This window comes from Rutilus rutilus (genome assembly GCF_951802725.1).
Source record: "Rutilus rutilus genome assembly, chromosome: 16".
Taxonomy (NCBI): Eukaryota; Metazoa; Chordata; class Actinopteri; order Cypriniformes; family Leuciscidae; genus Rutilus; species Rutilus rutilus.
The window spans coordinates 25,392,354-25,536,532 of NC_140224.1; the positions used below are offsets into that span (position 1 = coordinate 25,392,354).

General features: G+C 38.6%; 3 protein-coding genes across 5 annotated transcripts; 2 read left to right on the forward strand and 1 right to left on the reverse strand.

The window, feature by feature from the left end:
- The first annotated feature begins 3,250 nt into the window (after nt 1–3,250).
- On the forward strand, nt 3,251–28,841 carry etv4 (ETS variant transcription factor 4). The gene is made up of 12 exons (XM_084433554.1): nt 3,251–3,631; nt 4,213–4,303; nt 4,536–4,583; nt 10,057–10,110; nt 20,810–20,939; nt 21,840–22,049; nt 22,901–23,187; nt 25,667–25,735; nt 26,303–26,350; nt 26,713–26,885; nt 27,762–27,863; nt 28,392–28,841. Exons 1-12 carry the CDS (start codon nt 3,575–3,577, stop codon nt 28,617–28,619), a joined length of 1,497 nt encoding a protein of 498 aa, XP_084289680.1. The 5' UTR covers nt 3,251–3,574; the 3' UTR covers nt 28,620–28,841.
- Nucleotides 28,842–30,601: 1,760 nt separating this feature from the next.
- dhx8 (DEAH (Asp-Glu-Ala-His) box polypeptide 8) lies at nt 30,602–41,671 on the reverse strand. The gene is made up of 23 exons (XM_084433553.1): nt 41,514–41,671; nt 40,921–41,006; nt 40,761–40,833; nt 40,472–40,563; nt 40,098–40,204; nt 39,629–39,988; nt 39,353–39,497; nt 38,417–38,620; nt 38,219–38,306; nt 37,977–38,074; nt 37,708–37,855; nt 36,646–36,827; nt 35,554–35,748; nt 35,264–35,449; nt 34,574–34,784; nt 34,304–34,485; nt 34,047–34,187; nt 33,803–33,958; nt 32,928–33,065; nt 32,675–32,803; nt 32,334–32,530; nt 31,771–31,950; nt 30,602–31,675 (listed from the first exon to the last, which is right to left on the reverse strand). Exons 1-23 carry the CDS (start codon nt 41,620–41,622, stop codon nt 31,456–31,458), a joined length of 3,627 nt encoding a protein of 1,208 aa, XP_084289679.1. The 5' UTR covers nt 41,623–41,671; the 3' UTR covers nt 30,602–31,455.
- Nucleotides 41,672–41,973: 302 nt separating this feature from the next.
- On the forward strand, nt 41,974–88,976 carry spata20 (spermatogenesis associated 20). Of its 3 annotated transcripts, none has more exons than XM_084433605.1 (16): nt 41,974–42,275; nt 43,421–43,558; nt 43,738–43,802; nt 43,880–44,034; nt 44,113–44,256; nt 45,140–45,341; nt 45,537–45,667; nt 45,757–45,861; nt 46,123–46,197; nt 46,750–46,962; nt 48,360–48,552; nt 49,566–49,734; nt 59,075–59,283; nt 61,840–62,039; nt 65,185–65,265; nt 88,053–88,976. In XM_084433605.1, exons 1-16 carry the CDS (start codon nt 42,067–42,069, stop codon nt 88,221–88,223), a joined length of 2,460 nt encoding a protein of 819 aa, XP_084289731.1. In that variant the 5' UTR covers nt 41,974–42,066; the 3' UTR covers nt 88,224–88,976. The 3 variants fall into 3 exon arrangements, with proteins under 3 accessions (XP_084289731.1, XP_084289733.1, XP_084289732.1); XM_084433607.1 differs by having other exon boundaries at nt 41,993–42,181; XM_084433606.1 differs by lacking the exon at nt 41,974–42,275 and adding an exon at nt 42,475–42,713.
- Nucleotides 88,977–144,179: the final 55,203 nt, after the last annotated feature.

A 144,179-nucleotide genomic window follows, 5' to 3' on the forward strand; every position in this document is an offset into this window, starting at 1 on the left:
CCATTCCTCCTTGCAGATCCTCTCCAGTTCTGTCAGGTTGGATGGTAAACGTTGGTGGACAGCCATTTTCAGGTCTCTCCAGAGATGCTCAATTGGGTTTAAGTCAGGGCTCTGGCTGGGCCATTCAAGAACAGTCACGGAGTTGTTGTGAAGCCACTCCTTCGTTATTTTAGCTGTGTGCTTAGGGTCATTGTCTTGTTGGAAGGTGAACCTTCGGCCCAGTCTGAGGTCCAGAGCACTCTGGAGAAGGTTTTCGTCCAGGATATCCCTGTACTTGGCCGCATTCATCTTTCCCTCGATTGCAACCAGTCGTCCTGTCCCTGCAGCTGAAAAACACCCCCACAGCATGATGCTGCCACCACCATGCTTCACTGTTGAGACTGTATTGGACAGGTGATGAGCAGTGCCTGGTTTTCTCCATACATACCGCTTAGAATTAAGGCCAAAAAGTTCTATCTTGGTCTCATCAGACCACAGAATCTTATTTATCACCATCTTGGAGTCCTTCAGGTGTGCTTTCATGTGTCTTGCACTGAGGAGAGGCTTCGGTCGGGCCACTCTGCCATAAAGCCCCGACTGGTGGATGGCTGCAGTGATGGTTGACTTACTACAACTTTCTCCCATCTCCCGACTGCATCTCTGGAGCTCAGCCACAGTGATCTTTGGGTTCTTCTTTACCTCTCTCACCAAGGCTCTTCTCCCCCGATAGCTCAGTTTGGCCGGACGGCCAGCTCTAGGAAGGGTTCTGGTCGTCCCAAACGTCTTCCATTTAAGGATTATGGAGGCCACTGTGCTCTTAGGAACCTTAAGTGCAGCAGAAATTTTTTTGTAACCTTGGCCAGATCTGTGCCTTGCCACAATTCTGTCTCTGAGCTCTTCAGGCAGTTCCTTTGACCTCATAATTCTCATTTGCTCTGACATGCACTGTGAGCTGTAAGGTCTTATATAGACAGGTGTGTGGCTTTCCTAATCAAGTCCAATCAGTATAATCAAACACAGCTGGACTCAAATGAAGGTGTAGAACCATCTCAAGGATGATCAGAAGAAATGGACAGCACCCGAGTTAAATATATGAGTGTCACAGCAAAGGGTCTGCATACTTACCATGTGATATTTCAGTTAATCTTTTTTAATAAATGTGCAAAAATGTCAACAATTCTGTGTTTTTCTGTCAATATAGGGTGCTGTGTGTACAATAATGAGGAAAAAAAATGAACTTAAAATGATTTTAGCAAATGGCTGCAATATAACAAAGAGTGAAAAAATTTAAGGGGGTCTGAATACTTTCCGTACCCACTGTATGTGCGTTTTTAAGGGGCAAAAAGCATTAAAAGGTACATGTGCCATTTCTTTTAAAGGTTAAGGTACAATATACCCTTGAGGGTACAGCCCCAGTGACAAGCCATTGTACCCCTAAAGGTACAATTATGTACTTTATTTTCTGAGAGTGTATGGACAAAATCAAGTCACGCCTTACATTTGTTCTTGTTTGTGAAGCCGTTTCATAGGCCTATGTCACTGTTGGGAAGAAAAGACTATCCCAACTTCCGTTTCATGCCGACTTGAATGGGTTTTATATTTTATATTTTGTGGCTAACATTATTGCTTTTCAATTAACACAGTAACAGCCCCTTGAAAGAGCATAATGAAGATCCCAGCAAGTCTAGCCTATTCCTTTTTTATGTGCATGCTATATATTTAGTTGGGAGAATATCCTCACAAAGCAGTGTTTTGACTACTAGACTTAAGTTACAAGCTACCTTTGGGAAATCTCTTTTTAATCAAATGCATACATGAGTAAACATTGCTCTGACACGAAGTTGAGAAAGAATGGAGGGCTTGTTCTACGATAGGGTGGAGTGTTTATGTGTGTGCTAAGGAACAACCGTCCTTGGCTCCTTATATTTCTCATTCATCTCTCACATCACATGGATGACTGGTAGGCTACTAACTGAAAACACACACAAGTATAGGACTAGGTTCTGTGACCAGCAGTTCAGGTTCAGAGAGCTGCCTTATACACAACCAGAAAAAGACAAAGGCAGCAGTAAGTGATAATCATAAACCACATTTTAAGAGAAACCCCCTCTTTGTAGATATAGCCTACTATTTTAATATTATGTACTTATGCAATTTCTTTACAAACGTATAGGCTACACAAAAATATATATATATATAAAAAACACACACACACACACACACACACAAAGTTTAACATATGCGGCTTAAGTGTAACACTCTTTTAAGTAGTTTTAGTTGGCCACAGTTTTTACAAACACTTGTAATTAGGCTAGTTCGCCAGAATCGACACACAAACTGCTGATGTTCCAAAATGTCCGCGCACAGCGCATAAAATGGCCAAACATTACAGTACGTAACTTCCAAAACGCTGTTTACAAGACGTTTAATGTACTTAGAGAACGTCATTGTTTTGCACAGGTAATTCTGATTTATAATGGAAATTATGTGTCGCTGTTTGCGCATTTCGCTGGCAGACCGTAGGCTCATTTAAGTACACTTCAGAGATTGCAACCATCCACATGCTGTTCCGAGCCCAGCAGCTACCACGTGATGTTTTCGCAAGCTGTATCTGTTGTTAATAGAGCAAACGCTGAAAACAACCATAAAAACATTCCTGCTGAGGCAAGTTTTTATGAATGGCATTTTTCCTTCCTCGACTTTCCCCTTTTTTTTTGTGAATGAAAAACAACTGGAAACGTACTAGGGAAAACCCTTGGGATTCTCAAGCGCCGATTGGCTAAAAGAATGCAAGCTCTGCCCTCTGTTGTTAAACGTTGAAACTGATTGGTTGGGATTTGCAGAGAGGTTTCATTCATAAGGCAGGACAAAGAGAAGAAATTTGAGCTCTTGAAAGAGAAAATCCACCAATCAAAATCCTTCAGACTAAGCGAACATCCGACAGCAAGAAAAGCAAGTTAAAGTCAGCAGTATGAATTAGTAAAAGTGATTTTTTTTTCTTTAATCAATGCACTGTGGCCACACATTAACCCACTAAAATTAAAAAGTTGAGTTTTATTGCTGCCTGAAATTTTCAAATCTAACTTACAGTGATCCTGCAGAGAAAATGGTGTTAGAAATTAAATTATAATGACAAGCTAAATGAATTAAAACAAATTTTTGCAGCGTATAACATCACTTAAATCTATATAGATAATATAAAACAATGTAAAGTTCCGTTCCTTTCAGGCCAGTGGTGAAGAATATCACTATACCAGCATAAACGTGGCATATACATCAGTTAGTTGTCAGATTATACGTGTAAAATGTTTTCACCCCACAAAATCCATTGCAAACTCTTTAGACAATAGCGTCTTGCCTCAAATGAGGCAAAGAGCAGGTCTCGAGCTGTCCAAACTGTGATTTAGCAGAGACCAGTGTGTGTTTATACGCACGCTGGTGGTTTTTTGTGAATGGAGCTCATTACGTATGCAGCCTTCTCGCGCTCCATTCACAAACTGCTGCTGCTGCTGCTGCCTCTGTCCGTCTTCCTTCCCCTCTCAGTCTGCGTGGATCTCATTAAAACACAGCCTAAATGACCACAAACGGTTAAGGCATGGATTATAAGATGGATGGATATCTGGACCAGCAAGTGCCTTATACTTTAGCTAATGTGAGTATGGCTATATTCACTTCAAAGCTTCGTTGCGCTTCACGCGGGGATGTTGTGCTGTTTCTCTGTCGTCGTTGCATGTGATTTGTTTTAAGCAAGCGCTGTTGGTTTGAAAACTGCTTTCAGTTTGGGCTGAAACAAAGTAAAACTGCCTACAAAATATTGTACTTCTCCACATGTTGTACGTTGTGCTCAAAAGGTAACGTTTTTAATCCTTTCAGCAAAAGCTTTTCTCAAATTTGAATTCTTACTTGAAAGGAAATCACAACTTCCCTTTTCAGGATGCTTGAATTGTCAGTATTTGCTAATGTAAGAGGCAATGCACTGAATTAAGTTTTTATGTTGAATGGGCATCATCCTAAACTAACCAATGACAAAAAAAGTATTTAGTCTTAACAGTATCCTGTGTTTTTGTACCTTGTCACAGTGCATTGTAACAATAATCACTTTTACTATTTCTTTATTTCTTTATATATTTTTTTACTTCTCTATAAATATCAACCCTTTTCATTATGAAGTTACACTCTTCTTCACTGTGTGTATGTATTTTTCACTTACATAATGTTGTTTCTGTTTTGTAGAGGTCGCAAGGAAATGGGCCCCTAAATAGACTGTTGATGGCGACGAAAAGGAAATACATGGACACCGAATTACCCCCTCAGGAATCTGAAGGTAAAGTAGCAAGCAAGTTTAATAAATTTGATATTTTGTTTTATCCACACTGTACCAACAATAGTCAGGACGGTGTCAGTAAAAAGGCAGATTTTACAAGTGAATGAGTTAATATATGTTGGACTTATTTTTCTTATAGTTAGATAAACAAATACATAAAAAAAATGACATAAATATGTGTAGTTCATAAAAGAATAGATCAGCATGATAATGACTTCTGTTTCTTTTTTAGATCTCTTTCAGGATTTAAGCCAACTTCAGGAGACATGGCTCACCGAAGGTATGCGCCTATTCTAAGCATTTATTGTGTCTATATTGTAATAAATATGTCCCTCTAGTGGCAATGGGCTTGGAAATGTCACATGAGGACATGCTATAGCAAGTGCACACTGCTCAGTGAGATTTACACTAAAACAATAGCTAGACTATGGCTTATTTGCCCAAATAAGGCAGAACAGCAGTTACAAATAATTCATGTTTTCAGTTTAGAAGTTCAGAAACAATAATCTTTTTAACAGGCGTGATACAGTATTTAAGGCCTGGATTTTACGATTCATTTTGATGTACGTCAGGGCAATCGTCGTGTCAACATAATAGTGGCAAATATGTTGCTTGTGATAAATGTACAAAAATGCCTTGATTGCACAATGCTGCTGGTTACATTTTATAGAAAAATCCCAACAAAGGCTCTTAAAGCCAGTACACCCAGGCAAAGCAAACAAACAGCATCAAAGCTAGACAGTCAGGAGGCAAATAGTTGAAATGAACCCTGCCAGAAACAATTTACTGTGTACATGTCAGAGTGTGGAGAACACAAAGGCTGCTCTCAATGAGACCGGGTGGCTGGAACCCTGCTGTTTTGAATGAATTATACATCTGTCCCATAGCAGCAAACCCTCATATGTATTTTAGGATAATAATTAAGAGGTGAAATGAATGCAATTAAAAAAAAAAAATGATTTTGTGCACATTTAGCTTATGAGAATGTTTAGCCTTAGTGAGAATGTTAATGCATAATTTTATCTTATGCTCATATCTGAAATTAAAACAGCCTGGTTGTAATTGCATACAGTTATATGAGATGGCATATGGCAAATACGGGATCCAAGATCCAAAGAATGAATAAGGGAGATAACAATAGGACAATATTAGGACATTTTCATTTAGTCTGGAATACCTCAAAAAGTACATTGTGTCCATAGTCAAACCAGAGTTCTCAATAAACTGTGTCATCCTCAGAGCTATCTGCTATTATTATGCAGGGTCAAACTGTGAACTTCACACATCTGTCAGCAGACAGAGAGGAGGCAATGACCATAAACTAGAAACAATAGAGAATCCTCTTTGACTCCGCAAGTACACGGAAATTTAACAGGTGAAGCACAATCACTTGTTGTATTAGTCAGTTGTAAGTCACTTTGGATCATTCAGTGTCTGCTAGTAGAAAAGGAATAACACTTTACAATAACAAAATGATTTTAGTGTTTGAGAGTACAGAGTAAGAACATCTTTATTGGTCACACACACTTGGTTTTTAAAAGCAGCTACATTTTTTTGCTGGCCATGAACTTTTTTTTCCCCTTTCATCTGGTTGGAGGGAAAGGCTTATAATCAGGTGACTATGATGAGTAATTCATCATATTGTTAAAACAACCACCGCTGCAGGGATTTTGCACTTTAAAGGGAAAGATAAAACATTGAAGGAAGCCAAAAGTTGTTAATAGAAAAGCTTGTCCAGTCATGTGAGTATTCTTTACATTTTAAGACAGACCGCCTGGCTCCTCCCAGGATCTGCCGAACCAAAAAAAAAAGTCATTCAGGTTCCCTCAAAGAAAAAGGAAACATGTCTCCATGCATGCACAGACAAACTTTGGTCTTGTGCTGACTTGCATTTCAAAGCCCTTGACAAGATATTCCTGGAAGCCCACTGACACACACACACACACACGGTCTGATGCGACCACGTATGCTTTCGCATACACACGCACAGACTAAATACTCAGAGAAATCGGGTTGGTTTCAATTAAAGAGCTTGAGGGACTCACATTAAACTGTTTTTTTTTTTTTTTTTTTATCTGTCTTAAAATTGCGTGTGTTCCTTTTCAAAAAAAGTTGAAACATGTCTAAATGATTTATTGCATGATCTGGTGGGCCAAAATAGTGGCTTCAGCTTTGTCTCATAAAAACAGCCTTACTAATCTTCCTCGGGGCAGAAAAGAAGAAAACTTAAATGGCTCTAATATAATTACAGTATAGCAACAGGATAAGAGCAGCATCTATGAAATTAATGTAATTTCTTTGAGCATGCTCAAAGGGGCATCAGTACTGTTTCCGTCACACAGGAAGTGCCAGATTAATGTTAAAGAGATGGATTTAAATCTCCCATCGTTCTGGTTTTTGTGTTTATGGTCGGCTGGCTGAAAGGGGAGAGGGAATACGTCCAAGAAAAAAGGAGTATGTTGAAGTTTCAAGCGTCTTTGTCATACACTAGTCCACATAACTAAGAGCTATAAATAAGAGGAATAAAAAAGAACAGTGGGCAAAAGAGGAAGAACTTATGTTTCTTTTGCTCGTGCCTTTATTGAGCCAAAAACACTGACGATCTTTATAATAATTTCATTTTTTGGCACTACATTTATCTATTTTTTTCATTATTATTTATTATCATTATTAAATGCCAATTTAAGGGTATGTTTTGTGTTGCTTAGGAAAGTTGGTTTGAAATAGAGCTGAGAATAAAGGCCTGTTCACACCAAAGACGATAACGATAAAGATATAGTTCTAAAAAATGTTCTACATATAAAAGAACAGAAGACTCTACACCACAACTATGAAAAAAGAAGAAAAAAAGAAGAAGAGCAAAATGACTATGACAGGAAATTCAAGCTGCTTTCTTTAAAGGCAACTCAATGTGGCTACTTTTATTTATTATTTTATTCATAAGCATAAAAACAGTGACTTGTCCTGCCTTTTTGTCAAACTGTATTGAGTGGCAATCCTTGGAATTATATTTCATTATTGAACCATTTTGCAAATATACAAATGCACAAAAAGTAGAGTCAGCAAAACCACATATTATTATTAATACCCTTTATGGGACATCATTGATTGTTACTGTACATTATTATGTAATCGGTATGCAAGACATATCCATTGCTTTCGTTTGTGTCTGGAGATTTCACCTAGCACAAGCTTTAAAGAAACACACAGCCATTTAAAGCTCAACAGAATCTATTCGCATTTAATTTGTCTATAAACACCTAAGAAATGACTGTACTCAATGGCAGGCACATTAATCTTCTAATCGTATGCACGCAACGTGAAGAAAAGGTTCAAAGCAGTCTTTTCCTTGTCTGAGGCTCGTTAAACTTTAGGAACTGCACTCTTCTTCTATACTTTCCCTTACCCTTATCTTCTCTATTCTTTTTCTTGCTCCCTTTCTCTCCACAAACACTTATTGCATGACCTTAAAAGCCAGCGTTCAAAGACTTCAAAGCAGGTGATGAATTCCAGAACACTTCACCAAGCAGAGCTCATCAACATTGTCTGAGAATGTCCTTCAGTTTTTTTTTTTCTATGTGCGCAGGAAGAGACGTTTAGTATTAACGCTACACTGCTACATTTACTCTGAATCGTTCCTTATTCTGTTAAAACATGCTTACGATGGATATGCGAGGTAATTGGCTACATCAGCTTGAAAGTCTGTAAATCCATCAGCAGGGTCCGGCTATAGTGTTGGCGATGAGGGGGAGGACATCACTTCTTGTGGTCTGACATTGATCACCATTTTATGTTTGAATAAGGCCTGTATGATACAGATGTGTGGGAGTGCTGGACATGCAAGTTTTGAACCAAGTGAATTTTCAATGCAGCATTTTTATCTTTGATAATTAGGTTGCAGGTTTAGCATAATGATGCTCTTTTACTTCTAAATTTAGTCACTCCAATCAAGTCAGTCCTTCCACATGCCCTCGCTTTAAACAAATCACTGCCTGTTATTTTAGGTTGATGTTAACCTGGAGAATTAAAATAGAACTGTATCACTTAAAGGTATAGCGGAGGATTTTCTTTTTCCGGGTGGATCATCAAGACTATTGGTCCTCCTAAGTGTCAATCATTCTGGTGATATGTTTACGTAAGGCCGTCGTACGTGCTCGTGCACACGATTCACACAATGGCGTGCGCTCAAAACACAGGTTGGGCTTCCCACTGATGCCTCAGTCGCGAAGTTTCTACTTGACAGGTAAAGTTTGGCATGCTATTTGGAGAAATCCATTTAAATTCACTGCTAGTAAAAGTTAATGTAAGCTATGATTAGCTCGTGCATGCTCTCTCGTGCACATGTTTAATAGGCGTTCCCTCTCGGGAGCAGGTAGAGTGTTGCGCATGTGCATTTTTTCAAAAAGTGGAGAGGGCGGTTCTTTTTATAAAATTCGGGAAAATCCTCCACTATACCTTTAATTAACAATCTAAAATGTGTATCATTTTTTTTTCTTCTGCTTTTTGTCATGTCACTTAAGAACTAAGGGTACGTTTACACGACAACAATCTACTTAACATAAAAGTTTTTCTTTCGTGTTTTTCACGTACAAACAATGTCAAAATAATCCCTGTTCACATGGATCCGCGAAAACGTCAAAAAACGCTGTATTATGCATGCCAGACCAGTAGTTAGCGATGTCACTTTGTAAAGAAACACTATGCACCTATAGGCTGAACACAATAGGCATGTGCATTATCGTTTTAACAAATTCGCGTTTTTGTAGTTTACATTGAGACGATAACAGTATAATTTTCAAAAACTCGTTTTCATGCCTCCAAACCGGCGTTGTCGTGTAAATGAATGGCCAAAACGCATAAAAACCCAGAAAAGGCACTGGTGCTCCTTCAAAAAAATAAATAGATTCAATAATTTTTTAAAATATTAATATAGATAAAGCTGAAGCAGTCAGAAATACAAGTAAAAAAAGAAACAAAGAATACAAAAAGATGCAGAGAGCAAATTTTGAAGAGTAATAATAGCCCATCTACCGTTCATCTGATGGAATTCAGCAGTAATCAAGATATCTGCACACACACACACTCAGTGGTGATATTGATCTGCTGCCTGTGGAAAAGTGCTGGCACATGGAAAAGTGGAGGTGAAGGTCACGGGCTGTCCAGAGGCAGTAACTCAGGTTTCACATGCAGGGATGATGAAGGGATACATAGGCTAGGCTAATGGACAGCCCATCCCTTCATCAAATCACGATGTCCATTTTGGGCTATGTGTGCTCAAGAAAAATGACTTGGTTTGAAGGCATATTTTGAGTCTGATCTCTGAGTCAACGATGCAAAAATTACGAAACACAGGAAACCATCAATAACATTTGAACCCTAATGGTATGTTTGTGGTCAGAGAGAGAAACCCCAAATTGGTCAAACAACATATTTAACATTAAAGTATGAGGTTGATACTAAACTATGGTTTAATTATACTAAATTATAGTTATTTATAAATTCAAATTATTTTACTTTTTCATTTTTTTTTAATTCATTTTTTATTTTCCACAAATTCCTCCCAAACAGAAACAGCACTTCTAGAATCAATACTAGTTCTATTTAGGAAAAGTGCATCTCTACTTTGTGGTAAAACTTCAGTAATATACTGGGTTTCAGAAGAACTTCATCAAATAATATAAAGAGATACACCTATTTAAAATTGTCATTATATAGTAATAATGCTTATTTTAATGTTTTGGTGGTCTCTGCAGCTCAAGTTCCTGACAACGATGAGCAGTTTGTTCCTGACTTCCACTCAGAGAACTGTAAGTACAGCATCCCTTTTGATTTACGTCTTAAGCATGAACATTTCTGAACTTGAAACCCGAGAGGGTGAGAGAGGTGACAAAAACAAAAAGATAAAGAAAAGGAAGTAGGTTTGTTCTCCAATTATTTGTCCAATAAGTGACTGATTGACAAACTGCTGGAGGCTGAGGCGTGGAGGTTTTCAGGAGAATCGTCCTGTTCTCATGCTCTCTGTAACAGAAACACTCGATACATAACCTGCTACGCTTACACTGACGCATTTAGATGTTCATACTAAAGAGCACCTTCCATTTGCATGTGCCTGAAAGACTCAATTGAGCAGCCAAGGAAGCCGGTAAAAGATCATTCATGAGTCAAGCACAAAGATTCCCTTTTTGTGTCCGTCAGAGGTGTAAATGGAAAAGCAAATTCCTGTACCGCGCAACGCAAATGCCGCCTTTTCAACTGCTTTCCTCATTTTGTTGTGTCTCCTGTCAATGGCGTGCCGGGCTTTGTGGTGAGCGCTCTGTAAACACTTCCCCTTGAACCTTTTGTTAGAGCCATTCACAACATATTGGGTTGGGCCTTTACCACTCTGTTATGGTGACATTTTTTTCAAAGGTTGCAAAGTTTATGGTATGAGTCAAGATCTTGTTTTTTTCAGTAACATGAACTGGTCCGTGGCTTCCTAAAAGACGCAGGCCAGTCGCAATCCCAAAACTCATGTGTGCAAACAGTGTTATAGTACCCCATTCTAGATCTGACCTCAAGTGACAGATGCTCCCCATAACATATTGTTCTTGTCTGTTGTGCAACAATGAGGGGGAGGAAGTGGAGATGAACTCTGGGGCAGGAAAGGGTCATGTCTACTTAACCCCATCAGGACATAACCAATCACCACTGCTCTTTGCCATTGACAGCCTTTCCTAATACTCACAGAGGAGATGGGAGTTCAGGCTGACAGGCTTGTCACATTAGTTAAGTGGAGCAAAGCTTTGAGTGACAGCAACACCCGCCCTTTCATTTAGACGTAATGGAGTAATAACTCACGAATTGGTCGCCGTTTGAGGTCGCTAGTTGAAAAAAATTCTTGAGTTGAGAAGGCAGCTATAAACATAAACATATTCTCCCACGTTTGTGGTCTCTATGGTGTGGGTCAGTTTATGCCACCGGCTAAGATCCAAACACAGCCTCCTCCCTATCGCTTGGCTAGGTTCAAGATTACCATGACACTCAGGTGAGTCAGATGTTTTGCTAAACCGTGCCAGCATGTTACGTTTCATAACTGTCTCTTGGCCTTTTGTCTGTAAACACATAAGGGAAAACAAGATACATAAAGCCAAGAGTTTGGTTGTTTTGCCAGTCAAGTTGTTTCCCGTCTGGGCACGACCGCGGGTCTGAGACTACGGGACAGAACGGAATGCCAGATTAAAGAAGTGGGGGAGGTGCTGGACATGCTGTTGTGCAACACCTGCACATCTGGAAAATCTATCCCCATCCCTCTCGTTTTTCCACATTGAGAGTCTCCATTTGGCGTAACTGTGACCTCTTGTTTGTCATTATTAGAGATGGAACTCAGTTATTTGGTTGAACGGTTCTACTTGGTTCATAAACTTGGCCTATAAATGTGAACATGAATAGTTCGACTAGTTAGGGAATCATTAGCACGTTAAACGCTTTAAAACGACTCCTTTAGGCTTTAAACTAGACAGTGCAGAGGTGCCACAGACAATGAATCAGAACAACAGATCACAAAGCAAACACCAAACTTCTCATAAATTGTAATAAAATAAAATTGTACATTTTGTCTTTTATCATTTGTCAAATAATAATTGTGAACGTTGAATTTTTTTTACATCTAAATAAAGCAAGCTCCCCCCCCCCCCCTTTTCACGTTTTTCAGGTGGAAATAAAACAAGTTCATATAGATTTTGTTATTTATTGACTTAGTAATTAATTTTTTCTACTCAAGTCTGTGAAATATACACATATACCGCAACAATTGTTAATATTTCAAAATCTCTTTTTACTATAGATTAGTACAAGGAGTTTTTCTCCTGTTTGTAATGGCACTCAACGAACAGGATTCTTTCTCTCCTTTCTCTCATTCATGAAAATGCCCAAGAACAGAACTGACTCCACCCTCATGGTTCCTTTTTCTGAATGGAGGTTTTAACCCCACCCCCATCCTGTTTCCCCTCCAACTGTACTGAAATGTGATAATTTAGGCTGCCTTTTCTCTCCCGTTCTCTCTGTCTCAACACTGAGTGTTCCAAGATGTGAGTTAATCCTGCAAATGCTGTGTTGTGAGAGCCATTGTTTGGTTTTGTGCCTTGTAGTAATTATATAGGAAGTTGTGGCTATAAATCCAGTTCCAGAAAAGAGAACTCTACAGTAAAAAGAGCAAGAGAGATGAAAACGCAAGAGATGTGCAAAGGGATTTCTAAATTTACAGTCCCTAGCTTGTTTGTATTGCGTTGCCCTTCCGTTAGCTCTCTCGACGTGTCTGATATATCACTGGATCGTGCTGTCGTGCTCGCCCTCCCGCCCCTTCTCAAACAAAATATGCAGCTCTACAGCTTTCAGCTTTCCAAAATACAGCTGCTATGCAACAAAGTCTGCAAAAACAACCTCAAGAGTGCCAGAAATGTACAGAGACCAGTCATTCTACCCCATAGAGGGGGCCAGGCTTTCCTCTTTCACTAACTTTTTGCAGAGAAACGAGCCACACGCGTACACACACACCGACACACGCGCACATTTAAGCCCCACGTTTTTTATGAATGGGCTGGTTGTGAGGGACTGGCTGAGGCAGCACATTAAGAGAAAACGGAATCTCCATTCATGATTTGGACTGACTGAGAGCTGCGCTCAACACAGCCGTTACAGAGATGTTTTTCCTCTACCTCTTCTTTCTTCACCCTCTCTCTCTCTCTCTCTCTCTCTCTCTCTCTCTCTCTCTTTCTTTGTTTTTTTTTTCTTTTTCTGTTGCTTGTTCTTTCGTTTTTCTGCTCTCTTTTTGTCACTCTTTTTTCTTTCCTTTTTTGCTCTCTCTTTTACAGTTTGCTCTTTTGCTTGTTCTGTTTTCTAAGGCTTCACAATATGTGCATGTTACAATTATTTATAGGTTTTTTTTTTTCAATAAGTTTTTATTAATCTCAGTTCATGTTCATTTATAAATACACGACTGTTCCAAAGTGTGTGGTCAGTGAGATTTTTTTAAAGAAAAATAGTTTATGTATTCAGCAAAGATGCATTAAATTGATCAAAAGTGTCAGTCAGTAAATACATTTATAATGTTACAAAAGACTTATTATTGTAAATAAATGTTGTTCTTTTTAACTTTCTATTCAATCCCGAGAACTAAAGTATCACAGTTTCCACAAAAATATTGAGCAGCACAACTGTTTTCAAAATTGATAATGAGAATCACCAAATCAGCATATAAGAATGATTTCTGAAGGATCATGTGACACTGAAGACAGGAGTAATGGCTGCTGAAAATTCATCTTTGCAATCGCAGGATTAAATTACATTTTAAAATAAATTAAAATAGAAAAAGTTATTTTGGTGGACAGTAACAAAGTACATTTACTTGAGTACTGTACTGTTTAGTGGAAGGCTGCTCCTTCCCAAGTGCCGGACTAACAGACTTAAGGACTCCTTTGTCCATCATGCTATCAAACTATACAACTCCTCACTTGGGGGGAGGAGGAAATAGGGCAGAGAGGATAACACAACACAAGACAATAGAATACATATACATATACACATATATACACACCTGGACTTACATTATGCTTGGTCACTATATCATCATAACACTGGACTCAACACTGACTCCTTTTAAAATAATTTATGATCATGAATGTTATATGTAAATTTATATTGTTTGTATTGTTAAAATTTGTACTGTTTGAAATTTGTACTGTTTTTGTTTCTCTTTTTTCTTTTTGCTAAAACTGTAGCTGGAACTTTCAATTTCCTTGCGGGAGTCATCCCAAAGGATTAATAAAGATAAGTCTAAGTCTAAGTCTTAAGTACACTTTTTGAGTATCTGTACTTTACTTGAGTATTGAGTAACATAACATACACACGTCCACACACATCAGAGATTTCCAGCGCACTGCGATAGACAGTGTTTGGAGACACTGAGTCTTTTCAAGGTAAATAGTGCAAGTCATTGGTCTAAATCACTTCGCTCAGTCCATTGTTTCAGCGTAATCTTAGGGCAGTTCTGCTGAAATGCAACGCGCCACGTCTCGTATTGAAAAAGCAATGGTGGATCTATTGATCCAGGGTGATCTCAGGAGTAGATCAGGCACCTTAAGAAAAAAGCTTGAGTGTTTCTTTATCTCTCCCTGTATAATTATGATATCAGCCCAGATGGGACTCAGAGAGACAAGTCTCGGTAGAAATGTATTTCTCACCGGCTTGACAGAAATTCAATGAGCAGGTGTTATCTCCCTTCGGAGATAAAAACGTCTCTCTCTACACATCTCCATTCTCTACAGAGTTCATTATATAATTTCTGCAATGAGCAGAAAATCAATATATGCATTAAACATTAAGAGCGGACTGCAATATAGTGATGGCTGATGAATGTGAGGTTGAGAGTTTGATTACTCTTTCCACATGAACGCACGCATAAAACACTATCATGTTGCCATGGATGACATCATTCTATTGCGTTTACAGATTATGGTCATCCACCTTTCGCATTTTCACTTTCATCTATGTTTTACCTAAGTTAATCTTTTGGTAATGGTAAAATATAGCTTAATGATTCATTTTTAAAGGCGGACGGTGCATTTCTTTTATTGGCAAAGGATGTCATAGGGTTTCATCAGAAAAATGTTTTATCCAATCATAAAGGGAAGTGATACCGTGTGGTTAACAGAAACGTGTCGATGTCATTCAGACGTCTTCAGCCAGTCTCATCCACACCCAATAACGATGTGACATTTACTACTCAAAACACAAAAAACATCCAAAAGCTGTGCAAACAAAGGACGTATTGAGAGCACACAAATTTAGCTTCACACGAGACTCAATTTATCCTGTCATTCAAGTTTGTCAACAAGTTTGAGCTACCAATAGCCGTCTGATATCCAAAAGGGAAGTTGCTGATACTCTGAAGTGACAGTCCAACCCAAGAAAGCATTTTTTTTATGGAAAAACCCCTGGCCAATCACCATCTGAGAGAAGCCAGAACTTCCTCTTTTGTTTGCGTTCTCTTGCTTGCACTCTCTTTCATTCTGATGGTGTTGACATGGACACCACATGTCCGCCATGTGTGGCTGTACTGTGCTGAGATGACAGCATTGTTTCTGCAAAATCTCTAGCTGAAAGAACAGTCTTTTCTATCATTCTTGTCCCTCCCCGGACTTTCCAATGATCATTTTAATAATGGTGGATTTATATAAACCTACTCAAATGAAAAAATAAAAATAGCTTCTTTTCTACTTAAACCAAAAACCACTTCGTATCTTTGTATTGTTCACCAAGCCATTATACACATTACCTTTGTACAGTTATTCAGAAGGGACATATTAAATGAATCACATGTCAGTAAAAAATACATTTATAATGTTACAAATTATTTCCATTTCAAATAAATGCTGTTCTTTTAAACTTTGTTTATCAAAGAATTCTGGAAAAAGAGTATCACAGTTTCCACAAAAATATTAAATAGCACAACTGTTAATTTATAAATGTTACTTGAGCATATTAGAATGATTTCTGAAGGATCATGTGACACTGAAGACTGGATGACTGCTGGAAACTCAGCTTTGCAATCAAACGAATAAATTACATTTTAAAATGTATTAAAATAGAAAATGCAATTTTTATGCAATTTTTAACACTATTACTGTTTTACTGTATATTTTTTATCAAAAAAAATGCATTGGTGCACAGAAGAGACTTTTTTTCGAAAACATTTTTAAAAATCTATATGATTGTTTGGGTACGTTTACACGACAATGATACTAAACGAAAAAGTCTTTCTTTTGTTTTTTCGTGTACAGAGAGAACGACTAAAAAGGGTGTATTATGCATGTCAGGCCAGTAGTTGGCGATGTCACTTTGTAAAGAAAAACCAAGCGCTTGACAATAAAAAATGCGCGTGACGTCACCATTTCCACAAATTCATGTTTTTGTAGTTTACATGAAGACGATAACGGTTTCGTTTTCAACCGCATTTTGAATCCCGTTTTCAAAAGTTTATGTTTTCAGACCCCTAAAATGCCGTTGTCGTGTAAATGAACAGCCAAAACATAAAAAGTTTTCCGTTTTTAGTTGAAAACGGTGTCATGTAAATGGCCGCTTAGACAAAATAGTTTAGAATATTATTATTGGCCATAAAAGTACCCTAAGCACTGCAGTGTCTACACTGTAAAAAAAATCCCGTTGTTTTTTCGGAAAAAAACTGGCAGCTGTGGTTACCAGAACAATACTGTAAAAATCACATCAAACCGTAAACATACTTACGGAGTAACATGTAAATTTAACATTTTAAACATGTGAATTCAACATTCTGTTGAAGTATTAATATCTGTTTTGTACCATAGTATTACACTGACAAACCAACAATCACAACAGTAATGAGAGTCACATAATTAATCAAAGCTAATCTCAAGTAGTTCTTCCACAAGAAAGTTAATATTAACAAATAGAAGCTGCACAGTGTCATTCACACTAACATTAAACACCATCACGGTAACACACATGAAATTTAAAAAATACAATAAACATTAATTTAACAACATTAAATGTAACATAAAACCCTAATGTAATAACTGATTATAAAAAACTAAGAAAACTATGACGAAACATAGTTATTTCAACAAAAATACATCAAATGTGAAGTGTCACGCAGGGAATTGTGGGAATGTCAACTTACGTTTTTTCACTTTAAATGTACATTAAATGTACCGTTAGATCTATCACAGTTATTTACCGTATATAGTAAGGAAACTTTCTGTTAACCAATTAACAGTTTTTCACTGTAGCATTTTTACAGTCTTTTACTGTTAAAATCACGATCATTTTTTACAGTGTACAATTAGGGGTCGTTTTAAGGACTAGAATTCTGTTTTGACATTCCCAAATGAATTATTATAAGAGTGACATTCTGTTTTGCGATGCTGTCACTTTTATTTCAATTAAACACTTGATGTACTCCCTATGACAGGCTGTACCTAAAAGGAATCAAGCAAGCTTTGAGAGCCGTGTTAAGTGGGCTGCCCAAAATCAATACTGCCATTTCAACCTTTAAGCCATTCAGACATAATTGGCATCCTTGTTGTTCTTATTGATTTGTCACTGTTGGTCTCAAATGGACAGTGGGAAGCCAGGTGGCATCTCTTCACTGACCGTCAGACTGCTATCATAATCTAAAATCCGATTTTATCACAACATCAGCTCATATATCAAATGCGCATGAAGGATTCGTTCACATCACACCAGACTAAAGCAATACGATAATCCTTTGTTCTGTGTTTTTTATCAAACAGTCTTTGCATAAAGACTCGTTCTGCTCAGGATTTGTGTTTTATCTGACGACAGGCCACAGCAGTCACATTCCTCTGGTACGATATGAAAGGTTTAGAGTCTTGAGATATTATTACTCAAACTTTAGCTCATTGTACCTGTTGAGTTGATACGGTTGGCCTCAACTGTAGCTGTCATAAGCTGAACATTTCCAGGATGTGAGCCTGACATGAATATACAATACTGTCCAGATGATCAGCAGAGTTATGGTTTAACTCAGAAACAAAGCTGTCCTGTCTTAACAGTGACTGAAATCTGATTTTCTTCATCCAAAGCACTGCTCAGACAATCCCGATTTCAACAATGGTACTTTTATTCTAAACAAATGTACTAGTGATTGTACTAGTTGTACTTTAACACAGTCTCGGAGGACGATCCCCAAGAGCGCTTGGCTAAAGCCACCATACCTCCATCTGTCACAGCTGGTGGATCTTTTTTTTGTTTGGGGCAGGGGGGTATCGGGGTCCTGAGATTTGTTTGTGGTGGGAGTTGACTGAATGGCCCTCCATAATGATCCCCTACTTCCTAAAGCACTCAGCCATGACCATCACCTTTCACCCCTTATCCTTTGCACTGAATCGTGTTATTTACATATGTAAAGTCCAGCTCTCACCTCTAGCCCAGCCTGTCTCTAAAGGCTCATCCTGAATAGAGACACTCTTGTCGTTTAGGTACAATGCTACTGGTTTTTCACACTTAGATGTAGCTTGAAGGGAGGTGTGAATGTTAAATACACTCGTTTGTAAGGAGAGCATTATTTAAATCTACATGTCGCCAGATTTATAGCCTTATGTGGCAGATTACATTCACCTGAGGCGTCAAACTCATTTTAGGTCAAGGACCGGAATTCTCATTCTTTTTTTTTTTGGTCAAAACTTTAATGTTTAAGAAAACGTGCAATTAATGCTTTTCTATCTAGAGGATAATAATTCAGAATAAACTTTGTGTTTTAATAATATTGGGATAAAACAAAAGGGAGCACATATCATTTATGAATTTCCCTAATCAGAGGCTTTCAAATTAATATAGGGCCTATATGCAAAATTGGTAATTTAGAGACATTAATAAAAAAAAACATGACTGTTCTAGGTTGAATAACTTCAGTATACTTTAAAAAGCCATATGAAAACAGCTTGTTTTAATTCAAGTCCAGTTAGTCCAACAATATTTTTGATAATTTAAGTCATTACAGTAAAATGTCAATATGAAGTAAATATGAAGTCATTATATTAAGTCAAATATGAAATCAATAAAGACTTTGATGAGTTGATTGAGTCGATGAAGACTCAATGAAGAAATATGAAGTCATTATATATATTTATGAGACCAGAACACATATACGTTTACAACCCTCAACCCACCTCTTTTTTCTCGAGAAACTCGAGTGGTTTTAGGGAACACTGATGTAACCTTCACATGAATCGCCAGGAGAGAAAGCAGAAACTAAGAGCTTTGGGCAAATCACACCAAATAAAGAACAAGAGCTTCCTTCATTGTCAGATCTCTGTTTACTCGACTGCCATGAGTCTGTAAACTCAGGGAGATTTAACGACAGACGGATATGTCTTGACAATGTTACACGTTCCCGAGGTGTCCCCTTTTGAAATCCTCGTTTGGTGCTCCATCCCATTTTAGTGCATTTAGAGAGGAATGATTCATTACATTAATAGAGTGGTTTTAGTGTCTACAGTGATTTTATGTTCGTAATGAATTTCTAAAAGAACTTGCAGCCTTATTGATCAAATGAGCAGTCCATTATAAAAGCATTGTATTGATATAAGATTTTTTTCAGTCTGTCAAATCTTTAAATATTTTATATTCAACTGACATTTATTTTTATAGCGCTTTTCACAATACATATCGTTTCAAAGTAGCTTTACAGAAAATCCTTGTGTCTACATTACAATTTAGAGTGATCTGTTATCAGAGGTGACTGTGTCCAAGTAATGCATTTCAGAAATGTATATAGACAAATCACGCAGTTAGCGTTAAGAGTCTGTATATACTGACTCATTACTCATTCTGTTCAGATTTTGTCTCTTTCTCTTTCGATTTAAGTATTGCCTTTGAGAGGGCAGGGCGCTGTGCTGCTGTGTTACAGTATTTGAAGGCCTTTCCCCCATTTTTTTCTTGTTTTTGTGAATGAAATATGCAATTACCTGGGCTTGGGTTTCAGCAGTGCCTGTTCTGTCAGGTCTGCGCCCACGACAAATCAACACATAAACAGCCATAAACACAGAGCTGCTGCTCAGCTGGAAGAGCACAGCTGCTGCTGTTTACCCTGAGCGGCCCAGAAAAACATCCTGTACCGTGCCGTCTTTGAGCCTGGCTGCTCCCCTCCAATAATAAACAGCACTGCGGTTTAGACCCAGACCCCACGCATGCTGGGCGGCTCCTCTGCTACTCCTCAACTAAATGCCAAAATCTCTAAAAGCTGGACTGAAGAAACAGAAAAAAATTCTTATGTAAATGACCAGCTGTTGATGCGTTTATTAAAGACATACACATTTAACCGCAGCCAGTGAATGTTCTGTGCTTTGAAAGGGTTGAAGGAAAAACAAACAAACCTGGAAATAATTATGAATCTAATGCACATTAATAATTAAACTAAAATGATTATGTCCACTTTTCAATATTGATTAATGGAAGTGATTTAAAAAAAAAAAGTATGCTAGTGGATGCTTATAGTCAAGTCTAGGGGACAATGGCCTGGTTTCACAGACAGAACTTAGATTAAGTCAGGATTAGGACTTGGTTTAATTTGGACATCTTTTATAATCTTGCATTAGAAAAAACATTACTGGTGTGCATCTTGAGACAAAACAATGACATATTTTAAGATATGCCAGTGCAAGTTGCTTTCAGTTAAACCAGCTCAAACATGCATTTTAGTCTGGGACTAGGCTTAAGCCTTGTCTGGGAAACTGGGGGAATACATTTTATGTGTCAGCTATGGTGGAGTTAAGCGATAACGTTTGCATGATCTACTGCCCTTATATGGCTAAGGACAAACTAAGCCCTTTAAAGTAATTGGAATACAAAAATGTGTATCTTTACTCTAGATTGTATACTCTTGTTGTATTTTTAGAACAGTGTGTCATTTCTCTAGACAGGAATTGACTGGAATGTTGTTCATTAATGAACCTGTTTCTCTGTGTATCGCAGCAGTGGCATTCCACAGCCCGCCTGTGAAGATTAAGAAAGAGCCTCAAAGTCCAGGTTCAGACCCAAGCCAGTCTTGCAGCCACAAGCAGAGCTTCAGCTATCCCAATGGAGAGCAGTGCCTTTACACCAGGTCAGTCAAAAGCCGGAGGCTGTTAGATGCATCTCACACGATTTGATACTTTTATGACTTAAACAGGTGTTTCTTCATCTATGGGCTCTTTAGGCCTTATGGACAATAAGCACAGAAAATTGATTCTTAAAACACACATTTCACACTATAATGCAGGGTTCCTCATATCCGGCCCCGGGGTTCACTGCCCTGCAGAGTTTAGCTCCAACCCTAATCAAAGACACCTGAGCAAGCTTATCAAGGTCTTTACAGTTAATTACAGGTAGGTAAGTTTGATCAGGATTTGAGCTAAACTCTGAACAGTGGCCCTCCAGGGTTGGATTTGAGGAACCCTGCTATAAATGTCTTAATCTATATATCAATATATATATTGATTGTCTTAACAGTAACGCACAATCTCTGAAAGTCATGAACACTTCCACCACATTGTCATTTCTGCATCTCAAATGATGCAATGTGTTTAATAATATTCTGTGGTGGAAACGTTTAAAAAAAAAAATTATTAATAAAATGGCAAACTTGTCTTGCTATGGCTAATGTCACATTTTATTTAATTAAATACAATTAAATAATATTATTTTTACACATAATTGGAGATAGCAACAGGGTCAGAATTTGTGTAGAAAATTATTAGAAATCCTTTTTTTTTTTACATAAATATAATAGTTTATGATTGTTTCACTCTTTAAGATCATTTACAAATTAATAATCGATATTTTATTTAGCATTTTCATATTTTAATAATGAAAGTCACATGTGTAAAGCAAAAGTAAAATCTATACTCTTGTATGGTTTTAATGTGGCCTTTATTTAAAGAGAAAGTCGACAATACATCAATACATGATCTAAAACTGTAAAGAAATGCATTGTTGATTTTGAAAGTGTCTGTGTGCCCTGCAGTGCCTATGAGCAGAAGAGAGCAGCTGTGGCAGCAACAACAGCATCAGCAGGAGGATCTAAGAGCTCTTGTCCCGGGACACCCATGTCCCCTATGCAGCATTACTCCCCTAAACCAACAGTGGGAACTCGGCCGGAGTCAGGGTACATGAATTCACCCTCAGCTAGCCAATCCCACGCCTGCCACAGCCACAGTTACCCCATGAACCCCAGGTAACAATAATGATAAAGAATGTGTAGGTGTGTCTACTTTTGAGGGATTTGATCTGCATTATATATCTGTACCATATCAGTTATGGGCTGATAAACTAAAATCAGTGATTTTGAATACTACATGTGAATCCATTTAGATATTTCATTGTGAATGCTCATTTCTTCTGTTTACATTTACATAAAAAGGTGGTTAAATTTAATATTTTTTTAAGATGTGTAGCAAATGAATGACAAATTTAAAATGATTGACTTTAGTTTTTAGTGCTTATAATATTTATCGTGTTTATAATATGTGACCCTGGACCACAAAACCAGTCACATGGGTCAATTTTTTGACATTGAGATTTATACATCATCCGAAAGCTGAATAAAAAAGCTTTTTATTGATGTATGGTTTGTTAGGATAGGACAATATTTGGCCGAGATACAACTATTGAAAATCTGGAATCTGGGTGCAAAAAAATCAAACCATTGAGAAAATCGCCTTTAAAGTTCTCCATTTATTTTCGTTATGTTTTATATATTTACGGTAGGAAATGTACAAAATATCTTCATGGAACATGATCTTTACTTAATATCCAAAATCGATAATTTTGACCCATACAATGTATTTCTGGCTATTGCCACAAATATACCCGTGTGACTTGTGACTGGTTTTGTGATCCAGGGTCACATATTTAAGTGATTATTAGTATTGGAATTTTAATATCAGTGCACATTTGTGAGTAGTAGTAGCGTTTATTACATTTTATAATAAAAATCAAAAGAGAACAGTTAAGAAAGCATACTTGCATTGTAACAGCGTTTTTTAAGAACCTGTGTGATAATCAAAGCTTAATTTCCCCCCCCAGTTCCAGGTTCCCTTCCGGCTCTGCAGAGATGTGCCCACCATTCTCTTCCCAAGGCCAGGCCCTGCAGCGCATGCATCCGGCCCACACCAGCGGGGGCGGAGGCGGCAGTTACCATAGGCAACACTCTGACCCCTGCTTGCCTTATCCTCCTCAGCAGAACTTCAAGCAGGAGTACCTGGACCCTCTGTACGACCGAGTGGCCCACATGGCCGGGACACATCCTCAGAGGTTTCCTCCTGCCCATATGATGGTCAAACAGGAACCCACTGACTACACTTACGAACCTGGTACGTGAGTCAAAAAACATTCTGATGAAACAAAGTGAAGTAATTAGCTTTGAAATGATGTCTTCTTTCCTCTCTCTTCCTGGATAATTAAACCACATTAGGCCAGTAATGTAAACAGTAAATTGGTTGACAAACTGAAAAGTCTCTTTTTTTAAAGAGATTTTGTTTGTTCTTCTCTGCTTCCACATCCACTGACACTTTGCAAAGGTCTCAACAGTGTTTCTGTACTTCTCCCCGCTCCTGCTCCTTCACCCCTCCCCTTCTGCCTGTGTTCTTTGAGAGGGAGGGAGGCATAGGAATTTCATTGAGAAAATGGAGGGCACTGGAAAGACTAGAATCCCCAGCGGAGCGCTCGCGGGTGTAGGGTTGCAGCAGCGGCTTCCTTTTTCTGCAGGCAGATGAACTCATAATGGAAAAATGAGCGTAGCCTCAGTAACCCGAGCCCGTGCGCCGGCTTGGTCGACCGAGCGGGAGGTGTGTGTGTGTGTGTGTTTGTGTGTGGGGGGGAGCTGTGTTGTAGCCGGGGGGGGCTCAGGCCATAGACTCACAACACAGGCGAGCTCACCTCCTCCCACTCGACTTAGCGACTGACACAGGGTCGAAACACAACACCCTACGCAGGTCCAACTTATCAGTGCTCTGTGAAAGACTACAAACAACAGTGATCTAACAAACACTGCACATAGATGAGAATAAATAACAAAGTTACCAGTTCAACTGATTCTTTAAATGGGGAAAAAAAACAAAACAAGCATGACCTTTTCTGGGTTCTTTTGTTCCCTCCTAGTTTTGAGGTAGGCCTACAAGTTGTCTTTTTTGTGCCTGTGTTGTTATGTTTGACAAAAACTAAAACTAGTTTTTTGTCATTTAAATAAAGCTGGTACTAAGTACTAAAATGACTAAAACTGAAATAAAAACAAATTAAAGCTAAAGCAGTATATACATAATAATACTAAAATAACACTGTTTGGTACTAATGCCACTGAGAAAGGCTGATATTAGGCAGATTCATACTTGCTGATATGTGGCAACTTTGGATGCGATAGTCTGGAACAAAAGGATGTTTGTGTGAGGACAGACCGCCCTATCTGAGGTGGAGTACAGCATGTTATCAGTAGATTCATCCCTGCCCAGGCCGCCGCTCTGCTGCAGACAAATGCCAACATCAATATGAAACCAAAACCATGAATAAGAGACACTTTTATAAGGCAAAAAGTGCTTCTTAAGTAAATATTTGTGTTTATATTTTTATAATATTAATTATTATAGTATTATTATTATTATTATTATTTCAATTCGAATTTTCCCCAAATCGTGCAGCCCTTCCATACTGGGCTACGTATCCCAAAATCTTGAGCTAAGTTGATTGACTGGTGGCAAAGGTCTGCACAATCAACTTGGGCTCACAATGCTTTTGGGAAACGCAGCCCAGTTTGTATCAGAAGGGGTCCAGTGACAGTGTTTCGGTTGAAAATGGAATAAGTTACAACCCGACATCTCTGTCAACACTGACATTAATTTGAGCTCTATCATGTATGAGAAAAGTGCTCTAGTCCCTCAGAGCTCTTTCTCCCCTGTGACATCTTATCATGGCCTCTGCCACTGCATTCTCCAGCCATGAATCATGGCTCCACCTCACAAACTAACCGTTTCTTATTTATCCAGTACATATAGAAGGAGAGAGGGGAGACGGGGAGGTGGAGGGGTTTGGCAAAGACAGTTATAAAGTTGATTCTGGCTTCCTGCAGTACTGTGCAAGATCCACTGCTCTTTACTGCCTAAAAATAAAGCTGCCGACAGGTGATATTATGACAAATTACTTTATGACAAATGGACCTTTTGTCCTTGCAGCACTCAGTGGCAGAGGTTATCAAATCTGTAGATGCACCAGCCTCACACCCTACAGAAATAGTGCCTAAAGAGGACTAGCAATGATTAGCTGGGTTCTCAAACATAGCGAGCTGCCTCGCTGCCGACTGCCTATATAGACAGCTTCCTCCTAAGGCAGCATATCCTAACCACAACATAACCACATGAGCGACTGTTTTGGAGTTCTCTACATAGGCCACGAATCACACAAATAGTGCTTCATACAGTAGAGCAACTTGAAATTGACTTCAGTAGTGATAATGGTGATACATACCTTTCAGGTTCAAAGTACTACTTTATGTAAAATCAACATTTGTTTAGTCTTGTCCACCATCTTGGATATATTTTTTTCACCCATCGCAATTCTGAAATTGCCTTCTTTTCAGTATTAAATGAAACATGTCACTTTTTTCACTTGTTTTATGCATTCTGTGTAGTCTGTGAAGAATATGTGATGCTGCCTTAGAATTCAGCTAAAGCTGGGTATCTTAGGAGGCAACATAATCAAGATGATTACCAGGCCTTAAAATGCTGCCTATATGCATATAGGTTTTGAAATCATTTGCATGCATCCATCACTGAGGGTCACAAGTTTGTGTTTGCCCTACAGATGTGCCTGGTTGCCCATCCATGTACCATCACAACGAGGGCTACCCCAACCCACAGCACAACAGTGAAGGTAAGGACATCTAGAACATGCCACTCTAGTATGGTTCTATGAATGTACATTTCACTCACTCACAACACGTCAGGATTGGCCGATACTGTGCGGTCACTGGCTAACCAGGCCAGAGGGGCCGTGTTTCTGTTGGCATGGACATTTGTTTCTCCCTTGCCTAAAGAATTCCAGGGTAAATATTACTACTGGAAAAGACGAGTATTTTTCCTGAAGTGAAGAAAAATAATCCTTCTCTCCGCTCGCTGCATTTGCAGCACCATTTTGGGTATTTTCAGTTGTTAGCTGATCTCTGTAATGAGCCATTAGATATAGAAATGTGTGTACATATGTGTACATAACTGAGTAATAATAATAATCAAGAGTCCATGTTTCCCATTATAAGAATTCATAAATGTCAATTGAAAAACAGTTACTGTATTCATAGATCTCAATTTGAAAAGTCAAACAGGAGAATGCTTGTTATTATTAATGACTGCCATTAATACATTAGCACAGTATAACTGATGTGGATCGTCTTTGTATCCACATTAAACCAGTGTACTAATTATTCCCTTGTCCTGTCCTCAGGCTACATGTTTGAAAATGATTCCCGCGTTGTTCCTGAGAAATTTGAAAGTAAGTCTCACTTGTCCAGATGTTATTTTCTTTCAGCTAGTATTAATTTCAAATACAAAATCTCTTCAAATGCCAATCTCAGTGATGCAACTAAAACAACAATTAGATTAACTGTATACATGGGGTCCAAAAGTTTGAGAACCCTACCGAAAATGCATTCATTTATTTATTTAAATAAATTACCAGCATCACAATTAGAATGTAAAGTTTAATTAAAAAGTTAATATGAATTTCTCTGACGTTCGGACCACACTGTATAAATGTTTGCAATTTTAGTTCAAATCCTTATCACCATGTGTCTTTATGTTAGATAAAACAGTTTTTAGATCTAATTAAATGACAATTTCTTTACCTGTGTTCAGGTGAGGTGAAGCAGGAGGGGGGCGGTGTGTTTCGTGAGGGTGCCCCGTATCAGCGCCGTGGCTCACTGCAGCTCTGGCAGTTTTTGGTAGCCCTCCTCGACGACCCCGGCAATGCGCACTTCATCGCATGGACCGGCCGTGGCATGGAATTTAAACTCATTGAGCCAGAGGAGGTAAACATAAGGCTTTTAAGAGTTATCAGGAGGCGAAATATGATTTTTATCCAGAAAAGCAATTGATCATACAAAGATCTAAGAGGAAAATATGAATATAGGGTGTTTCAGATCAATTCGATGCAGTGTTTATTCAGCTTTCTCAAACTGTAGAGAGAATAAACAATGGGTTTCAGAGATTTGCTTGCGATCAGCTCACACTTCCCCAGGGTCTAAGAACACATCCACACAATGGCAGTTTTCCATTAGCTGCCATGCATTATTTACCCCACTTAACAGCATAGTGAAATAAAATGGAGAATGGCTCCATTACCAAATATTACAACCTTCCATTTTGCTGGAGTCTAAGCACACCGCAGTGGTCGAGACAAGAGCGTTAACCTCCTATTGTCTGTGGTCAGTAGACGGCTAAATGGCATGACTCAGCAAACTATCATGCAGAGATGCATCCATCAGTTCTGCTCAACTGTACGTATGAATCATTCATCACAACCAAAGTTTTACTATCGCAATTAAAGCGTACAGTCAAACAATCAGTTCCTCAAATGTCAGCAGACCCACAAGTTCACTGGCCCAAGATGGAGCAACAGTTTTTCTCAAGGACCCTCAAGTTGAACCTTGAAGTTTAGGATAAAGAAGTATTTCCTCTAGGTTTGACAACTAGCAGTTTGTGCTAATCGCCGTGTGGTTTTGGTCAGAGTTTAGTGGTAACTTGGTTATATAAAGGAGAACTGCATTATTTTGTAGGGACTCGCCCTTCCTTTTCATAGTTCAGTGTTGTACAGTCACCAAGGACCTCTTGTGCTCAGATTAAGGCACTGCAGTACAGTCTTTTCCTGCTCTTATGGTTTGTATTGTCTTATTTTGATACTCAAGGTGGCAAGACTCTGGGGGATGCAGAAGAACCGTCCAGCCATGAATTACGACAAACTGAGTCGCTCTTTGCGCTACTATTATGAGAAGGGAATTATGCAAAAGGTATTGTTGTTGCATCATCATATTTTATGGTTTCCTATGCCGTTTCAACCCTCACTTTGAGTTGAGACTGACTTTATATTTTGGGTCCCAGAGACTCCAAATATAGAGTCCAGAATGATTTGCGTAAAACGAATAATAATAATAGCCACATTTCAAAATTAGCCTTTAAGGATTCAAATGTTCCTACACTTTTTGAAATGTAAATTTCATCAAATAAAGTAATGTTGTTTCTTTTTGACACCAGCGGAAACACACTGTACAATTCAAGTACAATATTACAAAATTAAATCCAATCTAGGTGTGTACTTCTAAAGTATGCATGTGCATCATGTGAAAATTCATTGTTTTATTTATAAACTATAGACCCCAAACAGAAAAAATAATAGTTATAATCATGATTTATCAACCTTATACTTCAATGTTGTTATTGAGATGTTAAAAGGGGGTCCTAATTATTATTATTGATTATGAAATATTGAATTTTTATTGTTAGTAGTATTATTTAATTACTCTTTTTTCCCCCCCTAGGTGGCAGGTGAGCGTTATGTTTACAAATTTGTGTGTGAGCCGGAAGCACTGATATCCTTGGCTTTTCCTGACAATCAGCGGCCAAGTCTGAAGGCGGAATTCGAGCGCTACGTCAATGAGGAGGACACGGTGCCGCTGTCTCACCTCGATGAGGGAGCGTCTTACCCTCCCGAACCAGCTGCCACCAACATGGGCCCTCAGTCCTACTCCAAAGGCTACATGTACTAATGCCACGATATTCTCCCAAGTTCCCCATCCCAGTTTACTACCCGCTGCACCTATTGCACATGCCCACCCCATCCACTTGTATATAAGGTTATGTTTTTTTTTTTTTTTTGATTAAATTAATCTCATTAGGGACTCTGCATTCCTCTCACTTCTGAGGCCTATCTAATCTAAACACATTACTGTGGTTCAAGAGATTGCTTAATAAAGACCCAATATTACTACTATACCATCAGAACAGTCTCAGTTTCTTATGCTTGCAACAAATGCAAAATGCACAAAAGGTTTACCTGTGACTTTACTAGATAGAGACGAATTAGTAGGTTGTTTTCATCTGGCTGTGCCCTTTGAGCATGTGAAACTCATGCAAACCATTCCAACTTCATCTTTCGCGCTATCGACTTCAGTCTTTGAATGATTGACAAGCTGACAGACACATTCTGATTGGCTAAACGAAGAATCTCACCGCAACCTTTTAAAGGAGTTATTTCATTGATAGCTTTCACAGAGAAGTTAAGTATCATTTTCCAAACAATGTCATAAAAGTTTCCCAATTGAATTACAGAAGCTTTGAATAGACAAATAGCCATGTGTACTTCTTTTTTCACAAATAAAAAATGATTTTATTTTCAGGTGAAGAGATTTTTATTCCTTGCAATAATGCAATTGTATTATTTTATGTATTGTTGATCCAAGTGTAAATGAGAGTCAAGGCTTCCCTAATTAAATAGCATGTTATTCACTTTTTTCCCCATTTACTTATAATGCTATCCTGGTTTTATCATTTATTCTACCATAAACATTTTTTTTTTTAATGTGAACTATACAACAGTCAGTTTTATTAGGCACACTTGTTCAACTGCACGTTAATGCAAACATCTAATCAGCTAATCACATAGCAGCAACTTTAAGCATGTTGACATGGGCAAGAAGATCTGCTGAAGTTCAAACCAAACATTGATTTAAGTGACTTTGAACATAGCATTGTTGTTGGTGCCAGTCAGGCTGGTCTGAGTATAGAAACTGCTGATCTGCTGGGGTTTTTACGCACAACCATCTCTGGGTTTTCAGAGAATGGTCCAAAAAAGAGAAAATATACTGTGAAAATGCCTTGTAAGATTGGGCAGACTGATCGAGCTGATAGAAAGGCAACATTAACTCAAATAAGCACTCATTACAACTGAGGACTGCAGAAGAGCATCTCTGAACACACAACACGTCCAACCTTGAAGCAGAAGGAATACAGCAGCAGAAGACACACCGGGTGCCACTCCTGTCAGCTAGGAACAGGAAACTGAGACTACAGTTCGCACGGCCTCACTAAAATTGGACAATAAATAGAAGACTGAAGAAGCGTTGCCTGGTCTAACAAGTTTTGATTTCTGCTGCGATATTCAGATGATAGGGTCAGAATTTGGCATAAACAACATGAAAGCATGGAGCCATCCTGCCTTGTATCAACTGTTCAGGCTGATGGTGGTGATATAATAATGTGGGAGATATATGGCACACTTTGGGTCCCTTATTAACAACTGATCATCGTTTAAACACCACAGCCTACTTGAGTTTTGTTGCTGACCATGTCCATCCCTTTATGACCACAGTGTACCCATCTACTGATGGCAACTTCCAGTAGGATAATGCACTGCCACAAAGCTCAAATCATTTTAAACTGGTTTCTTGAACATGACTGAGTCCAATAGAGCACCTTTGGGATGTAGTGGAATGGGAGATTTGCATCATGGATGTGCAGCCGACAACTTGCGTGATGCTTTCATGTCAGTATGGACCAAAATCTCAGAGGAATGTTTCCAGCACCTTGTTGAATCTATGTCAGGGAGAATTAAGGCAGTTCTGAAGGCAAAAATGTGTCCAACTCTGTACTAGCCAGGTGTACCTAAAAAAAAAATTGGCCGGTGAGTGTATATCTACATGCAATAGGCACCAACATTAGAAGCTCACCAAAAACAGAAACAACTCAAGTGACCTTTTGAAAGGACAGTTTAATTTGACATCAAAACGACTCCAAGATATTACATAACATAAGCTGTAACCATATCAAAAACCGCAGGACATTTCCACCCCCCATCGTTTCCTCTAATAAAAGAGCTATAATACAAAATCTCCACTGTGATCCGATACACTGATCCTGTGCGGAGTTGGTAATTTAAACATTAAAACAGAAGAGAGGTCCCAAAAAAGGATGAGATTGGAGTGTGATAAAGTGGTCTTAACATCCTGTTCACTTGTACATGACCAGACCTCTGCAGAGGAACTAACTGAATTAATGAAAACCCTTTCCCTTGCAGCACTTTATTTAACATCAACTGACCAGACGGATGTGCCATCCACACATTCTGCCACACAAATGGGTCGTCCCGAGAGTCTGGACGAAAAGGAGATGCACTATAAAAATGCAAATATTAACCGGTCTGTTTTGTTGAGATGAAATTGACTTTTTATTTCATATTTTGCCATTTTTTCTTTAATTTTTAAAATACAAAGAACCCCCAAGACTCAAAGTAGAGATAATTATAACCACCAAGCCTTATGAGAAACATACAGAAGAAACATAAAATTAAATTCTTCTGCTTTAAAGTGAAAGCAGAAAAATCAGGTCAGGTTTAATTTTTGAGGGAATGTCTCCGTTAAAATCAAGCATGTGGTTTGACAGCAGTGGAAAGGATCTTATCTTTGAAAATAGGGCACCTTATGTTCTTTAAGAACATTTTTAGCTTCTGTCCATGTTATTCTCCACTCTGCCAACAACAAAAAAATGATGTTTTGTTCAGCAGCAGTATCAGACACTCGCAGTCTATGAGAACCTTGTGAGAAGCTTCTAGCGTCGTCTGAAGGCTCTGGAGATTCTCCAGGCGTTTGGTTCCTCATAGCGGTTATAGAGGGGCTCCAACCGCTGCTGTTTCTTCTGCTTGCTGAGGCGTGTGGGATCAGACACTTTGAAGAAAGCTGGAGCGAACTCTACAAGCCACCTCGGGTCAATGGTGGTCACCTCCCTCATGTACTCCTTAGTGGTCAACACAAGCTCATGGTACACCACCCTGAGGAGAAAAAGAGAGTGAAACCAGCTTTAGTACAAGCAACATTGATATTAGTTTGGTGGTTAATACAATAACAATCTCGTTTTGGTACATACCATTCTGGTTGACGATTGAACAATGCGCTGGAGGGGTGGATGTAGACCACCTGCTGGTCTATGAGGGTCCTGTAACCTTCTTGAGGGTCCTTTTTGGCTGCATTCCGGAAGAAACCACTGCATATGGCCTTCTGTACACGCACTGTGGCCTTACCACAAGATACCACATCCAGCTTGTGCCTGAAGACAACATGCAATTTTGTATAATTATTAACAATATGTATAATTATGGAGTGTAAAAGCCTGTTCATACCAAGGACGATACCTATATCTATAGTTATAATATCTAAATCTATGTAAATAGGGAAGTCCACACCACAACTACAACAATAACAACACAGAGGAACAATATTGTTTAATGTGGCCGGTTGCATAAACTGCTAAGACTAGTCAATTTAGCTTAAGTTAATCTATTTGTAAGGCTGGTCATAGGTTGATATTGGTGTGAATATTAATAGTTATCTTTATAGAAGTCATTCTTGGTGTGAACGTGTCTTAAGACTTACAGTGTGTTGCATTATGCAAGTAAGCCTGCATAACGTTAGATATTCTCTAGCCCTCACCTGTCCATGATGCCCAGCATCTGTTTGCGGATGTCCTGTGCACGACGGAGAGATCGCGCCTGGATGAAGTTTTCGTAGCACCAGGGGTTGGAAAACTTGTTGTTCTTCCAGGAGTTGTAGACAGCCAACAAAGTCAGGTGGTCCCCCTCAGGCTGGTGAAACTTAGCCTTCTTCTGGTCTGCCAGAGCTTGTTTGTCCTGACATTTAGAGTGAAATCATGCTTAATATCTTCAGGATCAGTCTGCTTGGATAGCTCAAACTTTACTTAATGACGTAACTGTTCTTGGCCACTCCTTGACCTTGATCATAGATCTGGTAATGTGTGTGGGCTAAAGAAGTACCTTTGGTCTGTAGAAGACGTTCTGCACTGAGAGCATTGACACAATGGTAAGCATCTCTTCGCTGCAGCCAAGATGGACGGACATGATCAACATCTTACAAAGCATGGGCTCCAGAGGAAACTCAGCCATCTGATAGGAACAGTGACAAGAAACTTAACACTTTATTCTGCATGTGCAAATTGAGCAGCTACATCCGAAACCTCGATACGAGCACATTCCCACATTTAAACAAAGATGACATGTACACACTTACTCTACGACCGAGTCGTGTGAGCAGACCTTCATCATCCAACGCTCCCAGAGTGTACAGCTGCTCCATGGCTGTGATGAGTGTCTCCATAGGCGGAGCATCCATGAAATCAAATGACAACAGGTCATTGATGCCCATTGCCTGATTGAAGGAAAATCAAATTTGATGTTAAAATGCATAAAATATAATATTAGAGATACACTGATAATGTATTAAGTGTTATTATCCCGTATTAAGGTAAATTCACACCGCAGTGACAGCGACAGAAGGCAACAGACACTTTGTCGGATCAGTGCGTTACCCTTGCCGGAGTCTGTTGCCATCTGTCGGATCTTGTTTTCGCATATTGAACATGTTGAATTGGCGTTAAAATGTCTGAGAAGTGACATGCTGTAATCTGGTGACTGTTGGCGTTGAACTGGCTGTCGGTGCAGTGTGAATTGGCCTTCAGAGATTTATTGGTAAATATTGGATACATAATCATCCACTTCTGCCTATTTACATTTATCAGACACTTTTATCCAAAGCAATGTACATTTATTTAACTGTGCACGTACATTTTTTACATTTAGATAATTTGTTATTTTCTTTTATATATGGTACCTTAAAAAAACTAATATTTAATGATCTTTAATGAATATCCATTCCAATTCCCAATCAATTTTTTTCATGATGCCTAAATTGTAGGATTTAAAATAATTGATTTTATTTTCTCAATTCTTGTTCGTTTTTAAATCATTTTGAAAAAAAAAAAAATAAATGAAAAAAAAAATATATATATATATCGGATAATTATCTTTATCTGCCAGACTTTTATCTGAATCTGTTATGAATTTAATATTTAGTGCATTCCTTAAAAAAATTAAACAATATTGTACCTTAAGAGACAGTACAGTGCTGGCCAAGTTAGTTCTCTGAATCTCAGGTACGTTGGTGGTGAGCATCTCATCTCTGTAGGCGCGTTCTGTGTAGAGTCTGTAGCACTTGCCAGGGCCTGTTCTACCTGCTCTGCCCGCTCGCTGCTTGGCCTGGGCCTATGGACCACACGGATGAGGTTTAGGAGTCAAAGTGTACTTACAATGTATGCTGTGTGTAGTGTGGGTCATTAGAAATGGATGTTACCTGGGAGATGGGGGTAACAACTAGCTGATCAATGCCAGTTTTGGAGTTATAAACCTTCTGCTTGACAAAACCTGGATCCACCACATAGTAGATTCCATCAATTGTCAAAGAAGTCTCTGCAATGTTAGTAGCAATGACCACCTGAAAAAAACAACAGCAGAATGTTTGTTAAGGTGTATACAGTGATCTAAATTTTCAGGTAAATTTGATTTAACATGTCAGAGGTGACCAGAGAGAGGAGAAAGCCTGAATGGTACCTTTCTACTTCCAGGTGGTGCTGGGTCAAAGATCCTGGTCTGCATTTCACTGGGCAGGGCAGAGTAAACTGGGAGGATGATCAGCTCTGGGACATCAGGACCGAGGGATTTCATTCGTTCGTACAGGATCTCACAAGCAGTGTCGATCTCCTCCTGACCCGTCAGGAACACCAAGATGTCACCTGTACAGTCAATCATTTTAATTATAGTAAGCTCATTTTCACAGGCATTTAAAGGTTTTTCTGTGAACAGCTGCGTGCAAAATGTTACCTGGAGGCTCAGTGAGATGGATCTGCATGACTGTGATCAGGCTGGCATCCAGATAGTCAGTCTCAGGTTCTTTAGTGTACAAAACCTCCACTGGATATGTACGACCAGGGATAGTAAAAATAGGTGCTTCATAAAAGTACTGTGAGAATTTCACAGCATCCAGCGTGGCAGATGTCACAATGAGCTTCATGTCAGTTCGTTTCTGTACAGTCTAAATAACACAAGAACAAGACACTATTACATATGCCACATAAAGAGATGGTAAAATAGTGATTAGCACCTAATTTTATCGCTTTCATACATTTTAACCCATGTAGATGAGTACAAAGCAGCAACACTGTTAAAATCTTTAAGAACAGATATTAAATCAATGCTAATTTTATTGCATTAACAATTATTCTTAACAATAGTAGCAACCTTTTATTTTTAATAAATAATATTTGAAATAATAAATATTTTAAGTTCAAAAAAGTTCAAAACAACAGCATTTATTTGAAATAGAAATTATTTGTATCAATGTTAAAGTCTTCACTGTCACTTTTGATCAATTGATGCATCCTTGCCGATTTCCAAGTATTACTTTCTTAAAAATCTTCTGACCCAAACCTTTTGAAAGGCAGTGTATGTTTCTGAACATTGACCTTGACAGTCAGGGACTGTGTGAACAAAGCCTCAATTTGTGAACTGTACCTTCTTGAGCAGGCCAAAGAGCACGTCTGTGTGAATAGTTCTCTCATGGGCCTCATCCAACATAATGATGGCATACTGGCCCAGATCAGGGTCAATCAGACACTCTCTTAACAGCATACCGTCCGTCATGTACTTAATCACAGTCTCGGGACTTGTGCAGTCCTCAAAACGGATGGTGTAGCCAACCTGCACAGACACAGAAAGAGATTAGGGCTCCGTTTCAAAAGTTATGGTGAAATGTTAGATCATTGTTGTCTATATCATGAAAATGAATGTAAGCAAGCATCTACCTCTTGACCTAAACAGCAACCGTACTCCTCCGACACTCTTTTAGCCACAGACATGGCTGCCACTCTTCTGGGTTGTGTGCACCCGATCTTCCCCCGTGTGGTGTATCCTGCCTCTGCCAGGTACTGAGTGATCTGAGTGGTCTTTCCTGAGCCCGTCTCCCCAATTACAATCAGAATCTGGTTGTCATGGACAGCCTGTAAAAACAAATTGGTTTAATTTATGAAGACAACTAGACTGAAATATACATATCAGAATGAATTTACATTAGGGATGTCCCGAGCAGATCTCAAGGATTGGTATTGGGGCCGATTAAGCTTTTTTTTTTTACTGATCAGTAACGGCTATCCTAACATCCATTTTTTTTTTTTTTCGTCAGCTGTCATGTAGTAGGTGGTGGTATGCACCTTTAATTGGTTTTGCCAACCGCCATTAAAAGGAAAAGAAGAAGCTCAAATGTGAGTGTGTGAAGTGCATGAACCAATGAGGTCCGAGTGCATCACACACACATTCAAGCTTCTGTGTTTAGCATATTTGAAGCACACTTTTGTAACGAATCACTCAAAAGTCATTTATTTACATTTTATTTTTATCTGCAATCAGACTAAGACGTCATTGCCATAATGCGTTGCATCTTGCTTCGGACTTGACTGACTGGCATTCTGACACCACGGGCTTCATGCTTTCTAACCTTGAATTCACTTTTTTTGTTGCAATAATTATGCTTATTGTACATACACAATTCAAGGTTTAAATTATATATATATATATATATATATATATATATATATATATATATATATATATATAGAGAGAGAGAGAGAGAGATAGAGAGAGAGACTATTTAATAATAAATAGACCAGTAAATGTAATTACTTCAATAACTAGATTTACTCTGATTTAGATTGTTATTTTTTTTTTTTTTACATTTGAGCCTCTGGCCATGAGAAACTCCCGGCACATCCCTGTATACATTGGATTGATTTCATTAACTTTAATGTACTGTGTGCACCAGGCACTGGGAAAATACAAGTATCGGATCTGGACTCAATATTCAATGAACCTGATCATACACATATTAGATGAAGTCACACCTGAATGAGCTGCTCTTTCAGCTTGTAGATGGGAAGACTCTCTCTTTGCTCGAGGATAGAAAGTTGAGTCTTTTTTCCATAGGAGGCCTTGTTGCCGCCAAAGGCATGTTTCTTCCATTCTGGGATATCGTTGGGCATCATACCTATGCCTCTCATGTTGGCAGCTATCTGCCTGCCGTCAACTGTATGGATGGTGAGCGTGTGAGGACAGGAAAAAGCATTTATTATAGATGCACAAAGATGATAACAGACTTGAGCTCATACAAGGCCAGAGGGCATATGAGGAGCAGAGATATGCTTTTTATGTGCAAGCCTGATTCGATAGCAGACATCAGGAAATCAGATGGCCATCTACGAACTCACTAAACTACAGTATGGGCAAATAGGAAGGAAGTTTATCTGGAGTGATCAGTGTCTTAACTTTGTGTTCTTTTGTTTTACTACTGGAGGACATGGAGCACAAAACATCAATTTATTTTACTCATACAATCCCACTTCACTATACAAGTAATCAGACTATTTTATTTTCTAGTCTTCAATTGCTACTACTATTCCATGCAGTTTTGGAGTTGTAGTGTAGTTCTAATCAAAATTCATCTAAAAGATGATAAATAAAAAACTAAAATCGCAAGGCTACTCAGAGTTGCAGGTGTTTGATTGTCAACAATGAAATCTTTAAATTATGTATTTGTGCTTATGTATTATTTGAATTCTATTTTAATATATGTAAACTGTATTTTATTTTACAGTTTTATAGTGTCATTGTTTTTTTTTTTTTTACTGGGTAATATAATTGCAGATTTTCAACTTGTTGTGAATGTGAAATATCTGTGCACTTGATATTCTGAGTGGAAAAATCCAATAAAAAAATAACAAGTTCATTAAAAGTAATATTTAAAAAGTATTAAAAAGTATTTGCAGGACATCAGAATCAGTTGGAAGCTTGGCTTGAAGTGGCATTCTATTGCACTTTTCTGAGTAGATAAACATTTTGACCTCCTGAGTTGAATGGAGTACATAATTTCTTATTTCAGATGCTTGGAATAAGTCTGAATGTCTTACCGTCGGGCAGTGGGTCAACCCAGTGTTTATTAAGACCCATGGGGATTGAGTCCATTTCAGCCTCCCGCTGGGCCTGTTTCACCTCCCGTCGTTCTTTGGCCAGGGCACTCTGCATCATAGCTGCTTGAGAGAGAGATCCGTCGGGGTTCTGACAGAAAACAAAACAAAAAACAGCATTTAAAGTCACAGGTTATATCTACTTCAGTGAAACCAATAACTTTCTTGGCACCAGGCAGCTGTAAAGTGAGAGTACATGAGTTTTGAACTACCTTGACAATCTTGACAGGACTCATATCCATGCTCTGTTTGGTGTGTCCCCGCAGGAATGGAGGCTCCTCTTCTACCAGCTCAATCTCCAAATCCTCATCTGACAGACAAACCACAACACAGAGAAAGTTTGAGATGACTGTTCAGGCAGCTAGAAACGACTTATTGCGATAGACTCCCAAATGAATTAGGAATTTATTTATCGGTAAATGTTGGGTTAAACAAAGGTGAATGCAACTCATACCCTCCTCATCATCTACTTTTGGCAGAATTCCTGTCTCTTCATCAAAGTCTGGGAATTCCTCCTTAGATAACACATTGGCAGCAATCATCTAAGAACAAACAGATCAAGATGTAGATTAAAATATGAACATACTGTTGAGAAAAACAAAAGTTAAAAAAAGTGGATCAATTCAATTTCACATTAAAGATGGCCATGCACCTGTTTGATTTCCCATTTCTCCGGATCTGAGATCTTGGTCAGTCTTTTGCGTTCCAACGTGTCATCCTCTACCTCTGGAGCATGGCCCAGGTTGAGGTTAGTGGGTCTGTCAGGATTTCTCATGGATGACTCTTCCTGACCGTCTCCACCCATATTTCTCCTCCTGTTAGGGTTTAGATCTTCACCAGTGTCCTGGTCAACATCCTTGTAAAAGCAAGACAACCCAACAAAAATCAGTACACATATAAACACAACGATTAGTCATTATAAAAGCAAGATATAACCACCATTTCTAGTTAAATAATTTATGTATACAGTAAAGACTATTAAAAGTGCTTCCATTTCACATTTTTCTGATTTAACAATATATTCCTATATTGCAATAATTATGATCAAACCTTGCAATAACTGCTTTGAAATATTTTGAAATCATTGCATGTTTTTGTATTATTTAATAACTGTATATTCTGACAAATGGACATCAGTCACCTCTGATAACAGATCACTCTAAATTGTAATGTAGACACAGGCATTTTCTGTAAAGCTGCTTTGAAACTATATGCATTGTGAAAAGCGCTATACAAATAAAAGTAAATTTAATTGAACTACAATAATAATAATTACATACCAATTTAAACATACATTTATTTTTGTTTAGTTGCCCAGAAATAGACATGCAAGATATACCATTTTTTTGTATACAGTGTGATCTAAAAGTCAAGGATCTTCATATATTAACTTTTGTTTAGTCGACCAAAAATTGCAGAATCTAAAACCGAGTTATTATTGACTTTTATTTCACAGAATAACAAATCTATAAATTTAATGTACAATTTTAACTGGTTGTGATTTATTGGTTGTTTAATTGGTGACTTTTGAACCTCAAACCATGCAGACCTGTTCTCTCTCATGACTTCCATAAAGACACGCACTCACCTTCATACTGAGACTTGTTTTGGATCCAGTGAAGGACAACACCTTGATTTTGACCCTTTGACCTTTGCTGACCACATCTGCCACGTTTGCCACCCGACCTTCTCTCCTGAGCTCAGAAATATGGACCAAGCCTTCCCAACGTTTCCTTTACGAAAGGAGAATGAGAGAAAAAAAAGTTTAAAAGCTCATTCTAAATATTACATTTAAAGAATACATTGTAACGCCCACATCAAATTTAGTAGCCTTAATAGTAAATTTACTGTATCTCAAACATACCTGAGACCTTCCAACTGCACAAAGCAGCCAAACTGCATGATACTGGTGACTTTGCCATTGTAGATATCCCCCACAGACGGCTCCTCCGGTGGGGGCCGGTCCACATGTTTGTCCTTCCACCGGTCTGAGCTTTTGTCTTTGTCTTTGTCTCTGTCTCCCCGTGCGGGACTCCTGGACTTGCTGCGAGAGTGCCAGCGGCTCCTCCGCTTCCTTCTGTCCCTGTCATTAGAGCGAGATCTAGAACGAGAGCGAGAGCGATGTCGTCTCCGTCTGTCCCTGTCTCGATCTCTGTCTCTATCTCTATCTCGGCTCCAGCTTCTGCTCCTGCTCCTCCGCTTCTTCTTGCTGCTGGTTTCAGATCTAAGACGGATGATACTTACATGTTAAAAGGCGATAATATGATGCAGAGAGGAAATCATTGCAGCATCAACTTCAACGGTATCTATTTTATGTTAGAGCAGGTCCTCACCTGTGTTTACTGCTGCTAGGTTCTGTTCCACTAACACTGGGCATAAACATCTCCAACTCTTTCATGGCATCAGCAGCAACTTTCACGTCATCCTCATCCAGCATAGACTAGTTAGAAGAAAAGATAGTTTATGACCCATAATTGGCTACTGTGGCTAAATTCACCGAAGCTGAATTTATTTGAACAAAACAAAAAGAACAAAAAACAGTAACACTGAAGACTTAAGTAATGGAATAAATTGTTCACAGTATATTAAATTAGACAGCAGCTATTTTAAATTGCAATAATATTTTACTATATATCTTATCAAATAAATGCAGCCTTGGTGAGCATAAAAGGCTTCTTTCAAATTAAATATATATTTAAATAATTACCCTGGGAATAGGATTGTCAGGTCTGCACAGAGCTGGAAAGAGCTCTTTCAGCTTGTCCTTTTCAGCCTTTGGCTTAGCCTCAGAATAAGAAGCTGTACAATAAAAAAACAGGAGGAGAGATGAAAATATGGCGCTATGTGATGAAATGACATCAAAATGGCATTTCTCAAAAGCATTGCAAGCCTAAATGGATCATAGAATCATTGGCACTGATTAATTTAGCTCACAATGCTTTTGAGAAATGCAGCCCTGATTTATGTATGAACTAAAAGATCCTGAATATTCTTACCTTTACTGGAAGATACTTTTGGAGGAGGACGCATGGTTTGAATGAGACGCAGCAAATTGCTGACAAGGGAATCCTAAAGGACAGAGATGACAGAGTGGGTTAGATAACCACAAGACACAAAATGAAGGAACAAATATAGAGATTACAAAAAAATGCTTACTGTGAAATCGGCTCCATTTTTAACCAGTACTGACTTAAAACCATCAAAGGTTGGATTTTTCTCAGCAAGACTGATTACAAACTCAGCTGAAAAACAACAACCAGCAGACTGTTACTACAAACTTCTGCAGCCAGAGATTATGCGTTTGTTTTTAACATTAGTCAATATTTTTTACTAACCAGCCCAATACCAAAAATGACGACGGTAATCACAGTCTTAGCCAAATTATCAGTTATTACAGTACGTTAATTGTTACCTTTTAACATTTTTCAAATAACTCCATAGTAAGGAAGACGGTTATATTTCCAAATACACAACAGGCTCTAACTTACTACATAATAAATAGGACCACGTTGCTGACAGTAACCAGCCTTTCTTTTAATTATACAATGTCCGATTGTAGATAAACTAAACGTGTACGTTAACATAATTGGGGAACTGGATATAACTGTATAATATAACTATGACTGTTTACTCCAGTTAAATGACGCACAAGCACGGACTACACATGTAGAAAGAGGCTAACCAGCTAGTTACGAGTTACCTAACTTACAACGTAACACAGTGTCGTGTCGTCTCGTTTCTGAACTCACCAAGGTCTTTATCGCTGATTCCTAAATGGTTGTCAAGTTCGGTACAAACTTTAGACACCAGAGACAAATATTCGAGTTTTTTAAGCTCATCATCTCCGATCTCTGCCATCTTCAGCAATGTTGTTTTTTTCGTTCACCGGAAGAAAGTGGCGACGCTTCCCCTTGTCCGGTAACTTCCAATTCCGGGTTACATTTCAGGCGCCCTCTAACGGTCAAATGAGGAATTGTTGTGAGTGGGGAGCAATTTGTATCTCCAGGGGGACACGCAATATTATAAATAAAATAAAGAATAATAATAATAAAAAATACAAGATTAAAATGTTTATTTTATTTTATTATATGAATATATAAATAATGTACACATTTTAGGGTGGGGGTCCCTCACACGATGATGATCATATTTGGGGGACCTTAGCATCTGAAAGCCTGAAACTTGTGTACATGTAACACATCTAGTGCGACATCTAGTGGCGCATTTCAGGACATTCAGGTCATTGATTCCACTGACAGTTCTCTGTGTGAATCCGCACCGCTGTCAGGTTGGTGCGGATCTATGATGCTGAGATTGGGCTTCGCATGGTCTTCTACATCATCAACCACCATCAAACACATCGCACAGGCTAGGCTCTTCACCGGATCCTTTCTACGAAAAGATAATCATACTTTATGTAAGAGCCAGTGTTCTGGACAACAACAACAAGCCCTCCAGTTTAGCCAAAAGTCAGTTCTTGCCAGTACTAGATTGTCCCGGGACAACTTCAGGTAGGCACTGACCTCTGACACGGTCATTCTCCCAGACTGAGTGCTTCATGCGTGCTTGCAAAATCGCGTAATCTTTTTCGTTAGCACTGCTGCTAACACAGAGACCTTGTCCAAATACTTTAAATGCCTATGTTTCTAAACACTGATCCCAAAATAGTAGCGTTCCGACGTTCATTGCGTAGATAGGCTAATTCTGCCTAGATAGGCAGCTTACTAAGATTTGAGACACAGCACTTGTTTACATGGAGTTAGTCGTATGCTATTGGACTGTAACTGTTCCCTAAGTGTGTTTACAAATAAAAAGCTGGCATTCCCTGTCTAAACTGGATTGCTGGCTAGTTTAAGCTGGTTTTATCGGCAGTAAGGGCAGCCACATGAAAAAGTGCTCAAAACCTTTCTAAAACCAGGCTGGGACAGGACACTTTTGGAAGCAAATGGGTAGACATATTCAATTTGAAATGAATTATTCTGCAAAGTTGGTTTAAGCTTGTTTTGTTTCATCAGATGTGTGTCATTTCATTTCATACTGCTTGCTAATTAAAGTCACAAATGAAATCAAAATTGACACTTTATTTTACAGTATGTGCTCTTATGTGTGCTTACAGTGTACTTACCTAAGAAAGTACTGTGTGTAATATAAGGTAACTACATGGGTTAGGGGTAGGTTCAGGGTTAGTACCTAGTTATTACCCAGTTATTGCAAATACTATAATAAGTAGCCTAGTGTGTGCATGGGAAACAGGACTGTAAAATAAAGTGCTACCAACAATTGCTGTGTTTTATGGGATATTACAGTATTTATTATAAATTATTTATCCGTGAACACATTATTATTTAAAAAAAAAAAGATTTGTATGCCCTAATAACTTCCCCTCACTCCTGCAGCGGCATTTCCAACGGATAAAATCAAGTCCCGCCCTACATTTTTTTCTCGTTCGAGAGGCCGTATGTTACTAATGGGAATAAAAGACTATTGCAACTTCGGTTTTAATGCTGACTTTATGTAGTATGGATTTCATCTGTCCTTTATTTATTGCATTTTTTAATTATTTCCTGACTCCCTGTTTACTAAGGCCATCTAGTCAGTGGTGGCACTCAGTTAGGGCAGTTTCATTTACCACAGTTATATTCTCTCATTGTTTTAGGTCTTCTGGAGTGGTTTTCTTCAGCATGGCATCAGGGAGTGATGGACTCGACAGGTTGAACACCCCAAAATACACCAATCGCCTGAGTAAAGAGAAGTCCTCCTATCTATTACAACATGCACACAACCCTGTGGACTGGTGAGTGGCTCTGAGATCTTCAGCCTTGCTGTAAAACACACAGTTTAGATTATTTGTATTTGGTGGAGAAATCAACAAAAGGCATCCGGTGAAGAAGCATCCTAAAAATGTACATATAAGCTATAGTATTCCTAATATAACTTCCCTTTATGTATTTTCTCTCCTCTCTTCATTCATAGGTATCCATGGGGGCAAGAAGCCTTTGATAAAGCGAAGAGTGAAGACAAGCCCATTTTTCTTTCAGGTAACAAAATGGTATACTCGAAAACAAATTGGTTGGTTGGTCAATGTTTTATTACACAGTCGTATTACTGTTTACAGTGGGTTATTCCACCTGTCACTGGTGTCACGTGATGGAGAGGGAATCGTTTGAAGACGAGGAGATTGGAAAAGTCCTCAGTGAGAACTTTGTGTGTATAAAGGTGGACAGAGAGGAGAGGCCTGACGTAGACAAAGTTTACATGACATTTGTGCAGGTTTGGACTTGTAACATTTATTGTTGTAACTTACAAAGTGTCATGCTGATTGAAATACAATTAATGCTTTCTGCCCAGGCAACAAGTGGTGGTGGTGGCTGGCCAATGAGCGTGTGGCTTACACCAGATCTCAGGCCATTCATAGGTGGCACTTACTTTCCACCCAGAGACAGTGGAAGAAGACCTGGACTGAAAACTGTGCTTTTAAGAATTATAGAACAAGTAAGAACTGAGACAGACATTTCCTTGTTTGAAATTTCCTTTATGTATTTATCCTTCATTCATGTCATTTTAAAAAAATCTGATTTTATCTTATCTGGTCCAGAAGCCACAAGAGGGTGCTAAGGGGTCAGTGTATTAATAATAATAATAATGATGATGATGATAATAATAATAGAACAAGTAAAAATTTACCAAATTGGACATTATAACTATTATTTTATTCTTTTAACAGTGATAGTTTCATGTTTTTTTTTTTTAGGATTATAAGTCTAACAGTAGCTTTAAACAGATTAAATTAATAGGAAGTAAACAGTACGGTAGATAAATATACTGTTTTTTAAATACATTAATACTTATATTCAGAAAGGGTGCATTAAATTGATCAAAAGTCACAGTAAAGACTTTTAAGTTGTTACAAAAAAGTATATTTTTATATAAATGCTGTTTTAAATTGAAATTGCAGTAAAATTGTTTTCAACATTGAAAATAAGAAATGTTTCTTTAGCACTAGTTTAGCATATTAGAATGATTTCTGAAAGATCATGTGACACTGAAGACTGGAGTAATGGCTGCTGAAAATAAGGGATCAGTTACATTTTAAAATATATTTAAATAGAAAACATTTCTTTTTACATTGTAATAGTATTCCACAATATTACGGTTTTTTTTGTACTGTATTTTTAATCTAATAATTGCAGACTTGCAATAATATCACAATAAGATACTTCTTTCAAAAACATGAACAAATATTTTACAGTTGAAATAAAAAATTTTCACATTTATATTTACAAATGCACGGAGTGGGTCAGTGATTATTCAAAGTTTGACATCCCCTGTACTATGGTGCTCTGATGTCTGAGGACCTTCATACTATGTGTTTTAGTGGCAGAGTAACAGAGAAACCCTGGAGTCCAGTGGAGTGAAAGTACTGGAAGCCCTCAGGAAGGGGACAGAAATCTCTGCCAGCCCTGGAGAAACTCTTCCATTCGGTCCAGATGTTGCCAACAGATGTTACCTGCAGCTGGCTCACTCTTATGAGGAAGAATATGGAGGTTTTCGAGAGGCGCCGAAGTTCCCTTCACCAGGTAAACAAATACTGGGATGAACCGAAAGGATTGATCTCCAAAACTCGTACAATATTTACAGTCTGTCACTAGAACAGACTCACAAAGAGAATGAACACAATATCCTGTTGACCACCTGTCTTGTGAGTTAATTACCTGACAAATACGCATCAACATTAATAATGAAAACTGGCCATGTGCTTTTCTTTTCTGCAGTGAACCTGATGTTCCTGATGTCATTTTGGGCAGTAAATCGTGCCAGCTCCGAGGGAGCAGAAGCGCTGCGAATGGCCCTTCACACTCTCCGAAAGATGGCACTAGGGGGCATTAATGACCATGTGGCACAGGTGACATGCAAAAATTGTGTTTTCAGAACCTATGATGTTAAATATCAATTCTTGGCTTTTACTGAACGCAATTCAATTGTTTCTTTCAGGGCTTTCACAGATACTCCACAGACACCTCCTGGCATGTTCCTCACTTTGAAAAGATGTTATATGATCAAGGCCAACTTGCTGTGGCCTATATCACTGCGTACCAGGTGGGAATATGTCTGTGTGGGGTACTCTGTATTTTCATGTATTATATGTCTCTTATCTCTCCCGATAATTGCTTATGTTCAGAAAGCCATAATTCTGTACTTCTGTAGACACAATAAGGACTTATTGGTGTTATATATTGCTTATTCTGTGGTTCTATATCAAAAGCCTAAGTTAAGATGATTTTAAGAGTTATATAAGGAACCAAAGATATATCTGGCATTGGCTGGGTGTGGTGTTATTGTTCCTGTTAATCTCTGCAGGTATCTGGGGAACGCCTATTTGCAGATGTGGCTCGCGACGTGTTGCTTTACGTCTCCAGAGACCTCAGTGACAAGGTGAGTCTCCTTCTCCCTCATTAGATCCCTCATTTGGCATCAGTCATGCTGAATCAGCACCGACTCACAAAAGCACTGAAAAATCGCCCAGGTCGATGCCCTTTTTGAGGTCATTCCTCCTCTACTCTCTTGCACTGGGCGCCAGCCATCTTGTGATGATGAATGGTTTGACGACACACACAATTAAAACCCCCTCAAATTTTGAAAATCATATTTTTGAAGATTTATGGAGTAATTAGGGAACCAACAAAAGCATACCGTGAACCTCATTTTGTTTGGTTGTGAGAGTTACATTAGAGGTTAATGTTTGTAAAAAAACATTCTCTCTGTACTGTAAATCATCCCATTGTTATTATACTTTCAACAAGTCCACTGTATGCTGAACTTATGTACATAACATATTTGAAATGTATTAACTAGAGAACTTGTGGCCAAGAAATAACGATTCCCTCAAGAGACCACAACGTAACTTTGAAAACAGCCTACAAGTGGCAAAAAATAAAAGGAAAAAATAAAACAAATTTGATTTGAGAATTGTGCTGCCCTCTGCAGTCTGGCGGCTTCTATAGCGCTGAGGATGCAGATTCCTTTCCTACTGCGGAATCCACTGAGAAGAGAGAGGGAGCGTTTTGTGTGTGGACAGCAGGAGAGATCAGAGAGCTGCTTCCTGACATCGTGGAAGGCGCCACAGGAGGCGCAACACAGGCGGATATCTTCATGCATCATTACGGTGTGAAAGAGCAAGGCAACGTGGACCCTGCTCAGGTTTGGGAATTTTAAGGTTTTTGATGAGAGACAGAAGCTTTCTAACCATGTTACACTGATTCTTGACTACAACACTGAAGCAAATAAAAGTTTATGTACAGACAAATTATTTTGGATTAATTTAATTTTCAAAGGTATAAAATGATGATTATACGCAACCTCCTGTTTTTTTCCATTTCCTTACTAAATGTTTGTTTTCCATTGCTGTAATACACAAAAATATGGTAAACTAACTAATAATTATAATGACTGTTTGCAAATTTAACATTCAGCTACTAGAATAGTTATTGAAATACTATTACAAAAGAAAAGTCTTGCAAATATCTTTAATTACACGTTGTCGGTTGAACAACTGGTCAAAAATAATAATGTTTCGCGGGCCATAACACAAATCTCGCTTTATTTCCGATTTGCAGTTCAGTTAGTGAATCAGATTCTTCAGAAACTGCTCTGGCTGATTCAGTGAGTTTGTGCAATGATTCAGTGAGTGAAGGATTTGTTAGACTGTAGTTGTGTCTGAAATCGCATACTGTCTGGTAGGTTGCTGCTACATTTAGTTTGAAAATGTAAGCTTATTTCACAACTGTTAAAAAAAGTATAGTATGAATTTGTGTAGAATGAATAAAATGTGTACGTACTACATCCACCATGTGACGCAACCAACCAACATCAGTTCACTGACATTCACAACTCATGGGATAGTAAAGTGTTCATCAGATGTGCACGTGCAAGTGGTTGATCATCCCAGTACTTTTCACCTACTGTTTTATGAATACTACGAATTTGGACATACTACTCGTCTCACATTCTGTTTTTCACCTACTATATAGTAGGGAAGTAGGCATATTCAGATGCTGGGTGTGAGTCTTATTTAAACAGTTCATTAAAAAGAACTAGTTCATACGAGTCATTTGTTCGTGAAGCAGACTACTCTGGGTGACCTGTTTGATTCATTAAAAGATCCAGATCATAAGAGTCATTTGCTCATAAATCGTCCTTCACGATTAGTGTGCAGAGAGAAATTAAGAGTGATGACGCAACAAAAAATAAATGAATTACACAACAAAAATAAATAAAAATTAAGGCCATGAAGGTCTGACGACAGGTGGTTTTGAAGAAATAAACAGTAAATAAGATAAAATAGGTAATTTGTGCAAATAATATACTAGTTATCTTCCAATTGAAAGCAGGAGGGCAATTATTTCTATTTTTAAAACCAATGGCATGACATATTTTGTTCCATTAAATCTCAAGAATCAGTGGTTAGCATTTAATGTTTGTGACACCTAATTTGTGAACAAAGCAGATTTTTATGATGGATATTCACTTTTAATATTTTTTTATTATGTGCATTTACTGATTTGTTTCTGATTCTTGTGTTCTTGATGTTTTTGTAGGACCCCCATGGAGAGCTGCAGGGTCAAAATGTGCTGATTGTGCGTTACTCAGTGGAGCTCACCGCTGCTCACTTTGGCATCAGCGTGGACAGACTGTCCGAGCTGCTGTCCGATGCCAGGGCCAAGCTGACCGAGGTACGGAGAGCCCGCCCACCTCCTCACCTGGACACCAAAATGCTAGCTTCCTGGAACGGTAAGTTTCCTGCATTCTGATTGGAAGAATGTATAAGTGTCATCCACTAATATACTGCTTGAAATCCCAAAACACGAAACAGGGAAAAGAATCAATGAAAGGCATGTAGAAAATTTGCAATGCTTGCATCCCCCGAAGCTATATGCACCCCCTTCCTATTCTTAAGATTTTATTGATTTCACTTTGCGAACAAGGTCCAGTGTTCGACAAGCTCCGTAAATGTTTTTTTTTTTTTTCATCTGGGTTTGCCTTAATAGCAACACTATAATGTTAGAGTTCTTTCATGGGGTGCTTAGATGTGGTGCCAGGCCTTTAAAAGCCCACGGAGGGGACCTCTGGGTTGTGGTCTTTGCCCTCGTTGTCTTTAATGAAAGGATATCAAAGCCTTCACAGGGTGCCAAGGCCCCTTTGGAGCTTTAGCTGACAAAAGTGCTCAAAGAATAGTGACTAATGAGCTGATATCTTAATTAAAGAAAGCCTGAGACATTGTTTAATGAAAGCGTTCCTTCCAGAGCTACGCTCCATTACATTCTTAATGCATACAGACTGGATATTGCTACCTGCAGAGTAACCCTTGGCATTAATCAAACCTGATAGGCCCACTCGCATAGCCGTGAGACATGTCTGGGATACAGTCACACAGAGCTCTGACAGGACTATTGTTAGTGATCCTCGCCCCTCTGAACACATTGTACTTTAGATCTTATAAACTCAGTGTCTCCTTTCAAAGTTCCTCTGTCTTGGTTGGCACCTATTGCACCTTTATCAAAGGTTTTTAGCTCTCGTTGGTGGAGAGTTTCTGTGGGGCAGAACTCTTCCTGAATACTAATCTAAAATTTTGCAACAATTCGGAAGGAAGGTGGAGAAGTGATTTGAAACTGTCATGTGGTCAATTAACATGTAAATGCTTCATAACAGTATTGTTTACTGAAGTACTTTCGCTGAAGGACAAAATGTAACATGGTCAGGTTTTCCAAAGCTTGTAATCTGTCCATTCCCATTTCTTTGGTCAGGGCTGATGTTGTCCGGGTTTGCTCGTGTCGGAGCTGTGCTTGGTGACAAGGCTCTGCTAGAAAGGGCTGAGCGAGCAGCTTATTTTCTCCAAAAACACCTGTGGGACGAAGAGGACCAAAGGATTCTCCGTTCCTGTTACCGTGGAAATAACATGGAGGTGGAGCAAGTGTAAGTAACATTTCTGGCTGTCAAAAAATAAGATGCATTCATTCAGCCTGCCATAGCACTGAGGTTGATAGTTGTAGATTGTGAACTGTTTGTTTACTAGCCTATATCTAATATATTTTATTTTATATGTCTATTTAAAATGGGAATTTAAAAGGATATTTATTCAGACTTGTCATTGGAAAATATACAGTAGAAAGGATACTTGTTTTTACATATTATGATCAGGATTGTTATTGTTAACTAAAACTATATAAAAAAAATAGTTTTTGTGAAATGAAATAAAGCTGAAATGAAAAAAAAAATCTAAATATTAGATATAACATTAGAAACGTAAACTTAAAAATTAGAAATGCTGCCTTTGTAACTAACTGAAATAAAATAAGTTCTAAAACGACCTAAAACTAAAATAAAAATAAACCTAAATCAATAGAAACGTTAAAAAAAGCTTTTAAAAAATTACAAAAGCAAAATTACAAAATTATAAAAAAATAAAAATAAAAGCTGATTCAAAAACAATAATAAATTCTCTTATGGTATATTCATAATACTAAAATTATAACACTGGTTTTGATGAGTTTGTATGTGTCTTTACAGTGGGACAAGAAAACTAGCACACATTCTGTCTTGCTTCCAAGTCTTAATTGCCTTGGCACATATCCTGCAAATGTAGAAACGACCCAGAATCAGCACAATACGAAGCTTTTCACGTATGAAATCACCCACAGACACACACACACACACACACACACACACACACACACATTCACTGGCCTCATTCTTGGGGTAACCTCTCATTTGTACCTCTCATTACCAAACTGTGTCAGCACATCAGTCATCCCACAATGCTGAGTGCGCTTCTCAAGCCACGCAGATCATTTTTAGGAGTTAACCCACACACCATTTATCACTGATCTAAACTGGATATATTTTCACCTTCATTTTGAACCGTTTTGTTTGAGTGTTCATCAATGGGATAATGGAAAAAATAGCTTCATTGTGCACTTTGCATAATGCTTAATCAGGAACACTCCCTCTGTAATCACCTAATTAGCTTTACTTAAGTTAGCATAGGATGTGGTGTTTCCTCTCTTGCAGCTCTGCTCAGATCTGTTTGTGTAAGTGAGATGTAAAAATCTGCATCGGTTTGTTTTTAATCACCTTCGGAGGATTTCCCTCAGCACCAAGAATAATTTCTCAGGAGTTCCAGCCAGAAGATGATTTACTGGGGAATTACTTGTGTTTCTGGCCACCTGATTTCATCTTCAAGAGGAACTACTCTCTTGCTTTGTTCTTCACTTTGAATATTCTACATCCACCGTTAAAGGAATAGTTCTCCAAAAAAGAAAATGTCATTGTTTACTCACCCTCATGCCGTTCAAGATACCATTAAAGGTCCCATATTGTACACCTTTCTGATGTTTTATTTTAGGTTTTGATGTCCTTAAGAATATTTATTTGCGGTATAAGTACCAAAAACCATCTGAATATATTTTTACAGCTCCTTTCTCAGAAGCTCTGCCAAGAATAGGTAAATTTTGGCCTGTCTACTTAATATACATGAGCCTCTCTTCTGATTGGCCTGTTGTTTTCTGAGTGACCCACCATTGGTGGGGGTGGTGACTGTAGGCGGTGACTGAGTAGTTCTGACATCACATTTATACGGAAGTCACAACGGCTCGTGAAAAGGCACAGCTACTTTATGCAGGCTGTGCATTTGCCTGTGGATCGACTGTTTTGAAACTTATAGGGTAGTTTTATAGCCCCTAGAACTCTGTTATCATGAAAAAAGCCAGGAAATTTTAGCGTTGACACTAAATGCAGTCACACTTTTCCATGCAGTTAAAGTGAATGGGGGCTGAAGCTTTCAAGCTTCAAAAAAGGACACAAAAGCAGTTTTAACTGTATTATAAACTGGTCCATGCAACTCATTTGCTATATTCCAAGTCTTCTGAAATTATATGATAGATTTGTGTGTGTAAGAGTTATTTTTTGTTCTGTTTAAAGGTGCAGTATGTTATTTCTCAAAGTCGTTGCTGAACATTGTTGATATTTGAAATCAACCAAAACAAACACACCCCTCTCTTCATTGCTCCGCCTCCAAAGTTCACCTCCAATCCTAACCGCTCTGATTCGGTCTATTCTCTAGCAGTCATCAGCCTGCACAACTGTCACTAGCTGTCGTCCGTTACACACGCAATGCAAGAGTGGACGTCTATTTGTCATTGCAGAAGTGCAAGAAATTAAAGCTTCACGAAAAATAAGGCGAAGATGATGAACGAAGGACAAGGAAGCACAAAAAATGAACATACATACACAAGAGTAAATACAAACAAGAGTTCGTTGTTAGTTGCCAACAGCCCAGCAGCTCCAGACAAACAACACTCAAAACCAGTGTTACTCGCGTGTGGAGCAGAATCAAAGCAACCTCCGCATCTGTTTTCAGGCCTTCCCGCTTAGCTCTCTCCAGCACTGGAAAGCTTTTCTAATATTAACGCGGGCCCTAAAGCTCTTTCCTGATCATAACCCTTCATTTTCCAGTGATATTCTTATGGTTGTAATGTCTCTCAGCCATCTCTCTTTCTACAGTCTTTCTTCAAATCTCCTTCTTGCACGTTCTCTCTCCTCCACCGTCATACGCCCCCTAATGCTGATTGGCTACACGTTTGTTGTTGTGTCTGGTTGTGTCGGTCCGACCAACTTTCAAACAGCGTTTTTCAAATATCGCTTACGCAAGGTCCGGAATTAACACCCGCCAAGCGCCAAATGCGGGTAGATTTTCCGTTTGGCGAGTAAATCTCAAAAGGCTGTCCGCCACACTGGCGGGTGAATGTTCATACCAAAATTGTAATGTATAAATATCTGGCATGATGGTTTGGAGTTGTTGTGTTTGCCAGTCACTAATCTGGGGACGAGGTTAGCTAGCCACAGAAAGTCTCTAGCGCTCCAAGTCTCGCGGCACTGTCTCGGGGGCCGTAAGGTAAACAGTGCCGCGAGACTTGGAGCACTAGAGACGGTCTGTTGTTAGCTAGTACTGCAGCTAACTTCCGGTCTGCTGCTAGCTGCCGCTTATTAGCTGTTATGTGGCGACATTTACCAGGAGTGAGCCAACCTTTGAAACGAAAACCCACAGATGAAAAGGGGGACGAATTACATAAAAAAAAGAAAGTTTTGTGAGAAACGGAGGTTTGGAGATAACGGAGTTTCAAGAGGCTGGCTGTCGCACAGTATGCTAAATATAAAAACAGAAACAACTCATTTGTCATCGGAAATAAATGTGTAAATAAATATTTTGGCCGGTAAAAAATATGCTTGGCTGGTGGATTTTTTCATCTACCAGTCCTCGTGGCAGGTGAGCCAAAAAGTTAATTTCGGACCCTGCGCTTACCCCACCTTTAATTTCATTGTGTTTTGTTTTACCTTTTCCTGCCTGTGTTCCTGGTCATTATTAGTTTCCATTACTCATTAGTACCACACCCGTTCTGTTTTCCTTTGATTATTCCCTGTGCTTATACTTGGTTTTCTCAGTTCAGTGTTCTCTGTTGATTATGTTAAAGTGTGGTTGCCTTGTTGATTTTCTCCTGCGTATTTTCCTGGTGTATTAAAATACTTTTGTAATTCATTTGGATTCGTACGTGTTCATCTATACGTAACAGTTTGAGAAGTAGACTGAAATTTACATTATTCACTGATAATCTTCCCCTCCAGTGAGCTGTTGAGTCAGTGAGTAAACTCTGGAACCAAATCAGTTTACTTTGTGAATGAATCATTCAGACAGACAGACAACTTTTGTGAACCAAATAGACCAATACAACTCAAAAGAAGGATTCATTCACAAATCAGACATATTTCATGACATCCACCCTAATGCTCCTTGTCGAAGATTTTCAATGAATAACAGCTTAAAATCCACTCTGCTTCTCATACAAAGTTATCATATGACTTGGAATATAGTGTGTGATTCACATGGACCACTTTTATTATACTTTTATTGTGCTTTTTGGAGCTTGATAGCTTTATACTCTGTTCATTGTAATTGCTTGGAAAAGAGCATGGAAAACAGCCTCACCTTTTGTCTTCTGCGGAAGAAAGAAAGTCATGTGGGTTTGGAACAACATGAAGGTGAGGAAATGATGACAGAATGTTCATTTTGGGGTGAACTAATCCTTTAAAGAGCCCTGTGCCATGCAGTGAAAACATTTAGAGACAATCTGGCTTCAGTGTTTGATAAGAATGAGACAGGTTACCTGACTGTTGTAGTTCTCAAATGGAATTAAGGGCCTTTTATTGTAATAGAAGAAATATGCTATAGTATTTGGGCCAGGTAAAAATGTAGTGCCAGGTGAATTATTCATGAACCATCCAGTGGCTGTGCTGTTATTCCAAGGAATGTGGCAAACGGTCCAAATCTTGTTCAGCTGTATAAAAATCATACTTCATTGTGAGTAGATCTATCAGTTTGGAACAAGAAGCCCTCTGGCTCCCTGAGATAGGTAGAGGTTAGGCTTTTTTTATGACTTCGGTCTCCTGACAGGTTTGTGTGGAAGTTATGATGTGGCTTTGCTGCACTTTGAAGAGACTATATCACCTGGTGAGAATACAGAGAATGAACAAGGAGGGAATGGAAAAATCCAGGGAGAGCTGTTCATTAAAAATTGACTGGCAGGCTGATTTGTTTTGTTGTCTCACTGGGAAGAAAAAAAAAAAAACTGAAACAGATGAGTCATATTTTTCTTTGAGCCCATAAACCCTGCTGTGGGTCGAGAATACCTTAGTAGAAACTTACTTCATAGTTCAATAAAGGGCTAGTTAGCATGTTTCAGTTAGCCCCTGCTGGGGGCTAGCAGATCCTTTTAGTCTTGGAAGTTGCGAGGTGGGTGCTTTTACTTTTTGGCCCTTGTCAAAGTCACAGAGTGAGTGTGTGTGTGTATATATAAATATTTGTTTAGTACCTAGTCACCAGGTTCTTCTCCAAAATCACCTGGCACTTATTGTACATGACATTTGAATAGTGCATTAGATCTGACAGCTTGAGGCAATGACATGGAAGGGGTCAGATGTTGAGTGCGATCTTCTCACTGGCACCTCATGACATTTTTCATTCCTTGGAAGGCCAGTTGTTTAAACTAAGAACCGTGGAGGTTAAGTTCCCAACGTTAGACCCGCCTCGTTCATCCTGCTGCCGACACTGTGATATCTTCAGACCTGTCACTATCTGTTTCCTCGCACTCAGCTGGCTACAGTGTCACCTCTGTTCAAGGGTCTAAGGACAAGGGTTGATGTGATCTGAATCAAATTTATTTTAAACTTCAAAGACTTTTGCAATCTTTTTGGGTGACACCACCTCAAAAGGAATTTTGAATGGATTTTATAACTCCAAAGGTCCTGCTAAATGTCTTTGTATGCATGTCACTCAATTCACAGAGCTTTTGCATCTTAAAGGGGACCTATTATGCCCCTTTTTACAAGATGTAAAATAAGTCTCTGATTAGTGTGTATGTGAAGTTTTAGCTCAAAATACCCCACATATAATTTTTAATAGCATGTTAGAATTTCATTGGGGGGGGTGAGCAAAAAAATTCCCTTTAAATGCAAATGAGCTGATGCTCCCGGCTCCCTTTCAAAAATAAGTCGGAGCTTTAATTCGCATGCTCTGGCATACCTGCAACAACAAAACAGGATAGTCTCATGCACTGAAAATGTCAGAAACTGTCAGTAGTGCTGTCAGCCTTATATGTCCAGTCATCTGACTGTACTGTGCATAAAAAATGCACGTTTATGAATTACGCAGACGGTGAGCATGGCAGGATAATGGTCTCCCGGTGCCTTCACGTGCTATCAGAAATTTCATTATTTCCACTTCTGAAGTCGTGATTAGTGATTACTAGCTCGTCGCATTCAAGTGGATGACTTAAAAGGGAGTTCATGTGCATTTCTTTACTAGGAAACTCGTATTTACGATAATTCTGATAGCACGTGAGGGCAGCATCAGTGAAAACAGGCAGATACAATGGTAGCTTTAGCAACATTAGCAGCTTTAGCAACATTAGCTGTTCATAGTGCCAACAAGCTCTTTCAGAAAGGTAATTTGGAAGGACTCATAAAATGTGACGTGTGATACTTACTTTGTCTGGATGTGATGTTTGTGCACAAAGCGTTGGAATTGACCCATCTTTTAGAATTAACCTTTTTGAAAACCTAGCGTCGAAAAGAACCTTGTTTGTGTAGCAATTCTCTTCGGGACCTATCCTTCGAAAATTTAATTTAACCACATTGTCCTCAGTGACTGATGGCGGGAGTCTATGGAGACTCTTATGTGCATTGGTACATCCCAAAACACAACACTTGTAATGCCTCTTTGGCACAGACATTGTACAACTCCAGCTGCTACAGCGAGTATATAGAAATGGCGGACTCTGTGCTTCTCTTTGATGTATGGGAATTATGAAAAAATTTGTGAGAGGATTTTGGTAAGGCATGTCATACATACTGACTGTTTTACCATCTGGATCTCACCCTCTTCTGTCACGCTCAATGATTAAAGATACAAATCACACAAAAATGTAAATTAAATCATTTTCTCGCCATGTAATTCCAAACCTGTTTATTGAGGAAACTTCTACTTTTCCATACAAGTGTAACTTTTACTTCCATTGTAAGAAAATGTAATTTTTTTGGGTGAACTGTCCTTTTAATAATAGAAGTGAAGCAGCTAAATGACTGCTTCTGACATTTCCCTCCGATTTCATGTCATGGATTGCAATAGCCAGTTCTGGCAGCAAATCAACGTGAAGCACTCTGAAATAAGAACAGGAGTACCATGTGGACATAAGCAATTGTAATAGTCTGAAATTGGATACAATTCATGCAGTAGCATTAACCTGTGAGTGTGTGTGATGTGTATTTTTCCCACCAGGGCTGTAATGCATTCATGCGGCGCTTCAGTGAGGAAAAAGATTCACTTTCAGTAAACAGATACTTTACTGCCTCTGCTTTTTTGTTTTATTTAGACAAGTAAGTTTAGGAGAACTTCGAAAAAAGTCCAACAGTCCAATAAACAGCCCAGTGATAGAACCGAGTCTCGCCCTCATTTTTTTTCAATAATCCATTTCACTCAAATGTACATCACAATACAGAAAAAAAGATATGTCGCTACTTACGTTACATCGTGAGGTGTGTCATTTCAGCGCCACTACTTGCATCAAATGGAATTGCAGACTGTTTGTTTTAACAACATTGGTGCAGTGCTGAGTTTGAGGTGAGACTGTTTGTTTGTCTTCCAATGGAAGAGTGGAGGGAGTGTTTTTTTTTTTTTGCTGCAGTTCCGCATGGTGCCACTAGTTGAACAGAAATGACACGCTTCACTAATATATCAATGTATATGACACACACAATACATGTATGTTTTGTATAGTACATTCATGTCCACACATGCTCTGTTTACAACACAGTTCTTTAAAGGGATACTCCACTTTTTTCGGAAATAAGCTCATTTTACAACTCCCCCAGAGTTAAACAGATGAGTTTTACCGTTTTAGAATCCATTCAGCCGAACTCCGGGTCTGACGGTACCACTTTTAGCATAGCTTAGCACAGATCATTGATTCTGATGAGTCCAGTAGCATTTCCAGTAGCGTCGTAATGATATGACGCAGCGCCTGAAAATAGTCCCCAGCTCGGTAACTTCTTCCAACGTGACCGGGACTTAGTTTGTCTAACCTATTAGACCTATTTTCAGGCGCTGCGTCATATCATTACGCCTGCTGCACTCATGGTACAGCCGCACAGTTCCTTGATTATTACGCCGGAATGAGAGTAGTTCCTAGTCATATAGGCTTAGAAAATCACAACTTTTCATTTTCCGTCGATCTTAGTACACGGTTTAACTACAGAACAGTCAAGTTTTAAATAGGAAAAATATTGAAACTCTTTGGTCATTTTGAAAGAAATGCTACTGGACTCATCAGAATCAATGATCTGTGCTAAGCTATGCTAAAAGTGGTACCGTCAGACCCGGAGTTCGGCTGAATGGATTCTAAAACGGTAAAACTCAACTGTTTAACTCTGGGGGAGTTGTAAAATGAGCATATTTCCGAAAAAAGTGGAGTATCCCTTTAAACGTTCCTAACAATTTGTGACCTAGTGTTCTGAGTTGCACGTCTTCCATGTTTGAATAGTGGAGACCAGGGACTATTGTAACACAATTTGACCAATTTGACTCAATTTTGTCACATTTGTATAACCATAACACTTATTACTGTTTTAGCAACTTAGCATGGTATGATAGTATTGCTTTATAAAGGTTATATCCAGGTTTATTATATTTAATTATTATTCAAATTAAATCTAAAATCATAAAATAAAATACTTAAAAATAAACATTAACTGAATTATAAAATATAAAACCTTATTTTTTTATTTCAGCTAGTTGCCATGGCAACATTTCTCATTTTGATTTAGTTAAACTAAACTAAAATTGAAAAATAAAAACTGAAATAAAAAATGTAAATAAAAACTATATAGGCATTTAAAAAAATACTACTTTAAATGACAAAAACACTCAACAAAATGACTAAAACTTTAAAATTAAAATGAGAAATTAAAAATGAAATAAAAACTAATTTAAAATTTGAATAAAAACTATAACAGTACCTCAATCATACCAAAACAACACTACTTATATCCACCTTATTTTTTACGTGCCGTTTTTCTGTCGAATGTGAAAGGCTTCCTGTGAAATCTGCTTCCAGCTATCCTAGCTGTACAAAAACAGTCCGCTATACTGCTTGAAATTGCAAACTGCTACTTCTTACCATCCATCCATTATCCAAACTGCTTATGTTTTGTAGGGTAATGTGGCATTATCATATTATTTTAATTTATTATGATCATAAACACACTGGTTTGTAGCGCAAGTAGTTTCACCGTTTTCTGCACTTTGTTATTCTCCTAGTCATTAACCCAAGCAGCTAATGAAACGGAAGTCTCGCACATTCACAATAAATTGCGAATAAGGTGTATATGAGGTATCCGTAGAGTTTACAATTTTCGCATTCCTGCTGTAAACTCTCATGATCTCTTGTCTCTGTGGCTTCCATTGGTACGTTCATCACTGTAAATGCGTTTTCCAGTCTTTTGGAGTTCAAATTATTTCTGTGGTAAATTGGCAGCATGCCAGACTTGCAGTCAATAGCGCTTATGTTATGTCGATCAACCCAGCGCAAGTTAACCTGACATTATTACGCAGGTCAACCCGACATTAACAAAAAATTTAATTTGTATTTGTATAAGAACAAAAGATCTTGACCTTCCCTACTAATGTTCTCTGTAATGTTCTCTCCAGTGCATCTCCCATTTCAGGCTTCCTGGATGACTACGCGTTTGTGGTTTGTGGGCTGCTGGACCTGTTTGAGGCCACGCAAAGGGTCCGCTGGCTGCAATGGGCAGAAGAACTCCAGCTGAGGCAGGATCAGCTCTTCTGGGATTCCCAGGGCAGCGGCTACTTCTGCAGCGACCCCTCAGATCCGACACTGCTGTTGGCTCTCAAACAAGGTGAGGAGTGACATCATGACGGTACCCTGCGCATAGAGCCTATGGACTCCTAGGCTTTTTGTTCTGGGAATGTGTGGGTGGTTATGAGTCATGGAAAGGATGATGAAGATCTGAAGCTGTCAGTCTGCATTCTGAATCACTCCACCACTGAGCTGTGCTGTCACCGCTGATAGCACCACCACACTGCACTCTTATGGACCCTCGCCTGGGTAACTCTGTTTCAGTCAGACGTACCCTGCTGAAACCGCCCGATTCTCTCCTTACGTAACCTCATCACTGTCTTTCATTATGCTGTAATGTTCCCCTCTCTTTTCAATCTCACCCAAACTCACTGTCTTTTTCTCGCTATTTCTTTTCCACTCCATCTTCTGATGAATTTTAATATCTCCTTCTCCATGTTTCTGGACTTGACCAATATAGAGGACTGATCCAGTACATCAAAGCCTGCTTTGTGAAAGCAGTTGATGTTTCCTTGAAGACACATCCCTTTTATTTCACGCTGTGCACCATTCATCACATTTCTATGGAAGTGGTATGAGAGAGTGATTTTTCATTCTTTTTTTGTCTCCCATGACAAGCCAAATAAAGAAAAAGATCCACACACATACTTTCGAAGTGTATAAGTGCTGGGGCTTAATGTCCCGAATGGCTTGGCTCCATATTTTCTCCCCAGGAATTGGAAGTATGAGCTGATGTGAGCGAATAGTCACACCAGCGCGCCTGGGTTGTGACTGATGGCACTGTGAAAATGGCACTGACACCAATGAGATATGGATAAGGGCAGAGAAAGCTAACTGTTATGTTTTTGTTGTTGCTCCTGATAAATTGAAATGGACATAAGGCATATTTTTCATCTTTTCTGAGTGACTGGGCCATTATATAGTAAAGCCAAGCGTGCAGAGTTGGCTCCATTAGGAGCCTTGCAGTGCCGTCACGTGTCAAATCCAAGTCCCTTCACCTCTCTCTGTCGGTGGAAGACGGATTGCCTCCCAAAGCATCTGCCACTCTACATTTTACGCCTTGCTCAAACTAGACAAAACCAAAACAGGTCAGCTTCGCTCTTTCAAAGAAACCACAGGCAGTGTAGCCACTAGTTTCTTTTTTTTTTTATTAAATAAAGCTATTCGGTTTCTTTATTTTGGGCTCGAGTCCTTCGAAGTTTTTTGTTGCTGTGAAACATTTTAGTATTTAATGGAAAACCTGTTTTCCATATTGACCACATGTAATGCTGTTGCTGTGTCCTCCTGGGAATTTCTAAGAGCATAATAATAATCATAGTCATCTTTTCTTTAGCTTTTTCTCTTCCCATCAAAGGCATTTTAAGAAGCTTCATTACCGTTCAAGTTTTAGGTCGATACGATGTTTTAAAGGTCTCTTATGCTCTCTAAGGCTGCATTTATTTGAACAACAAAACAGTAAATGTTTGTGAAATGTTATTTCAATAACTACTTTCTATTTTAATATGCTGTATAAAGCTGAATTTTAGGCAGCCATTACTTCAGTCGTCAGTGTCAAATGATCCTTCAGAAATCATTCTAATATGATGATTTGGGGCTTAAGTCGTGCTGCTTAATATTCTTGTAGAAACAGTGATACTTTCAGGATTCTTTGATGAATAGAAAGTTCAAAAGAACAGCATTTATTTGAAATATAAATGCTTTTTAAAATTACAAGTGTCTTTACTGGTGCTTTTGATTCATTTAATGCATCCTTGAATAAAAGTATTATTATTATTATTATTTTAATCTGACCCCAAACTTTGAACTGTATTGTATTTTGGGGAGATAAAAAGAGATGCAACATTAGAGATGGAATTAATGCTTTATCTGTACATTTTCTGAAAGAAAGAGAATATAGTTTGGTCAAAGTATCCTGTCACTTTATAAACTAGACAGATTAGTAGTATTTTGTGGCAAGCTTTTATCACTAAACTTCATTAACAGTACACAGAGGCCATTCAAACCAATTATACTGTCAACATTCATAATTACAATTTATTATGATCAAAACTTATTTTCTTCCACCATCATTTGTTTATTCATTACTCGAAACTCGAAAACCCAGATTTGTTTCAGCTTATGGTTGTTCATTCTGACATAACTTCCACACAGTAAATGGCCACGCGTGGTGCATGTGTCTTTTAAGCAGAGAGCTACCCGATATCATCTGCATGTGTTTGTTTGGGACAGCATTGCTGCTATTCATCAGTCATCACTTCCGTCCCTCTCAGCTCCTAGATGCAATCGACTCATTACATCGTGACACACGGCCCGGGAACCCACTCCCAGCACTCTCTCTGCACACACACAAACAAAGAGCAGATAAAGTAAATCAACTCACAGCTCTAGAGCCACTTCACTCGTGATATCAGGCACTTTTAGCTCTGCTTAACCTGATAAATGGGCTCTGGTTAAATTGATATTGTAACCATCAATGTTATGATGCCACTTTTTCCAGGAGCAAGACTGTTTACATCAATGTGCTGGAAAATATGGCTTCTGGGTATCTGACAGGAATTCCAATGTGTCTTTTTTTTTTTTTTTTTTTTTTTCTTAGATCAGGATGGTGCCGAACCCAGTGCAAACTCTGTCTCAGCCATGAACTTGCTGCGGCTCTCCCACCTCACAGGCCGGCAGGACTGGATTCAGCGCTCTCAGGAATTACTGATTGCTTTCTCTGATAGACTGACTAAGGTGCCAATTGCCCTGCCAGACATGGTCCGCGGTGTCATGGCCCAACATTACACCCTTAAACAGGTAACTGGACCACAGCTACTGAATATGAATTTTAAAAGTCTGGTTTCACTTGTCACATCATGTCCAACTGATGCAATGTCAATGAAATGTTTTTACTCCTCGACTGTGAATACTACAAGTCCCTAAGGTAGAGTCAGACTCAATTCTCAAGTCTCTCAATCTTTTTTGTTTTTGGTAGTTTTCCATTGTATGCTCATCATATATATATCATATCATATATTATACACACACACACACACACATACACACATGTATATATATATATATATATACTGTATATATACTATATATATATATATATATATATATACACTCACCTAAAGGATTATTAGGAACACCTGTTCAATTTCTCATTAATGCAATTATCTAATCAACCAATCACATGGCAGTTGCTTCAATGCATTTAGGGGTGTGGTCCTGGTCAAGACAATCTCCTGAACTCCAAACTGAATGTCAGAATGGCAAAGAAAGGTGATTTAAGCAATTTTGAGCGTGGCATGGTTGTTGGTGCCAGACGGGCCGGTCTGAGTATTTCACAATCTGCTCAGTTACTGGGATTTTCACGCACAACCATTTCTAGGGTTTACAAAGAATGGTGTGAAAAGGGAAAAACATCCAGTATGTGGCAGTCCTGTGGGCGAAAATGCCTTGTTGATGCTAGAGGTCAGAGGAGAATGGGCCGACTGATTCAAGCTGATAGAAGAGCAACTTTGACTGAAATAACCACTCGTTACAACCGAGGTATGCAGCAAAGCATTTGTGAAGCCACAACACGCACAACCTTGAGGCGGATGGGCTACAACAGCAGAAGACCCCACCGGGTACCACTCATCTCCTCTACAAATAGGAAAAAGAGGCTACAATTTGCACGAGCTCACCAAAATTGGACAGTTGAAGACTGGAAAAATGTTGCCTGGTCTGATGAGTCTCGATTTCTGTTGAGACATTCAGATGGTAGAGTCAGAATTTGGCGTAAACAGATTGAGAACATAGATCCATCATGCCTTGTTACCACTGTGCAGGCTGGTGGTGGTGGTGTAATGGTGTGGGGGATGTTTTCTTGGCACACTTTAGGCCCCTTAGTGCCAATTGGGCATCGTTTAAATGCCACGGCCTACCTGAGCATTGTTTCTGACCATGTCCATCCCTTTATGACCACCATGTACCCATCCTCTGATGGCTACTTCCAGCAGGATAATGCACCATGTCACAAAGCTCAAATCATTTCAAATTGGTTTCTTGAACATGACAATGAGTTCACTGTACTAAAATGGCCAGATCTCCAGATCTCAACCCAATAGAGCATCTTTGGGATGTGGTGGAACGGGAGCTTCGTGCCCTGGATGTGCATCCCACAAATCTCCATCAACTGCAAGATGCTATCCTATCAATATGGGCCAACATTTCTAAAGAATGCTTTCAGCACCTTGTTGAATCAATGCCACGTAGAATTAAGGCAGTTCTGAAGGCGAAAGGGGGTCAAACACAGTATTAGTATGGTGTTCCTAATAATCCTTTAGGTGAGTGTATATATATATATACACACACACATTTATTTATTATTTTAACACATTATTATTTTATTTTATATTGTTTACATATAATTTATATAGATTTTATTATGCAGCAGTGTAGTAAGTAAACAGTGATGGAACAATGGTTTTTGCCAGAAAATAAATTATGACTCCAGGCAGAACTGAGAATAGATCATTGATCAAGGTACTCCCAATGATTTTCCTGTTCCATCTGGTGTAGATATCCTGCAGGTTAGACCGATACACCCGCGGTGTTATATGCAGCTGACCGCACCACCCTCCACATGTCCTTGCGGTCCAATGTTTTGCTGCTACTGTACCGAACAGTAATACAGCCTGACAGGAAGCTTTCAATTGTGCACGCAAGTTTAATGATCACAGCATCTGGGGAGCCATCTTGAACATCCCTAGGCATGTGTGGGCCATGCCAAGCCTTCTGGGAGATATTCGATCTATTGATCAGGAAGGTGTCAAAAGCAGCCAGTGAAGCTGGTGGACCATAAAAGACTTGCTGCTTAATAAACCTGTTTGGGACAACAGCAAACTAGCATGCGAGACACAGCATATGCTGGTGACAAACCATGGCTGAATGTAATACAGTTCCACTGAAGAACCTCCTCACTTCATGCTCCGAAAACCTGAAAGTGAACTTCTCTCCAGTGGGGACTGACACTTCTGAATGCGTCAGCCTCCAGGCTAATGTTATGGCTAACACCATAAACTAGATTAAGTGTCTTTGCCATGCTGAAGGATTTTACTCAGTCCTTGCCATATGCTCTCATTTCACATTACTGGATATTACAGCCCTTTCATTCGATGCTTCTTTGTTGTATTCATTCATATTTTCTTCCATGTTAAATGTTTATAACAAATGTTTTTAAGAGCTTAGATATAAACATTTTTGTATTGTATATATACACAGTATATATATATATATATACTGTATATATTACTGTTAAAAAGTTAGTGTTTGATAAAAAAAATAACAAAAAAAATGTTTTTGAAAGAAGCGTCTTAAGTTCATTTATGCGTATTTTTGTAAAAAGCACGAGATATTTTTTTTAGGATTCTGTTATGTTTAATTGAATTTTTTGGTGACATCTTTGCTGAATAAAAGCATTTCCAAACTTTTGAAGGGTGTATCTGATCCCTAATTAGCTTTCTTTTTTTGGGGGGGGGGGATATCAGTATGACCCTTGCTATAGCTAGTTCAGCAGTCCTCACTATGAGGATCGTTAGTGAACGAATCTGTCACATGTCAACTAGACTGGATAAAAGTTTTACCTGTCAGGGCCTTTTTCCAAATTTCCTCCTGTTTCCTCCTGTTCACAGTTGTAAGAACTGTGAACATGTGTCATGGCCATCAGAGCTCACCAGCGGCAGAGAAGTCATCAGAGTTGGAGGAATAACAAGCTAAAGGTCCAGCTAAGGGCAGCGCGCTCCACAACACACCTGCCCCCCTCATTACAGCACCATACGAGCAGCTCTGACCCTTTCTTCATCTCTTTCATTCTCTTCTCATTTGTTCATTCGGTGGTTCATACGTCTTTTTTTTGCTCACAAGTTTGTTGTTCTGTTCTTCGTAACAGTCTCTTATTTTTTTCTCGTAGATCGTTGTCTGTGGCCAGCCTGATGCTGAGGACACTGCAAGTTTGATTGCCTGTGTCAACTCCCTATTTCTGCCCCATAAAGTAAGTGTGCTTTACTTTCTGAAGAAGAGTTAGGACTATTAAGGTCACTCTAATTGGGAGTTTAAATTTGTCCACTCGACTTTGAAATACTACATGAGGCAATAGCAACATAAATGTTTTAGGAATATATTTTTGATAAACCTTTAAACAAAGTAAAACAAATAATATACATTTTAATTTTGAACAAAAAAAGCGCTGTGAAATTTCAATAAAGTATTTTTGGGTGTTTCTTCATCTCTGGGCACTTTTAGTAAATATACTCATTTAAAATACACATTGCAAAATCTTACTGTCACATGCGGCTAGAGAGATAAGGAGAAAGAGGATCATATATATATATATATATATATATATATATATATATATATTATATGAGGATAAATATATATATATTTAGTTTGATTGTAAATTATACATAATACTAATTTTATGCTCACAAGTGACTTTTTTTTTTTTTCTTAAAACATTTTTTCATTTCAAACATGGTCTTCATTTTTTCGCCTAGGTAAAGTAATTTGAAAGTTGAAGAAACACTAATTTATGAATCATAGCTCAGTTTGTTCTTACACTAAAAGAAATCCCATTCAAATTTACAGTAAAAACTGATAGTTGTTGTTGCCAGAAATTCACCATAAGAATACTGTCATTAAGTGATATAATGATAATTCACTTGAACTAGCAATATCTGCTTTTACCTCAAAATGTGCTGATATCCACCACAATAATACAGGTGGCACAATGGAAAGTCACATTATGACTAAATTATGACCAATACCATAATGTGCACAGGGTCGTACACACAAAGACAAATTAAAATAAAATAATGCAATAAACATTAACTAAATAACATTAAATGACAACCACAATGTACATTATTGATAACAAAAATAAGAAGAAACAAAACTATTTAAATTAAATATAATCACACAGGGACTTCTTAGAATATCCGTTTACTGTTTTTCTCTGTAAATTATATGGCAATTCTACATTTTTACTTCCAAAAACCATAAATTTGACAGGATTTTACTGTAGAATTGCATATGATGTGATGTTAAACAATTTATAGTTTCTTTTAAGGTAACTTAAAGTTAACCAATTAACAGGTTTTTACTTTAGCATTGTTGAATTTTTCTGTAAAAATGTGTAGCTTTATTTTGAATTTGTTGTGAAATTAAATCTACAAATAAGCTAAGAAGCGAATTGAAAGGCGTTTTTTAATCTTGCATAATAGACATATGCATAATAGATTCATTTAAAGCAACACTGACTGACTTATTTATCATTTGACCTTTTTTCAGATTGTAGTGGCCCTTCCCTGTATGTAGATATTTTTCCCAGTACATGACACGTTCATTGGTTTACACAGAATGCCGTGTGCGTCAAAGCACAGTCATGCTAATGAGTTCACTAAAGTAATCTCCAGCAAAAGGTCAAGTTGTCAGATTTTTAACCTATGCATGCTGACGCACACACTTCCAGGCAAAGGGCTTGGACAATGGCTACCCACCACACTACGGTTTAAATTTCGGAATAATTAGTAAATAGTTGGAGTTTTTTCTAGATGTTAGCCTTAGGCTTGGCTTTGTGGGGATTTTTTCCTTTCGCTAAAGGTCATAACTCAGGATAGCATTTGCACTCTTTCTGTCCTTTTCCCCAGTGCTTCTTCGAATGCTCTCTTCTCTTGCACGACGACAGAAAGAGCAAACACACACATGCTCAGCACACCTGGCCTTACAGTTTTTAAGTGTGAAATACCAATAGCAAGCACAACAGTAGACAGACTGGGGTCTAACCTTTTGTCATTTATTACAGTAGTCTAACATCCTTATTGAATGTGAAAACCCCTAGAGAGGTAACCCTCCCTTTACTTAAGGCTAGAATAATGAGTTAGTTTTTAAGCGGAATGGATGAGAGTGGTTGTGAATGGAAAACAGGCTGGGGCCATCCCGTTTCTCTCTATTTCTGTTGTTACAGTAGGTGGCTCTGTAGGATGGTGTTGGGAGGACAGATGACGTTGTTAGCATGTGACCTTACACTCCATCAGTGAACCTTGCATGTCACATCTTGTGTCAAAGGCTGAGTTTGATCTCCTCACAGTGCATCATTTATTAACATTGTTCCTCCCTGGTGGGGCAGACACCTTGGTACATTCATCTTCTTTCTCATTATATCTATACTTGTGTAATCTTAATGATACTGACTCTGTGAGTGAGGAATATAAGGTCACGTCGCATTCATTCTTTAAGCTGGGTCCATGACCTAGAGGTTTGTTTTTGTTTGTATTTTATTTAAAGACTTAATTTATAGATTTATTCACTTTAATATCCCTCTTATTGTGCATGTGCATTTTTGGTTTTCATAATCTTTCATTAGAATTTAATAACTTTCTTTGCTTCTAAAACAAATTTTCTGCTGACATAACGGAATCTGCGTAGGCAGGGAAGATAATACTAGCAGTATAATAATATTATTAAACCATTTCAGTCTTATCCAGATCGATAAAATCAAGTCCTGTTCTACATTGCTTCCCATCGTATATTCTCTCGTAAATGTCATATTTTGGTAAGTTAATCGCATTATGTATATCGTTCTAGGTGGTTTCATGTCTGAAGAATTTATATATTGCTCCTTTTGGTTTTATTATTTGTAGACTCCTCGGTTTAGAAATGTAATGTATCTTTCTCATGGCCAGGTGTAATATTTGGCTAGTTTAGTTATGATCTCTTGTTTCCATCTGCACAATATGTCATAGCATGGTTCTCTTTCTGTATTTAGGAGATACTGGAGTGTGTGAGTGTGTCTCCTGATGTGATGTGTGAAAATCCGTCTCTGCCACTCTGGTCATAAAGCACATAGGCTGTTGGTTACTTATGGGAGTTTAAAAACAGTTCACCCAAAAATGAACCTTCAGGTCATACCAACTGTGGGGCACAAAAGGTACATTGTTAAAGAATATTGTGGCCTGTCACGGGTGGAATAATAGTGAAGCGAGGATTCAAGTGCAGGAATGAAGGATCTATAATTAAGTGGTAAAATAAACAAAAATACAAACAAAACTACCCCGAGGGGGAAAACAAGACAGGCATCTCAAAACTTGACTTTGGCAGGACAACCAGAAACATGAGGATACAAAAGTGACGAACCAGCACAGGACTGCAAACACAGGGAGACTAAATAAGGAAGCAAACAAAAGAGGGTAACGAGGAAAGCAGGTGGGGCAAATGAAATCAATAATCAGGTAACAAGATGGGAGGGGCTAGACAATCGACAGGAGAGCACATGGCACAAGGACACACATGACAAACCATGTGCTCACAACAGCAGGACTATAACACCAGCACATGACAAACCGGGAGTGTCAGAGCTCTGTCACCAAACCAAGATATAAACTAGACAGAAGTGACAGAACCCTGACACTTCTGTAGGGACACCACCTGGTACATAATGAGGGACATCACAGGAACATAACCGTACAAGACCGAACACAACAACAGACAAGACAGGCAGATCAAAACACAGAGACAAAGAGGGTAGGGAGGGGAGCCAAGACAAAGCCAGCATAATAGTCCATACAGTTCTTGGCAGAGACCAGGGTGGGATGGGAGGGTTGCGCCAGGGAAACTCAGGCGGGTCTGGAGTCCTGGCTGAGGGCCAGAGTGGTACGGGCTGTGCAGGCGACCAGGGTGGATCAGGCTGTGCAGGCAACCAGGGAGGATCAGGCTGTGCAGGCGACCAGTGCGGAGCAGGCTGTGCAGGCGACCAAGGCAGAGCAGGCTGGGCAGGCTTGGCAGGCATCCAGGGCGGAGCATGAGTCCAGGGCGGAGCAGGCTGAGCAGGCGTCCAGGGCGGAGCCTATGCTTCAGGGGACCAGGGCGGATCCCACACTTCAGGGGCAGAGATGGCCATCTTGTCCGAAGACACAGGCACGGAGGATGCCATCTTGTCCGAAGACACAGGCACGGTTGACCTGGCGTGAACAGTCTCTGGCTGGGCAGGCATGACGTGTATGGTCCCTGGCTCGGCAGTCCTGACATGAAGATGCTCAGGCTCGGCAGGCCTGACGTGAACAAGCCCAGGCTTGGCAGGCCTGACGTGAAGAAGCTCAAGCTCTGCAGACCTGACATGAAGAAGCTCTGGCTCGGCAGGCCTGACGCGAGGAGATTCATGCTTGACAGGAAGCATGGGCGGAGCAGGCAGGGCTAGGAGTCTGGGCGGTGCCGGCAGAGCAAGGAGCTTGGGCATGGCCTCCAGGCCTTGTTGGATGGAGGACGCCTTCCTCCTCCTCCATTTATTAGAGTGCGGCGGTACTGCAGCCTCTTCGGCCACCACTGGGGGTGCGACAGGGAGAGTGGACAACTCTGGGACAACCGGGCCTGGGACCGCCGAATTCGGGTCCTCCTGGACCACCGGACTTGAAACCCCTGAAGTCGGGTCCTCCTGGACCACCAGACTTGAGACCTCCAAAGTCGGGTCCTCCGGGACCACCGGCCTTGAAACCCCCGAAGTCGGGTCCTCCCGGACTACCGAATTAGGAGAAGCAACAGGAGCGTTCCTCCTGCACTTGCGAGGGTGAGGCGGTGTGGGAATAACCGCCTCTGGAGACGCTGCCGCAATAGCTGCCACTTCTGGGGGAACTGCAGCTTCCCTAGCTGGAGGATTCCCTTGATGATCCAGGGAATTAACGAATTCTCGATGGCGTGAGTCCTTCTTCCGCTGAATTCCCATTATGGCTGGTTCGTAATGTCACGAGTGGAATAATAGTGAAGCAAGGATTCAAGTGCAGGAATGAAGGGTCTTTAATTAAGTGGTAAAATAAAACAAAAATTCCCCGAGGGGGAAAACAAGACAGGCATCTCAAAACTTGACTTTGGCAGGAAAACCAGAAACACAAGGATACAAAAAAGCACTGTATCCGTTTCTTGTTTCCCTAACCCTAATTGAAAGATTTAATGATCTATAGGGACTAATGTTTTAAATTTCAGCCTGTCTGTCACACACAGCTATTGTATGATTTTAAAACTCTCACTGTCATTATATTGCAAAAGTGGCCATGATATTCTTTGCCTCATTCAGTATGTTCCACTGAAGAAAGAAGGTTTTTTAACAAAATTATGGAATAATGAGAGTTTTTCAATTTTGTGCGAACTGCCCCTATTTTATAGCTGTTACATTGGGTATGTTATTGTGCATTAATCAGCGACACAAAGTCTCATAGAATTTAAAGTCACCCTCTAGTCAATCATTTTATCCCTTAAAACTCATCTTTGATCACCAAAATGACATATTTAAGCGTTTATCCTTAAAAAAAAATTCTTTATGCCTTAAATAGATTGAATGTAACTCTATATCCTTGCCTCATTTAGTATACACGGTTCTATGAATATGCAAATTAGCCCCGCCTCAACTCACTCACACCAGCTCAGAGATCCACTCGTTGAGGATCACACACTGACATGATTGGTTACAAGGTAGTTTGTGACGTCAGAAACACCTCTGTTTTAGAAACACTGCAGTTTTAAGGAGAAAATACTCAGCAATGGTGTTGACTTATGAATTTACACATGGTTTGTCTTAAACCATATTAAAAACACCACATAGATTTTTTCACCACAGGAAGACTTTAAGTAAACATCTGGATAGGTTATTTGTCTTGGCCAACTAAGTTAACTCACTCATTCGTTCTAGGAGCATTTGAACTCAAACAAATCCATCAATCTCACTTGTCATTTTGGTGCGAGAGCATCTGCAAAAAGAGCATAAATTGTACAGTCTCTGGAAACACAGCAGCCCAGTCCCGTTTTCATTTTCAATTTAAATTCAATCGTATGTGCTCATGTGTTCAATTCACATGTTAAACAGGGCTCACATATCGCTTGGAATTGATACAAGGAGAAAAGAACTTGGCCCCGTTTCTTAGGCACAGCAAGACGACAACCAGAAGAGGCTGCAAGTAATGAGTTAGTGTAAGTGAAGCCAGTAAAAAAAAAAAAAAACCTGCATAGAATTTCATCTGGTCAGGGACTGATAAAGGAACTGCTCTCTCTCCTTCTCTCTCTCTCTCTCTCTCTCTCTCTCTCTCTCTCACACACACACACATACACACACACACACTTATTGTCTGGCTGTGACTAAACCTCAGATGTACCCTGGTCTGAATTGTTTGTTTAATTGACTTGGACATGATCGAAAGATCGCCTAGGCCGTTGATTGCAAAGTTGGAAGGGCGTACTGAAAAATAGATGACTCTGCTATTGAGTTGAGCCTGCAGTCAAATCATCAGCCCTGCCTTAAATCCCTTGAGGTATCACTATTCTTAGACAAATGAATAAACTATGATTTACTGTCATATTCTGGTAAGAGATCAGCTATGGTTCAAGATGGTTTATGCTAGTTGGTGCTGTTTTTATACACAACAAAAAGAGGGTTTTCACAGCAAATGCCACTGAAGAAACATTTTGGGTTCCAATGGAAAGGTTCCATGAATATTAAAGGTTCTTCGTGGAACTGTAGATATTAATAAAGAACCTTTATTTTTAAGGATAGTACATTTGCATGTGCATTTGTAATTTCCGGGATTTTGTGTAATTGAACTACTGTCTAATATTAGCCTTTTGCATCATATTAAAATGCAAAACCAAATATAGTAGTCAGTTGTCTGGCTATATAGCTCCTCAACAGTGAGACAACATTGAAAATGTACCTTTATTTTCCCTTCAGCTTCTGGGGTTAATTATACTTTGCACGTCACCTCTGTCTTTTGGAGCAAGCACACAACACCAAGGCCAGTTGTAGTCCAATTAATGTATATACATGCATTGAAGCATTCCAAAATTTGGGCACGATTTTTGGGCATACTTTGGGCAAAACATTAGAAAAAAAAATCTTACTGGCCACAAACTTTTGAATGATAGAGTAGATGTGGTTACATTTTAAAAAGATGAATTATTGCTTTAGTGGCTGAAATTGAACTTTTAAAGTTTTTGAATATTGTCAGGAAAATGCTCTCAATACAAACAGAGAGGGATGTTGAAGGCGCTTTCGTGTATGGAGAGCTGACGTGTCTGCTTTCAGTTAAATGGTAAGATTAAGCTACATTTCTCTCTCTCTCTTTCTAATCTGTTTTTTCATTTGTAACAAGAGAGACACGTAATTAGAGAGGGATAAATGGTTCTCACCTGCAGAGTCAGGACATGAATTAAACGTAATGAGAGCCATCATCTTAAGTCACTGAATCAGCCAGAACCAGCACTTTGTCTCCATGGCATTGGGTATTCTTTATAAACAAAGGAAAACAGAGCTTGCTCTCACTCATTATAGTCATATAAATCCTGGCAATGGAAAGATCATGCATCAGTGTTCCTCAAATACACACACTCATCCATACATATTACTTTCAAATATTAAAGGCACGATCTGTTTTCCTGTGTGAAAAATGTGAAATTGAATCTGAGGCCTGGAGACTGTGGAGTTGATGAGATTTCCTGTTCGTACATTGCGAGAGCGTTTAGAGTGCCGTTGCGCTCCGCTTCCCACTCTGACTGTCCATGTGACACTGGCTCACCTTGCGTGTTTGTGTAGATATAGCTGTGATAGATTTAACCTGAACTCACCAAGGGTTATCAAAACAGCATTATCATTTAAAGTTGCACTGTCTGGGTTGCCTGTCTGCAGTAAGAGGCTTTGTTTTGTGTGCGCTTGATAGTAATTACCCTTTGTGTTAGCCAACGTGTTTGGTTAGTTAAATTGAACATTGTGATTCCATTCTGTCCTGAACTGAGCATATCCAGTTCATATTCTATAGTTTTATTGTTCTATCTGTCATATCATTCTATATGTCATATCATTCTATCTGTTGCATCATTCTTTCTGTGTCATTTTATTATGTCATCATTCTCTGTCATTTTATCCATCCATCCATCCATCCATCCATCCATCCATCCATCCATCCATCCATCCATCCATCCATCCATCCATCCATCCATCCATCCATCCATCCATCCATCCATCCATCCATCTATCTATCTATAATGGTTCCTTGTTAGTTGATTGATTAGTTCCCACCTGTGACTTGTTACTTGTTATTTATAGCCCTCAGTAGTAGTTCTTGGTCTGTTCTCGTTGGCTCAGCCACCTGGTGTCCTATAGCGACGGCACCTTGAAGACATGTTTCTGAAGTAGGCTGGATGACTATCTTTTCCAACTGCTGCCAGCGGGAGCTACCACCTGCACTCTGGTACAATACAGGGACTATGCTCTTCTGGCGGAGTGGCCACTCCCCTTCCCACTCCGCCTTCCCAGCCCACTTCCATCATCCTGTCACCCCCATCCTCGCTCTAGTGACCCCACCCACAACGGACCTCCTCCCAAGTCATTCCCCACTCCTTCAAACGCCTGCCACGAACCCAGAGCCAGTGCCTATGCCCATCAAGGACCTAAAGCCTGAGCCCACTGCAGAGCCAGAGCAAGCACAGTCTGACCAGGTGTGTGAGTGGGCCCCAATATCCATCCAGGAGCTCAAACTGGAGCCATTGTTTATCCCGGAGCCTGAACCTGCACTCTCTATCTTCAGGGACAGAGAACCAGAGCCTACCAAGTCTGACCTGGTGTGTGAGCCGGTATTGGTTGTCATCCCCTGAGGGAGTGCTGGTGGAGTTGGACATTGTGGAGCAAATCCTCCCTGCCCTGAAGTCTGTTACTTCTCGTGTGAACTTCTGGATTCCCTGACACCAGCCCATTTTCAAGCCCTGTCTCCGCCGCTGGTCCCACCCAGCTCCAAATCTCTTTCGTTGGTCAGCTCCAAGTCTTCTTTGTCGGCCAGCTCCAAGTCTCCTTCATCGCATCCAAGTCTCCATCTCCGCCTTGGTGTGTTGATCCCATAGCCCCACCTCAGGCCTGCAAGCCACGGACTCCACCTCGGCCTGTCAACCCATGGGCTCCACTTTGGCTCCATGCACCCTCAACTCCACCTTGGTCTGTCATCCCCCAGAATCCCTCGTCCCTCTGCCTCCACCATGGTTCCCACCTGGCTTCTCCCTCCATCAGTTCTTCCATGGGTCTTCATCCTGGCACTGGTTTGAGTCGCTCCCTGGCTCCTCCCTCCGTCGTCTCCTACCTGGCTTCTCCCTCTGTCAACTCCCCCATGGACTTGCCATTCAGTTCTTAAATTTAAATTGAGGTAGAAATTTCAAGAATTTGATTGAAATTTTTAATGGCATATTTATTGTTTTGTTCTTGGTGCACAACTCTGATATTTTTAATGTCTATGTAAACTGATTTGGCTTATGAACATGTGCGGCCCTGCAGTGATCTGAGAGACACAACTAATTCTCTGTTAGTGACCCGAGACCTTACTACACGCTTCACTGAGTTCAACAAAATGAATTATTCCCGTTCCACTGTAAGTATTAGGTATCCTCTGATCGGCTCTCGCTGTGCCTTCAATGTGATAATGGAATGTTCAACATCATTGAGCATTTGGTGCAAAGTATATTAAAGGTTTATGAACACAGACATAGACAGGCTCGAGAGTGTGTTGGAAGGACTGTAGCAAAAATGCATTTTTCACGATACATTAGCCAAGCAGACTAGAAAATCTTTTTTAATTTAAATCCAATTATTGTATCATCTGTTCATTCATTTTGGGGCACAGGGTTTAATTGTGGGGAATGCACTGTATAAGAATCTCCTGCTTTTGCAGTCTCATCTGTTCTTGCTTATTTCATTCAAATTTGCTAGAGGACTCTTGAATTCAACACTCTTCAAAATCAATTAATCCCAGCCGTTGCGATCTGTAGGCATGATTAAAAATTGTTGGAATAAATTTATCCATACTTTAATTAGGCCAAAACCTGTGTTGATTATAAAGGTGGTACGGGTGCGAATCCTCGTGGGGCTTGTTACAGTAAAATACGAGGCATTAGAACAGCCACTCCATATCCCTGATGATGGCAACCAGCTGCTCACTGTAACAGTCATATGATTTCCTTGTGCTCAGTCTGTTCTGAGATCAATTTAGTCCATCCATATTAACGCTGTTCAGGTGTACTGTTGCCCAACAAAGAAAACGTTTGTTCGTGTAAAAGTTCATTTAATTATAACTATAATCCAGGGATGTGGTTTTCATACAATAATTTATTTAAGTACATAGGAGACTGGAACCATTTAAGTGCTAATATTTCTAGTGTTCATCTGAGATGGGATTTCGGCAGTACAGTAGAGCATGGCCCTTTGGACCGAGAAGAGTTCTCGACTTCGTCTGATTACTGAGACAAATGGTCCTGAATCCCTAACAAGGCCGCTGAGACATGACAACAGCCAGAGAGGTCTCGAGGCAACACAGCGAGAACGAAAGAGTACAAAGCAAAGTCTTAAAAAGGCCTTAGAAACTCAAAAACAATGCAATGGAGAATTATAGTAGATCTTAGAAAACTCTGTGATTCGTGTTGTAGAAGCAGTTACACATGTTACCAGCACGTTGTTTTAAAAAAAAGCAGTATTGTTCCTAAGCATTAATGAGAGGAACTTCACAATTCTGATTTTCAGAAAGAGATTGAGAGTCTGTGATTTCTCTTTGCCTTGTCTTTATAATCATAATTAATGTCAGCTAATCTCCTGTCTCATATTCCAAAAGTCAGGTCACACATCATCATCATCACTCATGTCTAATGAACAATCTAACTCTGCATCTTCTTCTTCAGGGGAGATGCTAAAATACACCCACGCACGCGCCGCAATCTGTCACACAGATTTTGTGTTTAGAAACAGTTCCTTAAAGTAATACTTAGTAAGTTTAGCTTGTAATATCTCTTTTATTTATTATTGTTTCATTCTGCTTTCTAAAGAATGGTCAGAAATCATGAGATTAATCGTGATAATGTTCTTTTGGCAGCTTTTAACATAAGAAACAACAACAAAGTGTCTTTAAAAACCTAATTTTTTTGCTAAACTACTTCCTTCAGCCAAAGATTCAAATCTCTTTTTGAAAATCTCTTTTCAAATTACTTATTCTAAAACGTCACTTTAGAACTAGCAACCAAAGAATGCTGAGTTGCTTTATTGAAGCTTATTGAATTAGAGTATAATGAGAGAGATCTGTTTGAATGTTTGCTGAGGAAAGCGATATCTTTGTCTTTGTCCTTTTAACCGTTAAGGGGATTTCCCATGACAGCGCTAGTCAATGCTAGCCTGGTAATACCAAACTCTGCTACTTCGCTTTGCTTCGTAAGGGCGTAATCGAAAAGCGTTTTCTTTCTCGCGCGGGGGCGCTTGTCTGAAGTTTAAAATCATTGGTTACCCGTAAGCCAATCACATAACGTTTGGTTAAGAAGTGTGTTATGCGCTGACTCAGCCGCATTGAACTTCAACTGTAAACACATGTATGATGCGAAAACAAAACCATCGAGTGAAATACCGGACTGAACATGGCTGTGAATGACTTTTGCAGATTATGTGAAGTAAAACTACGCATCCACGGTACAATCAGCGTCTTCGTCACGGCTCTCAGCCCGCCCTCTGTTCGTTGATTGGCCGGCTGTTTTGAGGCCGGAGGAAAACTGAAAGACAGGTCGATATCTCAGACTGAGTACAGAAGCGAACTGAAATTGAGCGGAAGTACGAAGTCTTGACGTAGTCAGGCTAAGTCAATGCATTTGTCAGTTGCATCCTATAAGCTATTTAAAGTTTTAAGTAAAAAAATAATGTCCTTGTTTACAACCTTGTTTCAGTCTCTTTCAATACAAAAGTCTTTGCTACTGACTCGCTTGCCGCCTTTTATTGTCGTAATAATGTAACTTTCACTGAAGTCGAAATCACAATCACTAACAGACCCCTTTTTCAATACCAAATACTTTTATATTATTTATTCTACAATAATATTTAAATAAACAACAATAGCCAAGAAAGTATAAGAAGTTTGTACAACAGGAAATAAACAAAAGCAAAGAATTCAGTCAAAAGCAGCACTCTAGCCAAATCAATTTGCTCTGGAACAAGTAATAGATTAATAAGACCAAAGATTACCCGTTTTATATACTGTAACCAGAACAAATTGATGTTTAATCAATTTAATCTACTATCTATGTTTATGTATAAATTGCGTAGTTGAGGTCTAAACAACTACATTCTCACCCAAAAACAAATCTTAAAATTACATTCCGTGAAACCATAACAGTACTATTTGTGAAATTATTGTGGGTTTGCTTGTCCGCCATTGACGCTCGCTGTGAGAAATGCTGCCAGTATAGATCCAGCAAAAACAAGTGGAGTGATACAAACAGTGAAACAGTTTCTGTGTCATATTAGTAGAATGGCTCTGTCCCAAATGGAACCTTAAGCCCTTGCAATCGTCCTCCAAGCCCACATTTTTGTGACGTAATGCTGCTTTAACTGTCAGGTAGAAGTCTGCTGCGGAGCTCGTGGGCTTGGCAAAAGTGCGTACAGCATTGTTGGATCTTATATGAAAATATATCATTTATATACATTTTTAGAATAAATGTTACAATCATATTTTGCGGTTCTGGATATGAAACGACTGAAAACCCTTGTACTAAAGCATTATTGGATATTGTTGATGAAAGTAATGTAATTGAGCTTTTTTTTTTACTCCAAACTGAAACAAAGGAAACAATGAAAGATTGATTTCAAAATCTCATTGGCTATTTTGACTATTTGGAAATAACAGGCTGTGCAGCCTCAACTCACAACTTGGGACTGTGTTCAGGAATTATTATTATTATAAATTTTTTTGTCCTGATATAAGACCATGTGGCTCAGAATTTCAGCAGCTGTCAAATGTCACTAGCTCTCTGCATTTAACACTCTGCATTTAACACACTCACACACTAGACAACGTCAGCCTATAAAATAGCCTTAGATGTGGCCGACCATGAGATAGATAGACCCTGAAGGGATGACAAGTTGCTGTCTTTGTCCATCTTCTTTAAATCAACTGCACTCAGATTAAACAAGGTCTTTGTCTGTGTTAATCAGCATAAAAATAACAAAAAATGCTTCTACTTTTGTCCGTCTCGTTTCCTCAGAATGTTTTGAGATGCTCTGAAGCAGGTAATGGGAGTGAAAAGTCTGCAAAAAGCTTTTAGAAATAATTGAAATTAAATTCATTTGATACCATTAAGTTTATACTTCCTCTAACAGTAGAGAGGAAAATCACTTTTTGGATATCGTTTTCCAAATCAAATCTTTTTACTGAAAGTGCTTGGTGAAAGGCTTTATAATATACACATGTGGTCATTCTGAAGAGAATTGTATAATATTATTGCCCACCATTCAAAATACTTCCATTTCCTGTTACTTTCCTGAACTTAGTTGAGAACTTAATGATTCGATGACCTGAAAGCACCCTCAAAAAACCTCAGAGAGAGAGACTTTTAGCCTAACACTACAGTCAGACAATTAAAATACCTTGCAAGTCTTTCATCCTCCTTATGAGAGTATTTCCGCAGGTACTCCACCTCATGGGAAATTGTCACTTTAGAGTTTCTTTGCCACCGGATGAATCCCTGACAAGCTTTAATGAGCAACCCAAGAGAGATCTGAGTGCTTAATAGGAAATGGGCTTCAGACGGACAAGCTAATGTTCTTCATTTTTAGCTAGCTTAGGCTTTTTATTTGTTTGTTTGTTTTAAATGATGCAATCTGATTCATGCTTGCCCTACGTATTGCCCAATTGGGATCTAGACAGGGTCAGGGTTAGAGATGCTTTGGCCATCTTGTGAGTTGATCTTGATGTATGCGTAGACCCGACCTATACATCAGCCTTGCAGGAATAGTCAACCCTTAACATCATTAAGTCCTCCATAGGATCATGAGCACTCAGACCAGAGAAGCAGAGTCTGCAAAGGTCATGCGCTAGATCAGATGAAATGGAAAAGAAGAAAATGTTCTCTGCTTAGGTGGTTGCCCTTTTCACCCTTTTTTCACTTCGAGTTATGGCTGGAAATCCTTGTCGCATTGCTTTTTGATCTGTTGAATGTGGTTGTAAGGGAGGAGGTCTTATTGTCCACACTTTTACAGATTTTTCTAAAAGCACAGTTTGTTTGTTTATGGGCTGTGGTCCTGTCCACCAGTGTTTTATCACAGTTTCAACATGCCATATTCATTAATTCTGACTAAAAAGATATTTTACTCTATTTTAATTAGGGATGCACCGATGTGTCGGCCAATAATCGGTATTGGACGATAAAAGCTTATTTTTTTTTCACTTATTGGCCAACGGCCAATTGTTTAAAAACACCATATGATCAGGGTCGATTATAGCCTGACTTCGTCATACTCATATTCTAGTCAGAATGTGAGTCTGCAACCCAGTCTCATATAAAAATGTACCCTGACTACGTTGGTCCAACGTGCAAAACGTAGAGGGGTTACAATAATGGCCCTTAAATTGTATGACTGTTACATTTTTTTTGCTTATTCTTTTCCTATTGTTTTCGAGTCTGATACTGCTTCATAGGGCTTTGATTATGGGGTGTGTCTCAACTGAACCAGGAAAAAAACAAACTCTGCACTCAATTGGATAGACCTACAACCAATCAGAGCAACAAAGTAAATGACGCATGTTCTTCATTCATATTTTCAACCAACAAAATGTCGCGGCTCTCTGTTCCTCTTTTAAAATGAATGCGCTGTGGATATCTTCTATAACAGACGCGATGGCGGAATCTACACATGATGTTTCATAAACAAAGTTCGGGAGGAGCACGTACAAATAATCAATCCAATATCAACTTGTCATCAAACAATACCATGTCTAACGTTACCCTATATCAGAATGAGGAAGCATATTCACTCTGTCAACTTACCTAACACTCCTTGACAGTTTTTCAGCATCCCTCCACCACCCCGAATCCTCACTCTTGTCTTGGCTTGTTCTCTATTACAACCAGGAATACCGGGGGGAGTATGGCTACCGAGCCCACAGGCCTCTCCTCGGACAGCACGTCATATACGCATCTGACTTATTTGTGTGAACTCGTGAAATCTAAAATACACATTTATTCTATCTGACTTATTTGCAAGTGTGAACTCGTGAAATCTCAATTCTCCAGCGGCAGTCTTCTTTGTTGTAAACTAATTCAAATCAAGCGCTCTTTGGTGACGTGGGTGATTACGTAACCGCAGATCATCTGTCCATCATCGATTAAAGCCCGCCCTGGCAATTTGATTGGCCCGGCCTTCTGGGAGCCGAGCATAATTACTCCTCAACGGATCGAGTCCAGACCAAAAAATGTTGTGGGCGGGGTTCGGGCTGGCACCCAGGCTAGGTCGATTATATCCTGTCAATCAAAAAGGGGTGGAAAAATGTGTCAGACTGTAACTCATAGCCTACTGTATGTTTGAACACAATCTTTTGTGTTGAAATTAGGCTGTCGAAGTTAAAGGGACAGTTCACTTAAAAATGAAAATTCTGTCATAATTTACTCACCCTCAAGTTGTTTCAAACCTGTATGAATTTCTGTCTTCTGCTGAACACAAAATATGATATTTTGAAGAATGTCAGTAACCAAACAGTTGATGGACCCCATTTCTTTCCCAATTTTTTTCCTTATAGTTTACAGAATTACTTGGGAGAGATCTTTTTTCCCTTAAAGGAGAACTCCGGTCAATTTTAACATTGAGCTCATTTTTTTGTACTTTTGGAGTGCTGTCAATACAGAGAACAACGACAAAAATCGGTGTTGCCTACACCGAGTTATTCTATTTTTAAAATTTGCACCCTGTTGACTTCAATGGGGCAAGTAGTAAACCTGCTTTTAGCCTCTTAACATCCTTGATGTGTCATTACAAGTGCACAGAAAATGTGAGTGATTCCTTCTGAGTGAACACGAGTGAAAGATATGTATAAAATGTATAAAAGATATGTAAAAGATATGTATAGATGTGAAAGATATGTATAAAAATGATGTTATTTAAGCCAGCGCAAATACCTGTGTTTACATCCTGTTTTCGGTTGAAGTCCAAAGTAGTCGATTGCCGAGTTCACGCGCGTGATCATAGCAACTAAACCTATGCGCGTGAACTCGGCAATCGACTACTTTGGACTTCAACCGAAAACAGGATGTAAACACAGGTATTTGCGCTGGCTTAAATAACATCATTTTTATACATATCTTTCACATCTACTGCAGTCAGATTCACTCGTGTTCACTCAGAAGGAATCACTCACATTTTCTGTGCACTTGTAATGACACATCAAGGATGTCAAGAGGCTAAAAGCAGGTTTACTACTTGCCCCATTGAAGTCAACAGGGTGCAAATTTTAAAAATAGAATAACTCGGTGTAGGCAACACCGATTTTTGTCGTTGTTCTCTGTATTGACAGCACTCCAAATGTACAAAAAAATGAGCTCAATGTTAAAATTGACCGGAGTTCTCCTTTAAGAAAATCAAACTATCGGTAGAGGCATCATCAGATATCATTCTGAATAATCGCCTATCGGTATCGGTGGAGAAATTTAGAATTGGTGCATCTCTAAATTTAATCTCTTCCACACCAGTGTTCTTTTTTTTTTACAGTTTTTTTGTATTTTTTATGAAAATATCCAAAATTTTCTCACGGTTTTATTTTTTTTATGAGTTTTACCAATTAAAAACTGTTTTACCCTTAATTTTGTTTTTAAATCTTCTTAACACCAGTTTTAATTTTTTTAATTCTTTTTTTAATTATTATTAATTCATTTATCCTGTCCACACCAGTATTTACTTTTACACATTTGTATTTTTTATTTTGTCTTTGTTTGGACAAAAATATTATTTTCTATTCATATATGCTGTAATTATCTGGAGCAAAGTGTTTAGATCTAGGCACTTTCATCTGATGAATTTTATATTTCAGCTGATCAGTCCCAACATTAAATGACAATCTATGTTTAATCAAAATATGAAAAACTCCCATTGATGATTTATCATTTAATATGTCACAGAACCACTGACAATACCTTGCACTGCACATACTTATTCTGTACAGTGGCCTTTACCTTTGAGGGGTGTAGACGAAGACAGGGGAATCAATGAGGTCATGATGCTCCATTCCTCTCCAACCAAGAAATAAACTTACGGCAGATAATTAAATGACTAATGGCTGTGTGCTCCACTTGTGCGCGCTGACAGCCTCGAGCTCTCCAGAGAGGCTCCATCCTGCCAGGAGAAGCTGATGAAATTCCCCAGACTAATCAACTGTTTGTGTGTGTGAGTGTTTGTGCCTGATTTTGTGTGTGTTTAGGTGAGAGTAGGTAGGAGCTGACAGTCTAGAAGAAGGATATCAGTGCATGGTAGCTGGGATGGAATCATGGCTTAGCTCATGGGAATTTGTGAATCAGAAAACAGAGGAGTAGGAGATGGATTCATGTGTAGCAAAAGCACCAAACACAGAAGCTGAGATGTAATGCAAACTAGAGGGTGACACAGGAGTGGATTTTCAAACTTCTCCCGTCCCACTCCCACAAAAAAAAAAATCCTGTCCCGTCCCAATCCCACGAAAAAACATCCAATCCCGTCCCAATCCCAGAAGAATGACTCCTATTCCCTCCCACTCCCGTGTTGTGTTTTTTTGACCGGAATCTGTCGGTTACAGCAAAAAAAAATACAGTACAGATAACAGGGTTGTAAAAAAAAAAAGCATCACAATAAGTGTATTGTGATTGTCACTAACATTTTAGTAACTAAACTGAATTTTATTAGATTTAGTGACAACATGTTACAATGTTTACATGGTACAATTTCTGGTAAGCTACGCTTTTTTATTATGTCAATTCAATTCAATTATTGTGATTTGATTTAATATTGACTCATTTGGATAATATTAGGTAGGCTACACAAGATAGGCGTTATTTTTTCTCAAGAAAAAAACAACTCACCTGTAAACATACAGAGAGCCCTATCAGCTGGTAGTAGGCTATTTAAGTTTAAAAATAATTTAATATAATGCGTTTTTTATTATTATTATAATAACAACTTTATTTAATGATATAAGTAAAAATATAATAAATATGTAATATAGAACACATATTTAGCAAAATACTCTCTATAGCTATTTTTTCTTGCCAACTATGTGCTATAGCCTATATCATGGTCATTAAATGGCTTTCCTGAGGTAAATGTGACATAATTGTTCTCCAGCTATGTTATTGACCTCTTCACGCTGATGAAAATCACTGATTGATCGATATTATGTATGAGGAATATACAGTACATTTCGGTAAGTTGTAGCCTACTGTATCTTTCAGTGTTCATTCGTGTTTTTTTACTATTAGCTAGTAGAGATGATCGGTTCACGTGCGCTAGGGATCTGTCACGTAACATTTACAAGCGCCAAAACGGTATTTATTGTTTGAATTTCGTAATAAAATTGACAGAATCTGAGAGCTGAGATTTTTTTATATCATAAACTAACCTGCTCTAGTCTGTCGGTCTCCATGTCCTCTTTGCTTCGCGATTTTCCTGTGCGTGAGAAAATGGTTGTGTGGCGTGAGAGCGTGTGAAAAGTGGCAATTGCGTGTGTCTCATGGTGAATGCGTGAGAGTTGGCAGCTATTGGTGGTTGGCATTGTATACCAACTTGGTGCATATATTACAGCCACCAACTGGTACGGGTGTGTGGAGCACGTCATTCACTTTACCAGCCACACCAAAGCAAACAGGAGAGCATAAAGAGACAGGGCAAATAGAATTTAGTTCAAAATTTAAATATAGAGTTTATTTATAGAAACTGTATATTTGTGTATAAAGTGAATGGGTATCATAGTTTTATTACGATTCCCGGTCCCGCCCACTCCCGCTGACATTTTTTCCTGTCCCGTCCCAATCCCGTGATTAATAGTGATTTTGTTTCCCATCCCGCGGGATTCCCGAAAAAATGTCAGCCTCTAATGCAAACAACACCAGTAGAGCCAGTAGTTAGAGATAGACAAAAACACTACCAGACTAATTTGTGAGACTATGGGCTAAAATAGGGGCTCAGACAAGAGATTTGGAAACAAGATAAATAACAATGTTCAGAATTGCTGGTAGAGTATGTGCAATACATCTAAAAGAGTACTACATCAGAGTATATAATATATACAGGAGTAGACAGAAATGAGGAAAAGGTGAACCAGTTAACGCTTGAATACATTGCACAACTCAAAATCATAACAGATTGAACACAAAACCTCACCCACAAACATGAAAACAATATGTGTTTTACAATTGTCTCAAAATATCAAACATGGAAGTAATCACAGTCTGAAGCTAGATTTGAGTCTGCGCATTATGCAATTTTGTGTGAAAACAGTCAACTTCGACTGCCCAAAATCTACAGATCAGCTCTGACTTTCACCAACTTGCGTCGACTTGTCCAGGCTGCAAATCGGGGGATAAATGTGTACAATAGTAGTATATTCCAGCCTTTAAATTCACTAAGCTCTTTTAAGACAAAGATCCAATCAATTCCTGATGGTCAAAATCAAATCCCGTCCTATATTTTTCCTTGTCCGAGAAGCCATTTCACAGAGATATAAATCACAATAGTGAATAATTGACAATTGCAATTTCGATTTCATGCAGACTTGAAAGGGTTTAGTTCACCCAAAAATGAAAATTCTGTCAGTAATGAAAAATTCTTTTTGAAAACAAAAAGACAATATGATTTGTCCATTGACTTCTAATTTATTGCAGAAAATAAGCTCTGTGACCAACAAAAGTTTATGATTCTTATTCCAATTGTTGATAATGATAATCTTCACAAATGAACAGAATTTTAATGAATTTTAAAGCCTAAATATATAATCGGCAGAAGTAAAAGGATAAAAACGTAGGCTATAAACAAACTACACCACGGTCTCATGACTTCAATGTCACCACCATTAAGCTTTCAATAACTCTTTCAATCTTTGTTTGAATAGTTTGCAAGAGCATGATTATAAACACAATGAGGCTGAAAAAGTGGACTAGTGAGTAGATGAGATTACCTGTTCACCATGATGACATTTAATGTCCCGATAACCTCTGTAGTCCCATTCAGCCACTTGTTATCAAGTGCCTTTTTCAAGACAAGTAAAAGCTTTTAAAAAATCACAGGGGTTTTACTGATGTATTTAATGTCATACTGTAAAACCTGAAAATATCCACACAACTTATTTCAAGCATTTAACCAGAAAACCATTCAAAGATGGCACTCTATAGAATGTTATTTATTAGCTCTCTTAGCTTTATTTAATTCCTCCGTGATGCATTGAGAACCAATGACAGCTTTTTTAGTATCTCATAAAAATATGTAAGACATTGAGAATAAAGTTGTAAAATTAGGAGATTAAGGAGACTTTATTCTTGTAAAAGGCCTATTATGAGATTATTCTCTAAATCGTATATTCGATTTTAATGTGGCACTAACATGTTGTGGTTTTACACTGAGAATTATTAAGGGTGGTTACCACGAACTTCGCGAATGAGCTGCGAGAAAGTCCATCCTTTCTTAACCCCAGGCCCCATGCATCTTTTCAGTCTATGTTGTGTCTACTTGTCATTTTTTATATGTTGCCTCAGTGGACTGTCACAGTTCTTCGAGTCAGTCTGGAGACAGCCCCGCGTGAGGTCACGACAAATATGACAGAAAGCCTTGCCAACCTGCTAGCGGGAAAGTAATGATGCGGAATTGTCTCGGCCCCTTGAGATGCAATAAAGGCAAGATCCTCGCAAACAGACAGTAACAATATATTGTGCTTAGAAGTCCAGGGACAGGTTTCGCAGAGTTGAGTTGTTAACCATGCCTGTCAAAAATCACACCGAGTGTGTCAAGACCAGAAAGCAGAGAGAATGTCTGGCTCTTGGTACACCTGAATATCCTCCAGAAAGCTGGGTCTAAACTGAGCCTCGAGAGCTGTCCTAAGATTTAACCTTTGTCACATTCACAAGTCCTTTCCCGTTCCCTCCTCTTGGATCTCACAGAGCTTTAGGCTTGGCAGTAAAATCGTCTCGCTGAGGAAAAGTAGATTTACTCTTTCATCCTTTCCCCTTTGGTAAACTCTTGGCCAGTGGGCAGCTCAGCCTCTTGCTTTTCTCTCTTTGCTGTCTCCCATCCTGCTGTGGTATTGTTCGGTTAAAAGAGGAAGAATCTAGTGTAGCTACCACAGTGTCCTCCCCTGCTGCTGTGCCAGTCATCCCCCCTGACTGGACATGGCCCTGATTGAGTTATTTCAGACCCCCCCCCCCCCCCCCCCCCCCCCTGAAGGAGCGGGAGGGGTGGGATGCTACAGTCTGCATGGATCAATAGAATTGAATTATTAAGACGCAAGCTTTATTGCACATAGCTTTTTAGTTCAAATGAATTGAAAATACCAATTTTTTTTTATTTTTATAATCTTGTGATTTAACATTACGAAATTAAAGTATTAATATTTTGAGATTACAGTCCAAATTAACAAAATATATTTGTAGCATTATATTTGGTCAGTTAAATCCTATATGATTTCAATAAATCCTTCACATCCATTTCTTGGTTTGATGAAGGTTCTGTTCCTGTTCCTTTTGAAATAATTATGGCTTTTCTCATAATATTGGGAATTTTTTTTCTTTTTTTTTCTTTTTCTAAAAATATTTCTTTATACTTTATTCACACGCCTGTATTATTTTCATTTCAAGACATTATTCTTGTCAAATTATAACTGTAATCTTAAAACATTACAATTTAATTCTAAGGGGCTGTTTACACGACACCGTTTTCACCTAAAAACGTAAAACTTTTTATTCGTTTTGGCCGTTCGTTTACACGACAACAGCGTTTTTGGTGCCTGAAAACGCGAATTTTTGAAAACGGTGTTTTCTCTCAAAATATTTTTTCGACTTTATTCACACGCCTTTAATCTCCCTTATTCTTATAGTATGATGGTACTATTCTCAAAACCTTACAACTTCAATCTCAGAAAATTTACTTATTTTCAAAACATTACTAACAAACTTGATATTTTTCAAAATATGTCTTTACTTTAATCCCCTAATTCTTCTTATAATATTATGACCGTATTTTTAAAACATTGACTTTATTTAAAAAATAATAATTACTAACACACTTTATTCTAAAAAATCTTTCCCCGTCTCAAAATAATTCATCATACTTTATTTACACACTTTTAATCTCCTAGTTCTATGACTTCATTCACTTTTTTTGTAACATTACAACATACTTCTCAAAACATTATGACTTTCAAAACATTACAGCTTTATTCTTGTAACATTATGACTTCATTTCTGCAGAATTTTCAGATAATTACAAACATGGTTTCATTGTCAAACTTGGATTACATTTTTAATTTTAACATGGCACTAAAATGGTGTCATACAATGCTCTGGGTTTCTGAGTTTATTAAGTGGTCACTGACTGCAACATGCAGGGGTGTCAAATTGTGTCAGTAGTTGAAGGGGTATGACATAAGATATTTTATATGCTGATGAGTTGAAGGTGTGAATGTAACCAAGGACAGGTCAAGGTTATCTCATCCCATAGTAATTGCTGACTCTGGGTTGCTGGAACCCCCAAGAGAGGCCAGATTTAAACAAACTGTAGAAATGAACCATTGATGGGGCTGTCACTATAATCGCCCTGCCCTGTACTTTATTGTGGGTTATTACTAGCCAAGAAAGCATATGGAGCCCTTTGAGTCATAAATTTTACATTAGAGTAAAAGTATGACTCTCCCACTCCCACCTAGCTGACATCACAATGACAGTTATGGCTTTCTCTCTCTCTGTTTCTCTTCCCTTCCCCCTCTTTTTATCCTCCCTCTTTCTCTTTTTCAGGTCTTGATGTTGGCAGATGGTAACACAGAGGATTTCCTTAATCAGAAGCTGCCTATTCTCTCCACCCTGGTTTCGCAGGACGGCAAAGCCACCGCGTATGTGTGTGAGAACTTCGCCTGTGCCCTCCCGGTCACCTGCCCGCAGGAGCTGAGGAGACTTCTGCTGGAGTGAAAGCCGTCACACCACACAAACATCACTGTGGGACCTTTCCATAGTCGGGTCGATAGATATCTCAGATTATTACGCCAGTAGCAAACTACAAGCCATCAAAAAACTCATAAATGAAATGCACTGTAAGACATTATACAGTGGCAAGGCAAACCTTTAGGGGTTGCCTGAGTTGTGATGTTCCACCTCATTCTAGACCTATCATGCAAGACGGTAGTCTTGAGGGATGGAAATACAATAACATTGTAATGTGAGGAGGAACACTGAGGCTAAACCTTTCATAGGTTTGTCTCGTGGGCTCAGTTGATCTCTGACAGCCTGCTTTCTAAAAGATCAAGCATGTTTCTTCGCAACCTTTCTACGCAGTGCAGCTGATCAGCCCTCGATAAGCAACGTGCTGCTGAACACACTAGATTTAGAGTGGAATTAGACATACAATGAATGTATACTAGAGCTCAGACTCTAGTAGTGGAATATAATAAAGACTCACTGAGTAACCCTTTTGTGATCTGGTTTATCTGTGCATTCCTTTAACATACGGATCAAACTTATGAAGGTCTCACACCGCATCCTAAAATTCGAAACCACTGATGGCGTCCAGATGGGAATTTGTAGGCTGAATTCTCAAAATTAGTAAGTTTTTAATTTAACTTGATCTAAACAAAACACTCCAAAATCGTTATTTAGGTACATACACACTGCTGCTGAAAATGTGGGGGTCAGTAAGTTTTTAAGTCTCTTATGCTCACCAAGGATAAAAAAATAAATAAAAAAAAACAGTATTGTGAAATATTATTACAATCTAAAATAATAATTTTCAATTTTAATATATTTCAAATGTAATTTATTCCTGTGATGGCAAAGCTGAATTTACAGTCTTCAGTGTCACATGATCCTTAATATCATTAATCATTAATATGCTGATTTGCTGCTCAAGAAACATGTTGAAAACAGTTGTGCTGCTTAATGTTTTTGTGGAAACTGTGACGATTTTTTCCCCTCCAAAATTCATTGATGAATAGAAAGTTCAAAAAAGCAATTTTTTATTTGAAATAGAATTTATTTGTAATGTAAAAGTATGTACCTTTTGATCTACTTAATGCATCCTTGTTGAATAAAAGTATTGATTTCTGTTCAGACTTATTGACCCCGTTGTTGACTTTTGATTGGTAGTGTACATAATGTAAGATACAATATACATTATGTGCAAGTTTATATTTTTGTGGTTTGACAGCTTGAATAAAGACTGCATTAAACATTTCCATTTCTAATCTTTCGATTTGCGCAGTTGCACCAGTTTTGACGTGCAAACACAAAGGGGAAAGTTTCATTTTTAGCTTTGGTAATATTATGCAATGTGTAATTTAAAAGCTATTAATTAACATATTTCATGATTAAGAAGAAATACACTGTAAAGTGAATCCATAATATCTAATTCGCCAAAAAAAAAAAAATTATACCCAATGAAAAGTTCCATGTTCTTAGCCAATGGAATTGCTTAGGGGTCCAATGAGGATAGGCCTCTGTGGGTTGATTGGATCTTACAAGACACCGGAAGACTTGCAGGGATCAGTGCAGTGTAAACATCTAATGCTAAGCAAACAGAGGAAGTGCCAAAAAAAGATTTAAAAAAATGTGCCTTTGCAGTCACGCTACGCAAATATGTCTAATTATAAGGATGTTCAGATCTGTGGAGAGGGAGCACCACTATTTAACTTGGTAGGATTTCTTGAGCTGTTGAGGGATGCGTCTGTTTCACCGCGACAGCTCCTTCCTCTTCCGCCCACGCGACTTTACCAGCCGTGGGTGACACAGAAGACAAAATTAACCCATCTGCAGAGCTACAGTACCAGTCCATTGTGAAAAAAATCTCATGTTTCAGTGCGCTGAATATTTCCTTTGTTGTCGGTATGAGCACTGCATTGTATAGATGGTGGTATAGCAGTGACACTGTGATTACCATTCCAGCCCAATACTGGGAAGTAGACAATAAAGGCAAAAACTCCACCATAATTCAATTCCTTGTGTGAAAGAAAAGGAGAAAATCTGCCCTACACATGCTAAGAAACACAGCAAGCTAATGCAGACATATCTGCCATCAATGCATGATGATTTTAGCTGCCAATTCCTCTCTTGTAGAATTGCCGGGAGCCACGTTTCCCAGTGTTTGCGTGCGGATTTTTTTGCTGCGGAGAAAGGTGAAGAGAGGGCTCTGCTCCAGTTATGTCGAGTCCTGTCAGGAGTTTGTACAACCATGCTTTCGTCTGACTTAACATTTTTTTCTCATTCCTTTACCCAGCTCAGGGTGATGAAGAGATCATTGGAAACACAGTGTCTGCTTGTTCAGGAACCTATGGAACCTCAGTTTGGTAACATCATGGTAGGACATCTTTTGTTGTGACTGCGGTCCCTCCAGCAATCAGTGTTTTGTTTACAGCTATTCGGTGACAGCGTCCCTGTTGCAAGAACCTTCGTTCCTGTCACATAAGAGGGGCCTCCATGTTCAGATCTCTCTAGTTTAAGTCAGTTTTGAAAGAATATCTGCCATGCAGCTTAAGGGCCGAGCCTCTAAAAGAATAGTCCCTTTGGAGATCATTACTGCATAAGATTTGTGTGTGTCTCTGAACCCTCCTTACCTTTACAAGATAGCTGAGTAATAAGGCCACATGAGGCTCACCGTACCCCCAGTCTATGAGCCACCCAGAACCTACTAGAACGACAAAGTATGAATTATATTATAGTTTGAAATAGAAAATTCAATGTTAGGTCAATTGTTGCTAATCATTAATAGAATAATACAAAACTGAGAAGAGTTTTTATGTTTATATAGCTTTTATGTTTATATTTTTAGTTATCATTTTAAATGTAGTTTTACGTGCCTTTGTCGTTTTTATTAGTTGTTTAGGGTATTTTTTATATACCATTTTTTTTTATATATAATGTTTTAATGTATTTTACAAGTTTTCGTAATTTTAGTAATTCACCTTATTTATTTCAGTTAATTGCCAAGGCAACATTTCTAATTTTATTTCAGTCAAGTTTTTCAAAAAATATATTTTTTCTTTTAGAATTTTCTTTCATTTTTGTTTGAGACACACTGTATATTTACAACATTTTGTGAAGAACGAATTCATCATCTCAAATGCTTTTATTGACAACCATAACTTCACGTTAATGATCTCTCTTTATCAACCTGTCCACCTGTTTCCAGCAATCCCATCTCTTAAAAACAGTCATCTTTAAGCAGCTTCCAGTGGCTCTGAGTCCTTGACAGACTAGACCAGAACCGCTCTTCAGCTGCTGAGTGTATATATGAGTGTGTGTATTGATTCTGCTCTGTGTGAGTCCTTGGTTTATTGGCTGATGGCTGGTAGGAGACCTGCCCCAGAGAGAGGAACCAGCCGCTCACAGTTGATGGATTATGGACCTCAGTGCTGCTGATTTCAACTACACATTCACACAAACAGCCATTCCTCAATACATGCATTGAATGACCTCAACATCACAAAATGATTGTGGACAAAATGTACAAATGAGCAATAGTGATTAACACGTTTTCAACATTTATGTCACATACTTTCTAACAGTGATTTTAAGATTTCAGTATTTCAGCCTTAAAACTTTTAGTAAAGGACAATTCATCTTTATCAGTTTCTGTTTTTAAAGTTAACTTTTTGTCTATGCTGAAATGTCCTATACTTGCTAATGTGGAGACTAGTCATAACTATAAGTAAGCCATTTGTTGACTCGTCATTTGCTCAACCAATGGTGTGAGTTTGGGGGAGGACCAGAGTTTAGTATTTTTTTATTTGGTTTTTATTTCTATAGTATTTTCAGTTTTTATTACTATTTTTTAAGTTTGAGTTTATTTTTTTTATTTTTTTTGGGGGTATTTTAGGGCTGTCAAAGTTAATGTGCAAACCGGTATCATTTGCGTTAAATTCCTCTGTAGTGTATCTAATTCCATTTTCATATTTAAAGCAGGCAGGTTGGAAAAGTTTAACTTTATATTATATACTATGTATAAAAAAAATGGTTGGCCATTTTATTGTATTTCGCATACATTTTAAAATCTTGCTGATTTACTTACAAAGCACTAAATGGTTTAGCTCCTCTGTACTTGAGCGAGCTCTTAACGCATTATAGTCCTTCACGTCTATCATACATCATACAATTCTGGCCAGTTGATAATACCTTGAAAATCAACTGCAGGCAGTAAATCCTTTTCCTATTTAGCACCCAAACTCTGAAACAAACTCTTCCTAGCCATGTTCGGGAAGCAGGCACTCTCTTGTCAGTTTAAATCAAGACTAAAAACACTCTAAAAAGAGTGGCCACCGCGTATGTAAAAAGAGTGGCCACCACTCTAAAATCTCTTTAACCTGGCATACACATAACACATTATCACATTTCTATAATTTACTATTTTTATCTATGTAATCCTTTGTATTATTTACAAAGGATTGTTATGCTGCATAAATTAGGTCAACCGGAGTCGGGAACACTTCCCTTAACACCAAGTGTACTGGTTACATCATAAGAAGAATGGCATTAGTCTCTCTGTTTATCCCGAGGTGATCGTAGTCAGCCTTTTCTGGTCTGTATACAGATGGTGGAACCGACCAGAACACAGCATGAATGTCAGCAGAGATCCTGTCAACTAGACAATCCCTAGTGAAGGCCTCGTCGACGTGACAGCCATTGGCACCGATTCTCAGCAAAGACCACAAGACCAAGACAAGAACTCTGCACTGACTTATGAGCAGCTTTGTCTCCATACTGGCGTGATGAGTCCGATCTTCAAACCAAAGGAACTTGATGAAATATGTGAATGCTACCTATCCACTATCTGATTTCTGACTTGTGATCCAGCCTGAATCATAATGACACCGTGTTTGTTCGTTGGCCAGAGAAGAACTGTCCCCGACATAGCCTGGTTTCTCATAAGGTTCGTTTCTCCATTCTGTCACCTGATGGAGTTTGGGTTCCTTGCCACTGTCACCTCTGGCTTGCTTGGGGACACCTAATATTCAACAATATTATTGATTTGACCTCACTGACACTATAGGGTGAGACATGAACTCAGTTGGAGGACGACATCACTGTTTTTCTGCAGAACTGCTTTATAGGTGAAATGAACTAATTTAATAATTGATGATCTTTACAACAGAACTGAATCATTCAACACTGAACTGACTTCAGCTGAACATTGACACTATTTTCTTTTAGAGCTGCTGTACAGCCCGAAATTGAACTGTTTGCATCATTGAATTATTTTCCTGTTATCACTGTAAAAATGCTTTGAAACAATCTGTATAGTATAAAGGGTTACTTGACTTGACTCTGTTGCTTTTAGACTAAAGAAATCGCAGTTATGTTTTTATTTTTATTTTTATTTCAGGCACAGTGTGCAGGACATAATCATCTGACCAATGGAAGGAGTGATTAAGAAACCTGTTTGGAAGTTGTTTTTCCAATTACTTTTAGTGTGCAGAAAAAGTGCTTTGTTTTAAAGTTAATATATTTGCCTTTTCCAAAACCATTTTCTATTTTTTCCCCTTGCTGGCTGATTGGTTGTTTTCTCTTTCAATTTTCCAGGCTCTTTTTTTGCAAGCGCATCAAAGCTAGCTGGCCTGTCTTCACAGTGGAGCATTTCTGCCCTGGTCTGCTCTTCCCAGAGGAGACAATTAGCCATTCTTCTGCCACATGCTCACATACAGTTCTCACTCCCTGACCAACAGCGTGTGTCATCCAATTGGAAAAAGGCTACCGTAGTGGCAACAATGTGACTCCGTGTGTCATCAGCTGGTTGGTAGTCTAATTCTTCAGCATGTAATTTAATGCTTTCTCTTCTTTCCAGTGTTTTCAGCTAGACCAAGTAGATGTGGTCCAGCGCTGACACTGCCAGTGATTGATCTGATTTTAGTATTCTCCCTCGCCCCAGTGCCCAGCTCACGAGCTGTTGTTGAGGAACGGACCTGGCCATACATATTCATCAGTGAAGAAGGTCAGGGAAGAGAGGAAGAACACAAACACAAGGGACCGTGTTCAGGCAGTAAATTCACTCCAGTGCGCCGCGGCGGTCGGCGGTAGACGTGACATTTCGTAGTGTACACACAGAGAACGGCAGGCGGGGAAGGAGAGGTCTGTCGTTTTTGTTGCGTCGCAATTGGATAATGATATACAGGAAGACACGAAGGAGTTGATGTGGTCAAGTGAGGTCAGTGAGCTCATGCCAAAAGATGTCTACTTTCACTCCGCATCCCTTCAGTGTTTAGAGAGGTTGCCTCTGCTTCCTGTCCACTGTTTAAAATCATTACATAAATCAAATGCAGCCACGGCTCTCTCTCTCTCCACTGTTCCTGGCTCGGTTTCTGATTGGTTTCGGTTATTACATGCCTGTATTCTTGATCAGGAAGATTCAATCCTACAAGGTGACGCTGTCCCAGAATTCAGAGTAAGTATAAAAATAAGATAAGTATTCAGACCCTTTGCTTTGACATTTGAAATTTAGCTCAAGTACATCATCCCACTTCTCTGGATTATATTTGAGATGTTTCTACATATTGATTAGAGTAAATCTGTGGCAAATTCAATTGACTGAACTCAAAATAAACAAAAATCGGCACATTGCCACTTCTGCTCCCAAGAATTTATTAAAAAGAACAACGTTTTTGACCCAAAGGGTCTTCGTCAGGCAAGCAACAGTCATAGAAAGGTACAATTTATATCAGTGTGAACCATCACACCTGACCTCATTAGTGAACTAATTACCCAGACCCAGTCATCCAATGCAGTAACGACCTAATCAAACCCAAATATAACCACTTAAAAAATTTAATAAATAAAAAAAAATACAGAAAAATAACCGACATGATATTTAAAAAAGAAAACTGACCAAATGAACCCCATTGCTGTTCATTTCAATGTTTTTAAACACAATTTGTCGACTCTTCGCTACTTTGGTATAGAACTAGTAAGAGTACCCAGAAGGGGTGGTGACATTAAAGGGTACACGTATAACACAGACGCGCAGCGCAAAAACACTACGTGAACCAACTAGAGGCCCAGAGAGAAGGAAATGAATAGTGGAATAAAGTCGTTATTTTTGTTTGTTTTTGCGCACAAAAAGTATTCTTGTTTTTTTATTTATTTATTTTTAAATATCATGTTGGTTATTTTTCTGGGGGGGGTTTTCACACTGATATAAATTGTACCTTTATATGATTGTTGCTTGCTTGACGAAGACCCTTTGAGTCGAACCGTTGTTCTTTTTAATAAATTCTTGGAAGCAGAAGTGGCAGTGTGCCGATATTTGTTTATTTTGAGTTTGATGCTTTATTTGATCAAGCTTTTTTAAATTCAATTGATTGCATATGATTTGGAAAGAGACCCACATAAGGTCTAACATCTGAAAATGTATATCAGAGCAAAAATCAAGTCATGAGGTCAAATCAGAACCAGGATTGTGTCAAGGCACAGATCTGGAGAAGGCTGCAAAAACATTCTGAGGCACTGAAGATTGCCAAGTGGCTTCCATAATCCAAAAATGGAAGAAGTTTGGAAAAATCTTTCTAAAGCTAAAAACTGAGCAATCGGTGGAGAAGGGCCTTGATAAGAGAGGAGACAAGGAACCGGATGGTTTATCTGGATGAGCTCCAGAGATCATGACAGGCGGAACTTACAGAAGGACAACCACAGCAATACAGTGGTGAAGGTATGACGTCACTTTGTAGCCCAATCGGCAGTTAGCATCACACTGGTTCCTTTGACAAAAACCCAATAGGATTTTTCCATGGATTATCGCAAAAAAACAAGCTCTGTGATCAACAAAAGTTTATGATACTTACACATTTTGTCCATCAAGATACTTTTCACAGATGAGCACAACTTTTATGAAGCCTAAATGCAGTCGCCAGAAGTATAAAGCTAAAGGTAGGCTATAAACCGTCCTTCGGATGAGACGTTAAACCGAGGTCTTGACTCTCTGTGGTCACTAAAAATCCCAGGATGTTCTTCGAAAAAGAGTAGTTGTGTAACCCCAGCGTCCTGGGCACATTTGCCCATTGTCCTCTGTCCATCATCATAGCCTCCTAATCATCCCCATATACAGATTGTCTTCATCATTCTGTCTGAGAGTGGGCGTTCTGGCGCAATATGGCTGCCGTCACATCATCCAGGTGGATCCTGCACATTGGTGGTGGTTGAGGAGATTACCCTCTTTCATATGTAAAGCACTTTGAGTGATGTCATACCTGCACTCCTCTATGATCCACTGATCTGGGCTTTATGAGTGAAGACACATGAAATCCCGCTTGGAATTTGCTAATAAATTACTGAAAGTCTCACTGAGAGAAACAAGATACTCTGGTCTGATTAACCACAATTCCAAGCGTTATGTCTGGAGGAAACCAGGCACCTCTCATCACCTGTGCAATACCATCCCAAACCCCAGTAGGACTGATCAGGGTAGAAGGGAAGCTGAATGCAACAAAATAGAGAAATATCCTGGTCCAGAGCACTCAGGACCTCAGGCTGGGCAGAAGGTTCCCCTTCCAACAAGACAATCACAGCCAAGACGACACAATAACTCTGTGAATGTCCTTGAGTAGCCCAGCCTGAATCCACACTTGAACCCAATTTAATATCTCTTTGGAGACCTGAAAATGGCTGTTCACCATTGGTCCCCATCCAACCTGACAGAGCTTGAGAGGATCTGCAAAGAAGAATAGCAGAAAATCCCCAAATCCAAGTGTGCAAAGCTTGTCACGATGATGTGACGCTGTACCTGCTGCCAAAGGTGCTTCAACTAAAGCTGCTTTTCCACCATCAGGCCAAACGGTTCTAAAAACATTAAGGAGCGGTTCCAGTTATGTTTCCACTTGAGCCTGGTACGGCATGGCACGATTACAAACCATTCTCAACCGGAATTCTCAGCACGGTTAGCTAACCACGCTGGTAGAATGCACGTAGTGACGTGGCCACTCATGATTGGTCACTTGTCTGTTGCTTGGCTACCAGTTTCTCTGTAGCTGACTAATCACGCTATTTGAGCGACATAAACACAAATTAATAATAAAATTAAAAGAAATATCTGATCATCCTCCATAACACAGTCGCTATTTACATCTCATATCATGTTTTGCTTTGTCATTATGGGGTATGTAGATCGATATGAAGAAAAAACATGAAATTATTTTAGCACAAGGCTGCAATATAATTAATTGTGAAAAAAGAACAGCATTTATTTGAAAATAGAAATTTTGGTAGCAATCTAAAAGCCTTTCCTGTCCTTTTTAATCAATTAAACGAATCCTTCCTGAATAAAAGAATGAATGAGCCTGTCTAAAATAGACATTCTTTGCATAAGTTTCTATGGGACTTTCAGTTAAAAATGCAAATGACCTGCACATTATTAGTGAAAGACTGCAAATTATAATAATTAAAATAGCCTAAAAAAAGGCCTATTTTTGACCATTTAAACAGATACTGTATTGTAGAAAAAAGTACCAATCTTGACTAGACCAATGACATTTAACAAATGAGTGAAAATGTAATTATGATAATATTTGTGACATATCCGTCATCCTTTACATATGCAAAGAGTGTCCACAGGGTACACAATTTGGCACACTTTGAATCATTTTATCTGTATCAGCGATATTCCCATGGCCCAGTGTTGTTGTTGGGTCTGTTTAATCCAGGTTTGTCATTCAGGAATGGACACAGTGATTATACATTTATGATCCAAATGTCTCTAATTATTTCAAATTTACTCTGTGTAGCTCCTTCTTGGCACTATTTATTTGCTGATTATTAAATAAATATTATTTAATATGAATTAATTATACTTTATATACAGAGAATTAACTTTAGTAAGAATTTAAATTAGCCACAGATATAACCAGGCAGGATCTCTCATCTCTCATACTTGTAAGATTTATTGGGTTTGACCAGAATTATTTTGCATGCGGGATTCATGCTAACTAGAGCAACAAGGGCTAGTGGGAAAATGGAGGGACTAGTTCATCATGTTAGCCTAGTTACCTGAGGCAGAGAGAGACGGCAGGAAAATCAATCGTGTCTTTCATATGCAATGTCACTGTCTTCCTCTTACATATACTTCCCGATGATACAAATGACCACAAGGCACCATGTGGAGCATGTCATATTTAGTGAACTCTCTCACTCATTTTCTCCAGAAGTGTTCACGGGTAATTATTCCTCGCTTAAACTAGCTTATTTCAAAATAGGTCATATGCTTTTTATCTTGTGTTAAAATCTCTGCTGTGAATATTTACATATGTGCCAGAAAGAATAGTATTTTATTGATAGGATGAGGTTAACCAAATGTCTTTTTATTTGCATTTAAGATACTTTTATTCAGAGAGATTCTGATAACTCACATGAGCTCATTCTGTTACTGTCATCCTTGGGGTTGTCAAAGGTCCCAGGACACTTCGAAAAATCGGGAATCGAGAGCAGGCCAGTGCTCGACCAGAAGTGTGGCCTGGCAAAACTAGCCCTTGACATTTCCTTGACATTTGTTGACATTTCTGGACCCATGTAGACAGAGGGAAAGTTAATCAAAACTAGTGGAGAATATTGATGTGCAACTGTCAACAGGCAGTGCCATCTGTACCCGCACGGTCATGGAGGTTAACTGCATGAGGAACAGCTGCTGTACTGTTGTCAAGGATGGGTGACTGCACACGTCAAGACAAGAGTTAAAGGTAAAGTGTACAGTTCTTGCACTGCTGATTTTGCAAAACAGATTTTCCAAATAATTCTCTCCATGTCCTCTGCTGAAAAAGTAATTGTGAGATAATAATTGAAAATAAGAAATTAAGTATATAAAGATAAACATAAATCACTGTAAAAAAAAAAAGAAAAGAAAAAAAAGAAAATGCAATGCATAATTCAAAATATAGGTAAACCACCTATAGACTCTTGTTTTCAGGACCTTTATTTTGAAATTTAGTCATGGTCATGTTTCCTGGTTTGTCATGTGATTCCCTCATGTGATCCTGTCATGTGCCTCCTTGTTTCATGTGTTACATTCTCATTGGTTTGTTTTGTCATGTGATTCTCTGCTCTGTTTGCTATTGGTTCATTGTTTGAATATCCACAGGTGTTCCTTGTTAGTCATTAGTCCTTGTGTGTATATATAGCCCTCATGTGACCATTGTCGTTTGTCTAGCTTTGTTCCCTGTGCTGCTGTTGGTGAGTCCATGTCCAGTTAAGACCAGGTTTATGTTCAAGGGTGTCATGTTCATCTTTCAAGTTTTTGAAAGGTAGTGTATGAAGTCATTTTATACATTGTACACAATATAAAGTCAAAATACAGAGGAATAATGTTACAATTGTGAGATCTAAATTCCAAACATCAATTAATTAATATATTTTACTCTGAGGTCTAAATTGACTTCCATACTAGATCTGAGTGAATGAGTTTCTGTTTATTTTTTTAAATTGCTATCTCTAAAACTGTATTTTAAAGAAAGATACAAAGCATGGAAGCATTTTCATCTCATGCTAGTTCAACGAAATCACTATATGAAAGTGGCCAGCATTCTTTCCTGATGTGCTCTCTTGGACATTATATCACAGCAATTAAAACCAGCCGATGCCCTTTGTACAAATATGGAGTAAAATTATTTAGAAGAATTTTATCTAGGCTTTCTTATCATCATTGGCAAGTAATATGACTCATTCGGGCTTGTTCAGTGTGCGACAGAATGCATGCATGTTTCAGCTTCCCAGAGTGTTGGCTTGTCCTTGAGAGAAGATCTGAAGATATGGTTGAAATGACTTGGCTAATCGAACGCAGGGATCTCCAGGAGAAAATCACTTCTTTTGGAAACACTTCCTCTCTCCATATCTCCTGCTTCCCTGCCTTCATACCAACTTACATGCAATGAGAGAATATACCTTCAGTGATAAGACAAGGGGTAAAGTCATAGATCAAGCTGTTGCCCTAATACGTCCTTCCTTGCACTCATTTACCATCTTTCGCATGGAGCCTATTTCTGAGGGTTTGATAGCAGGGTAGTGGGATTTTATCGCATATCTGTGCAGATATGGTAGCCTACATATGTTTTAGGGGAAACTCCCAGAAAACGTGTGTGTGTGGTTTAAAAATGCAGGACTACACATTAGCTTTTACGTTTACTATTATCACCACTTCAAAAAAAAATAAATAAAAAAAAAGTAATCGCCTTTAATAAAAAACTCTTTAAAAACATCCTGCATAATAGATTTTTGTTTTAAATAGATTGTAATATATTTATTAGGAAAACTTTGTTCGTAAGTAAAATATTATAAGCATATTAAATATTTTTAAAAAGTGCCGTTAGTTCCATAAATTTTCTGCAGTGTTTCCTGCAGCAACAAACAAAGTAGTATGTCCGAATACATGTGCTATGTTCCAATTCACCTACTTATGCTCAAAGTATGTAGCCTACTGTTTTGGGAAGAAGTACATACTTTTGAGTGTGTATAGCAGAATAGAAAGCTTTGGGACATAGGCCTACTACTTTGGACCGCTCTGTCGCTTGCGTTCTAATGCATTACCTACTCTCAGACAGCATGTGATTTCAGATGTGCCATGTGACTCTTTATGTCCGATTGAACAAATTAATTTATTCTTTTAATGAGAGCACTCAAAAAGATTCACCAAAAGTGGCTGCGTCTGAAAGCTGAAACATTATGTCTAGGTAGGTAGGCAACAAGGCACTTCTGAATACAATGATCGTGTCACATCCTGTCTATTAAGATACCTTCATCTGACCGATTTTTGAAGGCAGCATAGATGTATCCTTCTATATTATATCCCATTATCCTGTGCATTCTGTTTTTTGACAGTTGAGCTAAAAAATAAACATGGCATCTGCAAGTTGGGGTTTCCTGCAAGAAATGACTATTGTAGTAATTAAATGTGCTATAGTTATCACCAAAGCTTTCTCTATTTTGTTGTGGATCATTAAACCGTTGTGCTGCCGCTGAAGTCTGTCTGAAATCAGTTTTGTGAGGTACCTTTAAGTACAAACGCTGCCTGCAAAGTCATTTTCTGATAAGACCGCAAGGCAACAAGTCAGCTGCCTAAGCTTTCGGACGCAGCCAGTCTTGTACTTGCAACTGAGTACACGGTGAACTGTTCTGAACCATTACTGAGATCGCAACTGGCTTCTTCACTGAACTGTGAGTCACTTTTCAGTTATGTGTACCTACCATTGTATGTTTGAGAGAGATAAACAAATAGTTTATCATAATAACTACTTTTTTATTGTTCATCAAAATAAGAATGCTTACATAAAATAAAATATGTAGGAGCTAAAACTACTGAGATGATAGTCTGGACCCAATTAAATTATAATTAAAATGTAACCTCTTTCTATTTTTGAATCTTGCAGAAATAATCACCTTCTCCTATAGAGATCCCCCATGAATGCACCAGCTGGTGAGTCTTTTCTCCACATGATGAGGTTGACTATAAAATAGCATTAATCCCTTTTCTTTTTCTTCTTTTTTTTGGCTTCGATTCACTTTCCTCTACACCTCATACGTTGTTCACATTCTGTACCTTAAACAAGTTGGATTTCATCAACTTTATAAGTTTTCTTTTTATCATCAAACATCAACCCCAAATAACCACAACAAAAGTAGTATAATATGGTTTTTGTTCATAAATATGAGTGCCTTGTGCAATACTTTGACCACATTAAAATGCACATGGAATGGAAATAATTGTCAACACAAAATCTTACTTGGCATTACCTCTTCTATGCTTCATTGTAGGTTTATTCAAAGGCTCAATCATTTTGTGTCACTGTACATATTCTCATACATTCCTACAGATTCTACAGGCCAATAAAAAGCTTATAAAAAACAATAGGTGGGAGGCCTGAAAAATGTCCTGTTCAAGCTTTAGTTGGTTATGTGTAATAACACCAAATCATACATATGTATCTAAGAGCTGAGGAGTGTGTGTGTGAGTGATGTAGATTATATTGTACCTATAACATCTGCTCAGCCTGCCCTGACTCTCTGATCTGCTTCCAATTTACATTCCTGCCTGGTGATTTCTATCGCTCCACTTTGATAAATCATACAGTGATTTACATAAAGGCAGCCCCACGCTTGGGCTCAAGGAGTCACGCGATGGTAACTGAGGTTAAGCTCAAGACTGAAAGGATAGTGACTTTGTGTGTGTATATATATATATATATATATATCTATATATCCCTGTTCAAAAACCTACGGAGGCAGCACTTTAAGCCACCGTAACTTTCATTGCAATCATGATATATTTATCATTCATATTTGTATGTTTTCTCTCATGGGAATCAAACCCACAATCTTGACACAATAGCATCTACCAGTCTACCACTCACAATCCCTTGTTCCCACTTTACTGTCTTACACTCTGCTATCCTATAAATAAATAAAAAAACACCCCAAAATAAAATAAATCTGACAAAAAAATAAAATAAAATAAAACTATGCGCATGCCGAAGCAAAAGTATACACACATTTAATTCTAAACTGGTGCTCTCTCTCTGCCCTTGATGTTCACATGCAAGAATGTCCAGCACATGCTCCTTTATAACTGAAATGAAATTTATTGATTCTATTCTGTGTACCCTCACTGAGTCAATTGCAATGCTTTATTCAATCTTCATTTGTGTCAATGTTCAAATAATTTGTCAATTCTTTTTTTTTTCTTCTTCGATTTTTGTTTATAATGTTTATATACAATACATTTTTGCTTGTTTAATAAAATTGGAATGTGTAAATATCAAAATTCCAATCTCAGGTATTAAAGGCATTTAATGGCTGTTGATATGATAAATGTGCTTATTAGGCTACAGTGCTATCTAGAATTTTGATTGTCCAATCTACTCAGTGATCAGATTATATGGTAGTAGTAAATACAACTGTTTTATATTTTAACAATTGATTCATTAATTGATTTTATATACATAGCATATGTATATATTCTTGTTGTCACAGTTTAAGTCCAATTATGAAGAAGGTACAAATAATGAGTCTTTATTAAACATAAGCCAACAACTCAAAACAGTGTGCCATGCACAAACAATACCAGACCAAGAATGAATGAAGGTGAGGAACTTAAATACACATGGTGATGAACAAAAGTAACAGCTGTGATGATTAAATGAAGATCCATGGTAACTCATTGTGGTGAAAAAAGGAGAACAAAAGAACCCTGGAAAACAGGTGATTAAACAGACTGATAGAAAACATAACCAAAACTAAGCCCTGGTGGAAGGAACCACGGAGGTGGTTCAGTAGGCGGATGAAGCCCTGGTGGAAGGAACCACGGAGGTGGTTCAGTAGGCGGATGAAGCCCTGGTGGAAGGAACCACGGAGGTGGTTCAGTAGGCGGATGAAGCCCTGGTGGAAGGAACCAGGGTGATGATGATGGTGGGAGGAGCGGCCAGGTGGTGGGGGGGAGGAGCCATGATGGAAACCGAGGCGGTGCCGCAGTGACAAGCATACGAGGTGGAGTCAGCGGAGTTGAGGGATCCACTTGCTTGGACGAAGGTGTGATTGGAAGACCTGAGGCTTAACCACACAATGGCATGGTGTTAGGGAAGACGTAAAATGGCTGAAGGGAACAAGCGGAGGCAGGGCTGACGGACTTGCTGAATAATGCAGCGGGAGAGGGAGGCTGGGTGGGATCAGCGACGATAAAGCCCAATTTATACTTCTGCGTCGAACTCACACCGTAGCTTCTTTGTAGGCTGTGTGTAGCACGCGTAGCCTATGACGTACCCTGACGTGCACCTCTCCGCAAGCACTGTGATTGGTCTGCTAGAACCCCTCCCTCGGGTTTCACATGCTCCCTCTGCATGTGTAATTGCACGTCAACTCGGACAACGACGCAGAAGTATAAATGAAAACCAACACATAGCCTACAGCGTAGAGGCTCCGGCATTGGTCCGACGCAGAAGTATAAATCAGCCTTAACTCCATCTCCATACAAGACGATGAAACCTGCATAATGCTGGTCAGGGCAGGGCGGGAAGCAGTGTCCAGCTCCCCCCACGTCCCCTCTGTCACGGATGTTGCCGGCTCACACACTTAGGGCCCTATTTTAATGATCTGAAATGCAATTATCAAACACGAAACGCAAGTAACTTTGTGGGCAGATCTCAGGCGCTGTTGGTATTATACCGGCGGGATAAATTACTCTTGCGCCCGACACAAATCTAAAATGGGTTGGTCTGAAGTAGCTACATTACTCATAGGTGTGGTTTGGGCGTAATGTGAAATAAACCAATCAGAGCGTCATCTCACATTCCCTTTAAAAGCAGGCGCGCTTGTTCCATGGCGGATTGCTATTATAACGGCGGATTTGCCAGGCGCACGCCAGGAGCGGTTCACAGCCGAGACTGACGTTCTCGTCAGGGCCGTAAAAGACAGAGAAGTGACATTGTATGGGGATGAGCGAAACCCACCCAAATTAGCTTCGGTTACACAGGCGTATAATAATTTGGGTAAATGTGTAAGCTAGATTTATGCCTATTTTTTCACATCTTCATGGACACCACAATGATTTCCCTTGTGTGGTAATATTTTTCCTTGTAATTATGTATGGTTTGCAAAAATGGGAACTGCTGCCTGCGTCTGTGTAGATGAGAGAAGCAAAGTGTATGCGCATTGTGCACACGCTACATTATGGCCAAGCATGCGCCCTTAAAATAGCATCTGAATAATGCGCCACTGACTTTAGACTAGGTTTTTCCTGGTCTGTGGCGGAATTGTTTTCTGAAACTGCAAAATAGCACCAGGGAACGTTAGCGCCGGAACACGCCTCCTCCACCCCCGGGAGCGCAAGTTCATTCCCTAATTTACCGACGTGCATCTGTGGAGAGAAAAGTCCGCTGTGCGTCGGGTGCAAAATAGGAATGATACATGCCTTGGTGTACAAAGTCAATTGCGCAGAGTGCAAGATAGGGCCCTTACAGTGTGTGACACTGCACACACTTACTTTGGGGCTCAGGGGTGTACGTGGCTGAAGGCTCAGGCTATGTCTACATTAAGCCGGACAGAAATGAAAACAGGTTTCGTTTCAAAACACTCTCCATCCACATTAGCTTTTTCAAGCATTTTCAAAAAGTTTCTCATCCATACGGAAAAGTCGGAAAACGCTAAATTCACCTTACAGCGCATGCATAAACCATCACAAAAGCTTACGGAGATGATACAGACAGAACAAGACAATCAAGTTATCACAATTCTCCTGGCAGGATCATTTTATTTATTAAATGATCTCACCATTCACTGATCGCACTGGTCGCACTCACTATTATATATTTGGTTTAAACACAACCGCTCTCATGTTTTGCCGCAGAATAGCAAATGTGAGTGAATTTTCAGTCATCTTTGCAGGACTGTGATATGATAGTAGATGGTGCAAAGTTACATATTTTAGCAGATGTGTGAAAGTGAAAAGCACATAACCGGTATAAACATGAATATCTATGAGTTCAATGTGTCACATGACTAAACTTACGTCATCATTTTTAAATACCTCCATTTTCACAGTCCACACTACATTTTCAAATGTATCCACATTGGAAAGCGTTTTTGAAAAGCATGAATGAATGTCTTCTCAGTGTGGATGGAAGGCCAAAACAGAGAGAAAAAGATGCGTTTTCAAATAAAAACAAATTAGTGTGGACAAGACCTCAGGCTCCTTAGCGGCAGGTGTAATTTCCCCATCTGCGGTGACTGGCTGACTGGGCTCTGGGCTTGGCTGTGAGGTGGGCTTTGGGTCTGCAGTGGCTGTACCAGATATTATTAATTCGGGGTAGGCACACTGCAAACTGCTTCTCTCCATGTTTCCTCCTTCAGGTCAGGCAGTGAAAATTTGCCCCTGTCCAGAAAAGATATCTGATAAATGTGAAGTGAAAATTCAAACAATGGAAGCCCAGCACAGACAAGGGACATAAACTGTTCTGCTTGAGTCATAATCCTTTTTAGGTTCGATATTCTGTCACGGTTTAAGTCCAAGGATAAAGAAGAAGGTATAACGACAATCTTTATTTGAACATTAGCCAACAACTGGAAACAGTGTGCCATGCACAAACAATAGCAGACAAAGAATGAGTGAAGGTGAGTAACTTAAATACACCTGGTGATGAACTAAACAACGAACAGCTGTGATGATTAAAGGAATATCCATGGTAACTGATATGGTGGGAAAAAGAGAACAAAGGAACACATGCAAACAGGTGATTAAACAAAGTGAAAACGAAACATTAAGCACAACTGTGACACTTATAGAACACATGGACTTACTATCATGACAGAGGTTGCAAAAATCAAAAAGTGGTGAAAAGGTTAGAATTTGTCTGGAGTTCATAAGCTTTCACCACTATAAATTCAAATACTACACAAAACCATGAACATTATATCATCTTAACTGCATATACGTAGGCTATGTAAGACATTCAGCATTGAACGCTGTAATTTATTGATCAATATAATTACCTTTGCTGGATGGAATGCAATAAAGAGACTTTAGTATAATCCAATGACTGGTCATTACGGTGTAATCTAAAAAAAGTGTTTAATCAATTTAATTTTAAATTCAGCTGATTATTGACTGTCATTTTTTACAGACAGAAACAGACACAAGATGAGTCACAGCAGGTTCTCTGTGTCAATTTTCTTATCATGTTCTGTAACTTGGTTTAAATTAGTTTATTGCCATATTCTACATTATAAATATGATTCATGTCACACTCAGTTTATGCGAAGCCTGAGGATAACATACAGTATGATCCAAAAAAAAAGAATGAACCTACAGACTCATTCTTAAGTTTATTTTAGATTATATTTTTACACAATATGAACGTTTTAATATAATTTTTTTCCAGTACTGTAGACACCTTGAGATCAATTAATATTTCATCCTCTGTGGTAGCAGATTATTTGTGTAAATTATTTTCTGTAAGTGCTGCTGCCACAAGAGTCATGTTTTTGCTTGTCTTTTCCATTTATACCATGTTTTACAACCCATCGCTTATTTCTATTGCAGCTGGCAAAACTGTATTGCGTCAATATAGTATTTGCTCAATTACTTTTTCTTTTTCTGTGTGTGCCTTGATGTGTTTTTATTGTTTTACCATAGGTGGCAGTGAAGAGAAATTTGGGGTTTATCTACTCTTACATGCTATTGCACTTTAAAGTGTAAAGTAGAGCAGAGCTGTGCAGAAATTGGGTTTTTACAGTTGATCATATTTTACAGACATGATTAAAGACATTCTACCTCTGTGTTACAAGGTGTTTCATAATGTGCAGCCATAGTTGTGAAGTAGCTACTGAGCTTTGTACCTCTGGAAAAATAAAATAAACTTACAAAATTCTGCAAGTACAAAAAAAGTATTTAAAAAAGTACTAGATAATGCACTGAACTGATATTTAAGGTTAAAAAGAGAAATGGCTTTGGGAGGATCCATTTACTGTAACTTCAGATATGTTCACCCATTCCAGCTTCCATCTTATTAAATCAGGACATAATTTCAAGTACATTGTAATCAAAGGAAAAAAAACGAAAATAAAGCTATATTTAGCTATAACGAGAAATACTTTAAGTTAATTGTCTCAAATCTCTGACCAACTGCTGTCCACGAGGAAGCTAGTTTTTAGTAAGCCTGAATTTCAAAATGCTACTTTTTGCTGAGAACATTCAAAATCTTGTTTTTATATAGTTCAGAATGGTGCAAAGTGTTAGAGGTCTCCATTTCAAGAAACATTTAAGGAAATAAACATTAAAAGTTATAAATTCACATTGTAAAACTATATAATTTTATAAATAATTATCACCAGTAGGGGGCCCTTAAGGGGCAACAAGGGGGTGTGCTGAAAATTTGAGAAACATTTACAAAAGCCACTTTATAGGGCTGTCAAAGTTAACATGTTGACTCACAATATTAATTAAATATGGTTAATAAAATATTTTTGAATTTAAATTTTATTATATAAATTTGCTTGCGAAATCATGCGATTATATTCAAATAAAAATATTTGTGTTGTGGTTTATTTATCTTAGTAGCCTAGTCCACTAACGTGAATAATAATTCAACATTAAATAAAGTAAACATTTCCCGACAATGTTTCAATAATTTGCTTTGACTTCATTATAATTACAATATAAAACCTAAGTTTTGGGAAACAATGCTATTTTTATGAGATCGTTAAAAAAAGCCTTTTTTTCCCCTCACACTGTATAAATGAGTCTTGCACATGTACAGCTACATTTTAGGAAGGGGTCCTTGGCGTCAATGGGATGCGCTGGTTGTTCTCATCACAAATATGTCGTTTCCTTTTTCTTCCTTGACAAAAAATGTCCTTGCATCATAAACATACGCGAATCATATAGCAGGTTTGGTCCAATCCCAAACTTTTCCTAGTTTTATTGGTTCAGTGTAAACAATAAGGTTCCAGCTGTTTCACCAGACATGTTAGTACTGTGTTGATTGACATTTCTTTAATGCAATCAAAAGAGAAGCTGAGTTATTGTCGCCTCCGATTGGTGGACGCGCCTTCAAGGGGCGGGAATTGGAAGTTGAATCCGAATCCAGCTGTGAATTGGTTCGCATGAGCGGATTCGTGCTATAGACCGTTTTGCCGACTGGTAGAATCATAGGAGAATTGTGTGTTTTCGCAATAATGGACAAGTCTTCAGCATAGAGAGCTCTCTTGCGCATCCTTTCAGCACGAGCTTAAGGTTTTCCTTTTCATATGCAGACAGAAAATCACTGCCTGCACCTTTAGAAAAGATTTCTGAAGGATTTTACTAATTGTCTAAGGATCTATAATTGTCACTGTTGTGAATACTTTTGAACATTAGATCTTGCGGTTATCTAATAGAAAAAAAACATTGAATTCTAACCTTTGTTGCATTACTTTTTAAGTGCGCGCACACGGAGAAAGCGATCGGAGCGCACAATTGGGAATCGGGAAGCAGTTTTGCAGGACTTGTCTTGTTTTTATCTGGTGTTGGTCATCGAAATACAATGTTGAAATTTTAAGGCATGATGACCAAGTCACTGAGATGCCTATAAACCTGCTTGCGCTGTAACTGCCACCTGGAAACTCAGCCTGCGAGCTCCAACTGATCCTGTTCAATACCATCATTTGGACTGCTTTTGCAACAGAAATGATCATGCGATGAGTAAGCTCGATTTGGGCATATTTTCAGAAGCAATCACAGGTAAGAAATCAACATTTACAATATTATACTGAATTATTGTTAAAGCTTAATCACGCTCATTGCTTGTTCATTATGTGGTGTGTAATCATCAAAAAGGTACTGCCAAGTTTTAAAGTCATAATTAGTGTTTATTTAAAATGCAAATTATGTTTTTTTTTCAGAAGATTTTATTTGTTTAATGAGAGGACACCAAAGTACCATATCATATTGTTACCATGGCTTATTGTTTTCCCCCTACAGCTCCATTAATCATTACTGAATACCAGCCTGTAAAATGCCAATAGTCTCAAAAGTCTTGCCTATAATATTTTTCTATTGTTCAAATGCACCGACCTTAATAAATAATAAATACAAAATACAGTTATTCTTAATGCATTTTATCAAATATAATTTTATTTACAATCATGTAGGTTAAAATAAACGGACGTGCATGCTGTTTTACCATTTCATTGCATTTTTTCATATATTTTTCCTGCATTTGATAATTGCAGAATTCCTTTTCGATGTACAGCTAGTAATGCGTGCATTGTTTCTCCTCAAGGGGGTGAATGATGGCTGAAGATGGAGAAAATATCTCCGAGGACCATCAGCTGAGGGAAGCAGAGGGTAGCTCCTCTCTTCCAAGGACTTTTATACGACTTAACGACCTGTCCGGTGGCGGGGAGCGCAGTGAGCTTGAGGCTGATGGAGGTGAAAGGCGGGAGAGCGCAGCCGGAGAAGCGGTGGAGGAGGCGTCCGCTAGCGGCGAGGAAGCCTTGCCCTATCCGTCTTTGGCACCGGTTGTGTTTTTCTATCTGAAGCAGACCACACGTCCAAGGAGTTGGTGTCTGAAAATGGTTTGCAATCCATATCCTTTCAAACTCAAATGCATTTTGCCTCACCTGGATGGCATTCACCTGTTCAGGTAGGACGCCCTACGGTGAACGCCGCCGGGCGCTGTCTTAGGTTTGAAAACAACGTGTTCGACACAATATTAATAAATAACTCTGGCTTTATCATGTTGTCCTCTTCGGAAATGAGTTAAATAGACGAAAAAAACATCCCCCAAACAAAGAGAAAATATAAATTACATATGGTTTGAAGTCCCCATCGTGCTGATAGCGTGAAATCTACAAATTACAGAGCTTTAATTCCGCTTGTGGTGTGGAAGACAACACAATCCTGCAGAATATCAGAGTTTATGAGACTTGGCAAGCATGAATGTTACTGCAACAGTCTCATAACTGTCTTAACGCAGTTGTTTGCGTATGTATGACTTACAAGCTCAGAAAAGTAATTTTATTCCATTAACTGGCCAACAAGGCATGGCTCTGAAGCAATTTGACATCACCTCATTTATAAGCACTGATGAGTTAAGTTATTTGCTTGGTTTCATGAATTCCTAGAGCTAAGAATCATGCACACAAAGTGCCTTTGGCTGCATATCATCTGAATGTACTATCTTTCTTTGAGGCAAAAATCATAGTACATGTCAATGAATTGTTATCGGTTTATCAGATGGCATTGCCAACCCGATCTTCATGGGAAAACGTAAGTATTTTACGAGGTGCCGATTTCGTATGAATATGTACAGTGTGATTGTTCAAAAAATATAAGCATGAAGGTGCACCTCTGAGCCCACCCCTAAACCTAACCATCAATAGGACGTAAGCAGATTGTACGAATTCATACGAATTAGGCACCAATTTGGCAAACCGTACAATAGTTATGAATTACCATGAAATTGTATTGGCAGTGCCTAGAATTCAGCCCAAATTGTATTTGGCCTGTATCTTCAGGGCAATAAGTCTATTTCTTTTTACTTTCTAGAAGTTCAGATGGATATTTCAAATGACTCCCTCTAGGAGTAATTTGAGAAGAAGTCAATAGCAACATATTCCTGATTTCTTAACTTTGTGATTAGTTAATTATTTAAGTGAATCCAATAAATCCTTGTTAGCCTTTCAGTAAGAGCACCTAACAAGTGGTTTAGATTAGTTACATCTATCTAGTCCAAATGACATTATTTTCTAGGGTGTTGTTAAAGCTCTCATTCCCTCAGCAGCGAGATTATTTCATTTTGTGTCTTAAGAGGTTTCCCTGTTTAGCTGCCAGTCGTTTAGCAGAAAGAGGAGAAAACGGACCTGATTGCGAGCGTGTGAGGAAGGGATGTGGTTAGCATGTGTGAGTCAGAGGTGTGCACTTGCAGTATGACTGATTCTGGGTGTAGGTGATCTGTTTGGTTTTCGACGGACTCGCAGCAGCCTCGCCGAAGGAAAGAATGCTCTTTTGGATCGAACGAGCTGGCTGGATGTGATTGTGATGTCTGGGTTCAAATGCTTTGTTTTTCTTCAGTAGGAAATATGATGAGCCTTGTGGGCTCTGAAAGGCTGCCCAATCAAACACACTCATCTTTCCCCCATTCTTGTTTCTCAACCTCCTCACGCTCTTCCCCCATTAGACAAGCCCACATCCCTGAAAAGTAAGCCAGGCTTATGAAACACAGTGCCACTGGGTGTGAGTGGGCCTCGTGGTTCTCCGGGCCTGATGGTCTGGTATTCCTCAGAGATAATAAAGCCAGCTCTTGCCATCGCATTTCCATATTCTTAAATGCCACTGTCTCCACCGAGTTCCCGTTGATCCTGTGCACTCATGCGCTTAGGAAAAGACTGAGCCAAAAGGGATCCTATTAACTGTGGTCAAGAAATAGATGTGGAATTCCCTCTCCTTGAATCATCCTGCTGCACTCCTGCATGCACAATCTGTTCACCGTTCAGTCGAGATCAATGAACAGGCTGGCTGTTTATTTAGATTTTGTTCAGTAATTATAATACAGCCAAATGTGAACAAATCAAAGCGCGCAGTTACATTTGCACAAACGGGAGCGTCCTCCTCATATCCTCTTGCAGATTTATGTGTCGAGACAGTTCATCTCTCACAGTGCCATCTCATGTAATGATTCCTCGTATGGTAATTTCTGTTCTTAGATCATTGTTGTGGCGTGGAGTGGGGCCCGAATCTCTGGGACTCATTATTAGCGGGAAGATTTATTTATCTGTATAGTGTTCATAGATGACCTTTAATGCATCTCTGTGGCCATTAGAAAAAGGTCACTGTTTTTTAATAGTTTGTAACGTATCTCAGATCGATCTTCTGTTCTTCCCACTGGAAGCATGTAAAAGTGTTTGTCCTATTTGAGAGTCTTTGGACAAACTCATTTTCATCCTTTTTTCCCACTTGGGATGTAAAACTAGAATTTTGATTCAAAAATGATGGATTGTCCTTGTTGCGACATCTGACAATCTAATTTGCAATTTGGCTTGTGCATCAGTTGATCGCTCAATCAGTTCATCAAAAAAATCTCTTTGTATTATTGATTTGCAAGTAATGAAGGAGTTTTCTTCTTGTGCGTCCTTGTGCGTCTGTTTGCCATTAGAGAATGATTCCGCAGTCTTTGTGATTCATCATTGTGTGTTTGTATCCTGTCATTCATTAGATCTTTTTTTCCCCTTGAGTGTTACTCTAGCTTATTGAACCTTTGACTTGTCCTCCGTCATGGGGTTTTCTCTGGAACCACCAGCATGTTAACTGAAGCGTCGGCATTCTGGGAGAGTTTGTGTGTATTTAATAATGCCTGTGTTTGTGTGTGTGAGAGGGAGAGACTTTGGGTGTTTGAGTGATTTCGCTTTTGAAAGTTGGGCTGTACTGTTTATTGCAGTGAAATCTAAATAGTGTAGTGAAGTTCAGTTATTAAACTGAATTAATTATATAAATATCTAATTATAGAATTTGTAAGTGATTTAATTATATAAATGTATAGTCTGCATGTGCTGCACTGTATAATGTGCATTGAAACGCAGAACACTCAAGGTTCTGGATTACTGTATTGTTTTCAAAAAGTACCTTTGACTGCAAGTAATTATACAAATTAAATGCAAACAAACAGAAATTGTACCTTAAATCACTATAAAAACTGTTGTAAAAAGTAGACTGAGATGTTTCACAATTAGGCTAAATTGAGGAAAAAGAGATCTGAATCTACTTAAGTCTGTAAATTATTTCCATAGTTTTTTCTACATTTGAATATAAGCAACAGAAGTAATGTTTATCATATTGCAATATTACACTTACAGCAGCTCAATGAAGTTCAGCATGGTGTGCCAAAAAAAAGAAAGAAGACAAAATAAGATTTTTTTTTTTGGTCTCCAAATTCAACAGCCAAAATAAATAGTTGTTCTTCAAGGATGTTCACACTTGTACTTGTAAAGAACTAAACAGGCCTCTATCAGTTTTGAATAGAAATAAAGCCATTCTCTTTGCATTCACATTGTACCTGAACTTAAGTGTGTTTAGATATGTTTGTCTACCTTCTACCCTTCCTTCTACTTTCTTTGAAAAAAGGCAGTCACAATTTGCAGAAAATTGGAAACTCTTCCACCATGATATAAAATGTTGTCATGTGCACTTTGTGGTCTTTCTGTATAGTGCAGTGCTGTATTAGTGTAAGGAGTATATAATTTCCTATTAATTAAAGAGAAGAAATTAGAAAACAGAATAGACAGAAAGATGTGCCATAGCAATACTATCTGTGCAGCGAGATTCTCAGATTACTGATGTAGCTTTAGGAAGGAAAACCAAGTCTAAAGTTTGTTTATTTGAAAATACTGATAAGCTGCCGCGTGTATTTCCGCTTTTTCAGTAACAGCTGCTATTTGGATTTTTAGTAACAGTTCTGGCTGAGCTACACTGTCATCAAATACATGTTTTTAACTGTCTCTAACATTCAGATGTACCCTGTATGTAACATATCAGGGCACTAAAGAATGCAAATAATGCATTAATTGAGGCAAATAATTCCAGAAGAAAAAGGGAGATTATTCACGTTGTCAAAGCGTAAGAGAAGGACCTCCCTCACTTACGAGACGATGTGCCCTCAAGGCATCGAAAATAACATATCTTCCAAAACCCACTGAACATCCTCATTATGGACTTAAACATTTGCATGTGGCCAAAACACTACTAACAATCTCGAACAAGCTCCGCTATCTTGATGACACTGCAAACCCACCCTGACCCCACAATAGCTATTTCGGTCTCCACACCATCTCCAGACCTTAAAAACTAAGTGTGAGATAATGTATGTGCTTTGGGAGGACATGTCAAAATCAGTGGTTTCTTCAGTAAAGACTTTTTTAGCTTTGAGCGCCTCGCATCTCTCACTTGTGTCTTCTTGTGAATTTAATATGATAACAGAGAACTCAAACCCAGTAAACTCCTGTGCTGCACCATTAGAGCTCATCTAACAGCCTTCAGTTTGAGCAGACAGCGGACATCTTCTCTGGACATGGAGGAGATTTCAGTTTTGTAGCTGTCGGTCAGATCACTGGCACTAGACGGATTCTAATCTGCTCTGATGTATAACTATTAATGGGATATCTTAAAGCAATTATTAGGTCTGTCAATCTACCATGTTCATTCAGCATTATTAATTCTAAAACAAATAATTGATTCACATTGTCATTGATTCTCTTAGCCAGCGATACAATATTTACCAATACCTCAAAACATGCCGCGATACAATTTGATTTGACTCAAGGGCCTGTGATCAATATATCAATATTACGATGTGCCTGTTTTACACAACTAGTTTTTTCAACTCACAGATGTAACCAAATATAATTAGACATTGAATTGAACCCAATTGGGACCTCCACAAAAATACATTAAAAACCTTGGAAAATTAAATAATAATTAAAAAAGAAAAATGGCGCACATGCAAGTACATAATTTGTCTGATCCAGCTCATCATTGGCTTGTACAAAGCAATGACAACAGTCAAGAAAGTCTTTCAGTCTTTTGTGCTCACTAAAATTAGCAAATCTAGTATTCCAATTAGGACAACAAAATGAGGGAGGCTACAAACTAAATCTAAAAAATAAATTTCATAAAGTTGTTGACAATTAAGTAAGTTTGGGTTAACATGAGTGGCATCAATTATTTGATATCAGTAGTCATTGTATCGATGCATTGGTTGAAATCGATTATACAAATAATATTTTTTATTTTTTATTAATTGCATAAGTCAATTAATTATGGAAGATTGTTTCCGCCACGGAGACTTTTTATCTCACAATTGCGAGTTTACATCTCGCAATCCAGACTTTTTTTTTTTTTTTCGCAATTAACAGTTTATATCTTGCAATTCTTCGTCCTTCGGATGAGACGTTAAACCGAGGTCCTGACTCTCTGTGGTCATTAAAAATCCCAGGATGTCCTTCGAAAAAGAGTAGGGGTGTAACCCCGGCATCCTGGCCAAATTTGCCCCTTGGCCTCTGTCCATCATGGCCTCCTAATCATCCCCATATACTGATTGGCTTCATCACTGTCTCCTCTCCACCAGTAAGCTGGTGTGTGGTGGGCGTTCTGGCGCAATATGGCTGCCGTCGCATCATCCAAGTGGATGCTGCACATTGGTGGTGGTTGAGGAGATTCCCCCATCTATGTAAAGCGCTTTGAGGTCTCAGAAAAAGCGCTATATAAATGTAACGAATTAATTATTCTGACTTTTCTCAGAATTGCGAGGGGAAAAAAAGTCAGAATTGTGAGATAAAGTTGCGATTTACCTTTTTTATTTTTTATTCAGTGGCAGAAGCAAGCTTCCTTAAGTAATTAATTAATTCATTGCAATTAATGGGATTCCTTCCTTCCTTCCTTCCTTCCTTCCTTCCTTCCTTCCTTCCTTCCTTCCTTCCTTCCTTCCTTCCTTCCTTCCTTCCTTCCTTCCTTCCTTCCTTCCTTCCTTCCTTCCTTCCTTCCTTCCTTCCTTCCTTCCTTCCTTCCTTCCTTCCTTCCTTCCTTCCTTCCTTCCTTCCTTCCTTCCTTCCTTCCTTCCTTCGAACAAGCAACAGTTGTTGGCATATTTGATTTGTTTGGCAAAGAATAGAACATGAAGTGAGCTCTTATTTAATCAGCAGAAAATGTTACTCTGGGCACCCAGCACATCCAGACAGAGCAGGCAGAAAATGGAGGAAAAGCTTTACAGACCAGCATATATGAGATATTAAAATGTATTTTTGAAATATAACCAAAGCTTTGAAAAATGAGATTTTGTTGATCTTGAAATTAAATAATGTCATCAGCTCTATGGTAATATTCCTCTCCACGGTGTCACGGCGACTCTATTCTCTACCGCTGGGCACAGCCAGAACTCCCAGACCTGGAAACACGGGTGAAAAACATGCCTCGTGTGCATCCTTTTCACCTGCTATAGCAAATAACAGACTGCTCATTAGTTACCAAACAACTCCTGCATATTGTCACAAATTTACATCGCTTGTGTGCCAAGTATCTGATTTACATCAGCTATATATATGGGCTATACATGTTTCAGGTTGTGAACGAAAGCATTCAAAAATGCTGTTCATTAGAAAATGATCCCATCCTGAGAGCTACTCTCATTTTTTTTTTTTTCAAAACTGTTTGTTACTGGCACGTCCTGCTACTGTCTGTTATGTACTTTTATAATATTGCCAATGTGCTTGCCTTGGCAGCACTCTGTTTCTTATGCATTGTTACTCCTGCTATAATTGGTGTTTTTGTTGCCAAATGCTCATACTGTTGATTTATGAAGACAGATTTTGACTCTGGAGGCAATCATTGCACTAACTATTGTCAATTAATCACAATTTAGCCCTCGATTCCTTCATTTGACAACCAGAAACCGAGCATAAACATAAAAAGCAGCTTAAGCTGGAGGGATAAAGCCAATTTTGCCATGCAGAAAATGGTCATTACTTCGTGCTCAATATTTCATAATTCCATCTTTTCTTTTTTCAAGGCCTTCCCCCCATAACACATTTCAGGCTGAATCCCATATCTGTGAATTAATGTACAGTGGCTCATTACAGGGTCCTGTCAAAGCCAGACATATATAAGCCCTCTATTTGAACAAAAAGGGAAGTTATAATTACATCCAGACTAGTCTATCCTTTAAATTAGTCCTCTATTACATATCTAACTATCAGTTGAGAGCAGCTGGTGCAATATGCTTTGCTATATCTAATAGCCTCAATATAGAACACTTTTGTTTGCCCATACAAAAGGTGCCGTTTTTTTGTTTGGAAAATATACTTGAAAAATTGCTTTCCATATGAATATAAAGTTAGATATTTGATCTCATAAATGTCCTTGTATGAAAAGTCAGATCCTTTGAAAATAAAAAACAGACTGATTTTCTCTCTTTTACTGTATGTGGTAAAGTAGAATGATGTTTTGTTTGGGTTGTGCATCTCCGAAGCAATCAGTGCACTTGTGTGCATTGCTGTGCTAAAAGAATTATTTTTATGTGCATTTATATAAGCTAAATTGTCATTTTTGATTCATTAAATCATGTGTGAGACCTTCTGGTCTATTCCTGAGAAGTCTTCGATATGTTTCTCTGGTAGTCTTGATAATAAATTACTGGTAGTTTGAATAAAAAAAAACAAAAAAAAAACTGTACTTTTCGCATTTATAAAAATGGATATAACTTGATACGTACAGTAGATGGTGAAATAGTGTATTTTTGCATATAGTGTGTCCAAAAAGAATATGCATGTGTATAGCCTTGTTAACCCTGGAGCGTTTCTTAGTGGGCAGTTTCCTCCTCAATCAATATATCCAACTGCTTCATTTGGAATATTTACTCATAATTGTCCATAAATTTGACCTGAATTCACACTAGAAAAAAGAAAGGGAACGAATGAATCAAGCTGAATTGGTTGTTTGACAAACACCCATCATTATCGAAATGTCAGACTCTTGGAAAGCTCTCTGTCTTTTGTATTCTCCTTTGAGTGTGTGTATATATTTTTCTTCTATATTACATTTTGTCACTGTTCTTGCTTGGCCGCCCACTGCCAATCTTCAACCTCTCAACACTCTCTCTACCTCTCTCTTTCTCCCTGGGCTGTTCCGTGAGATGTCTGTAAGTTTATATAGGAATCAGTCCAGGATTTTCCTACCAGCTTTTTCTCATTAGAGAATTGGAGGAGACTGGAGAAGTTGAGGGGAATGGCATGAGGCAGAAGAGGTGGGGGAGGGAGAAAGAGAGAGAGGGAAACTGGGGAAAGTAGGGGTGAGATGTATGTTGGCCCACCTAACCGAATTCCCATACGGCCTCTGAAGCTCATTACCTCTACCACTTGTGTTTACTTTCCTTTAGTCTTATTACCAGTTAGATCTAGCCTTTCCTTTCCCTCTCACACATCCCCCATCCTCTGCACGCTAAACCTAGCACATGATATTTATTTATGTTGCTTCATTTGTCATTAAAGAAAATACAAAAATGGTGATCTTTTTTGTGGGACATTTGGTTATACACTAATATTAGCCAACATATACTTGGTCAAGAGGGCAAACTTGTTCCTTCAGTTCAGTGTTTTTCACTAGAGAGGCATGTTTGATAGAGTGGATTAGTCATTACATGTGTGTTTTGTAGGGGTGGGTGGTATGTCCAAAATCTTGTATTACAGTATGAGCAATTATTTTTCTGGAAATTCATATTTATACATTAAATAACCCATGTAGTAATGCCTATTTTTGGGGTATTTTTGTAGGGATTCACAATATAGTGGTACCATTAGTTATTGGATGATTATTTGATTTCTTTTTTTGTCGATTTTGAATATTTAAAATTTGCATGCTTATTTCACATTTTCACATTTACATTAAAGGTATAGCGGAGGATTTTCCCGAATTTTAGAAAAGAACTGCCCTCTCCACTTTTTGAAAAAATGCACATGCGCAACACTCTACCTGCTCCCGAGAGGGAACGCCTATTAAACGTGTGCACGAGAGAGCATGCACGAGCTAATCATAGCTTACATTAACTTTTACTAGCAGTGATTTTAAATGGATTTCTCCAAATAGCATGCCAAACTTTACCTGTCGAGTAGAAACTTCGCGACTGAGGCATCAGTGGGAAGCCCAACCTGTGCTTTTAGCGCACGCCAGCGTATGAAATATTCTCGCAAAAACACTCTGGTCTTGTTTCTTTCTTCAGAGGCCTTTCTCTTCTTGTCATACAATTCGTAGACACTTTTTCTCTTGCGACCCTCAGACATTTTGAAAAAACCCGGTGAGAACGGCAAGCTTCAATGAATGGCTGAAAGCGTAGCTCACCACACATATACACCTGAAAGTGCGCATGCGCAGAAAGCGAAAACTGCCTAGGGACGAGCACGTACGACGGCCTTACGTAAACATATCACCAGAATGATTGACAACTAGGAGGACCAATAGTGATCCACCCGGAAAAAGAAAATCCTCCATTATACCTTTAACTGTAAGTGAGCATTAGATGACAACAAAGGTAATCTCTGAATCCATTAGATGTACTCTTCAAATTTCATTACTATTCATTTTTCATACTGTAGGTTTCCAGTGCCAGAGGATGCAAAGCAGCCCCAGAGCATCACCGGACCACCACCTTGCTTAACTGTAGACAGAGTGTTCTTTTCAGAATATGCTTAATTCTTCTTTCTCCAGACATACCGCTGATCCATCGGGCCGAAAAGTTCCAGTTTTGTTACATCGCTCCGCAGAACAGAATCCCAAAACCTCTGTGGCTTATTTATATGATTTTGAGCAAATTGGAGCTGACTTTTCTTGTGCTTTTGGGTCAGTAGTGGTGTAGGCTACATCTTGGAGTTCTGGCATAGAAACTGCATACGTTTAGTACGTGCCTTACTGTGCAAGCGGAAACCTCAGAGCCTGTTGCCACCAAGTCTTGCTGCAAGTCTTTTGCAGTCACTCGAGGGTTTTTCTGAACATGGCTTTTCAGAGATTTGGTTGCAGCCGTTGATAGCTTCTTTTTTCTGCCCCGTCCAGGTAGTGTAACCACCAGGGCTTGACATTCATTTATTTGCTCACTAGTCTCAGTGGCTAGTGGTTTTCTAAAGTTACTAGCCACTCAGCATTTTCACTGGCCACAATTTAAAAAATGGATTACCATGGGGAAAAACTGCCATACAGATATTATTTTATCTCATGATTCCAATATCTCCATAATTTGGCAGCAGGTAGGCTATATTAGGGCTGCTGTAACTTTAAGACCTGACACACGGACCCATTATTCAGTGTGCGCACTTTGGATGTGAGTACAAAATATGCGGTAATAAGTCAAATTTAGCGCAATACGTGCAATCACACTCCGAAATTCAAGCCCTGTAACAGTGACAATATTAATCCGGAGCAAATGAAATGAGTGAGTAAAGGGACAGTTTGTGTGTCCACTCTCTGTCTGAGAGATGAGAGAGTGAGAAAAGCGCAGCTGGTATTGTGTATCTGTTCTGTGGAAAATGAGTGTTAAAAACGTTTCAGATATCGAAAAAGCTATATTTTTGACAACACTATTGTACTTTGCTTATTATTTCAGATGCTTTTTTAAAAGTTTATTATTTTCAGATGCATTTTTAAAAGACTACAAATAAAGAGTGTATAGGCCTATATATATTATTATATATCTAATTCAACCAGCCAAAGTGGCTAGTAGGAGTGACTGCGCTAGGAACATTTAGTGCCTTGCTATCTTTTTGTGTACTCTTCCTTGTTTGTGAAGGTCGATGATATCTTCTCTTAACTTTTTGGACCATTCTTTTGAGTTAGCCTTATTTCTAACATGCAGTCAAGCATGACAATCAACAAACCTAGCCAGTTCAGATATCAGTTCAGACACTGGGTGCAACTAATGAAGCCCTTGATTTTTTGCATCAGGTGTGCTTGAGACAACACCTGTTTTGCAGATTTGTGCTGTTGTGAGGGATTCTATTTAGGGGTTGAATCATTTTGAGACTGCAGAAATCATTAAAAGTTGCATTTTAGTTGAATTTTGAATTTAGTTGAAATTTTATATATATATGTTAGAACTATGGTTAGTTCTGGAATCTTGTTCCAGCATCAACAAATGATACTTAGGCTACTTGGCAAAATCGGTGACCAAATCAGTGCATCCCCATTTAAAATACTTCTAAATGAAAAGTAATTCCATGACGGCCATAAATATATCAGTAAAAATATTATAAATCAAATATTTCTACTTGTTGGGATTTTCATTAAAATTTATACATTTAAAATAGCAGGTCCAGTATTTTCTTGTGTGAGGGTATTTGCGCTATGTGACTTGTCAGGAGGTGAGGCATGCCTGGTTGCTTTTGTTGTACCCGTCTGGGATGTCTGACTGGCCTTGAGAATCCCCTTTTTTGGACATGCTTGGCTTGAGGGGTGTGTCGCAGGTGGCAGTGATAGACCCCAGGACTGACCCGCACACTTATCAGCAGTGTCCTCTCCTCATGGCCACACTTAGAGGCCCCTCAACCAACCCCCGTGTCATCACAGTCCCAGTCACGATGCTCAACCCAGTGTCTGTGCAAAGAAAAAAGAGATTTCTTACTGGAGATAAAACCTCTTAGGATATTAATATCTCTTTAAAGCAGAAAGCGTTGTTATATAAAGCTGGCATGGTATGTAGTTACGGCCACATTTTGATTTTCTTCCTTGTGAGAGATTAAAAACGTCTGCTTAAGTTTAATTCAAATTTGACCCAAAAAGGACTAAAGAAAAGGAAAAACACTTTCCTACGCCATCCAGTCCAGTGAAGCTGATGTGACTTGGTTAAGAGGAATCCTGTTGTGCTCTAATAATTATTGTCCTGAAGTTGTCCAAGCAATCCCCTGCAGCACGTGTAATTAAAAATGGCTTCTAGGCGGCACACCTCAATATTCTCTCGCCGTAATGCTGCCAACACCTGAAAAGTGAGTGAAGGGGGTGGAAGCCTGGGGAAACCTTCCCGGAATTCCAACGTTGTACAGTAATTACAGTGTAAAGCTTCATTGGCTTTTATTGGGATCCATCTTGCCCTTGCCGTCGCTAACAATAAGACAGCTTATCTGAGGGAAGTCTCAGTGGCTCGCAGTCCCGCTGCTGCTGTTTCCTGTAGTTGATGAAAAGCCACAGTGACATTTACAGCTTCCAAACCATTATAGCCTAATAGCCGTAGGTGATGCCGTCCACACTGGCAACAAATAAGCCGAGCAAATTCGGGAGGTACTACGTTACGTTTGAATGTCATGCCATCACCTGAACAGCACAGCGCAGTAATGCGAGCGACAGAGGGAGAACTATAAAAGGGGAAACTTTAACCTTTTACTGCTGTGAACGGGAGGATGTTAGTCCTGTAGATTTGGCAATTATGACAAGACAAACCAGCCACAAACAGAGGTGGCCTGTTGTCTCCATGTGGCTGTCACAAAGAACCAGACTGCTTGCTGTTCAACGTCCTTGGTTGGGATTTCAAAACAGCTCGTTTTCACTCGCATGGAATATTCTTCTTTTGTTCTAGTTTTTTCCACCTTTTGGTTTTGATCTGTTGCGTTTGGTTCAAGGATATCTTAAGCAATCATCTTTCTCTTAAGGCCTCGCACGCAGAAAATGATCAAGGCCGTCTGTAATCTGGCCTAGATTAGCCATCGCAGTCAGGCTTCCCCCACGAAACGTTTGACTTTTTATATGGTTTCATTTTTCGACGCCCCTTTCCTCACTTCTTGCCCCCCCCCACCCCCGTGTTTTATTGGAAATTCATTGTGGGGTTGTAATTTTGTTAGTTGGAGTTGTTTTGGACCTCTGGGATCGTGTTTTAATGTTCAGTTCTTTACATTAGGCAGGAGATACAGATGGATAGATATTGCCTGTGTGTGTTTTTCCTGATAGAGCTGTCTTGTGTGTACGTGTTGCCGTCACACTGAGTCAGGGGGAGTGGGGGAGACACAGACCTCGTGGTTTTCGTGTCTCTTGTTAACATTTTTTGTTCAGGATTTCCTACAAGATGTGGCTACAAAAACAGTTCCAGACACCCTCCACATCTCCCACTTGCTCCCTCCCTCTCTCAGAAGACAAAAAAGACAGAAAAAAGAAAAAGAGAAATCTGCTTTTAATTTAAATGCAAACAGCAATACACTGGAGTCCTCTGGGTCCTAAAGTCCTCCTTCACTGTAAAATCAGATACTGTACAGTGTATAATACTATATTGAAAAAAACAAATCAAAGCAAAACACTTTAAAAAAGAGATTTTTTTTTTAAGCTGTCTTTGGCTGAGAATTAAAAACATCCTGTAGAGTAAAATAATGCCTTAGTTTATTTTCAATTATTATTATAATGTATTATTTTTCAGAAAAAGACAATTATCAACAGAGTTATATTATGTTTTTATTATTAATTTACATTTCAGAGCGTTTTTTTGTTCAAATACCATATTTCAATGCATTTATTATTTACATACTATGTAATTTATAGTATATTTTGAATAAGCTTTTATTTATATCTTTTTTTTTTTTACACATTTACCATGGTGAAAATACACAACCACAACTGTCCCCTTTTTTTATTCATATCAATAATATCTGACAGCTCAGTGATGTATTCAATGATTCAGTAATAGCATTCTTAGTGTTATTTGTGAACCCTCTGCACCAAGTACTAGAGGATGAATAGCATGAATGATATGTAAAAGTGTGGTCACATTGCTGGGCAAAATCCAGTCATTTCAATATAAAATCCACACTATCGTGAATTTCACGTTTCCACACAGATTTTGCAACAGGTACAAGTTGGTCACATGGATTCACCCCGTTGACCAACAGAAGACAGCTTGGTTTGAAAGTGTAGGAGTATAAGAGGCCCTCGAGTATTGACAGAGGAATTAGTAAAAGTCCATTGGATGTGAGTGTGAATAATGAAGAAGACAGGGTGGAACAAATTGATTCTAAAGTGATAAGTGGGCAGTGTGTTGAAACAAAGGCAAAGGTTGTGTGTTCGTTGAGTTCCTCTTGATTTGTGTCAGTCGTGTTGTGGGGTGGTGGGTGGGTGAGGTACAACAGAGCCTCGTATTTTACTACTACCATCAAACCCAACCTGTCCTAATGATATTAACTTGATATGTGTCCTCTTACATCCTTGTCCTTGTGAATCATCCATAATATCAAGGCCTTTAGAGGTGACAGCTACTGAGATGTACAGTGACATCTTCAATATTCTGAGCACTAAATCATGCATGTATGGGGAGTGCTCTTTGATACTTTAAAACAAGCAAACAGCCTGTCAGAGGAGATGAAAAAGGCCACAGTCTTGGAGTGTTGTACACACACTGTCTCATGGGAAGCAAATGAGTGCCTTGGCCTCAGACACGCTCACACCACATCATTTATCTTGTCCTGTGGAGTGTAATTATCAGAGTGCTGCGCAGTCACTCGGGCGGTCTGTGTCCGGGGAACACCCCAGGGGGGCTCCCGCCTCGGAGTTGTCCTCACTGCATGGTGGATATGCTGACCTGGAAGAGAGCCGAGACACTGGCAGTTTGATCGGTAACGATACATGGTAGAAGTAAGATTAAAAAATCAGTTGCAGCCCAATATGGGATGTCATTTGCCAAACTTTGGTAATCAAACAATTTGTCTGGCAGATGCCATAACTACACTGTGATTCTAGAAAAAGGCATGTTTTGACCGTCATTGACGGTCATTCAAAAGTAACCACATATTCTGCCTTTTCTTTTTAAACAACAGAATAACGAATAGCATACTACTCTTACAATCTCTGCCAAATAAAGATATCAAAGTTTTTTTAAATTGACTAAATATAAATAAATAAAAGCTGAATGGAAGTATTTCAATAAAACAAACTAATAAAAATGACAAAGCTCATTACAAAATTACCCAAATGTAAAATTGAAAACAGAACATCTAAAAATAAAAACTTGTTCAAAGTATTAATTAGTGCTATAATAGTATACTAAAATAACACCTATAATATGGCAGTATGCTATTCTGATTTAGGCCTGAGTGCCTATAATGCAAATATCCTATCCTCTTTGGTAGCTGTTTGCAGTGCCAAAAAAAAAAAAAGAGTGTTGCTTGTCATGATATCTTGTTCTATCAAACCAAAAGTGCCTTTTACAGTATAACCAATTATCACTATGCTAAGCTAATGGGCTAAGCTGTTGGGTTACTACCTGAAGACTGATTGAAAACAAAGAAAAGAATGTGCCTTTTCCATAACATTATGTGTCTATTTAAATTATGATAACATTTATATTTAATTTATATTGATAATTGTAGAGCACGCATATCATTTGTTTTTGTCAGTGCAATCGCTTAGAAGTTTTTGATAAAGGATGGGATGCTAAAGAGCTTTCTCTAGGGCTGTGTCTGAAATCGCCCCACTATACACATAGTTCACTATTTGAGGGGATAGCCATTTGTTCTGATGTCCAAAACCATAGTGGACATTATCGAGTACACTCATTCAGTACCTTGATAATGAGTGTAGGCTACTCGATAGTCTTTATTATTGGGAGATAAGAGGGTCCGTGGCTCCACCGTTGGAAAAAGTGTAACGGATAAGTTGGATCATGTGTGCCTTGATGTGTTTAAGAGCAAACATGTTGAAGATTAGCCGACAGGCTGTCGATTCATTAAATGATAAGCTATTTCCTCACAAAAGCGGTTTATTTAGTGTAGTGAAGCCTCTCCTCCTTTAAAAAAATGGCCTCTTGTCTCCTTCCCCCTTCCCTCCGTACCGCAGCGTTAGCAGGCGTTACACTTTTACCAACTATACGTTTCACCAAATTAAATTCTGTATCACGCCAGAAGATGCCATCAGCTACACTTCCGGTGCACACAGTGTCTAAATTCGCTCACTCTTTTTCGTTCACTCATTGAGTGGACTATATTAATGGAGTATAGGGAATAATGAATGGTGGGGGGCTATTTCGGATACTAATGATCCATGGACTTAGTAATCCATTATTTTCATGATCAATTTGATCAATTAGTTATAGCAGCCCTACCTCACATGCCTCACAGTACAAGAACGTTCCACCATGCCATTCACATAAGAGATCTGCAATTCAGATTCAGCCCATGTGACACACTCCTTCTCCTAAGACTGGATGGCTGAGCAGCTTTTCAAGTGTCTAGAGTTTAAGATGACTCGCTAAATAAATCATATTCTCTTTAGTGTTGATTACCACAGCTTAATCGCTCTGCTCATTTTGTTTAGTGGTTAGGAGGGCCATGGGCTTTCCAGAATAATGATGGATCATTGGAGGACAGCCCCTAATAGTCGTGGACAAAATCGTGGTAAACTATAATCATATCACCTGTCTCCACTTTGGTAGCATCTTTTGTAAATGATGGTTGACAAAGTGCACAGTTAATTGCTTGCTGAATAGTGCAGTGCAAATCAAGTGCTTGTATACAAAGCACGCCTGGGAATTATTTAGCTAATAACCAGTTCCCTTTAGGAGGTCTGGACACACAATGAGCAGGGCAGTAGATTGTGCAATTGGCATCATCATTAGACATTGCATTAGGCATATGGTGTTTAATTCTTTTTCTTTTTAGCAGGGTGAAGGAGGTATGGAGGAGGGGTTTAAACTCATTCTTTAATTTTAAATGTTTTATTTTATATTATTATTTATTGTATTATTCTCCTGATCTCCAGATCTACCCCCACTTTGGCAGTGAGGTCATTTGACCTGATGGGAAGTCATTTATGTAATGATAAGTGCTCACAAAAGATCCCAGCTTTCAGAGGAGAATGTCCTCCTGAACGGCAGCCAATTACTATGCATCAGCTGCCTAGAATTCCCGCTCTTTATCTCTTTTCTTTCTCTTACCCTTCCCATATTCATGATTTAAGCCACTCTGACAGGTCAGGCTGCGTACAGCAAAGGGCGCCTAGAAGAAATATTGTAATGTTGGTCGTTATGATTTGCATCCAAATTGCGTCCTTTTTTTAAGTTGAAAAAAAATCTGTTAGTGGACAAAAATGATAGGTCGGAACCCTCACAAAATCAGCGCAGTAACTTTCAAAATATATTTTTGTTTCCTGACAGCCTGATTGAAACCTATGCACCCCAACTCCTTGAAGTAGCGTTGCAGTAGGGCAGTCTGATTGGAGCTTGCAATTTTCACAAGTGCTTTTCAGTTTTGTGCAATATGCATGAGGCAGTCGGTGAACAGTCCGTGGGCGCTCTATGGGCGTGCCGTCTGAGACTGCACAACTACAATCATGGATACTAGATTTTGGGCTTCAAAAACTGCTTAGATGGTCAGTGACAACATGAAGCCTGTCACCAATATAAATACTGTGTGTATATTAACTAAACATCATCCTCAATCAGTTCTTGCTCAATTTTCTCAGTTCTACCTCCCTCTCTCTTGTTTTTTAAAACCTATGCTCTTATGTTCCCCAGTAAGAGTTGTCATGGAGATCTATTTTCCTTTTTTTTTTAAACCGCTTCTTACCTCTGGTTTTATTTTTCCTCTCTCTCTCTCTCTCTCTCTCTCTCGCTCCTCTTTCTTTGCTTTTTTTTACCTTTCATGATTTCTTTCCTCTGTGTGTTGGTTGCCATGGTTTCCCTCACAGAGTGTAGTTGAGGTGTGTAAGCCCGCCCATGCCTTTAGTTTTCATTGTGCTGTCAATCAGCCTGACATCTCTATTGACAATCTCAGCTTGACAAAACACCAGGAAAGAATTTTGGCTTGAGCAATTCGTACAAATAACGTCCACGTATAGCTCTGGATTGTTTCACTCTCAGGACTTTTATTGCATTTAAAGCCCACATTAGACGGTATTCTGCTTGTTCTTTGTTTCAGTTTTTTGAGTTGCTTGACTTTTGGTGAGCCAAAATAAGTTGTTCTTTTCCTTTGTTCATTTTTTATTATTATTTCTCTACAAGGTTGTATCCACATGTAGGTTGTAAAAAATAAAATAAAAAAATAACACAGTTCATTGAATGCTTATGTATTTTTATATACTTACCATTCAATATATCAATTAAATCTGATCAAACTTAACAGTTAATTTATTTGAAATAAATGCTTTTTTTCATCTTTTAAATGCTGTTTTCAACATTGATAATAATAAGAAGTGTTTATTGAGCAGCAAATCAGCATATTATAATGCATTTCTGAAGGACTAAATGACACTGAAGACTGCAGTAATTTCTGCTTAAAATTCAACTTTGCCATCAGAGAAATAAATTGCATTTTAAAATATTTTTTTAAAGAACTTTTAAGTTTCTTTTTAACAGTTGTTCTTTCATAAACATAAAAAAATCTTTCCAACCCCAAAATGTTGAGCAGTTATAGGCAAAATTATGTGAAATTGACAAACTTGGGTGCAAAGTTGGAACTGCCACTGCAAAGATAATTGTCATGCAAATTACTTGGCGTTTTTTGGCTGTGCTTTGAAACGTCAAGGTAAAAAGTTAAATGTGCTAATGTGACCTATGAGACTGTGAGATGATGACAGGTGAAGACAATGCCTCACAGACACACCTCAAAGCACTATTATCCAGCCTGACAAGAAGTCAGGTGCATGTGTCCCCGTGAAGTTAGGGTTTTTGATGGAGAGAGCCTATAGACCTGCATGACTATTCGTTAAAAGGTCGGGATCTCGATCCAAACACACCAGAGAGAGCAGTTGTCATTATGAAACAGCTTCACAAACAGACACAGTTTCGTTATTTCTGTTACAAATATTCATATTATCACAGAAAAACTGGGATAAAAGTTTATAATTTGGAAATAAACACTGATGTCTATGTAGGCGATCAAAATAGACTAAATCCACTTTTAAAATGGCGCTTCAATTAATGATTGCATCGATTACATCGTTATACCATCAGTTGATGACAAGTAGGCTACCTGTTAAAAACACGGTTGATTTTACTCCGAACCATCCCTTTAATTAATGAGTTTTTTTCAAAAAACGTTGATTCATCCATTATTGAAACAAGTGAAGTATTAATGAATGAGTCATTGAATCATTCATTCAAACCAATTAAAATTTGTTTTTGGATTCAGATTCATTAAACATTTGTCAGAACCTCTAACAAATGACATGCTATTTTGTTTAGATGTCTGTTCAGAATCGTGGGAGAATCGTGATCTGTTTGAAACAAAAACAAAAATGTCATCCTTATTTTATCCAAAATACGAACAAACCAAACCGGCACACTTCTCTTTATGCTTTCTTAACTTGCTACGTTATGTAATGTTTTTGCAGGCCCATGATGGAGAGATTTTAGTTCACATCGATGAGTGTGTGCACAGTTCGGTGTGCCAGAACCCTAGTGCAATGGAAGATGAGAAGCTTTGCGTATTTGTACGTTTCTCGCTCCCATTTATTGAATGGGAGCAGTGACAATAAAGGTTGTGGCAGCAGATGCCTCAGCATAAATTTCACTCTGAGGAAGAAAAGATTAAAGCACCCGGGAGGAGATACATGTTTAAGAGAGAAGGATGAATAAATACACATCAGTTTCCTATAGTAATTTGCATGGATAAACTCAAAATAGATTGAACTGTTTCAAAACAACAAGCACTTCTCATTGCTGATTTGGTAATGTATGCGGGATCATGCCGCGGATGTGCTCTTTCCCCCTTCTTTTTTTAGCAAAAAATGTATCTCTTCAAAAGCTGAGTATGATAAGTAAGTGCATATGTTGTTTTTTTTTGCAAATTTGTGCAGATGTTAAAATGGTAAATGTGTTGAATGGACATAAAATGTGTTCAATGAAACTAATAGAACTGCATTCTTATTGGTAGCTGAAAAGATAGTCAAAGTAACCCAAATATTTAATAAACAGATACTTGACGCCAGCTATTTATTGAATTTTATGAATGGAATGCATTCGGAAAGTCATAACCTCATAACAATGTGAAGGCATGTCATTCTGTTTACACAGAGAATACTGTCTGAAATCTGCTGGATGATGGCCAATCCACCTTAAAGTCAGCATGAAATGGAAGTTACGATTCCCTATTATTATCTTTTATTCCCTGTGATGATGGATATCAAAGTGGAATGGCTTCTCGAAAAAAAGAAAAAGTAGGGCGGGGCTTCACTGTTCATCGGGAATTGTTGGATCGTTGTCGTTTGCTATTGCTGCGATCTCATGTGACCCGCTCTCTTTATCTCTCACAATTTGGCTTTATATATCACAATTGTGTAGTCACAGTTTTTTTTTTTTTGATAGAAAGGGGCATCCATAGAAATCCATCTCAGCAGTTCTCAGCTTTTTCATTCTGAGGGGAGAAGCTGGTGTTTTTTAGCCCGGGGCCAAAACTCTAGCTCTCTTATCTAGCAGAGGAACGTCTGTGTATGTTAGTGTGTGCAAGTGACAGCAACACAAAGGGAGCACTGACAGCGTGTTTGACTTTTATGTTTAGAGTTTATACCACGTCTCCATCTTGTGTCCCTGAAAGCTCCGAATGGTCTGAATGTTTACACCATCTGCCCGTTTCATTTAAAGTTTCTTAAACCCTCCCATCTCGCTGAATGCACAATATCAATCTTGCCACAAAAGAGCTTTTCTACACCAGCAGTGTCCCTTCTTGTATAATTCATCTGTACAAATAAAGAATTACTGTATACTTTGCGAAGCTGTGCATCTTGGTTACTGTCATTTATTATTGTGCTTTTCCCTGGTGCATTATTGTCTAGGGTCCTTTGGTCACCTGTAATTATTTTTTAAATAATGAAGAAATATGTTGGCTGTCCTGGGTGAGCCATTTCTGTCTGATATAATGGAGTATGTATGCAGAAGCACTTTGGTTCTCTAAGTAGGCCGCTGGGATTGGGGATCTTCACACTTTGCTTTCATGAGCCCTGACATACACCACCATCAGGGAAGATGTATGCACAAGCCGGTGAGGCTACCCTACGATTCTCAGCCACCCGCTGATGTTCGGAATTTCTACATTCAGCAAAAGTGAAGCGACAACGCTATTTATCACAGGCTTATGAAAGTGGGACAGCGTCTCCTCCTTTCTTTATGCTTCTTCCTGGGTTCATCTCTATACTTACACAGTTTGATTGCTTGTGTAGGACGAGTCAAACGCCTGTGCAAGTTTGCTGAGGGCAGTAAAAGAGTGTTTCTTTAAGTGTCAGGCTTGTTTACTCTATTCAGTGCCGCTAATGTTTCTTTCAGGAGGGAGGACGTTTAGAGGTGGACATTCTGTCGAGGTTTAAGAGTCTTCAAATCTGGCTTTTTAAAAGCAGCAAGAGTTGCCGCTTGCAACACGTTGTACTTGAACTGTAATATGACATATCACAGTGAATACAGTAGGAATTCGATTTGGGAATAAAGTTAGGGAAGGACTAGATTTTTATCTATTTGTATTTGATTAGATTGTGAAACGTGGGCGTTACATATCAGCCAACAATGCCTAGATCTGATTGTTTATTATTGTCCAATAGCCTACATGGCCTTAGTGATGTCATCAGAAAAGAAAACTATAGTTTCATTGGAAGAGCAGGTTTTTACAATTTGATAGTTTTTTTGTTTTGATTTTGATTCCATGTTGACTTTTAATGCAGGTAATGAGTTGGAAGCATTAGAGATATATTCTAATTATATTTTTTAACAGTTTTAATATATATAAATATATATATATTTTTTATTATTATTATAACATTTCAATCTAAATAAAAACACTTTGACTTTATTTTTTTGTACATTGTGATGAGTTTTAATAATTAATTATTTAGAGCTTACTCTAATTCTGATATTAAATTTAATTAGAGATTAAGGAGAAGCATCACTGAGCATTTGGAAAAAAATGTGTATTATCTGAGCTTTGCTGCAAAGACAAGTGAATTAAATGTTAAAATCATTTTTCACTTGGCTGTATACCCAATAAACACTTTCTGGCATATCTCTGGCATTAGAGAGCAGTGACTGGTAGCCTCAATACCGCCTCCAAAAAATAAACAAAAGAATAAGTGAAATTTTGGACTCCAAGGGGAGTCGCTAGTGTCTGGCGAGTCTGATCTTTTGCCTGCACCTCTCCAGAGACATTTACTTTCCCCTCTCTGACTGCAATTTCTCTTCCATTTATTCCCTTCCAGCAGGGTTCAGTTGTTTCCTGTCTTTTGCTCAAAATCTACACCACTGCAGATCCTACATTTCAAGTCATGAACGGAATAGAATTACAATTATCATCCAAATCCACATGTTGAGCTCACAGACTATGAAAAGCTTCTATTATTCACCTCTAATGCACGCAATTACTTTTCCTTTTCTCAAGAATTTGGAATCATTTCAAGAAGCCGAACTTTTTTTAGCACTCCAGACGCAGTAAGATTAGTGTTTTCTTGTACAGATTACAGGACAGTATCACAACTGGGGTGAAATGAACATCTTTACGGATCTGTTAGTTATTACAAATGCACATTGTTCCCCACTGTGGCCGTGGACAGGACGATGTTTGGACAATGCAGGCTTTTTTCAATTGTTTTGGATGAAAGACACATGTGATTAATGAGATTAGCCACAGATCATGTTTTGGAGTATTTTAGGACCCTTGTTTTTCCTCCCAGCTCCCTATCATAACTGCCAAAACGTTCTGAGATCAGGTTTTGATATGAGGAAATACCTTCTGCTAGAATGGAGACCAGAACATTCCCCTGATAAAAAGCACTGATCTGAAAAAATGAGGAGTAATCTGATTGGAGGCTAAGCTTAGATTTAAATAAGTAACACTGAATAAGCTTTTGGCTTCGTTGCAAGATCAACAGCTCATTTTGGTGTTTCCTTGGCCGGAGGTCAAAAGCAAAGTAACAGGATCTAATCGCTCCGTTTCAGTCCTGTTTCGATGACCTACCTCTCTATGCTCGGAGAGAAATGGCACAGTTCTCTGTGTTGACTGGTCTTGCAAAACTACAACATGTGCAAAATGCACAAAAAGCCTCCCTTAGAACACTGGCAGTACAACCGTTTAGCTTCTAATCAAAGCTCATGTGAAGCGCGATTTGCTTTGAAAATGTGAAAAAATTATAGAGTGTGTCTCTGCTGTTGTGTTTTTATTGCCAGGTACCTAATCTGTGTAATAAAATTCACACTAGGCTTGAAATTGCCCAGCTTCCATTCAGTTAGGAAATGGATATTCATCTGTGTGCCGTATATGATGAAGGTGCCAATAAAACCATCACTTAGCATTTATGTGCACTGCAGGAAATTTGTATTGAGCATCAAACTTGTGTAATCTCTATGAATCATGCTCTCTTCTCACTAATGGGCAATATAACCCACTAATTTAAATAGTTGTTTACCAAGATGGTGAGTAAAGAAGAGATCCTCTTCTCTTCAAGGCTAGAGGTTGAGCTTTTCCTGTAAACATTAACATCCTCTTTTGACATCCTCCCATTGCTCATAAATGGTTTGTTCAATTCAAAACCTTTATTTCCCCGCAGAGGTCAGACTTTTTCATCTTTAATAATTCCTTTGCTGAAGGAAGCATTGTTTAAATATGCACAATTAAATGAATAGTCAATAGTCATTATTTCCTCATCTATGTCTTTCTAAATGCTTATGGCTTTATTTCTTTTCAATGAAACACAAAAGGAGAAATTATGAAGTTATCACTCCACCACCTGCATGACTGCAACAACAGTTCTGTATTGTTGAACCAACGCTGTATGTGCAACACAAGTTTCTACAGTTTTGTGAACTGGTTCAACTAATTCAGTGAATAGATCCTGCTCAAAAATGGGAGAGATCCAGGAGAGATAAGGGTGGATGTCTAGACTTTTAGTGAATAACAACTTCAGTCTGTTTCTCATCAGGCTGTTGTATGACTTAGAATATGAGAGACTTTTATGATACCTTTGTTGCTTTTGTGTCCTTTTTGAAGTTTGAAAACTCATTGTGGGTAGATTGTGTTTTTAGGTCTAAGTAAGGCTCAATAGGAAGCTTCCTCTGGCAGGCGGTGCGGTGAACCCCAGTGTGCCGTGTGTGAAGCTGGAATTTCACCCCTAGCTTTCCTCCCACCAATCGATTGCTGTAGCAGTCAGTCATGAGGGACCACGAGCGAGCAGCACTGTGGCGCTCGCTGCCTCTTTGCTCTATCCTATTGATGTGTCCCACTTTCGCACTTGGGAAAAGATCAATGTGCTGCCTTTTGCTTCACTGTAAGCCCTGTCTTTCCTTTTTTTTTTCTTTTTTTTTCTCTTTTTGCCGGCTTCCTAGTCTGTTTTGTTTTATTACACATTTATGGTATGACACTCTCTCTCTCACAGGCTTTTCCGGTCCCAGTCCTACAGCAGAGGCATGGGAACCAGGCAGGGAAGCCTGTGAATTATTGTTTGTTTTTGTATGTCGGTATAGATAGTAATGCCTCCCTCATTTGGGGTAGCCTTAGAGTAGAAAAGTGACGAATGGATAAGATCATATATGCTTTATTGACTGACACCGTCCTCTTTTAGCTTAATCTCGGCTAGCAGAAAACCAATGGGCCTTTTTGCTCTAGTACTGTTTATAGAAAGCCAATAGAGACCACTGAGCTCTTAAAAGCAGTTGTTTGTACACACTGGAAGAGTGGAGAGTCTTATTTCCGTGTTTTTTATTGACGTCCATGATGTTGTATGGTGGTAGCCATGAGAACGGTCCCAGGCTGAGCTCTCTGGAGATCGACTATATAACGATCTTGTCTCTTTGCCCCAGGGGGCTTGTCCGGTATGCAGCCTTAAATGCTATCTCTCCACCACTGTGGGACTGTGACCATTTTTCTTTTATTTATCTATTTATGCACTTCTGTATTCCTTTGAAAAGCAAATCTAAACAGTGTAGGAGGGTTGTGATTATTGCAAGGATGATGATGATGGCTCCAGAGTTGGCATTAGCGGTCCTGGAGGCTCTAGAGATGCACGATATATCAGTCCCATATTAGTTATTGGCCAATATTAGAGATTTATTTTATTTATTCTTATCTTTGGACAGCAGATATTTAATTGTTCATGCTAATTCCTCTTATTTTTATTTTCAACACTTTAGAAATTAAACCACCATTAATTTTAATCTTCAGGGGTTCTCAAAATGAATATCCTTTTTTTTTTTTTTATACTGCACATAATGTTGTGATGTTGTGAAATTTATATGTACAGTAGGCCTATCAAACATAACTAAGATCTCCACTAAAGAGGTAGTTTACCCAAAAAATTAGTCTGTCATCATTTACTCATTCCAAACCTCCATGACATTCTTTTTTCAGTAGAACAGAAAAGATGTTTGGAATGGACAGTCTCAGTTTCACTTTCATTGCATCTTTTTTCCATACAGCGAAAGACTGTCATTCTGCCTAATATCTTATTTTTATGTTCCATGAAAGAAACATAGTCATAAAGGTTTAGAACTGCATGAGGGTGAGTAAAGGACTGAATTTTCACTTTTGAGTGAACTATCCCTTCAAGTCTCCTCAGCTTTGAAGGAGCAACTACTGAACTCGCCATTTCAGTGCGTTTGAGAGAGTCTCCATCATTCTGCCAACAACGCTCAGCTGAAAAAACAGTTTTGCTCGAGCTGACGTCACTGCTGCTAAATCCCTTTCGTCTGGTACTGTAACATCTTTGTAAAGCCAGAGGTCGATGTTTAACTGCTCTCTAGAGGATTCTCAGCATATCCAAGACTTTTCCATATAAGTCAGCCCCCCAGCAACCACCCAAACAGCAGAGATGGTTCACTGTCCCAGGATCACTTAATCATTCAAACTTTCATCCTAAGCTGCCCCTCACCGCCTCTTCTGCCCTCTCGGTTTCTCTCTTCCATCCTCTCGGTTTCTCTCTTCCATCTATATTGTTTGTTTATGTCACATGGGTTTATCTTTAGAAATATTCGATTCTTTACAATGATTTATTAAACTAGTCACAATACTATAAATAAAGACTTAATTTAAGCAATATATAGTTATTTAAATATAAATGTTTAAATATAATAAATCCAGGGGTGTTTCCCCTGAGGAGGCAATCCAAAAATTGGATACGAAAAAAACACACAAAAAAACACATATTACAAAAATAAAACAGCGTAAATATTTCAAAATCTGATAATAAAACGTGTATAAATCACTGAATTAGTTTGTGGGAGGTGATTTAGAATGAATGGGGGGAAAGTCACGTGAGAGGAGGCAATGTCTCCATCACGCTATGATTGAATATTATTGGTTATGGTTGGATATGAATGGTTTGTGTGTTTTTTTTTTTTTTTTTTTTTCTTGCGCGTTCGCGAATCGGTCTGAATGAAAAACATGATGCCGTTAATGGGAAGACTAATTAAAAAGTAAGTAGGCAACCCACTTACATTAGATATCACCACTTTGTCAAAATCAAACTTAAAATGGCCTGAAAACATGATGACTGTGGGGGGTTTTAGTGAGCAATCATAATCAGCTTGGTGAAATTAAAGGTACATCGTGTCTGTGACCCGTGTTACAGGTTTTGTAACCGAGCTTAATGACTGATGATCCAAAAATAAGTTAACTATTAAAAAGAACAGCTGAACATCAGTTCATAAAATTGTTACTGTCTTTATTTATTAATTTGGAATAAATGTAAAAATGCGTAAAAACACTAACTTGATGATATTTAGGTATACTTGGTTTTAATAAATAGAACATTACTTGCATTGTTAATATAAAAATCCACAATAGAATTGTATTTGTATGTGTTGTAAAGTAATGTTTATCTGACCAGGAAAATGTGACAACATAAAGTGTAACTGTCTGGGACATAAATTTACATTTGATTTATATATATATATATAAAAAAAAACATTAATAAAACTATGAGAACTTTTGCCTCCTCATTTTGGAACACCACTGCATGCCACTGTAATAAATATATATTGTATAACCTTCTTTTTAATGAAATGTTTTGCTTGGCAACAGATAATTTCTTCTGTATTGACACATCTGAATGAAACAGGTTATCGAAAAAGAAAAATGTAGGAAGAGACTTGGTTCCATCTATCATTTGTTGATTGGATTGAGTGAGATCTGAACGTGATCTTACTGTCAATTGTAAGAAAGGGGCAGGGTTTAAGCAAACAAAATAATTGGAGAAGTCCGGCATTTGTCACCAAGGAGAAGTCTGTAATTTCATTGGGAGGTCAAGTTATGACATTTTGATTCAGAATTATGATATGAAAAATATGCAGTAATGAATGGATCACAATAAGATCAATAGATTTAGAAAATAGATGAGGTGAATTTCCTTTTCACACCAATTTAAAGTGTGACTAGAATGTCCCATATTTTGGGTTGGTCATTATGTTTTCGGTTACTATCACTAAAATGCTATAGAATGAAAGTTGAGTCACTCCATCCGAACTCAGGTTGCAATTCTAATATAATTTCTGCATTCGGGGAGACATCAGCATGTTGTTTTTAGTGTGTTCAGCATCTTCCAAGCTCTGCGGTCACCGTTGGATTACCATGTCGTGAAGGGGTATCAGAGTAAAGAGTTTGAGCTAAGCGGGGTTAATGTCAAATCTCTTTCTGCTTCCTCAGCCCTTAGTTGGCACTGGATGTCAGTTTGTCAGACAACAGGCCGCCTGGGCTAAGCAATTCAGCGGTGTCTGGTTCTTGTTGTGTTTATAGGCTCTGAGTCTCACATAGTAACCTTGGGACTCAAGGGGTCTCAGGTTGAGGTCCCTCGGTGTGAGAAGTGTGATGTTCAATTGAGAAATCTGCTGCTGTTAGTTCTGAATGCCACTGACCTTTAGAGACATCCTCCAGCCCATTTGTGACCTGGGGCACAACGTGAGCGAGGATGCAAGGACTGATAAGTGTTTTTTTATATCTTCCCTATATTGTCTGTTTCCATCTTGCAGTTTGCACTGTTGCTATTTTCATCGAGTGCTTATTATACCTGCTTGAATTAGTAAAGATTTGGACTGCAATGACGATTTGATGCTTGATTTTGAAGTTGCCAAGAAGCACCAGACGTAAGTTGTAAACAAGATACGAAGAAAGCCTCTTTAACATCAGTAAGGAGTTTACCAATGGGGTAAACAGTGGCCTACAGTAGCCGTGGGCTTTGAATAACTTAGTTCAAGCTTACCAGTTCAGAAACATAACAAATCATATTGGGGGGAAAAAGAGACAAACAGCCCAGAAAATTTGAATTACATTGAACTCAACAGGAAGGGGATGGGAGGGTTGAGGTCGGTATAGATGGTTAAGATATGGTAATTTCAAGGAATTCTTTCTCGGTGATATTGTGGTCACTGGAATGTGATTACAGCATCGAATGTGGCCTTGGGATTTGTCAGATCATATGACAGCATCAAAGCCAAGAGAGATGATTGGGTAATGGGTGCCACAGGGGATGACTTTTAATTGCTTGAACCAGTCTGACAGCATACCACAAATACACTACATATGCTCTGGTTTAGGAGTCCTTCAGAAGTTTTGGCTTAATAGCACAGTATAGAAACGGAGGAGTTTAATGTCTCTCACAGACCGGAGATGGAAGGAAGAGGATGACTTGAGGATATATGCTCAGGATTTGACATACGTATGTCATCCAAGCAAATGACCCTGCTGAAGACAGTCTAAGGTGTACGGCTGGTCTCCCAGTCTGGCCGAGCTGTTCTGTTTTGGTGGTTTTGGAGTGGTTTTGGGTCCTTAAAAGCTGGTCATGCTGGGAAACCAACGAGCTGACCAGTTAAACACCAGACTTAGCTTGCTAAGACCTGGTTTAAGATGTTGTTTTCAAAGGACGAACCATGTTTTCCCCCTCAAGGAACTAAAAATAATATATTTCTGTTGAAGCACATAACATTTATTGTAACCTATAACTTATGCATACTTTAGGTTATTATTCTGTAAATCCAAGCTTGGTCCCTTTGCAGTTTTGATATAGGTGTATTACTTCTTAAGTTTCGTGGCAACTTGCTAAACCCAGTGCTCCTATATTGACAGGATGGGGGATCCATCGATTGTGTTAAGGTGACCTCATCATTATGAATTAATGAGGTGGAACACTAGCAGTCTCAATTCCAGGTGGTCTCCTGATGTTTGTGCCTGGAGTGAAACTGAGACAGCACTAAATCTGCTGTACACTGAGCGCCTTCCAGTAATGCATGTCATTGAAGTTCCCCCCTCCCCCTTTTTTTCCCCCTCCAAAGTATTTTATTGGCCTGTCAAAGTTAACGTTAACACATAATTAAATGTTTAACACTTTTTTTTAACATAGTTGATGAATTTATTCAATTTGACATTATAATAGTTTTATTCTTGTAAGAGCTGCAGCAGTTGAACTCACACACACAAAAAACAGTCCTCTAGCAGAGCTCCTGTTTATCTCTAAATGTGGAAAAAAGACTTTCTTAATATTTAATAGAATTTTTAATGAGAACTTAAAAAATAATTAATCATGAGTATATATTTGAATCCATTGACAATTGTTTAATCCATAGTGTGTCTGTGTGTGTGTGTGTGTAAAATTAGGGGGACAAAGCATAGGTAGTGGTTATTTTAAAGGGTTAGTTCACCCAAAAATTTAAATTATGTCAGTAATTACTCACCCTCATGTTGTTCCAACCCCGTAAGACTTTCGTTCATCTACGGAACACAAATTAAGATATTTTTGATGAAATCTGAGAGCTGGCTCACTCCTTCATAGGCTGCTAGGTAATCGATATCTGCCATCCCAGAAAAGTTAGTAAAGACATTGTTAAAATTGTCCAAGTGACTACAGTGGCACAACCTTAAGTTTATCAAGTGACGTGAATACTTTTTGTGCGCAAATGAATGAAGGCAGTGTTGCAGTGTAATTTTATTAGTGTGAGGAGGAAAAAAGAAACTTTTATGAGTCAGCCATTCTTTTTAAGCAATCAAATTGCACATTTATCTGGAAATAACAGCTACTGTGCTCTGTAGTTCATCCTACCTTATCCAATGTGTACACTGCTCCAGCATATGACAAAGGACTGGCTAATTCTAAATGACTCAGCAAAAATGAGCAATAATGTAAACACTCAACAGCACTGTATTCTGTTCTAGAAATGGAAGGGGACTCCTGTGTGAGGTGGACAGTATGATGAAGTCTCATCTCCAAGCTAGACATGTGTTTGTGTTTATATATATATATATATATATATATATATATATATATATATATATATATATATATATATATATATGAGAGAAATTGCAGATATACCGCATGCTGTAGTTATATGCACACACAGAGCATTTGGGTTTCTGCGAAATATATACATTATATGCATTTACCAAACATGCAGTCAGTGATGTAATGGCATCTACTGTTTAAGGTGACATTTATACCTCAATTAGGGTTTTCTTATCGCCATATTACAGTCATTATGATGGTGTTCACCTTCTCCATTTCTAAATTAGAACCTTTTTAACTGCTGTGTGTGTAGCAGTGCTTGTATCTGTATCAAATACTCCGTAAGGTGAACTTAAAGAGTTTAGAAACTGCAGTAAATGTTTCCTGATTATTTCCCCGTCACTAGGCACTAAATCATTGCCAGTGACACTCACAGAGTGTGTAAAGACTTTGTAAGCTGTGTAATTGTTAATACTCTTTTTGATCAGAGCGAGTCATTTGTAATAATAGCACAATTTCTCCACAGAGAACATTTTAACTGTTGCTTTTGTAATCCAGTTGTCTGTTCTACTGGATTTGGATCACAGATATTGCTAATGCTCTTAAGCACAGGACCATGAACATTAGCAATTTTGTGGCCAAGATGATGTAATTCTGTGAGATTTATGGATACTCTAAACTCTAAAGCCTCCTTATTCTTTTTGAATGTTATTGCCATTAGCATTTGCGTAGATTTTATGTTATTGGCAGCTGATGTCATAGTTTAGGACTGTATGAAAGACTTTGTCACAAGTGGTGTCTTGACATTTCACTAAAAATGGTATTACGTGTCTTTTTCAGCTTTAAGACTTAAGGTGCGGTCACATTTACAGTTATTCAGCGGATTTTGTGAGGGAAATCCAGTAATTTCAATAAGAATCCATGCAATCACGATTAGGATGAGGACTTAAGATTGCTCACATGGATTTGCCATATTGACCAACAAAAAAGCTGTTTAAGTAGAAAGTGACTTCTATGTGAGCTTTGCTTAATGCATTGCTAAACTGTTGACAGTAGACAATAAAGCTATTTGCCTTCAAATGTAACCGCACCTTTACTGATATAAACAGTTTCTGTTATTGTTTCTGATTCTCAATAGGATTATACAGCATTGAAAGAAAGCTGTTTCTTTACCATTGCATGTTGATTTGGTGATACTTTAATTCTAGAGCATCTTTCCTCATCTTGCAGTGGTTGTCATAACAATAACTTCATGCGCTTACTGCCTTTCCCTTTTGTCCTCTCAGTTCAGCTTCTCAAGTTATCCTAGAATGCCTACTGCCTAGATAAAAATGTGCCAAAAACAAATTTGTGGAATAGTTTTATTTTCCAGTTGTTTAAAAAGTACACATGTAAATGTCCAAATCTACAGGCTGTTTTCTGTCATTTGCATTTAATTCTGCTAAGAACGTTGAGGATGCTGAATAAAACATAAGTGATGTGCTCAGGGGGAAGGTTGAAACTAAAGATGAGACAAAATAAGAAATAACAGGATACTCTACTTAGGTTGGTTTGAGACTATTTTACAAAGCGATGTTAGAAAATGTGGTCACCATTGCCATAGTTATTGTCATAGCAAATGCTAATGTAAAATTTTTTAGCATCAGTGGGTGTTTTTTTTATATCTTTCTTGCACTTACATCATATTGTCTGCCACCGTCTTATCAGAGCCAAGATGGACCACTGAAATAATCATAGAGAAATTACAGCCTGACTCCCTGTGTTTAGAGCTGGAACTCTGAGATCTCCCAGTTGCAGATTAAAGAGAAGTTAGTACGCTCTGGCACTCTTCCCTTCTGCTCTCCCACTTTCATTTTGCCTTGTTCTTCCCCTCTCCTCATTCCTCTGTTGCTTCCCCTGAGTCACAGTGCTTCTTTTCTCTTCAAATTTTGGAGGATATGAAAAAGGGCAACTGAGAACACACGTTGCTACTCCTCAGATACTGGACCAGCCACTGTTATCCTGTGATAAGGATTCATTCACTAGTGTTCGTTTGCACTGGCTTGTGACATCCGTGAGACCGTTGGGTGTACCATTTATCATTTTATATTTTAGGTGGATTCTTATATTTGAATTCTAGTGAGAACTTACCACTTTAAAACACTATGGAGAAAGTCAACCATGATCTAGATAGCCACATAAAATAAAAAGACTAATGAAAAGAGAAAACATCATCCTGCACCAAAATAAATTAGAAAGCTTTTTGAACTACTCATTTATTCATTCATCACGTTATATTGTTTTTATTGTGGTACATTTTGACTAACTTGTAGAATTTATAGTAGATAATCTATTAAGGGAATAGATTTTCAATAAGATTTATATTACAGCTGTGGAATGTTGTAGCTATAGTTTCTAAATGTGTTTGTTGGTATTTTTCATAACAAATGCTATAGATAAAAAAAGAAAAAAAGTTAACATTGGCCTAAGCATGGTAATGAGGAGCCATCAATGGTCTTGCATGCAATTATATCCTTAATGTAACAAATGCAATAGTGAAACAATTACAAGAAGTATGCTACTTTTTCACAAAGGCAAGCAAGTTACAATCAAGAGCTTTAAAGTATGGACCTCCTTCAATTATTGATTAAGCAATTGGTTTTCCCCATGTGTAAAATGTGTTCTGCTTAATGACAGATACTTAGGAGAAACCTGTCTCTCAGATGTTCCAAGAGATGACAGGAAAATAACATTTTAAGTAAAGATAGTTTGACTTCCCAAGCAAGTGATTGTTGACTAGGCGATTACTTTATTGCAGTTGTTATCAACCAATTTTGCATGTGTGGATGATACCACAAAAGACCATTTTGCAAAAACAAATAACAAACAATTAAACTTCACGAGGGAGCATGGCCCGGGACCCCGTTAAACAGTTCACACTTTAACCACCCCAATGTTCAAACCAAAACTACGCCCTCGCAACGAGGGAGACCCACCATGGGAGGCCCTGGAACTTTTTTTTTACCCCACTTCAAGCACTGATTTAATGCCCAGATATTCAAGGTTGTCCAGCAGATGAAACTGACAGGATCTCTACAAGGCAGTTTATTTTATAGATTGTGTGGTTATGGCAGCCTCCATGACTGTATGAAGTGCAGCAGTAAAGCTTAGAAGAGCACATTGCTGCTTCTCTGTTTTGGCACCAGCCGTCGTCTCCTAGTGTCTTAGTGCTTCTGACTCCAGTCTCAGCTGATTATGTTCAGTGGATATTTTATTGCTGGAGTGATGAATGGCTAACTGGTACACATGTTTTGATTCTTGTATGGAGCTGCAGGGTCTTATGCCGGGTCTTTTCCTTGTTGTTTGTCTGTCGGCCAGATCTAACCCATCAGTGTAGTGGCTGACTGAATTGTTCTGTAAAGAAATGGCTAAAGGAAGAGAACCATGTACTGTGGTATTACCATATTTTTGGACATACTATGAAAATAGTAAAAATACATGAATTATGACTGTTTTCCAAGAAAGTGAATGGTGACCAGATACTGACAAACTTCAGAAATGACAAGCACCAAAGCACCTTAAAAATACCAAAACTGTAGTGCAATAAAAAAATAAAAAAATAAAAAAATCATAAGATTAAGATTATTTTTGAACAAATTTAAATGTATTAAAATACCTTAAATGGACTAATTCATCAATTTCTTCAATGACAAATAAGCCAATGCGATAAGACTTCCACACATGCTCAGTACAATTTTCTCTCCAATAGATAATATACAGTATGTATTAATCTGCTT

What these genes read in the sequence shown, in the direction of transcription:
- dhx8 (XM_084433553.1), bottom strand. Translation starts at nt 41,622, where the DNA reads ATGGCAGAGATCGGAGATGATGAGCTTAAAAAACTCGAATATTTGTCT. An exon ending in GTTGCTGTTTAGGTCAAGAG is followed by an intron (nt 35,450 to 35,553) that starts GTAGATGCTTGC and finishes GTGTCTGTGCAG; the next exon opens with GTTGGCTACACCATCCGTTT. An exon ending in TCACACGACTCGGTCGTAGA is followed by an intron (nt 32,804 to 32,927) that starts GTAAGTGTGTAC and finishes TGTTCCTATCAG; the next exon opens with ATGGCTGAGTTTCCTCTGGA.
- etv4 (XM_084433554.1), top strand. Translation starts at nt 3,575, where the DNA reads ATGGATTATAAGATGGATGGATATCTGGACCAGCAAGTGCCTTATACT. An exon ending in ACCCCCTCAGGAATCTGAAG is followed by an intron (nt 4,304 to 4,535) that starts GTAAAGTAGCAA and finishes TTTCTTTTTTAG; the next exon opens with ATCTCTTTCAGGATTTAAGC. An exon ending in AGAAGGGAATTATGCAAAAG is followed by an intron (nt 27,864 to 28,391) that starts GTATTGTTGTTG and finishes TTCCCCCCCTAG; the next exon opens with GTGGCAGGTGAGCGTTATGT.
- spata20 (XM_084433605.1), top strand. Translation starts at nt 42,067, where the DNA reads ATGATGCTGAGATTGGGCTTCGCATGGTCTTCTACATCATCAACCACC. An exon ending in AATGCTAGCTTCCTGGAACG is followed by an intron (nt 48,553 to 49,565) that starts GTAAGTTTCCTG and finishes TTCTTTGGTCAG; the next exon opens with GGCTGATGTTGTCCGGGTTT. An exon ending in AACATGGAGGTGGAGCAAGT is followed by an intron (nt 49,735 to 59,074) that starts GTAAGTAACATT and finishes TGTTCTCTCCAG; the next exon opens with TGCATCTCCCATTTCAGGCT.